General features: G+C 39.6%; 4 protein-coding genes and 2 long non-coding RNA genes across 8 annotated transcripts; 3 read left to right on the top strand and 3 right to left on the bottom strand.

Moving 5' to 3' along the window:
• Positions 1 to 1,215: 1,215 nt before the first annotated feature.
• On the bottom strand, positions 1,216 to 1,943 carry LOC141281570 (putative nuclease HARBI1). The gene is made up of 2 exons (XM_073813429.1): positions 1,685 to 1,943; positions 1,216 to 1,589 (listed from the first exon to the last, which is right to left on the bottom strand). Exons 1-2 carry the CDS (start codon positions 1,941 to 1,943, stop codon positions 1,216 to 1,218), a joined length of 633 nt encoding a protein of 210 aa, XP_073669530.1.
• A 30,572-nt stretch (positions 1,944 to 32,515) lies between these two features.
• On the bottom strand, positions 32,516 to 36,825 carry LOC135743984 (uncharacterized). Its single transcript, XR_010530635.2, has 5 exons — positions 36,577 to 36,825; positions 35,790 to 35,917; positions 35,441 to 35,583; positions 35,253 to 35,349; positions 32,516 to 33,146 (listed from the first exon to the last, which is right to left on the bottom strand). It is a non-coding gene; the product is annotated as an uncharacterized lncRNA (long non-coding RNA).
• A 5,385-nt stretch (positions 36,826 to 42,210) lies between these two features.
• Positions 42,211 to 51,538, top strand: LOC135744002 (uncharacterized). The gene is made up of 3 exons (XR_010530640.1): positions 42,211 to 42,329; positions 42,769 to 42,860; positions 51,435 to 51,538. It is a non-coding gene; the product is annotated as an uncharacterized lncRNA (long non-coding RNA).
• Positions 51,539 to 55,780: 4,242 nt separating this feature from the next.
• On the top strand, positions 55,781 to 58,671 carry LOC135743983 (cerebellin-1). The gene is made up of 3 exons (XM_065261901.2): positions 55,781 to 56,295; positions 56,486 to 56,605; positions 57,189 to 58,671. Exons 1-3 carry the CDS (start codon positions 56,017 to 56,019, stop codon positions 57,384 to 57,386), a joined length of 597 nt encoding a protein of 198 aa, XP_065117973.1. The 5' UTR covers positions 55,781 to 56,016; the 3' UTR covers positions 57,387 to 58,671.
• Positions 58,672 to 60,496: 1,825 nt separating this feature from the next.
• ripk3 (receptor-interacting serine-threonine kinase 3) lies at positions 60,497 to 70,500 on the bottom strand. The gene is made up of 12 exons (XM_065261900.1): positions 70,190 to 70,500; positions 67,861 to 68,185; positions 67,608 to 67,759; positions 67,335 to 67,384; positions 66,325 to 66,480; positions 64,375 to 64,457; positions 64,082 to 64,139; positions 63,896 to 63,945; positions 63,619 to 63,658; positions 63,480 to 63,535; positions 63,375 to 63,393; positions 60,497 to 63,080 (listed from the first exon to the last, which is right to left on the bottom strand). The coding sequence occupies exons 1-12, from the start codon at positions 70,351 to 70,353 to the stop codon at positions 62,932 to 62,934; spliced, it is 1,302 nt and encodes a 433-aa protein (XP_065117972.1). The 5' UTR covers positions 70,354 to 70,500; the 3' UTR covers positions 60,497 to 62,931.
• Positions 70,501 to 71,061: 561 nt separating this feature from the next.
• On the top strand, positions 71,062 to 84,428 carry khnyn (KH and NYN domain containing). 3 transcript variants are annotated; one of them, XM_065261899.1, is made up of 10 exons: positions 71,062 to 71,330; positions 72,017 to 72,049; positions 72,126 to 72,374; positions 72,939 to 73,073; positions 74,041 to 75,593; positions 78,220 to 78,350; positions 78,814 to 78,910; positions 81,485 to 81,592; positions 81,706 to 81,807; positions 81,887 to 84,428. In XM_065261899.1, the coding sequence occupies exons 3-10, from the start codon at positions 72,141 to 72,143 to the stop codon at positions 82,203 to 82,205; spliced, it is 2,679 nt and encodes an 892-aa protein (XP_065117971.1). In that variant the 5' UTR covers positions 71,062 to 71,330; positions 72,017 to 72,049; positions 72,126 to 72,140; the 3' UTR covers positions 82,206 to 84,428. The 3 variants fall into 3 exon arrangements, with proteins under 3 accessions (XP_065117971.1, XP_065117970.1, XP_065117969.1); XM_065261897.2 differs by having other exon boundaries at positions 71,063 to 71,330; positions 81,884 to 84,428; XM_065261898.1 differs by lacking the exon at positions 72,017 to 72,049 and having other exon boundaries at positions 81,884 to 84,428.
• The last annotated feature ends 59,751 nt before the right edge of the window (positions 84,429 to 144,179 follow it).

Below are 144,179 nucleotides of genomic sequence, written 5' to 3'. Positions count from 1 at the left end.
AATAGGCTATATGCCTCAATATAAAATTGATTAATGTCATCATAAGCTTATGCAAATTTGTCTAATAATGTAATATTTAAAACAGGAACAATATCTTCAGCTGTTAGTTTGGATGCCGACATTTCAACTGCTTCACGAGTCACAGTATATCCTCAATGTGATAACTCCTCAACGCAACTACCGCTTGCTGATATTGACTTAAAGTTACTTAACGAACAACATATGCAGACCACTGCGTTAAAAGAGACCTTGCCAAGCTTGGTAAATGGGCTTGAGGAATTGTCTGTGTCAATGCAGAAAATTACTGGATACACCGAAGCCCTTGTCAGCCACACTCGGCAGCTGGTCAAAGCTGTTTCAGGTCTGGATATGTCCGTCCGTGGTCTAGTCCAGGCCACCCAGACCATGAATGAATCCCTGCTTCGTATTCTAGATCGGCCAAACCATAATGGCAGAAACCCCACAAGCTCCGCAGGGCAAATACACCCTGGACGACCAGGACTCCGGTGTCACAAAAGAAAACTCGTCGAAAGCCAAGATGACCGCAAGACCAAGCGCAACAAATAGCCTTTATCGCATTACATATGCAGCCACACAATGGCTAGATTTATTTTAATTATTTTGAGTCGAAAGTATTTGATTACTTATTAGTGTATACTATGTCAATAAAATCTGCAACGTTACTAATCGTGTTTTTCTCTGACGGTTCTGTTCAACCAATTTTATTTTGTGTCAATGTAACGATCGCGGTGTATTCAACTTCAAATTTTGACAATACTGGCTTAAACGTCTCTGAAATGTCTGTTTCAGTAGTTACACAAAACTGTTCTAATGGTCAATGTTTACCATTACACTATAATTTGTATTTGTGAACTAAATTCACTGTAAATAAAGTAGTGTTGTGTAAAGTATTTAAATTGACTAAATATATATATAGTAACTTTTACGAGTTAGTAAGTCAGAAACCGAAACATTAAAAAGAAAAATGTTTTTGTAAGTGTACATTTATTTTTCAGTTGTTTAAAACCTAATAAAGGGAACATTGGGTGCTCACCATGGTCCTGAATCGTTTATATTAAAGTGCACATTACAAACAATATTTTAACGCTTAAAATGGCTAGATATTATTGCATGAGGTGGCAATTTTATTTTAAACCAAGACGGGACATTTCACATTTTGTAAGAAACAACGAAAAACATTTCAAATGATAACGTTCAGGAAAAATAGGTTCTTATTAAGAGATCCCGTGTCTGTCGTCCATCCCCAGTCTGCACGGGTTCGGGGTTTTGACCAGGGTCTTCATCTTCAGCCATCAGCTCCTCAATTGCCTCCACGGGCATACCAGCGCGCACTGCAATGTTGTGAAGCATGCAACATGCAACAACAATTTGGCACACCTTTTCTGGGCTGTAAAGAAGTGCTCCTCCGGTTCGGTCTAGCACACGAAAACGGCTTTTTAACAAACCAAATGTCCGCTCAATCACGTTTCTTGTACTGCAGTGGGCCTGATTGTAGCGCTCCTCTGCCAGTGACCTCGGGTTTTGTACTGGTGTCATGATCCAGGGATGTAACGGGTAAGCACGGTCACCTTAAGCATAAGACAGAGTGGGGCTCTTAATAAAATAATAACGTTAAATATACTGTACAGTAAGAAAAGGAAGAACAAAAGCATGTTGGACATACCTAAAAGCCAACCATCACCGTATTGACCATCCCTCATTCTCTGGAAAAGTGAGCAATTCCGAAAAATGAATGCATCATGAACAGAGCCTGGGTATTTAGCCACAACGTTGGTAATCAGGGTTGTGGAGTCGCAAACTACCTGGACGTTAATGGAGTGTGTGTGCTTCCTGTTGCGGAACACATGCTCTGTTTCAGATGGAGGGATGAGCTGAACATGTGTTCCATCGATTGATCCAAGCACATTTGGGAAACCCGACATGGTCTGAAAACCCTGTTTTACTGTACCAAAAGCTTCCGGCCGATTTGGGAATATTATATGCTGATGTACTATTTTCATCAGTGACTTCAGCACCACGGACAACGCAGGTGAAAATGCGGATTGTGAAATTCCAGCTAACGTAGCCACAGTAGACTGAAAAGAACCGGAGGACAAAAAATGAAGTGTTGCAAGAAGTTTTGAAACACCTGGGATTGCGTGACTCCTTCTAGTTGAGGGCTCCAGATCGTCTTGTATTTCTTCCAGCAAATTTAGAATAACATGGCTTGGCAAACGAAATTTTTGGATAATTTGTTGTTCTGGCATTCCAAATAAATTGATACGTGTGGAAAAAATCCTCTCCCTTCTACCATGCAGTCTCTGATTTCTGCGATGTCTCCTCCTAGCAACAACAATTGCAGCCATTTCGAGCGCAAAATGATTTAAGACATGCTTTTTTTCGGCGTTAAATAGTCGCGCAAATGCCATACATAACACATGCGCAAACATTAGTAAATCGCGTTGCGTGAATCATTTAAATAGTCTCCTCCCAAAATGTTTGCGTCTGAAAGGGAAACTCCTAGAAATGCATATGCAATCAGGTCAGTCGCAAAAAGAACTAGACCACACCTTTTCAGCGCTAATGATCCACTGCGCGTCTTTAGTAAATTCCGACATCGCTATTTACCGCCAAAATGATGGTTTACGCTGGCGCAAGCGCTTAGTAAATCTGGCCCATAGTCTGTGCCCCCTGCTGTGTCTCTGGCGGTCGTCATTCGATCGGCTCTGATGGAACTCCTTTGAACCTCCTTTTACGACGGCATTTGTTTTAATTGTCGCCCACTTTACAGCCTTGATAGGTGATAGAGGAGACAGGGTTATCTAATTATCACAATTTTAGGGCTGTTGAAATCCAGATGCCAAATGGCCCCAATCTGACTCCGAGCCATTTGCTACATATCCCCCCTTCATGGCCACCAGGGTCTTGAGAGACTTTGGTGGGCGATGGTTCAATAGGCGATGGTTGGACAGGTCATTTGGTCTGGATGGCAGGTGTATCTTAATTTTCTGCAGCGCTTCTGCGTGCCTGCAGAGGGGTGATTTCGATGAGGTTGGGATCTTGCTCGGCTTGTGTGTCTTGCTTCCCACGGTTCCGCTTGAAGGCTCGAGGGAGGGCAGCTGTGCACTTGTTCACTGTTTCCTGCATCCCGCTGACTCTTCGGTACAGGATGAAAGCGAGGCCAAGAGTAAGGGCATATCCTACTCCTGTGGAGAGGCACAGTACCGTGTCAGCGGCGGTCCAGGCTCGGACAACAGGGAGGCTGTGCATAGCTGGCATCCGAGCAAGTGCCTGGAGGGCAGTGTCGATGGGCGTGACATCAATTAGTTGGGTCCCCCCTTCTGCAATCCTCATCTCCAGTTCAGGGTCTAAAGTGAAGTTGTGGTCCCTGAAGAAAGTTGAAATTTCCAGTTCGGTGTGGTACTCCTCACTGGGAAGGTGATAGAGTGCGAGTTCATCGATGTGAAGAATCGCATCCTTTGGAACTTGAATCCACATCGTCTGGTTTGGTAGACTGATGCGGGTGGCTGTGTCGTGTTGGTCGTAGGTCAAAATGGCTGTGCTGGCTGGGGTGTTGACCAGCCATCGGTCACCTACGATTTCTGCTTGGGTGTTAGTGACCTCGGCTCGTGGTTTAGCTGAGGCAGGACAACGAGAGTCAATCTTCATGGGCCGCAGCCCACAGATGCCGTCAGTGTTGTCCCGAAGGAAAGGTTTGCTGGGGCAGAGATAATGAATGTCTTTAGTGAGGCTGCACATGCGCAGGTTTGGTGCAAGGTACAGCTGTTCATTGCTGTCATGGTAAGCCACAACGTCGGGGGTGCGTATTCTGATGTGGGTGTTTCCCTGCCAGAAGCCAACATTGACAATGTCTTTGAGTCTGTAGATGTTGTGTGACTCAATGATTGGCAGGTTTATCAGAAAAGCAAGTTTGCCTTGTTCAGGGGCTATGCTTAAGGGAATTGTGCTACCTAGGGAGTAGGCCAGATGCGCCTGCAGAGTGTTTGTTGGCCCTGCAGTGGCAGAGGATAAAATGGTCTGTACCAGGCTTAGGGGTACCAGGTAGGGTGGAATTCTACCCATGGCTAGACTGTCCACAGAGGAGCTCACCTCGCGCAGCATGTCTGACATCAGAGCTGTGACCAGTTGAGAATAGGCATGATCCACCTGCAGTACTGAGAAAATCTGTTTCAAAGAGTTCACTGTTTGTTTCAGTGCGACACTGTGTGTGTTGAGAATTACGACAGTATCTTTTAAGGATTTTCCCATGGTTTGCAGTGATTTGCTCTGAGCTGTCAGTTGTTCTCTCAGTTGAGGTATTTCCTCCTGGATCTCATTCACATGTCGTCTCACCGTGGCTATGCTGACTGCATTGACACTGGTGACTCCAATGTTGAACAAAGTTCCGACTGCTGCGGCGGCTCCGAGTAGGGCCCCCAGGAACCGCTTGGAGCGCATAGTTTGTCCGCTGAGATCTGCTTGTGTGACAGTCATCTTCTGAAGTTGGTACAGCATGTGTTTCACTGTAAAAAAAATCCGTAGAAATTACAATGTTATTGCAGCTGGGTTGCCGGTAATTTACCGTAGATTTAAATTTATGTTATTTACTGGCAAGAGTTTGTTCAAAGTTAAATAAATTTAAAATATTAACAAGTCTTTATCTTTACAGAATAAAACTATACAATAACAGTCTCATGCAAAGCATTCTGGGAACCAGAAATCATCATCAACCTTTTTCTGTTTTTTGCTTCAGATTTTATTTCCCAGAACGTTTTGCTTGATGCTGTTTTTTTAGTTTTACTCTGTAAAGACAAAGACTTGTTAATGTTAAATGTTCATTCAACTTTGAACAAAATTTTGCCAGTAAATAACATAAATTTATATCTACGGTAAATTACCGGCAACCCAGCTGCAATTTCTACGGATTTTTTTTACAGTGTTGATGTCGGCCTCTGCGTGAAACATAGCGTTCTGCGCCCATCGTTCTCCTGCCCAACTGGTTTCTGGTGCTGATGCTGTGTAGTGTGCTCTGTAGACATCACGGGGGTTGAGTCGGACATAGACTTTTTGGCTATGTGTTCTGCAGTTCGTGATCAGGAGTCCGGGTTGCTCTTTTAGGACGATGCCTGAGGCTGGACCCGGCGACATGATTTCAGGTTGCGACCACCCCCCTTGTAGGCTGATGTACAGGACAGTGATCCACAGCAGCATCCTGGTAACAGAGAGAGAGAGAGAGAGAGAAAGAACAATAGGTGAGCGCTACAGGTCCTTGTTTGGTCAGGACAGCTCTCTTTCTTTTCATTAGCGGCTGTTCCCTAGGTGGCAGAGTTTTAGTGATGAGGCATTGTGGAGGGAGTTTGGCCTGGTTAGTGCTAGTCCCCCCTTTATTGTCATGCCACAATGTTGAGTGTCTCTTGACTTGGTTCCGGTGGACCCCTCTGAAAATTGGTTCCTTCTGACTCCTGCCCATCTTGATCCGGTATGCAACGGGAGAGAGTTTGTCCACAATCTCATGAGGTCCTGTCCAGTGTGGCAGAAATTTCTTTGACAGCTGCTGGTGAGCTGTCTGAATTGGCGGGGCGAAACTGTAGTACCAGATCTTGGTCGTTTGAAAAGTGAAGGTCGTTCCCAGATGAAGTTCATCCAGATACTGGTGAGTGGTGTATGCTGTGGTCTGGGTGGTGTCATTGGGTGCTGGAAAGCATTCTACCAACTTTGTGAATTGGCAGATGACCGTGAGAAAGTGTTCGTTGCCCCTCGTTGACCTGGGTAATGGTCCAACCCAGTCTATCTGGAGGTCTGACAATGGGAAGTTGACACCTCTTTTTTGCAGTGGTGCCCATTGGTTTGGGTTAGCCCGATGGGACTGGCAGCAAACCAGACATCCCTTGATGTATTGTGCTACATCCTGCTGCATTTCAGGCCAGTATGCCACCTGTTTCAGTGTTTCATACGTGGCTTTTGTGCCATGGTGTCCAGCACATGCTGTGTCATGCGCATGCATCAGTAGGACCCCCCTATGGGCCTGAGGAACCACAAGCGCAGGTGTAGTGCGTTCATCAGGGACATACCCGAGGATGTTGTGTTTTATGCGCAGCAGGTGCCTGACATCGCCGAGGCGTTTGCGGGTTGGAGCAGCAGACAGGTCATAGTTTGTGATAGGGTAGGTGGAGGGGTCTAAGAGGTGGTTTAACATAGCTTGGGTAGCGATGTTAAAGGCTTGTAGTTTCTGATGATCTGCATCATCTTGCATGGCATCTGCATCTTTTAAATTCTGTTGAACTTGTGCGTCAAGTCCTGGGTATGGCTCTGAGTCTTTGGCTGGATGCAGAGTGCAGAGCAGTGAACTTTTGGAGTTTAGGTCTGAGACGAAGTTCCCGCGGCTGGCTGGGGGGTCGTCCATGACCTGTGTGACCTGGCAATTTACCTCAGATGATCTGGCTGATTGAAAGGGTAAAGGTTCTCGCACTTGAGCCCAAATTTTTAACTGTTTAAAGTCCATTAAGGGTTCAAAGCGGTCTAGCAGGTCTTTGCCAATGAGGAGTGGGTATGAGTCCATTGGTGAGATGTACACAGGGTGTATGATGCTCATAGGACCGATTGTCAGGTGGATGGGAATCACCTGTTGCAGTTGAACTTCAGTCTGGCTGTAAGACTGCACATTCAGCATACACCTTTGGGGTTTAAGGGTCAAATTTTGGGCCTTAGCTCTGTTCTGGAGTCTGGTGAAAAGCTGGGATGACATCAGCGTTAGGTCAGCTCCGGTGTCGACGAGGGCTTCTAGTTCGACCTCATTTTCCAAGGTGATGGATAGATATAGCTTTTTGGCTTCTCCTCTTTCGATCAGGTTTCCCAGGAGGCTTGGTACTGGGGCTGTTGTATTAATAGGCAGGCAGTTAAGGCTGGTTTCCTGTGACTCTGTAGGGAAGGAGACAGTTAACACAGCACTCTCTGGTACTTGCAGGCTTTGGTTGGTTGGTGTCTGAGATATTGTTTGTACGCCAAAGTCTTTGGTTTGTGAAATGAATAAGGAGTCGGGTTTGTCTTCGTGGTCCTGCTTGTGGGGCCTCTTTTGGATTAACTCCTTCAATATTCTCAGAATCTCTGCTGATTCAGACGTGTCTGTGTCACTCTGTTTCTGGGGTAGTTCAGGCTTAACCTTGCTCTGTGTGTATCGATGTTGACTGTTACCAGTTTTTGATCTGCCAGGTGCAGGACGGTTACCTCTAGGTCGTCGGCCAGGTTCCCACGAGCCGCCACCCTTCTGGTTGTCTGATGAGTTTGGCCGGCTCCATGACCTCTCGGCGCGTCCCATTTGGTGCTTGGGACGAGCCCCTTCATGGCCGTACCATTCCTGGCTGGCTGTAAAGTCTCTTGACCCTCTGTTGAAAGGTCTTTCACTGTGGCGCGGTCGTGCACCCTCCAGTGGTAGTTCAGGGTACAGTTCAGAGACAGGGAGAATGACAGGGTTTTTACCAGTCTTTTCAGAGGCCGCTCTTTGTTTACCATAAGCTTTATGGGCCAAGTCCCGCAACTGCCTGGTTGTCATCGTGCGAGGGCAGGCCATAACCCCTAAGTGTTGGCTTACTGTGAAATGAAGATTTCGCAGGAAAAGGGTCCTGATGTTAAAGTCCTCCACCATTCCTGGCTCATTCCGTGAGCCAAAGTAAGCTCGCCTGAGTCTGTTGTAGTAGGCCTGTGGAGTTTCGTTTCTGCTCTGTTTGAGGTCCATTGCTGTAACTAGTCCTTGTTCTAACTCTGGATCCAAAAACTCTTCTATTAAAGCCTTTTTCAGCTGCTCGTAATCCATCTTGACGTTTTCTGGCTGCCGGTCAAGGAAACTCCTCACCTCACGACTGGAAGTAACCCGTAGCAGATACAGTTTGTCTCTTGTGGTTACATTTGGCAGTGTTTGCACATAAAAGTCAATGTCCTGCAGGTAAGAATGGATATCATGGCCACCTGCAGGCTCTGGGGTAAATGTTGGGATATTTCTAGCCAGCTTGTCGAGGTCTTTGGGTGCCACGCCGGGCATGTCTGCAGGTGACCTCGGGAAATTTGTTTGTTCCCACCCCTCTGTGGTAGTGAGAGGTTCTGGGATGCTGGCTGATGTCTTTAACAGTGGGCTCCCGCCCCCCTTTTCAACAGAAAAGCTTTGGTGGGGGGGGTGCAGGCTCACTGGTTGAATGAAAGGGAAAGGTTGCTTTTTCCCTTACTTGTTCAGCTTGCAGTTTATATGCATAAATGAGTTCTCTTTGGGCGAAGTCCAGGTCGTCCCTAGCCTGGTCTCGTTGCTGAGCCAGAGCTCGACCTTCATCTCGAGACGCTCGCAGGTGATTCTCACAGGCCTTCAGCTTGGCATCACGTTCCTTCAGTTCTGCCTTTGCTCTCACCAGAAGATGTTCAGCCTGCTGAAGCTTTCCAGACAGCTCTTCTCTGGCTGTCTTTTCCTGTTGCTCCTTGTGCTCTGTGTCTGTGCGGAGTTTTGACAAGGCCTCTTGGAGTTGTCCAATCTCGTCCTTTAGCCTCCAGTGTTCCTCCTCCGTCGATGGGTGTTGATCCTCTAATCCCTGTGTCAGCTGATCTAGACGATTCTGCGTGTCCTCCTGATTCCTCCGTGCATCTGCCGCTTGGAGCTGTAGAGCTGCTGCATCCTGTTCCAGTTGGGCGACGTTCCTTTCGCCCAGTTTTAGCTGGATGATGAGGTTGTGAGCGATGGCACCTGTGATCTTGGCTATATCCTTGTGACTGTAGCTCCTCGTTGGGTCGAGGGCTATGAACTTGTTCAGGGTGCCGTCGAGTTGCTCTCTTTCCAAGTGTTGCAGTTCATTGGCGAGGTTGGGCAGGAGTTCAGATGTCACAGCGCTGAGCCAGGCCTCTAGCTGGTCCCAGTGGTTGACAGGGCTTGGTGATCTGGACATGTTGACACACTGATAGAAGAGAAAACACAAAGAGCCAATGCGAGTCCGCACAGTTCAACGAGCTACGGCAATAATATATATATATATATATATATGTGGGCTATGAGCTTATTATCAGGGCCTTTCTCCAGCGGCACAGATAATCAGTGTGGGGGAAGAAGGGAAAAATTCTAGTAATTTGTCGCTTTGTTAAAACCTATAGGTCGCCTTGGACATTTGGTTAATCGAGCGTATTACTAATGAATTCTCCTAATGGTTTGTGCAGTTTTGCTCTTTCAGCCCAAAATAAAGTGAATCAAAATAATTAAAATTAATTAATTGTAATGATTAAAATAAAATAAAACAAAATGAAATAAAGACTGAGGAGAATAGGTTGCTGGAAATTAAATGAAACAGGAACGGAAAAGAGAAGAAGATAAACAAATAAATAAATAAAAAACAAATAAAATAATAATAATACAATAAACTGAAAATCGGAATTGAGACAGCCAACAGACGAAGTCCTAAGGCTGGGAAATGATGAGGATAGGAGGTGGAAAAGGGGTTTCCTGTTTCAGCTTAGCAGGTTCTCTACCCTAGATTTGATGACAGGGCCTTACAGGGAGAGGGCACTATGGAGTCATGCGAGCTAGGGGAGTGGCTTAGCTAGAGTGGCTGGGCTAGACCCAACGTGAGAGGGATCTGGTGCCTCTAGTGGCTACAGAGGGGAGAAAAGTGCATCTCTTTTACACCAACACTCGTTGACTATTTAAGACAACCCAGGGTGGAACACAGAGACAAGGCGCTTCCCTGAGCACGCAGCCAAGAGTGCCATGCCTTCTGCCCTCCCCACTTCGACCGCTCAACAGTCACGCCCTTCACACCGCCGGGCCGCACTCAAAGGTGTCACCCACCAACTGGCACTGCCGCTAGGGCTTTTGTGTGTCAGCTGGCAAGGTTAGCGATTGGAGTGCCCGGTGGCAGAGGTTGCACTGTGTCTTGCTGCCTAAGGTGCTAAAAGGAGGGAGCTACCGCAGCACCCCGACTGTACACACTCGAGTCAGTTCAGCGGGACCGGTCTCTTGTAGAACTCACCGCTGGTGAAGTCCTGATTCATCTATCAAGTGTTAGCTTTAAAGAGATGCACAGGGGCTTATCCTATTGCACCAGTTAAAACATAAATGAATTCACTGAGAATGGGACTTAAGGGGCTGAATTCTATTCACAGTAAAGAATTGATTCAATTAAAATTTAAAATAAATCAAACTGCATTCAATTTAAATTTAAACTTAATTAAAATACAATCTCTACAATAGAAAAGAGAACAGGAAAGTAAGGAGCGAGAGAGAACAGCAAAAAAATGAAATAAAATAAAAATAAAATACATCAAAATAAAATAAAAATTAAATAAAGAAATAATAAATTAATAAAGCCACAGCAATATTAATTATTATTTATTATTTAAGACCATAACCTTCAATATGTAGGAAATAAAACTACAAAGTAGTAGAATAATCTAGTTATTGAAGTAAGGTCAAAATTCCAAGTTTGACTCCTGTCATACACTTCCCAAAAGAGTTTATGAGAGGGCCAAACGAACTTTCCCCACCAGATGGCGATATTTCGCCCAACAAACAAAGAAAGCGGAAGTCAGGCGTAAAGTAAAGGAGAAGTGTTAGACACTCAAGACTGACATCTAGTGTTAGAACTAGGTAGTACGCTTTAAACTGACAAAGATTCGCTTCTATTCAACAATTACATCGGCGGCCGCTCCGTTGCTAAGACGACAGATGTAATTTGCTCATGTTTGCGCTGCCTATTTTAATTTTGGCTTAGTTACCGGGACACGCAATAAACAAAGAGTCCAACGTGCTTTATCGTACGTTGTGACTATAAATACTTGATCAAGTTTTCATCTCCTTAAAAAAACTGAAGTCTTACCCTCGGTGCTTTCAATTTAAAAAATCCACGTACGTGAATAAAATGGAAAAATACAATAGACAGCTTCTCTAATTGTAAATCATTTCCTGGAGATTTAACAAAAAGGCCTTATCAGATGGGAGTACTCACTCGACCAACGCTTCGCTCTACATAAAGGAATTCTACTCTTTATTAGGCGGAATCAGACAGTAATGCAGCGTATCAAAGTGTTTTTAATACGGTTACCTTAAAGACTGCAGTTAGCTATACATAACAGGGGCGCGAGTCTGTTACGTCCTGAAAATGATACAGGAAAATAAATTTTCATTCATACAAATAAAGAACGAAATCAGTTATAGCTGATAGTTCTTTTTCATTCACACAATGCAAAAACACATTTGATTTGTAACTGGTTTGCTCAGAAAATAATGTTTAAATCTGCCCGCGCGTTCTCCACCATTAATATGTAGCGATTCAGCGGGAGGAGGGGAATAAAGTTATTTGAAACACTATAAACCTCCGACTGTAATACTACGGGGATTCCCAAGGGAATCTTAGATTTTAGCTCAAAAGGGAATATTATGTATAACTAACTGTAATTAATTATACAAGTTTATCAGGTTTTACCTGGCGTAGCAGAATTAATAATAACAATTAATTAATATGTTCGTCCACCGAAGACATATATCCATAATCGTATATTAACGTCTAAGAAATGTTAATTTCATGGCCTTTAAAATTAACCTTCTTACTGATATACAGTGCTACTCGCAGCGTGTAGCTGGATCAAAAGGCAGAAATAGTGACTTTAATTTCGTGAGCATTGAACACAGAAACAATTCAATTGTGAAAATGCAAAACCGGTTTATTAACTACAAAACGAAGTACACACAAAGACTAACTAAACATACACACATACAATAACATAAAACATAGATGAGAAAGAAAAGACTGAAAAGCTAGAGAGAGAGTAAAAGATTGGCAATAGCACTATTGCTTAACATCTGCACAAACCATCTGAAAATCTCTAAGGATCGCCTTAATTTTCATAAGGGGTAAAGCTTAAACATCAGCGAGTAGAACAAGGTTAATACTTGCATTTGGCTCTTTGTGACGTAGTACGAAGTTTCTGGTGCGCGCGGGTGCGAGCAGAGAGAGAGAGAGAGAGAATCCAGGTGTGCTCGTAAGTCCGTTTGGTTGTTCCGTATGGCGGAGTGTTCCGCGTAAATTGTCCGAACTCGAAGTGCAAAGTGCAAGCCAGGAAATTACTGTCCCGAAGAGTAAGACAGGGCTCAGAGAAAAGATGATGAATCCGAGGGACTCTGGGTGAGTCTCAGCAAGTTTCCAAACTGCGCTGGCGAATTGAGCGATTGAGCAATGAGCAACTGAGCAACGATGGCTTGGACGATAGGCCGTTTTGACCTTTCACGCGCCCAGCCCATTTTAGGTGAATGACCAATGTGCGAAGTGTTCGATCGCGCGGGAAACAAGCCTTTGTTCTTTCAGACATCACATTTGCGTAAATGCCAAATGATAAAAGTTTGTTTCCATAACTCTTCAAATCGATATTAAATGACATTGATGCGGCTTATGGTAATATGATACATAGAAATGATTAGGAAATAAAGAGTGGATTAATTTGATACTAGACAAGACATGGGTTTAAGATCACGTTGAATAATAATTTCATACCTAAGATATGAACCATGCTACAGTGAACAAAATCTAACTAAAGTGTTAACACACAGTTACATCACACAAACACGATCATGCAGTAAAGGGATATAAAATATATATACATTTAAACAGCTCATTGGGATCTTTAAATGTGGTTTCATCACAGACATATAGTCTGTGCCCCCTGCTGTGTCTCTGGCGGTCGTCATTCGATCGGCTCTGATGGAACTCCTTTGAACCTCCTTTTACGACGGCATTTGTTTTAATTGTCGCCCACTTTACAGCCTTGATAGGTGATAGAGGAGACAGGGTTATCTAATTATCACAATTTTAGGGCTGTTGAAATCCAGATGCCAAATGGCCCCAATCTGACTCCGAGCCATTTGCTACAGATTCTAATAACAAATAATATATTTACATTTATTACAGATGCCTGAAAAGTAAAACAAGATGAGTATAGTCTTATGATTAAAAGAAAAAACTAAACATTTGCTTGTCAGAAGCATTGTTGTAGTGACAGCCAAAATACATTGGCCTATATGTTATTTTAAATAAAACTTTCAATACATTTTTGTTAAATTGTATTTTAATGTTCTTAGATTTAAAAAAAAGTTTGTCTGCAGAAGAGCAAAGTCCTGCAGAGAACTTGGTACAATGTTTAAGAGGTTTTAAATAAACAGTAGCACAGCATCTTTCTTTGGTGCTATTAAAGCCACCACAACAAACCTGGATGTAGCTTTTTTATTATATACTAACGAATCGCACTTTAAATCGCAAATCGCAATTTTGAACAGAAAAATCGCAATTAGATTTTTTCTCCGAATCGTGCAGCCCTACATAAGTTTATGGGGAACTACAGAGCAACCCCCCACCAGACCACTGGAGTATCCCCGGACGAATTGTTATTTGGTAGACCTATACACATCAAATTACCAACAGTGCACAGCACAGTACACAACGACGCACTTAGGCAAGCTGATTGCCACAAAAAGGAGAAGATGAAACTGTAGTATATCGGGTGGAACAATAAAGAGGCTGTGCAGAACGACTTAAACACGTCTTTACTTCTTACTTAACAGACTCACACTACAGGTGCTGCAAAGGCTCAATAAAGTTTTCTCACCAAACTTAACATAACAACGGCCTTTACAATAATGACCCACAAGGTGGCAGTCTCAACCTGTCAATACACAAATCTATTACATTCCTCCCCTTTTAGTTTTAAACAAGAACAATCTTTTTTCCTAGCTTAGAATAATTAGCAACAACAAACTTTGCATTTAAATCTCACAACCAAAATAAATCCACTGCCCTAATTAAATCTAAACTATAGCAAAATATTAACTTCTTATTTTCAACAAAAGAAAATGTCTCTTGGCAGCTTATGCCCACTGCAGATTTACATTTACCTAAAAAAGTTCTGCCAGTTACAGATCCAGTCTTTTAGGTGGTACACGGACCCTCTCTGGGTACCGGCGTTTCTCAGGTGAACTTTTATTTACTGTGGGGAAGGACTCTTCGACAACCTGTTCAGTTGGTTTATTGAGAACAGTAGGTGGTATTTGCGTCACAGGTGCACTGGGCAAAACAGTAGGACGGGCACAGTCCATAGTTACTGGTAGGGATGGGAATCGAGAACCGGTTCTACTTAAGAACCGGTTCCCAGTGAATCGATTCCTTCGAATCGTAAGCATGCCTGCTTAACGATTCCGCTTATCGGTTCCGCTCGCGCTCGTTGCAAATGTGTCATGACGTCACATACACGCTGTGTTGTTTTGGTTTAGAACGCAGCAAACATTGCATCGAGGCAGAACGATCCAAAGTTTGGTTATATTTAGTGGTGGGCAGAGCGAGGCTTCGCGAAACACTGAAACAGTTGAATCAATAACTTATATTTCACGCGAACATACGACAATACGGTCGCGTTGCAGGAGGTTGCAGGACTGTCGCGTGTTTGACACAATATTACACAATAACAGCAGCGAGTCAAACACCAGCGGAGCTAACGGGACGTCATCTGTTATTAATGCAGAAGGTAATGTGTTAATGTTAATGTGAGCGCCATTTCATTATGTAAACTTTTACTATACGGATAATCTCCGTTGTCATTGTCCATCATATTGAGTCTGACTGGCTCTCACACTGGCTCAGAGGCTGCAGAAAGTATCTCTCGTGCACCTCCAGCTACTCAGTTTACAGAGGCAGGGAGGAACTAAATGACCGAGGCGAGGATAAACACATTTCACAGAGCAGTAGAGGCGGACACTACTTAAGTATTTCTACTTAAAAGTACATTTTCAAGTATTTGTATTTTATCAGTGTTTTTGTATTTTTTTTAAAACATACATTCCAAAGCATATTATCATAATTTTAACTCCACCACATTTCATAATTTCAAGTTTTTGGTTTATATTTAATATTAAAGTACATTAAAAATCTAGTAATGTTTTTTACTTTTACTTAAGTAAAAAGTACTTTTACTCAAGAAAAGTAAAAGTACACAATTTTTATGTAATTATGTATTCAATCAATTTTAATATGCAATATAAATACACAGTATGATTCTATGCTTTAGTGAACATTTTTAGTAAAGTAATTTTTTCCCCAAGACAACACTCTGATAAAGCACAGATGCTTGGAAAATGAAACTAAAATACTCAAGTAGTGTCCACCTCTGCCGAGCAGTGACTAAGTTTGTGGTAAAGGGTTTGCATCCGTTTGCCACAGTAGATGTCTCTGCATTTCGGTAGGTTAATTTGCTGTATTTTGTCCAGCATCATGTCTTTAAAAGAAAATAACAAATGCATGCATGACCAAAAGTGGCATGTTTTATGTCAGTCTAGTTCAGTTTAATTAATTCCTAGTCCGATCACACATTTACTGGTTGAGAAACACTGCCCTAGGCTATAGGTCCCTGGACTTTACTTTAAGAAGTAGCTCACCTACTTTTAAGTTGGTTCTGATGTTGCTACACATAATTTGTGTATACTCTGTTCTGTGTCTTCTGAACAGATATTAAAGCGAGTTAATACAAACATGCAAATTTGTGCTTATTCCCTCACCCAATGAGAATTGATAAGAGAATCGATAAGGAATCGGATCGATAAGCAACATCGATAATGGAATCGGAATCGTTAAATTCTTATCAATTCCCATCCCTAGTTACTGGCGGCTCATTTTCGACCACTGGTGAAGGCAAGCTTTGTGGAAGTGTCACCACATTCTCTCGCCACGGCAACATGTGGTCAACATGCACTGTGCGCTGCCTCTGACCATCTTGTACCACATATGTGACAGCTCCTAGTCTTTTAAGTACTTTTGCCTGATTCCATTTTTCCACTCCTCCCCTGAAATTTCGGACGCGGACCGCTTCCCCTTCCTGAAAGAAGCGAAGAGATGAGCCACCACAGTCATGATGATGTTTCTGAGCGGCTTGTTTCTCTTCAACCCGTCTGGCAAGCGTGGACCTTAGCAAACTGAAACGGGTTCGTATGTGGCGTTTCAGAAATAACTCAGCCGGTGTCCGTCCCGTCACTGAGTGCGGTGTACTGCGGTACATGAGCAGGAAATTTGCAAGTCTATGACTGAGTGACAAGGAACCCTTTTTCTCCACCTCCAACACATCCTTTGTCAGTGCACGTTTCAAAATCTGCACTGACCTCTCGGCAGCTCCATTCGATGCAGGATGATAGGCAGGAACCGCAGTGTGTTTGATACCGTTTCTCTCCAGAAACTGTGTAAACTCCCTCGACACCAGCTGTGGACCATTATCTGATACCAGCTCTTCTGGCAGTCCATATGCAGAGAACAGGCTTCGGAGCACTTCAATGGTGTTGTGAGAGGTGGTAGAAGACATAGGGAAAACTTCTAACCACTTTGAATGACTATCAATGACCACCAGAAAATCCTGCTTGTCCTTTTCAGCAAAATCAATATGAATTCTCTGCCACACTCTTTCTGGCCATCTCCAGTGGTGCAGCGGTGCAACTGCTGGCATTTTCTGAACCGCTTGACAGATAGAGCAACTTTTCACAAGCTCTTCAATTTCCCCATCGCAGCCAGGCCACCACATGTAACTGCGAGCAAGAGCTTTCATGCGGCAGATACCTGGGTGCACATGATGCAGGTCTTCCAGTAAGCGCTGTCGATAGCCTGGGGGTATGATGACTCGCTGGCCCCAAAGAACACAACCTTGTTCCACTGACAACTCCTGCCTGCGTATGAAATAAGGCCGCAGTGCTTCGGCCTGAACATGACTTGGCCATCCGTTCAATGTGTAGCTCCACACTTGGTTCAGTGTAGGATCTTTTAAAGTGGCTCTCTCTATGTCCCTTGCATCCACTGGTAGTTCCTCCACGTGTGAGAAATAGAAAATACCTCCCTCTTCTCCTGTGTTGTCGAATGAGGCACTGGGTAGGCGAGACAAAGCATCAGCATTTGCATGATCAGCTGATCTTCTGTACTCAATATCATAACTGTATGCCATAAGAATGAGAGCCCAGCGTTGCATTCTTAATGCTGCTAAAGTTGGAACTGCTGACTTTGGTCCCAGAATCGTTAACAGCGGTTTGTGATCTGTAATGAGTGTGAATTTCCTCCCATATAGGTATTTATGGAATTTCTTGACTCCAAAAATGATGGCAAGTGCCTCCTTTTCAATTTGGGCATATTTTCTTTCAGCCTCCGTTAATGTCCTTGATGCAAAAGCCACAGGCCGTTCCTCTCCATTTTTCATGACATGAGAAATCACCGCCCCTACTCCATAGGGTGACGCATCACATGCAATCCGGAGTGGCAAACGTGTGTCGTAATGCACCAACACATTATTTTGCTGTAATAGCTGCTTTGCATCTTCAAATGCCTTAGCACACTCAGAAGTCCATACCCACTTGGCCTCTTTTCTCAGCAGGTTGTGTAGAGGGTGGAGAATGGTGGAGGAGTTTGGCAGGAAACGGCTGTAATAGTTAAGAAGACCTAAGAAAGACTTCAGCTCAGTGACATTTTTTGGCTCCGGCGCTTTGTTTATGGCTGCTATCTTTTCATTTGTGGGGTGCAGACCATCCTGGTCGATGCGATGTCCAAGGTACTCCACACTGCTCTGAAAAAACTGACATTTAGACAGTTTCACTCGGACACCATGTTTTTCCAAACGTGTAAGCACTTCATCCAGTCTTTTTAAATGCATCTCTTCAGATGAAGCAGTGATGAGAATATCATCCAAAAAACATGTCACATGATCCAGTCCTAGTAAAATCTGGTCCATAACAGACTGAAAAATTGCAGGTGCACTGGAAACACCATAGCTGAGGCGATGAAACGTGTACAGGCCCTTATGAGTGTTTACTGTCAGGAATTTCTCTGACTCTTCGTCTAACATCAGCTGCTGGTAGGCATGAGAGAGGTCAAGCTTGCTGAACAATGTTCCTCCTGCTAAAGTAGCAAACAAATCTTCGGTGTTAGGTAGTGGGTATGTCTGTTCTTCAATACACCGATTAATACTGACCTTGTAGTCGCCACAAACCCTAATTGTTTTATCAGCCTTTGGTACAGTGACAATCGGAGAGGCCCACTCACTTTTCTCAGTCTTTGAAATCACTTTCATTTTTTCCAACCTGTCCAGCTCCTTTTCCACTGCTTCCTTTAATGCGTAAGGAACTGGGCGAGCTTTGCAAAAGATTGGTGTGGTGCCTGGTTTTATACAGATTTTGGCTTTAAAACCCTCTATGCAGCCCGGGTTCTCAGAGAACACTGCCTGGTGGCGTTGTAACACCTCGTTCACTCCTAGAGTCCCGTCTGTCTGTGTAAGCACCCTGTGTACAGTGAAAATCTGTTTCCAGTTCAGGTGTAGATCCTTTAACCAGTTTCTACCAATCAGAGCTGGTCTACTTCCCTTTACAATGACCAGAGGAAGGGTGACTTTCTGTGTTTCATGCTGCACTGGAATCATGATGTATCCTCGAACAGCGATACTTTGGCCTGAATAAGATTTTAGCTTTTCAATTCAATTCAATTCAATTCAATTTTATTTATATAGCGCTTTTCACAAAAGGCAATTGTTTCAAAGCAGCTTTACATAAATAGAAGCAGTGAAAAGCACAGAAAACGACAGATAGCACAACAGAATACATGATAGCATGAGCAGTTAAATTTGCTGCGGCTATGACTCAATATTATAATTGCACGTATTACTAAAGCAACGTATAGAAGAGGAAGCTAGGTAAAGCCCAAAAAGGCTGCCTCCCCGGGGTGAAAAACCCCCTAGGAGAAAAAAAAACCCCGGGCTTTTATCCGAGGAAAAATAAGTCCTAGGAGGGAAAAACCCTTGGGAGAACGGAAATGGAGATTTAGCGGAGATTAAGCGGTTCTGCCGGTGATCGTTGGTCAGGTATCAGCTGGGCATAACGTTGATGGACAGCCAGTAGATCAGAGGTGTGCCGACTTTCACATCTACCGGGACTGGGTCTGTTTGTCTCGTCCTCGGGTCGAGGACGAGACAGGGAGAGAAAAACAAAATCGTATTAGCGTAGCGGCCGTTCATATGTATTGAAGTGTCACACAGTGATGTGGTTTAACTCAGCTTAGTTCCAGACAGACTAAATATTGCGGCATAATTATGTTATCCACAGTTGAGGATTTAGCAAATTGGGGGCCCAATGCGAGGGTATATATGGTAAATAAGGGTCACCTTCCGATCTTTAAGAGAAAATGAAACCTGACGACCCGTTTGACTAAGGCCTAAAGCCCCACTGTCGTCGTTAATGCAGGTTCAGTGGCAAACGGGTCTATATTGTATACCATTTACAAGACCAGGAGAAAACGCCAAAACCATCGCAACCCGACCATACGTGTTAACCCGTTTGACTAAGGCCGGAAGCCCCACTGTCGTCGTTAATGCAGGTTCAGTGGCAAACGGGTCTGTATGGCATACTATTCATAAGACTTACGATAGCGCCAAAATCGCAACCCGACCATACATACCAACCCGTTTGACTAAGGCTTGAGGCCCCACTGTCGTCGTTAATGCAGGTTCAGTGGCAAACGGGTCTGTATGGCATACTATTCACAAGACATACGAAAGCGCGAAAAACGCAACCCGACCATACATACCAACCCGTTTGACTAAGGCTGGAGGCCCCACTGTCGTCGTTAATGCAGGTTCAGTGGCAAACGGGTCTGTATGGCATACTATTCATAAGACTTACGATAGCGCCAAAATCGCAACCCGACCATACGTGCCAACCCGTTTGACTAAGGCTGGAGGCCCCACTGTCGTCGTTAATGCAGGTTCAGTGGCAAACGGGTCTGTATGGCATACTATTCATAAGACTTACGATAGCGCCAAAATCGCAACCCGACCATACGTGCCAACCCGTTTGACTAAGGCTGGAGGCCCCACTGTCGTCGTTAATGCAGGTTCAGTGGCAAACGGGTATGTATGGCATACTATTGCCTTTAACTTGGGGGCTGGTTTTAAACTGAAATGGTTCAGATTTGTCTGGTAGAAATCCTCAGATACCACTGACACAGCTGACCCTGTATCCAATAGCATTGTTGTTCTCTTATCATTTAGTGTGACATCTACTGTGTACCCCTTTTCATAGTGTGAGGTGGAGTATATTGCATACAATCCAAAAAGTTCAGCCTCTTCATCCCCTCTGGATGTATTTACTTCAGCTTCCACATACTGAGTTTGAGAAATGGCCTTTCCCTTCCTACATGCACGGGCTATGTGTCCAATTTTGGAGCAGGTATGACACTTTTCATTTTTAAATCTGCAGTCACGTGCTAAGTGTTTCCCCCCACATCGGTAGCATGTCTGTTGTGGTCCAAAGTAATTTTTTACTCCTTTCTGTCCTTTGCTTTGCGTTTTATTATCATTTTGTCGTCTAAACTGTCCTTTCCTCCCCTTATCAGAAAAGTTTGCACTTGACAGGGCATTTACCTGCTGAGGCTCGCTGTGCCCAGAAAATTCCATCGATTTCTTTGACGCCAGTTCCATTGCTACTGCAATCTCACAAGCCTTCGGGAAGGTCAGATCCTTTTCAGACAGCAACCTGCGTTGCACGGTATCCGAGCGTAATCCACTCACAAAACGATCTCTCAGTGCATCATCCAGGTACTGTCCGAAAACACATGTAGCCGCTAACTGCCTCAAAGCCACCACATAATCAGAGACAGTTTCACTCTCCTTTTGGTTACGCTTCTGAAATCGAAACCGTTCCGCGATCACAATCGGTGCCGGCTTGTAATGCGCGCTCAGCGCTCTCACCAGATCAGCATACCCCATAGTACTCGGCACCGTCGGAGACACCAGATTTTTCAGCAGCTTATAAGCATCAGCTCCAATCACCGAGAGAAACACGCACACCTTCTTTTCATCTTTGATTTCATTTGCCAACATCCACTGTTCTAGACGCTCCAGATATGACTCAAAATCCTCCTTCGCGTCATTGTATTCATCCACACGACCGACTGGCACAGCCATGCTGATTTCCAATGTTAACTGCTAAAACAACACGTGCCTGGTTCCTTCGGAAAAAAAACTTTTTTATTCCTTTACTACGACCAGTGTACGTGACTCTTACAGTTCATTGACGCAGTGGTATTCGTTTAATATCCTCGTCGCCATTTGTAGTATATCGGGTGGAACAATAAAGAGGCTGTGCAGAACGACTTAAACACGTCTTTACTTCTTACTTAACAGACTCACACTACAGGTGCTGCAAAGGCTCAATAAAGTTTTCTCACCAAACTTAACATAACAACGGCCTTTACAATAATGACCCACAAGGTGGCAGTCTCAACCTGTCAATACACAAATCTATTACAGAAACAATACTCGAACAAGAGGAAAAGAGTTTCAACATCTGAACTCACAACAGGAGATTCTGCACTTATTCATGAAAGGACAAAAGGAAAACTCAAAACACCATATAATCCAAAACCATACAAAGTGATAAAAACAAAAGGCACAATGATAACAGCACAAAGAGGACAACACATCATTACAAGAAACACATCACACTTCAAACCCCTGAAACAAAAAGTACATGTACCACTCAGTGAACAAAGGGAGGGATGTAGTGTTTTACTGCCTCTTTAAGAAATGACGTTCTCGTCATGCATTGCTGCTGTGTTTACGTACGGAGAGCATGTAGTGTTAGTATGTGAAGTATGCAGTAAAAACTAGTGATGCACCGATGTATCGGCCGCCGATATTTATCGGCCGATTTTTTATTAATTTAAAACCATTGGCTACGGCAATAGCACGAGAAAGGCCGCAAACGATTGTTTATTAATTAACTGCATAAAGAAATCCATTATATGTAAAAAAAAAGTTAATGTTGTTAATAAAAGAAATGCTGAATAGCAAAAACCACCTTTGAAGGTTGTCATGCTTGTTACAATATAGGTCAGCCAATAGAGGGCACCAACGAGCTAACATAGGATGGGGATGACAGGGAGTGAGGAAATGCGGAAAGAGTTCACTTTACAGCATTGTAGCTTGATGAAAGGAGTTGAATAAAAACAGTCAGTGTTCGACCCATCACAAGTCTCTTTATTGAACATGAAACATGGTGTCAGAAGTCAGAACCAACAAAGACCGCTCAAGCCGAACTAGCAAGTAAATAGTAGACGCACTGACGGACAACGTATTTATTAAACAAATTATTAATTCAGGCAAGTCAGTTCAGCAGCGAACAGCCATGGCGTACTGCATCCCGGTTCCAGAACCCATGGACATGAAAGGTGATACATACAACAACTGGGCGTTTTTTCGAGCACAATGGGACAATTATGAGATTGCCACGGGCCTGGATAAAAAAGACAACAAAATTCGAGTTGCTACGCTACTGACCGTGATGGGAAAAGAATGCCATCAACTTCAACGCCATCTACACATGCCTTCGGCAGACAGAGAGGATCCGACTAAAATTCTAGATGCCTTACAATCACATTTTGAACCATCCAAGAACGTGATCTACGAAAGGTTTGTGTTTAATGACTGTAAACAAACTCAGTGTGAGACAGCGGAACAGTTCATTGCAAAGCTAAGAAAGTTAGCAGATACATGTGAATTTGGTGAATTAAGAGAAGAGCTTATCCGTGACCGGCTGGTCATAGGAACAAAAGATTCAAGTGCACAAGCACGGATGCTACGCGAACCAAAGCTCACACTAAACACGGCCATAGACATGTGTCGCGCGAGTGAACAGGCGCAAATGCAAATACAGAAAATATGCGGAGCGGAGCGAGAGGACGTCATCAATTTTACGTCGCGAGAAAACTACTCTGAACGCACCAGACAGGGGTACAAACAGACAAACGTATCTGAAGATCACAAAAAAAGGCAACATAACAACTCATGCCATTACTGTGGATCACTGCATGCAAAAGCTAAATGCCCCGCTTATGGTGTAACCTGTAAAACATGTGGCAAGCGAAATCATTTCGCACGCGTGTGCAAACAAAAACAACACAAACCACAGCTGAATTTAGTAGAGGATGACATCCAATCTGAAGAACAAGCAGATTCAATGTGGTACATCTCACATGTAAACTGCATGCAAGCCAACCAAAGTAAATGGTTTATAAATCTGAAGCTGACCCCACATAATGCCAAATCATTTAATGCAGATTCTCATCATACCCTGAAGTGCCAGCTAGACACAGGCTCCACAGTCAATGTAATTGGTTTTCGTGACCTCCAACGCTTACTACAAGACGGCAATCCAGCTTTAATGCCCAGCAAAGCCACACTCAAGCTGTATGATGGCACGCTTATTAAGCCTAAGGGTGAATGTGACCTCAAAACAGTCCATGAAGGGCACAAATACATCCTCCGATTTCAAGTAATGGAGACATCACACATACCCCTGCTTTCAGCTGAAACCTGCCAAAAACTAAATTTACTTAAAATAAACACCAACCATGTAATACACAATATTGACACGGAAGAGGTGTCAAGCGCACCCAAATCAACGGACGAAATCATTTCCATGTATGATGATGTGTTTGATGGATTAGGATGCCTCCCAGGGGAGTTACACCTTGAGATTGACCCCACAATCCAGCCTGTGCAGCAGTTGCCAAGACGGATTCCTATTCCCATCAAATCAAAAATTATCAAAGCCATACAGGAAATGGAACAAAAGGGGGTCATCGCCAAAGTTACGGAACCGACTCCGTGGATAAGCAACATGGTTGTTATAGAAAAGAACGATAAGCTACGCATATGCATCGATCCTGCCCCATTGAACAAAGCTTTGCTCAGATCACACTTCCAGATTCCTAAAATTGAAGAAATCCTTCCAGAAATAACCAATGCAAAAATATTCACAGTTCTTGATGCTAAGGATGGCTACTGGCAGATAAAGCTGGATGAGGCCAGCAGCTACCTCACCACATTTTGGACGCCTGAAGGAAGATACAGGTGGCTACGGATGCCATTCGGAATAAAACCGGCAGCTGAAGAGTACCAAAGGAGACAGCATGAAGCATTGCAAGGCCTCAGAGGAGTCAGTGTGATTGCAGATGACATTCTGGTCTATGGGTGTGGCAACACTACAAAAGACGCAATAGCAGATCATGACAAGAACATCTCAGCTTTACTACAGAGAGCAAGAGAAGTCAACTTGAAGCTTAACAGAAAGAAACTTCGTCTGAAGCTCCCTAGTGTGACGTACATGGGTCACCTCCTCACAAATGAAGGCTTACGCCCAGACCCGCAGAAAATAACTGCAATTCAGAACATGCAAACACAGACCGACGTTAAATCCCTCCAAAGGCTTTTGGGGTTTGTTAACTACTTGTCAAAATTCCTGCCCCGTCTGTCTGATATATGTGAACCTCTCAGACGACTGACAGACAAGGACGTTGAATGGACGTGGCTACACAAGCATGACGCTGCTCTGGAGAAAATCAAAGATTTAGTCACTCACTACCCTGTACTGAAATACTATGACATCAAAGAGGAGGTCACACTGCAATGTGATGCCAGCGAGAAAGGCTTAGGGGCAGCCCTCCTGCAGAATGGACAACCGGTAGCTTTTGCGTCCAGGACACTGACCCCAACAGAACAACAATATGCTCAGATTGAGAAAGAATGCCTGGCCATAGTCTTTGCCTGTGATAAATTTGACCAGTATCTGCATGGAAGAGAGCACATCACTGTACATAGTGATCACAGGCCACTTGAAGCGATCTTCAAAAAACCATTGCTGACAGCTCCCAAGCGTTTACAGAGGATGCTATTAAGGCTACAGAGATACCAGATACACCTGCAGTACAAACCAGGCAAGGATTTGCACGTCGCCGACTTCCTCTCTAGAGCGCCTCAGATGAGCATGACACACTCACAAATGCAGACCCCAGTCTCAGTATACGCATTGGGTCTTACCTCAAATGACTTTGAACAAGTTAACCATTCCAGCGACATCAATATCTCCACAAAGACACTGGAAACCATCAAAACACACACTGCCAAAGACATGCTGTGCCAAATGCTACACGCTTGCATTAAAACTGGGTGGCCCAACCACAAATGTGCTGTCAACAGTTTATTGCGACCATTCTGGACTTTCAAGGAGGAACTAGCCAGTGACAGAGGTTTAATATTCAAAGGACAGAGGATTCTCATTCCTGAAGCTCTGCGGCCTGCTTTTTTGGAAAAAATCCACACTGGACATTCTGGAATTGAGGCTAGCCTGAGAAAGGCTCGTGAGGCAGTTTTCTGGCCTGGCATCACGGATGAAATCAAAAACTTTGTCAGCAGTTGTGCCACTTGCAACACTATTCATGTGAAACAGCAAAAAGAAACATTGATTTCACACAAAATACCTCACCTTCCATGGTCTAAAATAGGAATGGATCTATTTAATGCAAACAACTCCATCTTCCTAATTATGGTGGATTACCATTCTGACTACTGGGAGATAGACAGAGTTCCAGATTACACATCGTCCACAGTCATTGAATGCTGTAAAAGACAGTTCAGCAGACATGGCATTCCCCTTGAGGTTTTCACAGACAACGGACCGCCATTTAGTGGCATGGACTTTCAAGAATTTGCAGAGGAATGGGACTTTAACCATGTCACATCATCACCATATCACAGTCAGAGCAATGGTAAAGCAGAGTCAGCTGTAAAAATAGCAAAAACACTGATAAAAAAGTCCGCTTTGGAAGGAGGAGACCTCTGGAAAGCTGTTCTTGCATGGAGAAACACCCCAACAGAAGGCCTCGATAGCTCTCCAATTCAAAGGCTCATGTCAAGGAGAACACGCACCACACTGCCTACTGGAGAGGCCCTTCTACAACCTAAAGTGGTGCAAGATGTTGTCACAAGAAAAATAGCCAAGCAAGCAGCAGTGAAGCAACGCTATGACAAAACAGCACGTGACATGCCAAGCATAATTCAAGGGCAGGCAGTACGGATCCTTCTTAACCCCAAGAACCCAACCAGTACATGGGCGCTTGGCATATGCATTGATCAGCTCAGCGACCGGTCATACATACTGCTAGTCAAAGGCAAGAAATACCGTCGCAACAGAAAAGACATTCGTCCCGTGCCTGAACAGCTCAAAGTCACCTTACAAGCTGCCCACCCCACCGTAAATGATGACTACTGGGGAACAGGAGAGTCTTCAGAGAGCACCGCACAGCAAATAACAAACAATGACGCTACTGAACCACCCACAATCCCAGTTCTAAAACACACAAGAACCAGGTCCAACATCAAAATGCCTGCTAGATACTCTAAAGACTATGTTATGTAAAAAAAAAAAAAAAAAAAAAAAAAAGTTATGCTTACTGAACTACTCATTAGCCATTCACAGAATAACAGATAGTTTTGTTCAACATGTTAATCTGTATAATGGGTTTTTGGATTACCTTTGGTTGTGTTATCTTCTTTAATTTCAAGAACCTTCCTTTGTTATGTGAAGGGAGATGTTACAATATAGGTCAGCCAATAGAGGGCACCAACGAGCTAACATAGGATGGGGATGACAGGGAGTGAGGAAATGCGGAAAGAGTTCACTTTACAGCATTGTAGCTTGATGAAAGGAGTTGAATAAAAACAGTCAGTGTTCGACCCATCACAAGTCTCTTTATTGAACATGAAACAATGCTGTCTTATTATATTTGTTTTAGCTTAATATGTGCCTCTCTTATTATGTTGGTCAGTTGAATGTTAATCAGATCCAATCCATGTTCAGTTAAAATAATTTGGTGCAGAAATAAACTAGCTAATAGACCAACTGAATAGTATTGTATACAAGTGTTTTATATCGGCATCGGTATCGGCCAGAAGTTGTCTGTTTAAATCGGTATCGGCCCAAAAAAAATCACGTGTATAAATGCATCCTATCGGTGCATCCCTAGTAAAAACCTCCTTGTAAAACAGGGCTCGACATTAAGGCTTGTCCGCTTGTCCGGGACAAGTGGATTTTTTGTAGGACAAGTGTAAGAGAAAATTAGTTGTCCGACTGGACAAGTTAAATTTCAAACAATGTTACTTAACGTTATGTGCCGTTAACGACAGAGCAGAATGCGCAGCGCAAACACCGAGCGGAATATTGAACAGAGAGCGCAGCGCGCCTACACACACACACGTTTACATGTTAACTGTTTATTGTTACTAAACAAGCTGCGCATGCATAAAACCTGATCGCCGAACACGGAGGGGCGGGAGTCGCGGGACGGAGTGGAGTGAAGAGTGATGTGTGTTTGCGCCGTGTGACAGCTGATTTGAAATCTGACAGAGTTCGTCACTGTACATTAAAAATCCCACACAAAACATTACAGCGTAAATGCTAGGATTAAGATTGATTTTATATATAACAGATAATCTAGATACATTTACCCTAATAAGTTATTTTAAAACATGGTAATGTTTTAATGTTTTGCTTTAGTGTTTTAATGTCAGACAATCATTGAAATGAGGGGAAAATGAAGAGAAAGGCAGCAGATATAGCATTCTTCTTCAGAAAGAGTAGCATGAAGCAGCCAAATGAATCTTAGTAAAATACATTAAAGTAGCCTTCAAAATTCACATGATTTTCTGGTCTCTAGTTTTTCAGCAATGGGAGATATACATTCTGGTTTCAAAGTAAATGTTTTATTTGATTAAATAGTTTAAAAAACATGGAGGTTGAATTATGACTATAAATTGTATGTTAATCTCAATTCATTTTAATAAAAATTAAAGTATTGTAGCAATTGTATGTTATACATTATTCTGATTAACACACCTATAATACATAAAAGTATTTTAAGGTTGGATGATAGAGATTTTATATGCCACCCCAGAGTAACTGCTGGCCCCTGCCTGGCCACCCCTATGAAAAATCCCTGGCTCCGCCACTGATTAGCAAAACACACAAAAAACATTATATTATAAATCTTTACTCGGACAAGTGACTTTTGTGACAGTCGAGCAATTTAAATCTAAACTTAAGACATTCTTCTTTAACAAAGCATTCACATAGAATGTCCAGTAAATGTACTTTTCCCGCAGTAGTTATTTTGTCTAGAACAAAGCACTCACATACCTCATATGGGTAATTTACTCTTGCCGCAATAGTTAGCCTGTCTGCAACCGAGCTGAATTAAACCACTATAATGTATGACACTTGCATTACATGCGAATGGCCCCTACGCTAATAGAATTCTCTTTTTGTCTCCCTGTCTCGTCCTCGACCCCGAGGACAATGAGACAAACAGACCCAGTTCCTGTTGCTGTGAAGGTCATAGCACCACTGATCTACTGGCTGTCCTTCAACGTGATGCCCAGCCGATGCGCGATCAACGACCACTGGCTGAACCAGTTTAATCCGCTTACGCGCTTCCTATCCCTAACGTGTCTATATATATATATATATATATATATATATATATATATATATATATATTAATTTCTCCCTAGGGTTTTTTGTCCTTCTAGGAGTTTTTCCCACTGGGTTTTCTCCTAGGGGTTTTTTTTGTCCCAGGGAGTCAGTCAACTTTGGCTTAACTTTGCACTTTACTGTATACGTTACATTATTAATACGCTCGCTTACACGGTTTATCCTTTGCAGCTTTATTCTACTTCTTATACTATCTATTGATTTTCAGTGTTCTCCTCTACATCTACTCATGTAAAGCTGCTTTGCAACAATTAATTGTGAAAAGCGCTATATAAATAAAATTGAATTGAAAATTGTGCATGGACAAGTCAAACACAAATTTATTTGTCCAAAGGACAAGTTCCTCAAAAAGTTAATGTCAAGCCCTGTAAAACACACGTTTCAGGTGTTGTCTTGGTCATTACACACGTGATGCACATGGTTTATATGATGCAACAAACACATATTTTGAAATAACAAGCAACACACATGACAATCCGAACACTTACTTTGAATCAGCGCCCCTCGAATGAGCAGTCACGAGCCGGCACTGAAAACAAGACTAAATGAATGTAAAGATTTAAAGAAACATAAACAATGAAACAACCCTAACACGAGCTGCTGGTGTGTAAACTTTATAAAGAACAACACGTTTACAAACCATTATTGAATCCAGTGTACAATATGAACTCTAGACATCTAAACTGAAGGTCAATTCGATTCTTGGAGAAAAACGATTCGGCTGTAAACGGTATGATTATCATATGTTGGTTCTTTAAAGTGACATCATTTGTGTGTTTTGCATTCAACTCATTTACGTCTGAAGTGACACACAAGGTCATTAGTTTGCATAAAGTAAATCTTAAGATTTGTTTTTCAGTGATTTTACATAAAACTGCAGGGCTCAACACTATATATTGTGTAATGGCACAGGACACATGTGTGTATTATAAACTCTTCAGAAAAAATTACTTCACTTCATACTTCACTCCAACGGATAATATAATACTATTAAACTCCACTACTTTTCATAAATACAAGTTGTTGTTTTACATTAAATACTTATTCAAAATCTAAACGTAGATTTGAATGTAATTAGGTAAATGAAATAATGAGTAAAAAGTACAATGCTTTAGAATGTAGTGAAGTAAAAGATTTCCAAAGTAAAACAATCTGATGAATTATAGATACTTAAATGTACTGCATACCCTTATATCATCACTTCATCCAGCCAAAAATATCAACACAACTTTACTTTAGACATCTACGGCAGAAAAACAAACTTTATAAAGGTTTCCATATGAAGTAACATTATTAAACATTATTAATATATTATTTGTTCAAATCATCTGTAGCATTTACAAAAGCTTTCTACAAAAAGCACACTCATCGCATTCATTTAAGATCAATTTAGTCTAGATTTATGTATCATAGGTTAAATCTGAATAATGCGAAAACTGTACAGCAGGGGTCTTCAACTACTTTTCTTCGGGGGCCAGATTTAAAAATTGTAAATATGACGCGGGCCAAACTTTTACCCCTATTTTTACTTTTGATATATTTTTTACTTTTACCATATATATGTGTGTGTTGTTGTCGTTTTTGTTACTTTTGTTGTAGTATATTTGAAAAAAACATATTAAAAACATGCATTTTCAAAAAAAAATTAAATTTAAAAGCCTTTTAATTACTGAAAACTCATATTTTCTTTATTAATATTTAAAACAATTGCAGGCCTAATTTTACGGTACTGAACTGTTTTATAAAATGACAGTTTCTTGCCGTAAATGGTTGCATGAGTGGTGGCCGTGGGGGGAGGAACTGCACTGAAATTACTGAGTGGTATGTGTGTGCCACTTATTAATATGCATTTTCTGTCTGGACTTGTATTATAAAGACTAAATACTTTTGAAACATCATCAGTAGATGGCCAAGTACTGTTTCAATTCAAAGTTAACATACGAAATCCTGACAAATTTGAATAATTTGATGCATGTTTACGTCTGAAGTGTCACGGGAGCGCAAACACCGAGCGGAATATTGAACAGAGAGCGCAGCGCGCCTACACACACACACGTTTACATGTTAACTGTTTATTGTTACTAAACAAGCTGCGCATGCATAAAACCTGATCGCCGAACACGGAGGGGCGGGAGTCGCGGGACGGAGTGGAGTGAAGAGTGATGTTTCTTCAAGCTCCGGCGTGAATATAAATGAAAGACACTTCAACCGCGTTTTCATCACTGCGTTTTCTCTTCTAAAGTTCGGTAAAAACACATAATGAGCTTAAAATCTTGTTTAAGAATCTGTTTTATAATGAGAATCTCTTTTTCAGCTCGCCTCTATGTGTGTTTGCGCCGTGTGACAGCTGATTTGAAATCTGACAGAGTTCGTCACTGTACATTAAAAATCCCACACAAAACATATTTGAAAAAAACATATTAAAAACATGCATTTTCAAAAAAAAATTAAATTTAAAAGCCTTTTAATTACTGAAAACTCATATTTTCTTTATTAATATTTAAAACAATTGCAGGCCTAATTTTACGGTACTGAACTGTTTTATAAAATGACAGTTTCTTGCCGTAAATGGTTGCATGAGTGGTGGCCGTGGGGGGAGGAACTGCACTGAAATTACTGAGTGGTATGTGTGTGCCACTTATTAATATGCATTTTCTGTCTGGACTTGTATTATAAAGACTAAATACTTTTGAAACATCATCAGTAGATGGCCAAGTACTGTTTCAATTCAAAGTTAACATACGAAATCCTGACAAATTTGAATAATTTGATGCATGTTTACGTCTGAAGTGTCACGGGACTCAATGTTCAGTCAAGCTCAATGTTAAACAAGGTCATTAGTTTGCATGAAGAAAATATTTTCTTTCCAGTGATTTTGCATCTCAGTGTTTCCCATAGATCTGAAATTTACTTGTGGTAGTAGCTGGTGAAAAGGGCAATCATTATCCACCGACAAAAAATGGTCTACTATACATGTGACAAAGAACTAATAATGTGTGACACAACACAATACTTTGATTTATTAAACATTAATATTAATTTCACATAGGTCATTAATCTAACCACCCCAAACTTTCTTTGCCATAAACAAAGCTTACACTGTTTGTCAAAGCACCAGAAAAACACTTAAGTGAAGTAATTTGATGACCCCTTTTATCAAACTCAATATATATACAATACTATGTATATAGCCTATAAATATTCAGTGCAGGTCTATAGACCAGTTCAAGTGATGTAAACAACACTGGTCCAGAAACACTTCCTGTTACAGTTTGTGACAGTTATTTTTTTTATTTCACATGTATTCTTATCTTTAAGATGTTTGTTTAACTTCAGATAATTCAGGTTTATACGTTCTGTTGGTTTATTTTATCCCAACATTTATCTAGTGTTAAAAAACGGAAACAGGAAGTGCTTCTGGACCAGTGTTGTTTACATCTTGTGAAATGGTCTATAGATTATAAATGTGACTGATGTTATAATGGTAATAATTTCTATTAGATAGGCACTTTTACTGCTTCTGCTTTCTATTTCTCTTTTGCCGATTAAAAAAAGCTTAATCCACTAATTATTTCTGATTTAAAAGTCTACTTGCTGTCCCGATGACAGAACTTACATTAGAGCTTTGCGTTTTTTATATCCTGAGTCACTGAAAAAAGTGTTTCATTGGATCAAAGTAAAAATTTTGCGTCAACTTGTTACAACTAATTACTTTACTTTTTATCAACCTAAAATTTTTACTTTGAACAAAATAAACTATCCATTACTTAGCCAAAGCAAAAAGTATCTTTGAATCAAATACATTTTTTAAGTTTAATGAAATGTCAAATATACTTTGTCTTAATGCATTAACCTAATTATTTTACTTTACATCAAACCAAATATCCAACCAAATACAAAGTAAAATAATTACGTTAATGCATTAAGACAAAGTATATTTGACATTTCATTAAACTTAAAAAATGTATTTGATTCAACAAGTTGACGCAAAATTTTTACTTTACATCTAACCAAATACAATTTAAAATATTAATTTTATATAAAGAAATTTATTTACTTTCAGAATGTGTAATTTTACCATCTGTCTAAGATGAATGACTTCAAGCATCAAACTTTTGACAATTTATTTTGTCATAATATACATTTTTTGTACAAATACACACTGTCTAACAGTGTCAACACATTATAATCTTGACAATTTGTCATAAAACATTTCAACAATATGTATAGTATTGTTATAAAAACACATACTGTATAACAGTTTTTAGTATTTGTAGACACACTGGATAAAATGTAAATTCTAAATAAGAATCAGTTATGGTTGATAGATAAACCATAAAACTTAATCAAGATAAAACTAATCAGGTTTAGTAAACAGTATTACAGTTAATGTTGTATAAAAGGCTCAAAAATGTACCTTCAGTAGCTGGGTCAAAGGAAACAAATTTACTCCTGCAGTTTTGAAGAGGGGTTCTGCACCCTTCGGCTCATCTGCTTACTGTCTACGTCCATGACATTTTTTTTTGAAAGGCTTTAAAGGTATATTTGAGTCCATTAGGATATTTTAAGTTCAGTTCAAATGAGTCCAAACATGCACATGCAACAGAGGGCAACTCATTTATTACTCCACATCATCAATGAAAATGTCCAGTGCAGGATTAGGAGCATCACTTTCACGGATCACAAAAAATTCCATGGTGGTCTTTTTGAATTCCCTCTCCGCTTCTTCCCTCTTGTCAGCCTAAAAACATACAAGAACAGAGACCAATTTAGGGACTGTGCATATATATGTACACTAGATGTCGCCTTGGCTACGGCAGTTCATTGGACCGAATGCGTCAAACAGAGCCGCCATCTTGAAACAGGGGAATCCCGCATCGGCGTCATTGTACGCAATGGTGTAACAGAAATAAAATCACCATAAATCACCATAAATCGCCATGAACGCGATTTTCTTGGTTTTCTTTTGGTTCGTTTCAACAGTCAGACATGTTTTTAGTACAGGAAAAAATAAGTTTTGATTTTATGAAAATTTACTTTTTCTAACTGTAATGCATAGTGCTAGTAGCCCTTTCACCCATGCGCAGCACAAAAGTCTGGTATCGTTCATGAATTCGAAGTACAGGCGGAGATAGCTGCTTTACCTACTTCCTATGACAAGGCCCCTGATCTAAGATGGCGGCGGTTTTGACGCATGCTCAGAACCCCAAGGCGACAAAAATTAGTTTCAGTGCAGCTTAAAGGGCTTTAAACTATACCAGACGAGGAATAAGTGTCTTATCAAAGAAATGATCGGCCCTTTAAAAAAAATACAACTGTATTTGGTTTATAGACACAAATGATCGCCTTGCTTCAGCTTTCTGTATTCTTCAAAGAGCTTACGCTGTATGTCCTACGCCAGGGCTATTCAAATCTTACCCTGGAGGGCCGGAGCACTACAGAGTTTAGGTCCAACCCTAATCAAACTTACCCACCTGTGATTGTCTAGTGATCATGAGGACCTTGATTAGCTTGCTCGGGTGTGTTTGATCAGGGTTGGAGCTAAACTCTGCAGTGCTCTGGCCCTCCAGGGTAAGATTTGAATAGCCCTGTCCTATGCCTTCCCTATTCTACTTACAGAAAAAACAGAACTGGTGCTGCGAGCGTTTGTTCCGTAAGTAGAATAGGGAAGGCGTAGGACATACAGCGTAAATTCTCTGAAGAATACTTCAGCCATTTGTGTGTAATTGAAGTCCACCATATGGAGAATAATCCTGGAATGTTTTCATCAAAAACCTTAATTTCTTTTATTTAGTTAAGAAAGAAAGTCATGAACATCTTAGATGACATGGACGTGAGTAAATTATGAGGAATGTTTAATTCAGAAGTGGGCTAATACTTTAATTGCGGTAGCGTGCATATGTTAAGCATTTAGCTTAGCACCATTCATTCCTTAGGATCCAAACAGCATGCAGTTACACCATCATACCTGACTAGTCCCCCTTTTTTTAGAATTTGAGGGAGAGTTCTGATGATGTTACTGCGACCGAGGTCAGAGTGCTGCAAACTAAGTGCTCTTCCGCCATACAATATAGTTCTCACTTTTTATCCGCTTAGAAAATCACGTTTTATTTTGTGCCACCATACTTACTCATGTTACTACTCATGTAACAGTCTTTAAATAGGGAAAACATGGAAGTGTTTGGTGGCTTCAAAATGTATCCCTGTTTGGAACCTAAGGTATGAATAGGGCTTGGCTAAATGCTAACACATTTACGACACACTGTACAAAGATTAAGTGTACTTATTGAAAAAAGATAGGGATGGATTAATTTGTCTAAGTTGAGGTAAGAACATAAAATATTGGAAAACTGTGGTGTTTCCCTTTAAAGGGATAGTTCACCTTAAACTGAAAATTCTGTCATCATTTACTCATCCTCATGTTGTTCTGAACCTGTATAAATGTATTTTTTCTGAAGAACACAAAAGAAGATATTTTGACAAATTATGGTAAACACACAGCATAGTGTTCATTGACTTCTATAGTAGGAAAAATATTTTGGAAGTATTGTGATAAATGAAGAAAATATTTTGATAAATGACTGTAAGCACACAGTTGACGGTACCCATTAAATTCCATCATATTTTTTTATTCCTACTATGGAAGTTAATGGTCACTATCTGCTGTGTGTTTACCATCATTTCTCAAAATATTTTTTTTGTGTTCATCAAAAAAAAGACATTCATACAGGTTTAGAACAACATGAGGATGAGTAAATGATGACAGATTTTTTATCTTAAGGTGAACTATCCCTTTAAGGCAAACATGGTTGGAGAAAATTTCAGTAGTTTGCATTGTCAACATTACCTGGTATTCTTTGATCAGACAGCTTGCATCTTCACATGAATCGTACATGAATCAGGCACTTCAGCAGGCTTTCTCTTCTGATTTCTACGTCCAGACTCTACAAAATGTTCAAGATGTATTGTTTATTTTAGACCAAAATACTACTAAATTAATTGCCACAAGCAATTTTGTTCGCATGCAACCAATACCTGATCCATAACTTTAATAGTGTCCTTAGTTTTTCATGGAGGACTCCACCGTTGCTCCTAATAACATGAGAGCTCTGTCTGTCTAAAGAGGCCATAAATCTTGATTTTCAAGGTAAGATCGTGATGCGCAATTCTGCATTAATCTGAAAGTAAGAGAAACAGAAAATACACTTCTGAAAAAATTATTTCTAGAACTAGTTGTAAAATAGATATACACACAAAACATTGAATGAATATATAATTAGAGCATCTAAGACATTTTCAAAAGCACTACATCCTATGGTAAAAACTATGGTTAATTCAGTACAAGTCACATTTTAACATTTTATAATAAAATAAATGCTTTTACCTCCTCTGGCAATCTTTCTTGCAGTTCTTGAACAGTAGGTTGGTTTTCCACAATCTCTTGTCTGCGTAAGGCAAACGTCTTTGTCATAATGTTTGCTGATGTCTCTCCAGGGATGGGATATGATTGGCCTGAACAAATAATAGATAATTGCTAGACATTTACATGTTCACTACATCTTGTGACATAAACAAAAGTTTTTATTTAAAAAAAAGAATACTTTGGAGATCATTTTGTTTGTATGGACCCTGTCAAGAACCGAAAGATTTTATGTTTGCTCGTCTCTCCACGTGTGCAGTTTTGAGTGCATAATATTACACAGAAACGGAGCGCGAATTTCAAACAGCGCTTCCGGAAGGAGATGCAGCATAAACAGTCGCATTGCTCTATTGACCAAATGCATTTTAATCGACTACAGTATGAGGCAAAGTAGAAAAACTGTCGCTAAAGTTTACACATCAAGAGTTCTGATCTTTGAAGGGCATATAGACACTTTCATCCGCATGCGTATATAAACTGCCCACTTTAGCGCCTTTTTGCTGTGAAATTGTTTAAAATCACTTTGGTATTAACATCTGCAAGCCTTTAAAACACGTGCAAATGATTAAACGTTTCCTATTTTAATTTGCGCATTAATCCGCGAATCGCATGTGAGCCGAACCGTCATGCTCAATCAACTGCGATCCGACCGGTACACCACTAAGTAATACTAACCGTATGTAAAACAACAGTACAATCACACATGTATAATGTTAATAATACGCCAAAACGTATGTTTAAAATTACTTACCAATTTTCTTGAATCCCATTGTACGACGCGGAGTTCATCCATCGGTGCAGTGTATAACAAGATGGCGGAAAGCTGAACTTCAGCTGAACGTCCTCACGCACGACCAGGATGACGTTACGTAAGTCACGTGACAATGGAAACTAATATTTTTACTTTAATTTACAGAAATTTATTTACTTTACACCAACAGGACTTACTTTTAATTTAAATCAAACACATTTTTTACATAAAACTGATGGCTGGACAGAAAATTTATTTTTTTGAGTTAGATCAAATATAAAAACTTCTTTAGAGTAATGACATGCGTTGTGCACTTTTTTCAGTGCAGCTTGAGCTTTGCTCGTTCAGTATTAGCACTGCTTTTTGCTACACTCTCTGTGCAAACTGTTTAGATTTTAGTAAAGATATGGTCTATTAATCATAAGATTATAAAAAAATGGGATAAAGAAAATGAAGCGGCGCGTGGTCTGAAACAGCACTCGAGCTTTAGCGCGGTAGCGCTCGCGGCCGTTCTCCGATGGACTCGCGTTTTACACACAATATTAATCAGACTTGGGACCCGAAGTAATGAACTAGGACCGACCCGGACCCGACTGACCATTTAAAATATAAACCCGGAACCGTTCGGGTCCCGCCGCGCGTCCTCAGTGAAGAAAGACCTCTAATGGTAAAACTCTGCTCAAGTTCAGAAACATGAAAGGATACAATGTGACACTGAGGTTGCTTCGCGTCGCACCCAAATTCATTGAGAAACAGAGAGCACGTGAACGGACACTCAACCGGAGAGACACAACGTGCTTGCACGCAAAATGAAGCCAACTTGGATGCTATAAACACATATGCACATAAGCATATGTGACCATTTTGGTCGCAGTGTAGTTCCCTGGCTGCTCCGTATGTGCTGCTGTTGATCCAGTTTGCCGTGCTGGATGATGAGTTTATGACGCGTACATCATCTTCACGGTCACCCGACCCCCACCCCTCTCTCTCTCTCTCTCTCTCTCTCTCTCTCTCTCCCTCAACAAAACACGGGTCATCCAGTCGAGTTCAGAAAAAACGGAAATTCGTAAAGTGATTTTTTTTCCTGGGCGGGTCGCAATTTACCTGGGCGCAGCGCCCAAGTAGAGCCTATGTATGGGAAACACTGCATCTGCTGAATATTATACAAATAACCTTTAGCTCAATAAGGGCTCAATATGAGAAGTCTGATTTCTGAAAGCCAATATAAGAAAATTAGATTTCTTGGAATCTCATTTAAGTAACAAATGGATTGAAAATTGCAAAACAAACAAATATTGTTTAATGCCATAAACTTTTTAACAAAAGTGATTTGTATAGCTGTCATTATAGCTGTGTATTATTTGGCTTGATAATGTTTCTCTATAACCGCATAATTTGTCTTTAAACTTTAATCTTCAGAGGTGATATTAGACGTAGTACTTATAAACTTTTCTTATAAACAGTCGTATACTACACTACTGAAGGTACACTGTAAAACCAAACAGTAAAACTAACTTAAAATAGAAAGTACCTGGTACTCAAAATGTGCCAAAAAGTTTAGCTAACTATTATTTTTGAGTTCATTCAACATCTATCATAGATTTAAGTTAACAGTACATTTTTTTTTTTAGTTTTTACAACTACACCAAAGGTAAAGAGTTTAGGGAACTTGAAAAGTAGATTCAACCATAATTAAATATTTTAAGTCAAAAGTCCTCGGTTTTTACCAAAAAGTGACATCATCATTGAAAGGGCACTCAGACTTGTTTTAAACGGATGAATTTGCTCTTGGATGCAAATAATTACAAACTTCTGGTGGTTGTGATGAGTTCAATTTGCCAGGTAAGCTAAGAAAGAGTCTGTCACTGCAAATTTACTTCATTTTAAAGTTAAATCAACACCATTGGTTGAGGAGGTTCAGTTTCCAGCATGCTTTGCATGACCCCGCAAAACGAGAGCATTTTTTGAAATTAAGTGATATTTTATGTGGTTTTTAGTAAACAAAAAGACTCAGTAGTGTTAAACTTTTATTTATCTTGGAGATTTTTTTAGTTTTGTGCTTACCATTGTTCAGAAGTGTAGTGCCTGTGGTTAGGCTTTAGTTCAATAATGTGTTGCTTTATCATATAAATAATACCATGTGAAAGTCAACACTGAGCTCAGTCTCAACACACTTTCACTGGTATCAAATTTTCATGAGTCACATGATATGTTTCTGTGATTTGTGAACAAAATTAAATGGTAGTTAGTTTACTTGAATATGTTGAGTACTCTGAACTTGTCAGGTTTTACAGTGTTCTGTTAAGTTGTAAAATGTAGATATTTGAGTAAAGAAAACTTAAGAAAAACAAGGCAATCAGTTGCCACAAAATATTTAAGTAAAACAACTAATACTATTTAAGTTACATAAATTAAAACTTATCCGGGTTTACAGTGTAAATGAACAAATAATTTGCCTTTAAAATGTTCGTTCAGAAGTTTTTATCACAACAGCTCCAAAGAATTGACTGAACTGAAAACCATTCAGGTGTCACAGAAAGAGCGTCAGACTGTGATCTGATACTGTAGCTCACAGCTCATTGGACCCAACAAACCAAACATACAACGATTTCAGACTAGTTTACTTTTATAAATGATATATATACACGTAATGAATTTTTGTATAATTTGTTTATTTTTCTGACACATATACAACATAAACGACCACAATTTAAATAAATAAATAAGAGGCAAATGATGGGAACATTTAAAAGAAACATAAGGGCGGGGCTTCAGCAAAAGGAAAATGTAAAGCACTTTGCATTAGGCCTGGCAAACTCGATTCCTTTTAAGGATCCGGGTTATTGTGAGTCACTCACTAAAGTGATCCGGGTTGTGTGATTCACTTGAGTCATTTGAGTCAGTATTGCTAAATTGCCAAGGAAACTCAGTACAGACCCACTTGTAACCAGCTGATCCACGCGACTCGAGATTCTCAGAGCCGGAAACATTGCAGACTCGCAGACCATGGACATGAGACTCGCTCTACAGATCTACTAACCGGCTGATTCGCGTGGATCAGCCGGAGCCGGTTAGTGGATCTATAGAGCGACTGAAGTCTCCTCAAAAGCAAATCCATAACAAAAGCCTTTCACTTCTGAAATAACATGCTTATAGGTTTTAGGTTTGGTGTGTATGGTCGACCATTTAAAAAAGAAGCCTAATAACAATAGCATAATAATATAGAGAAAATATAGAATAAAACGGTCCTGCTATTGTAGCCCTCAGAGCCGGAGAGACAGTTCGCGCAGATCAGCCGGTTACGGATCAGCTGGTTACGGATCAGTCGGTTACGGATCAGCCGGTTACGAGTTGAGAGACTCTCGAGTCAGAGCAGATTCGCATGTCTCTCGAGTCCGCATTGTTTCCGGCTCTGAGTGAGAATCTCGGGTCAATTCGCGGCTCGCGCAGATCCGCAGGTCTCTCGAGTTTGCAATGTTTCCGGCTCTGAGTGAGAATCTCGGGTCAGTTCTCGCGCAGATCAGCCGGTTACGAGTGGATTTGTAGTGCGAGCGAAGTCTCATCAATAATGTTGAAAGAGGTTTGTGTGTGTGGTGGCGCTGTTTATGGTTTTACATTGAATTATAGTAGGACTCAACTGATCCGGGTTAATGACACTAGAGACTCGCGACTCATGAGTTAATTTAAAGATCCGGGTTAAAGATCCGAGTGAGTCACGACTCGAACAGGTCTACTTTGCATTTATGACTGTGAAATTTCCATTTTAATGAAGCAAAGCCTTTTAAACCAAACTAACAACAAACAGATTAAAACAACAAGGCGACTCAGTTTAAAGGTACGGCGACATTTCATCAGTCCTCTGAGACTCCTGTCCATTGTCATGAGTTTCCAGAATATAGATTAAAAAAATCAATATTTGCTTAGAAATCTCACTTTTTTGTTTGAATTTATTTTATTGATTATTTTCTTTAGAGAAAATCCACTGGTAGCTGGAATAAGATGAAGCAACTGTTTCTCTATATCTTATCTTTCTCAGGTAAGCAGAAACAATTAAATTAATCTTATTAGATTAACAGATTTTTTGCTAATTACATGCAGTGATATTTAAGTGATATTCATACATTTAAAAAATATCAGATGCAAAAGTGCGTCTGACATGTTTTCTTGTAAATGAGTATTTTATTAGACTCTTATTTAAGAAAGATTTGCTGGGATTTAAAGCAAAAGTATTTGATGCACTTATAATACGTGTCAAGAGCATTTGAGTCATGTCATTAAACCCAGGGACGTCATGTATTACATTTTTAAGGGGTCACAGTGTAATAATAATGTAATTATAATTATTAACGTTTATTAATAGAAAACATTACAACCTTTTTTAGGCCATATTCTCATGCACTACACAGACAAAAAAGTGAGAAGAGTTTAGGAGTTTGAATAAGCACGATGCCACTGATTATACCATTTTTGACCTAGGTGGCATTAAGGTAGGATTAAATCATTCTTCAGACATAAGTAACCATCACACTGCTGTCTAATCGACAACAAACTAATAAATCTGTCAGTCTCTAAAACAATGGCCACTGTAGAAAAAATCTGCAAATGATTTCAGTCAATTTAACCTACTATTTAAAGTTTTGGCTTGTGACAAGTTGACATAACTTATAAAAACAAGTTGAAATGTAAGTTAAAGTAAAATAAAAATGTGTGTTGATTTGACAAAAATGCTGCATATTTTTACAATGTGAGATTAAAGTTATTTGAAAACTAAATAACCTGTTACATAAAATAAAATATGAACAGTTTACATACAAATTATTTTCACAGAAACCTGCAAAAGACAATTTTTTATAAAGTCATGTATAAACTTTATAAAACACTTAAACAAAATATAATATTTTAACACTACCTGTATTGTGATCTATTATCAGGACTCTTGTCTGTAGCTCTCTGTAAACATCGTGAGTTTATTCTGATCAAAGAGTTAAAGACATGGACAGACGCACAAACTTACTGCAAAATCAATCACGTGGACCTGGCCACCATTCAAACTGCTGAAGATCAGACAAATGTGCAAGAAGTAGCACTAAACAGTACGTTCACATCAGTCGCATGGATTGGACTGTATGATAACATCAACAGCTGGAGATGGTCGTATCAGGAGGAGAGCATTGATTTCTTAAAATGGTATCCCGGACAACCAGAAAACTATGGTGCAGGAGAGGCATGTGTTACATTACATAATAGTGGATATTGGTGTGATAGATACTGTACTAACACATATGCTTTTCTTTGTTTTGATGGTGAGTACAATTTGGTTCCCCAAAAATGTTCCACCATCGACTGTACCTGTATTATAATATTGAATTTGTCTTGTCCTGCCATTAATGTCTTGACTTTAATTTTGATCTTTACAGTACTAAACAGCACAGTGGAATATTACTTAATTAATAAGCCAAAGACATGGAGCGATGCTCAACAATACTGCAGAGATCGATATATAGACCTGGTCACCATTAGAAAAGAAACTGAAAATGCACTGTTCACAAATCTGATGTATTGGTATGGAGAGGTTTGGATCGGATTATTCAGGGATTCATGGACATGGTCAGATCAGTCCAATCTTTCTTCATCAAACCAACTGGCTGCTCAGTCTCTCAGTGGAGGAACTCAAAACTGTGCTACTAGAAATTATTATGGTTCCTTTCAAAATTGGGTTTGCTCTACAACTTTTAACTTCTATTGCAATACTGGTAAGTCTGATCTCAACACTTAGGGGCGATTCACACCGGCTGCGTGGCGTGTCCGTTTTTATTTAGGCTTCCATGTTAGCAGGTTTGACCGTGCACACCGCCTGCATGACACGCACGTCTCAGGCGAGGCTCGAGCCGAAAACGTGTGTGTGCTAGGAATAGGACCGACGCCTATTTTTCACACCACACGCAAGCGTCTTGGAAGCGTTTCCAGCCAAAATAAATGTCACCTATAGCAACAGCAGCGCGTCAGCGCCGAGTCAGGCATGCTTCTGGCATGTACAGACACAGAAAACGTGACGCAGCCGCAACGCAACTGACACGCAACAGATACGCCACGCAGCCGGTGTGAATCGGCCGTTACTGTAGGTTTATTTATTTTTCATGACTTTATTAGTTAAACATTAGTAATGATATTGTGTTTGTGTGTGAACCCCAGTGAAGCTAAGGAGGCAGATTGTGAGGGTGCAGCTGAACTCCACCGTGGACAATATGAGTGATGTTCAACTGAAGACACTTGTGTTACAGAAGGTAAAAATAATGCACTGCTGAAAATCCACATGTTTGATCAGCAAGATGCTCTAAAAAATGCTGCTTTATTTTCAACCCAGTATTGGGTCAAATATAAACATTTTCTGGGATAATGTAACCCAACAGCTGACCTTGAACCAGCATTTATACCTGCAGATAATCATGGGTGTCTATAGCAGCGTAATATCAATGCTGGTAAATATTTTTATTTATTTATTAATTTAGCTGACGCTTTTATAAAGCGACTTACAATTGCTATATATGTCAGAAGTCACACGCCTTTGGAGCAACTAGGGCAGAGCTATTTAATTGGCGGCCCACGGGCCACACCCGGCCCCTGAGGTAATTTGATCCGGCCCTTTATGTAGTCTGTGAAAAAGACATCGCTAGTATAAATGTAGTTGGACAATGGGCCCTACAGTTACAAGTTGATGCGCGTTCATCTGTTTCATACAGCATGAGATGCAGAGCGTGAGTCACGTGGCGAGCAGCTGTGTCATGTGTTTATATTCGTGCTTTGGTCGGCAACGCGAGCCTCCCCTGATTGTGCCCGCATCTCAAGATGCAATGACAGTGGTGAGTTAAGAGACCACAGACTTTATGGCTGTTTGAAAGAGCCAGAAAGATGCCCATTTTAAGCGTCATATTCCGGACAACAGGTTTAAATGCATGCAAGGTCAAAAAACACTGTAATTTTCTCAAAATATAAATTTAAAATTACCCCATTTCTCAGAGATCCCCAAATGATTTGTGTGAAGCCGTTCAACGACTCAGTCTGCCTAAACCGCACCTTTCAGTAGCCTACTCTGCTCTGATTGGTCAACTACCACAGATCAGTGGCGAACAGAACAACAATAGTGCAACATGTATTGACCTAGTGCTAACATGATTTACTGAGAAGACATTATCGACATCAATACATATCATTCATCATTAATCCAAGCAATAAAAGCGACGATAGAAACTAACATTTTACACTCATTTAAGCATTTGTGTGAACTAAACGGGTCATAGCAAAACCGTAATTCAGCATGCGTTAACCGCTTGCTAAAGTGACTCTCTGACAGTATATTAAGAGTTTAAACAATGACATCATTCATCATTAATCCAAGCAATAAAAACGACGATAGACATTTTACACTCATTTAAGCATTTATGTAAACTAACCGGGTCATAGCAAAACAGTAAGTGAGTATGCGTTAGCCACTTGCTAAACAGTAAATTGTATTTAAAATAGGGACGCCAAAAACAGCACCGTCGAAAACGTGAAGTCCTTAAGGCAGAGGTCCCCAACCACCGGGTCGCGACCCAGTACTGGGTCGTGGACAAGTAGCCACCGGGTCGCAAGAACGTCCCGAAAAAATGTGTATAATAGCCACGTAATAGCTTAATCAGGTATTTTGTACTGTAAGAGCCGACTTCAAATAACATCAATCATTTCCACTTTTGAACAGAGCAGCGCTCTCTCTCTTTTTCTCCGCCTCTCTCTCTCTACCAGCGCATCAGCGATCACATTGCTGTCATTAGTTTGAGCATACAGTACTTCTAAAACACAATCGATCAAAGAATTGCGGAGGTATGACTTTATGAATCATTTGCAAATGTATGTCGCAATGATGTACATATGCGGAGACGTTCAAATGTGTGACATCACAAATGACTGAAAAGTAATTATTTTATTCTTCTTTAAAACAACTTCAGAATTATCCATCGATCGTAGCACCATGATCAAAATAAACTATTATGCTAATAATATTTTAACGGCTACACTTTTAACGTAGGTTTGAAAGGAACCTAAACTTGTCAATCATCATTAATCATGGTAAACATGAGTCTATGTGCCTCTGCGCCCACAGCCGCAATTCTTCTGGCATCTCTCCTCCTTCACTGCATTTTTCTTCTCTTCTGTTACTTGGAATTGGGTCTCGAACCCGACCAAGATTCGACCTGCCTTCGAGAACAGAAAGCCAAGTTCATTTAGGTTCCATTAATTATTAAGACTAAATGGGCAGGCAAACTAGTAAAAACAATGAAAGTAAAAAACAATCCGCCAAAATATGGTTTTACACGTCTATAGAAAATATACTATAGCCTAAATAAAGCAATTATTAATTTTCCTAATGCATGGTTGTTATCTTTACTTCCGTTTAAAACGTAAATTTCGAAAAGGAGGATTTTCAGCACGTTTGAACAGCAACTCAGCGACCCCCCCCCCAATCTCACCCCCCCGGTCCGCAAATTTTTTTTAAAGCTGAAACCGGTCCGTGGTGGAAAAAAGGTTGGGGACCCCTGCCTTAAGGGATGTTACCGATCGCTCGCTCGTTGCTCCATCAGCCAATGACTTCATGGAAAATATTGATAGACAAAACATGTAGCCAATTATATAAAGTATTCTACGATCTCTGTGTAACTTATGAGTTTGACTTCATGCTGGGCTTCAAGACGTCAAAGTACCGCGAGAGCGAGTCGAAATTAAACTACTCCGTAAGATTTCTGAAGAGCTCTCGCGGTACTTTGACGTCATCCGACTGCGGCGCCCCATAAAGTCAGTGACGCGGCTGACGTACGATGCGGCTGACTGTTATTTGTTCCGCCCCAGCTTCTTTTATTCTTCTTTTGTTTTGTGCGCCCGAGCTTCATTTACAGTCTGGGGAGACGCACGCTATAAGTAAAAAAAAAAAACTAAGCAAACATGTCTGAGGAACAGGTCATCCGCGTCACTACAGTCACGTGACTTCACGCTCGAGCCGGAAGAGAAGACAATGCTGAATAAAGTCGTAATTCTTGCTATTTCGGACCAAACTGTATTTTCGATGCTTCAACACAATCTTATTGACCCACTGATGTCACATGGACTACTTTGATGATGTTTTTATTACCTTTCTGGACATGGAAACCATACATAGATTTTCAATGGAGTAGACAGAAAGCACTCGGACTAAATCTAACGATAAAACATCTTAAACTGTGTTCCGAAGATGAACGGAGGTCTTCCGAGTTTAGAACGACATACGGGTAAGTCATTCATGACATTATTTTCAGTTTTGGGGGACTATCCTTATTCAGTAGTCACGCTGTTCCCTTTGGGGGCGGAGGCGAAAACACAAGCTTATACAGTATGTAAATATACACACAGACAATGACGCCCCCGCTGCACGCTAGAATCTCTGGAAAAACAAGCCGATTTCAACCGCAAAATGTACGCTTTTAAATATACATAAACTGCTATCTCAAACATGGAGAGGCTTCTTCGTGATCTCAACTAACAGATTCTGCTAACAACTAACAGGGCTGCACAAGGAAGCAAGTGGAGCAACGCACAGAGCCAGTGCTAAACACTGACCCTGGTGAGACGGAGGAGGAGCAGGAACCGGAGTCACCCCACAGTGTCCAGAACCTCCAGGCTCAACATGCTACACCTAGCAAACCATCAGAACACCGTCGGGTTTTATGGGCTGCTGCAAACGAGGAGGCCGAGTGGAAGCAGTTTGATGAGGATGTTGAGGCAACTCTAGATGTATCATGCAGAGGAGAAGTTGATCAGCGACTGCAGTTGATGAGTACATTAATCATCACCATAGGCGCAGAGAGATTTGGCATCAAAGTACCGAAGGCTCAGAACATCACTAGATCAAACCGGAGAGAGACCAAGATCTCCCAGCTCAGGAAAGAGCTGAAGGCCCTAAACCGTCAGTATAAGAGAGCGAGCGAGGAGGAAAAGCCAGCTCTGACAGAGCTCAGAGACATCCTGAGGCAGAAACTCATCTCTCTCCGGCGGGATGAGGGGCACAGGATGAGAGGCAGAGAGAGAGCTCGCAAACGAATGGCCTTCATTGCAAATCCCTTTAGCTTTGTTAAGCAGCTGCTGGGGCAGAAACTGAGTGGGACCCTGCAATGCCCAGAGGAGGAGGTCAATCAGTACCTCAGTAATAAATACAGTGACAGCAGGAGAGAGGAGAATCTGCCCACCTGCAGAGAGTTACCCACACCACCAGAACCCTCTTTCCAGTTTAACATCAAGGAGCCCACTTTGGCAGAGGTCAGGGACATCGTGCGAACTGCACGTACCAGCGCAGCTCCGGGACCAAGTGGAGTGCCATATAAAGTCTATAAGTATTGCTCGAGACTCTTGGAGAGGCTGTGGAGACTCATCAGGGTAGTATGGCGGAGGGGGAAGGTGGCCCAGCAATGGCGTCATGCAGAGGGTATTTGGATTCCAAAGGAGGAGAATGCAAATGACATCACGCAGTTCCGCACCATCTCTCTACTCAGTGTGGAAGGCAAAATCTTTTTCAAGATTCTTGCCAACAGGTTATCTGAGTATCTCATGAGGAATTCCTACATCGACACCTCAGTGCAGAAGGGCGGAGTCCCAGGTATGCCGGGGCTGTTTGGAACATACAGGAGTGATCACCCAGTTGATCCGGGAGGCGAGGGAAAATCGAGGAGACCTAGCAGTCCTCTGGCTTGACTTGGCCGACGCCTATGGATCAATTCCACACAAGCTGGTGACAACAGCTCTGTCGATACACCATATTCCTGAGAAGATTACAGAACTCATAAGGGACTACTACAGTAGTTTCAGCCTGAGATTCACCTCTAAAACAGTAACATCTGCGGGGCACCGCTTAGAGAAGGGCATTATCACCGGCTGCACAATATCAGTGGTATTGTTTTCCCTAGCGATGAGCATGTTGGTCAAGGCTGCTGAGGTGGAATGCAGGGGCCCCTTGTCCAGATCCGGCATTCGCCAACCACCAATCCAAGCCTACATGGATGATCTGACGGTCACATCAACATCAGTGACAGAGTGCAGGTGGCTCCTCCGCGGTCTGGAAAGATTACGGCATGGGCAAGAATGATGTTCAAGCCAGCCAAGTCCAGATCCTTGGTCCTGAGGAAGGGGAGAGTGGAGGACAAACACCGCTTTTACGTGGATGGAGTCATTATTCCAACAGTGTCAGAGAAGCCCGTGAAGAGCTTAGGGAAGATCTTCGACAGCACCCTGAAGGACAAGGTAGCGGTAGAGGCAGCCCACAGGGAGCGGAAGTCTTGGCTATCAGCGGTGGACAAGTCCGGCCTTCCAGGGAAGTTCAAGGCATGGATATACCAGCATGGTATCCTGCCACGTCTTCTGTGGCCATTACTGATTTATGAAGTCCCACCAGTATCACTTGTGGAGGGCTTTGAACGTAACATCAGCCAATACCTGCGTAGATGGCTGGGTCTGCCGAAGAGCCTGAGCAGCATTGCTCTGTATGGGCACAACAACAGGTTGCAGCTGCCTTTCACTGGCCTGACCGAGGAGTTTAAAGTCACAAGAGCCAGGGAGGTGTTGCTGTACAGAGACTCTGCTGACAACAGAGTCGCTTCCGCTGGCATCACGGTCAGAACCGGGAGGAAATGGCGAGCGCAAGAAACAGTCGACCAGGCAGAGGCGAGACTGAGACATAGCGTCTTAGTTGGCTCTGTGGCAGTGGGAAGAGCTGGTCTAGGTAGTCACACAAGACCACGGTACGACAAAGCCCAAGGATGAGAGAGACGCCAGATGGTGCAGAGAGAGATTCGTGCTGAGGTGGAGGAGGAGCGCCTAAGTAAGACTGTGGCAATGCGCCAACAAGGGGCCTGGGTCAATTGGGATCATGCGGCTGCCAGGAGGATCACCTGGACAGAACTATGGAAGTCTGAACCCGCAAGACTTAAGTTCCTGATTCAGTCGGTGTATGATGTCCTCCCAAGTCCATCTAACCTACATACCTGGGGCCTAGCAGAAACACCAGCATGCCCTCTGTGCCCGGCTCATGGTTCCTTGGAGCACATCCTGAGTTGCTGCCCTAAAGCACTAGGAGAGGGGAGGTACACGTGGCGCCATAACCAGGTGCTGAAGGTAGTAGCGGACACCATTTGCACCGCAATCCAGGAGTCTAAACATCTAGTCCCAGCGAAGGCAAGGCAAGGCAAGGCAAGTTTATTTGTATAGCACATTTCATACACAGAGGTCATTCAAAGTGCTTTACACAGAAATGAGAAAACAATATATAAAAAAGAAAAAGAAAATGTAAAAATAAGATTTACACGATAAGATCACAATAAAGACAAAGATACATGAGAATTTAAAATAACAATTAAAGAAAATAAATGTGATTTTAATAAAACAGTTTAAAATGTTAAAAAGAATAAAACAGGAGTAAAAGTGACTTGAGTTAAAGGTGCAGTCAGTGTGAAGCAGCACAGTGCTCATTCAGTAAATGCAGAGTTAAACAGATGTGTTTTTAATCTAGATTTAAAAGTGTTTACTGTTGAAGCACATCTGATCTCTTCTGGAAGTTGATTCCAGCTAGAGGTGGCATAAAAGCTAAATGCTGACGCACCTTGTTTTGAGTGAACCCTTGGTATTTCTAACTGACCTGATCCTAATGATCTGAGTAATCTGTTAGGTTTATATTCAGTTAGCATATCTGTCATGTATTTGGGTCCTTAGCCATGAAGTGATTTATAAACGAGTAACAATACTTTAAAGTCTATTCTAAATGTAACAGGAAGCCAGTGTAAGGACCTGAGGACTGGAGTGATGTGCTCAGATTTTTTGGTTCTGGTCAGAATTCTGGCAGCAGCGTTCTGTATGAGCTGCAGCTGTCTAATGGTCTTTTTGGGGATCCCAGTAAGGAGTCCATTGCAGTAATCCACCCTGCTGGTGATGAAAGCATGAACAAGTTTCTCTAAGTCCTGTCTTGAGACAAAACATCTAATTCTGGCAATATTTCTGAGATGGTAGTAAGCTGATTTGCTTATCGCTTTCACGTGACTACTGAAATTAAGGTCAGACTCTAAAATTACACCAAGATTTCTGACTTTATTTTGTGTCTTTAGACCCCTAGAGTCAAGGTATGTGTTAACTTTGAGAGTTTCATCTTTATTTCCAAATACAATGACTTCGGTTTTGTCTTTGTTTAACTGGAGGAAGTTTTGACGCATCCAACAGTTAATTTCATCAATGCATTTACATAGAGAGTCAATGGGGCTGTAGTCATTGGGTGACAGGGCTAAGTATATCTGGGTGTCATCTGCATAGCTGTGGTAAGCAATTTGGTTCTTTTTCATTATTTGACCAAGTGGGAGCATATACAAATTAAACAGAAGCGGTGCAAGAATTGAACCCTGTGGGACTCCACATGTCATGGATGTCCACTCAGATTTATGGTTACCTATGTTCACATAGTAACCTCTTCCTTGTAGGTATGTTTTAAACCATTTGAGAACCATCCCAGAGAGCCCTACCCAGTTTTCCAGTCTATGTAAGAGTATGGTGTGATCTACTGTGTCAAAGGCAGCACTAAGATCTAGTAGCGCCAGCACTGATATTTTACCTGAATCAGAGCGAAGCACAACATCTCCTTTGTTAGGGCAGGGGAGAAACCTCAGGGAGTACGTAAGGCCTCAACTGGACTGCTAGCCACGGCCCGAGATTGGAAGCTGCATGCTGACCTTGGGAGGCAGTTAAAGTTTCCAGAGCACATAGCAAGGACGTCACTGAGGCCAGACCTGGTCTTAACATCTGACTCAACAAAGCAAGTTGTGCTAATGGAGCTTACTGTCCCCTGGGAGGATAGGATGGAGGAGGCTTTCGAAAGGAAGAAGGCCAAATATCTGGAGTTGGTTCAAGCATGCAGAACGAGTGGATGGAGGGCCCGCTGTGAGCCAATAGAAGTGGGCTGCAGGGGCTTTCTAAGTCAATCTGTGCATCGGGCATTCAGGCTCCTTGGCATTAGAGGGTAGTATGAAAGAAGCGCCACCAAAAACATCAGTGAGGCTGCCGAAAAAGCCTCAAGGTGGTTGTGGATCAAAAGGGGAGAAGTATGGAGTAGCACGCTGTTTGGACACAAACCGGGGCCTGATCAACCCTGGTTGGGTCGCCCAGGTGAGGGTGTATGAAGATCAAAGACCCGAAACACCCTATGACCCTGGGTCCTTCACTGAAGATGTGTCCAAGCTGCACCCTTTAAGGTGTTTTCAAATCTACAATAAAACGAAAATCACAAATAAAAAAAAAAAACTTTGATTCTCCTTTTCTCGAAACTTGTGCTGCCGACTTGTGCCCCTGGTTTCCGTGACGGGTCACAAATACATGTTTGTAGAAAAAAGCCCATTGTACAATGCACTGATTTTGTTGTTATGCAGTTTCAAAATACAACATGAGTATATTTAAATGTAGTCATCATCACTGATATATCTCCGTCCCCTCATTTGAGATGCTTTTCATGAACTGGCCCCCTTGACAAACTAATTGAATAGCCCTGAACAAGGGGTTAAGTGTCTTGCTCAGGGACACAGTGGTGTGTCACAGTGGATTCGAACCCGGGTCTCTCACACCAAAGTTGTGTGTCTTATCCACTGCCCCATCACCATCACCAGAAATAAAGTAACACTGTTAATTCAGTATGACACACACAGTATCATGTTAAAAAATATTTAGTCAACGTTAATCCTGTCATTTTAATTGTGGCTTGAAATCTGAAAATAGCACAAAATGAAGGTGATGTTTATATTTAATCAAAATCTGTTTGTGTTGTTCAGTTACAGCAGACTCTATCTGATCTGATGGTAGATGGTGAGGTTACACTGACGTGGAGGAAGCAGCTGAATGGAAAAGTCTTTCAGAAGAAAATTGTTCCTTCACCTGCTTATGTCAGCACTGTTTGCGATAACCAATTTTACTGAAGTAACATTTTTTTCCCGGGACAAATCTTTTAAATATTTTTTATTTAGTTGGGAAATGAACATGTAGATGTAATCTTTACTAGCAAACATGTGGGACACATTATGTTCTCGCGTGGAGTTGTGCTCGGCAGTTACAAAAACACACTTCTTCTTTCATGCCATTGTTGAGTCTTGATATAAAACAAAGCTGTAGTATGAAGTGATGTCTGTGACTTTTACTCAAAGGAACAATGATAATGAGTGTCCTCATCGTTTTTCACTCTCAGTCTGATTGACATGTGGGCGTGCTTTTCCGGGGAAAGTGCCCATAAAAGGAATATGGGGCTACTGATACAGGAACCCATGTTCCAAAAAAACAACTTTCAGAAACTTTTAGGAAAGAGGAGGTGTGGGTTTACCACATGATCAACTGCTTTGCATGAGAATTACAACTCTTTAACTTTGTTAATAAGTTATAATGTAAGAAATTGTATTGTTAATCCTCCCCCTATAGACTATCGCTTCCCTTTGTAATCACTTAAAGTGTATGAACTTTTAAAAATAACTTTTAATAAAAGGAAGACACATAATAATATCACTGGTGCAATGTTAATAAATGAACATTGTCTACAAATTTACTGAGGTTATGCTTTACAGTTGAACAGTTAAAATGTTAACTTCAGTCAGTATACTCCTGACATTACAGACAATTCTTATCTCATATATTAATCTGAAAGTGTTTACAGACATCAACAGTAGCCACCAACACCTCATCATTCAGATAAAAACATAACCATGATTTAAAAGAAAATTGTATAACTAATAAATATTCCCAAAACAACACAAAGACGGTTGAAAGTCTTAACTTACCTGAGGAGTTGAGGAGGAGGAGGATGATAACGATGGCACCGTGAGCTCATCTCGATTAAAAAGTCATATGATTACATCCCAAACCACAAATTTTAATTATATTAACTAATATAAAGTTACTAAATAAATATGTAAGTAATTTACAATTCAAAGTAGAACCGCAATCAGAAAGCCGCTTTGAGGTCTTGACTTCCACGTCGTGAATCTGTCGATCAAAATCTCACAAACCAATGAGAGTAAAGCACGGTTAACCCCGCCCACACGACGCCTCTAGCATTTCATTCATTGGTTATTGTGATTTGTAAAAGTTTAATTTAGAAAGAGAATACGGTTAAATTATTTATTGTCAATGTCAATACATTTTTATTTATTTATTTACCTAGCGTAGCTATTTGTTTAAATATAATGTTAAGAAAAAAACAAAAGTGAAAAAGAGACTAATATAAAGATGTGTTAAAATAAAAAATATATTTGAATATATTATTAAAACATATAGGATTGCTTAGAAAAGCTATAAATGCTTGTCTGATTTAATTTGATTAAAGGTGCCAAATATTTGGGGCATTGGCTAAAAATAGATTCTCCATTTAGACATCTTTTATGGTTTACAGGATGTCAGTCAGATCATACATGAATGTGCAAAGTCAATATAACTCTCAGCTTCACATGATATGCACAAAATGTATATATCTCATGATTTTAAAGCAGTCAACAATCACCTGAACCACCTGTTATCCAGGAGTGAACTTAGACATCAGGCCCTTCAGGCAGTTACAGTGTGTGAGAGTTTACTGTCATCATCAGTCAGATTTGTCCTGTGTTTGTGAGCAGCTTACATAGACTATATACAGCTCATTTAAAACACAAAGGGACAGTTTCCAGGACAAGGCTTATGCTAGTGTCAGACTAAATTTGAATGATTAAGATGCCTTAATTTAAATCAGTATCATTGTTTTGTCTCAAGATGCACACCACTGACACCAGTATTGTTTTTTCTAAGTTATGTTTGCAAAAATGACTTGAAATGTTGTAATATAACTAAGGTCTAGTCCTGGTTTAACCTAAAGCCTGTCATGGAAGCTGACCCAAAGAGATGGAATGAGAGACTCTTGGAACAGTGGCAGTAAATCTGTAGCACAATTTGATACTGATAGTTTTATAAGAGGTTTTATGATTTTTTGAGTGTAAGGGATTCATACTGTAGGGTACAGTATATAAAACTATAAAAATCTGATTAGCACACATTTGTTTTTACCACTGATTCAATAAACTTTATAGGAAAGTTACTGTACTCTCGTGATGCATACACATCTAGATTACACATATTTAATAAAATCAGTAAAGATAACAAATTTTCTAATGTTTTGTTGCAACATACAGTAATTTCATTGACAACTTACCTATTATGAGATGCAGCTCCCATGAGTTGTGATATATAACAGATTATCTCATTCACATGCATGTCACAACCACAGAGTATGAAAGATGTCTTTAAACTTCAAATAAGAATAAAACTTTAACTGGCGCATAGCCTATCTGTCAACATTGTGAACACATTTACCCAATATCTGATTATTACAGTATAAGAAATCTTTGATTTGATTTAGATTTTCCACATGTAAAAGGTCTGCACTAAATAGTGTGCCATCATCTCAATACTGTACAATACTGTAGCTTCTTATGGTCAAGACTTAAAGGGGTCATATCATAAAAATCTGACTTTTTCTATGTTTGAGTTCTATAATTGGGTCCCCAGTTCTTCTATCAACCTAGAAAATGTGAAAAAGGTCAAGCCAGTGTAAGGGGTCCAAATATGACCCCATCCATCCTGACTTATCATCTGATAGTCCACATATAGTAAAGTAATGGCTGAACCTCTTAGTTCATCGGTATAGACAATTAGCATGAATTTATACCCCGGTCGTAGATTTATGGTGACAAAGATATCGTAATACTTATAGTAACTTAGAAGAGTCAATGATACGTAGCAAATTAGAATGAATACAAATGTAACAATTTATTGACCAGGTAGGTAAAACATAATTCAGAAACCAATTTACAATCCAATTAAAATACGAAAGAATAAAAGAAAAACCATTGCATACCTGGTCAGAATGAAGATCTATTTACAGATTCTTCAAAACAAAATAAAAATACAGGATGCTGTGCCAGGACAGCATCATGGGGGTGCATTTCTTGATATTGAAAGTCCCGCCTGAATCTTTTGACATTTAACTTAAATATCCAGAGAACAAAGCATTGTGATATGATATACTGATTGGTTCTTGTAAGCCCAGGGGTGTTACCTAATATACATACAGTGGGTCAACATGTCTAAGGTAGGAGGTGTCTCCCAACATCAGGTTAAGTTTACTTATTTATTGTCACAGATTAACATTGAATCCTGTTGTCATATTAATAAACCCAAATGTACCACTTGCATTAAAACACTTCATATAACACCAAACAAAACCAGTTTCAGATTCTTTGTGCATGTAGAATGTAGCATTCCATATACAGTTTCCTTTTGGAACATGAGGAGAGGGGGACGAGAAAGTGTGGTAGGGTGTGTGACTCTTCTGTCTCACCCCATGGGGTAACCGTCTTGGGGGTAGATGTGAATTCTTTGAGAGAGGTTTCAGATGATAATTCAACAGGAATTAGGAAGCAGTTCCCTGTGGATTCAGCCATTTGCTGCTGGCTTTTGAAATACCTTTTGTCAGGGTTTGGCACCACCTTACACCAGTAACTTAGTTGGTAAACCATTTTTTGGTAAACCATTCTCTGCAAGGATGTGAGAAAATAGCTCATTGAAATTTTGCCCCCTTGTGATGTCAGAAGGAGATCTTATTATAATAATACCGCCCCTTAATCCGCACTATCCAACCACAGCACTGACATTTAGTGCAGAGAAGTGTCAATTTTATTTGACATCTTAAAAAAGTCTGGTAAAATGTTCCCTGTAAAGGTTTGAACTTGATTTATGAAAAAAACAAAATTATGTTAAAATTGTGACAACTACCCCCAGTTTTTCTAAACTTTTTCTTAAAACAAATGTTGTGTCTAGTTGTCTACTTGACACATCTCTGTGTTGTGTTGTCCATTTTATTTATTTGAACACAAAATCAACACGAAATAACACATAATGTGTTAAATAGGATAACACAAAACAATGTGTTAAAAATAAACACATCCTTTCTTCTTAGATTGCACATGTGCGTGTAGGAATGTTTGGAAGCAAGATGCGGAGGCAGATGGTCTCTTCGTGAGCGACATCTAGTCCAGATGGCCTTCTGCAGGTTTCTCAAAACACACACAGTCCAAAATAACACACTGACTAATGTAACCACGCCTTTGTCTTTTGGCTTTAAACATGAGCGACCTGCTTTGATGCCTGCATGTTAAAAGTTCACTGTTAGATGTCTGAATCCCCTTGAGAAGCTAATAGATCTGAAGACAAAGAGAAGGATAGTGGACTTGGGTGAAACTGGATTAAGTTGATGTTTTTATCTTTTAATGAACAGGCAGATTTTCTGTTGGGCTTTTACTGAATTACCAGTCAGGGTCAGAGAATCATCGGAGCAGGATCATGAAAGGCAGGTGGTTAGCCCACTTCTCTCCTCTCGCACGCTTTCTCTTTTTGATGAGTCCCCTGCTGGTGTGGAGCCAAAATGACACAGAGCCCATCCTGCTGGAGGGAAAGTGTTTAGTTGTGTGCGATTCCACTCCCACAACAGAACCGGCTGGGAACGCCTTGGGAATGTCGGTGCGGTCTGGGACCGGCCGCATCGCCTTCTCGGCTCTCCGGAACAACAACCTGGAACCCTCTGAGATGAGCAACCGAACCATGATCATATACTTTGACCAGGTTTGACCATTTACTTTGACCTCATAGTCATTACCTATTTGTTGATTGACCAGAGCTGTCAGGCACTAAAGAAAACAAAAATGATTGGTGAAGTATATGTGTTTTCATTTGTGGGTATTCTCTGTTATGTTGTTTTTTACATAAAGTAGCCTAACTTACCTGACCAGGTATTCCCACATGTCTCTTAAAGGTTCTGGTAAATGTGGGGGGTCATTTTGATCCAGCACGAAGTATTTTCCAGGCTCCTAGAAAAGGAATATATAGCTTCAGTTTCCATGTCGTCAAAGTTTACAATCGACAGACAATACAAGTGAGTCACACATCATTCTTCATGAATTGTTTTTAAGATATCATCATGTCAGCTGTGCTTCAGATCTTAGTTATTAATGTCGCCTCTACTGTTACCTCGTTCTTCGCCGAGTTATCTCAAAGAAATAAAACGCTTCCCTGCCAATGATGAGATGTTACACCAATTTATATTTCTGCTATTATCCACTAGGTGGCGCTCTTACCCAACTTATTAAAACTGAAGCATCCACTGATCCAAAAACAGTAAAAACTCTGAATCTGATCTTAAACAAAAGTCCTTCACAAAAATGCAATTATTAAAAATTTGGTATTTTTGAAGAAACCAGCAGAAAGCAGAAGGTCTGTTCTTTTATTTGATATATTTGTATGTTTATATATTTATAGAAGAACATTTTCTGGAAGGCGTTAAACTTTTGTGAAAATCATAAAAAATGCTGGTGCTGGCTGGCAACTTTTTTTTAAATCGGGGGAAGAATTTTTCATGATGTATGTGGTCAGTTAATTTCCACTTCTTCTGTGTGTATGGAAAATAATCAAATGCTTTAAATAATGTCATAAAACTGAGGTTTTTTTTTTTTGTTCAGGTGAGTCTAATTGTGAACGGTTGGCCGGTCATCTCAGCCTTTGCTGGTGATCAGGATGTAACTCATGAGGCAGCGACTAATGCAGTTCTGGTTACCATGGAGAGAGGAGACAAGGCTTACCTTAAACTAGAGAGAGGCAACCTGATGGGAGGCTGGAAGTACTCCACATTCTCCGGGTTCCTTGTTTTTCCCTTATAGAACGGATTGTAAGAGATGTGTACGATGTTCTAGTGTGACTGATGTTTCTATAAAAAACTGTGTGCATTATGCTTTCATTCTTAAAGGGTTAGTTCACCCCAAAATTACAATTTGATCTTAAACCACACAGAGGTAAGAGATTTATGATCAAATTGTAATTTTGGGGTAAACTAACCCTTTAAGAATACCAATATATATATACAGTACACTATACCTAAACAATATATAAATCTTTACCACAAATTCAAAATATGCCCTGAATCTCTTAGAAACAGTGATGTTACTGTAAGTTAAATCAACTAAAACTCACTATTGCAATCTAATATTGGTCTGTAGTTATTAACTTGCTAGGAATAAAAGAAAAATCTTTATTTTATTCACTATTTTATCATCTTTCTTACTATACCTGGAGGATACAGATATGCACTTTGTTTAAAAAAAATTTTTTCCAACAATAAAAGTATTTTACAGTTACTGTACACTGTAAAAACTGCTGTTAAAAAGCGGCCAGATTCTACAAAACAGTAAAGTATTGTAGAAATGTACATGCATGCATCCTAAACTCAAGGCAACTGGTTTCCAATTTACTGTTAATTTACGTTAGCGTTTTTTTTACAGAGTACGTTACCTTACCATGTTGTGATGCATGAGACAATCAGTGAATATTTTCTCTATGTAAAAACATATAATAATTCTTATGTCTTTCCATATGTTATTTACTGCATGTAGTGATGCACAATGTGCAGTTTATAGAAGTTGTAAATCATTGCGTTTTATTCGTCCATGTTCTGAAGGTCAAAGTGTAAACGGTCACAATGGTGGATCGAGTTTCTATTTATCATCATTAGCAGCCATCTGTCCTTCTGGCTTCAAAACTTTTACCTTGCTGCCCGGGAACAGAAGCTCTGCGTGGACACATTGGTCATAGATCCAACTACAACTATGCCAAAACGTCACAGGGATTCAAAAGACTCTACTGAATAATCTTAGCTCAAATTCAATTCAATTCATATTTATTTGTAAAAGCTCTTTTAACAGTGCATATTGTTTCAAAGCTGCTATTATACAAAACACAGACAGCGGAAATTCATAGCACTGTAAAAACATTAAGACTGAGACATTCCCATAAGATTCAACAACAGCCATGGAAAACACTTTTAACTTGGCAGAATATCAATAATAAAATCCATTTATCAAACATTGGGGTATTATTCTAGTGTTTGTTTATTGTCGAAATTATTATTGTAATATTATTGCCATTAAATTGCTTTTTTGTGTACCTCCATACAGAGTAATTCACTTACAGAATTTAAAGGGATAGTTCACCTCAAAATGAAAATTCTTTCATAATTTTCTCCTCCTCATGTTGTTGCAGGGTCGGACTGGGAACAAAATTCGGCCCTGGCAATTTCCTGGTGGAACGGCCCACCACTGGACCGACGACACCCCCCCCCCACTCCACAAACAAGCCCACTGATACCAAAATCGCCCCTCTAACCCAATGCTTTGATTTATTGAACATTTATATTAATTTCACAGTATAGTTAAAATTCAACCACCTCAAACTCTCTTTGCCATGAACAAAGCTGACACTGTTTGTCGAAGCACCACAAAAACACTTTACTGTTTTTGCACTGTTATACTTGTGTAGATGACCCCTTTTATCAAACTCTATTGAATACAATAATATGTAAAGTATATTAATGATAGACAGTGCAGGTCTATAGATTATAAATAGGTCTATAGATTATAAATCTGACCGGTGTTATATGGTTTATGTAGCTTTCTTCACTTTATATTAGATAGAGCAGAAGCAGTAAAAGTGCCTCTCTTTCTATTTCTCTCTTGCAGATTAAAAGATTACCATCTCTTATATCTAAAATGTTTGCTCAGAAAGCAAAGATAGTTAATTAATAATATTTATAAAAATATAAGAAAGAAAGTGCATTGTGACTTTCAAAACAAGAGCCAGTTGTTATAGCCATAGAAACCAGAGCTTTAACGCATTAGCGCCGACTGGTCGATCAGACCCAGGACCCGAAGTAGCATAATTAAACTGGGACCGACCGATACCCAACTGCCCCTTTAAAACATAGACCCGGAACTGTACGGGTCCTCTGTGAAGACCTCTAATGCATACAACTCTGCTCAAGTTCAGAAACATGGACACAACGTGACACTGAGCTTGTACAACGTGAAATTTGCCCGGTTGTACAGATTACCAGTCCGAGCCTGTGTTGTTGTAAACCTGTATGAATTTCTCTTTTCTGATGATTGCAAAAGAAGATATTTTGATAAATGATGGTAAGCACCAGGTTTGAACCGGTTCACGGAACGAAAACCAGAAACTTTTCATGTTTTGCAAGGAACAGAAACGAAACCAGAAACTTTCCAAAAATATATGTTCCGGAACAGAAACGTTTATTGAAAATAATAGTAACCGGTTAATTAGGGGTGTGCCGGTTTCAGAATTGGTGATGACGGTTATGACGGGAGTCAAATTTGACGGTTCGTCACATAACCGTCGGTGGGGGGCGTTTTGCTCGTTTAAATGCTCGTGGATTGACGGGAAAGTGTCATTTTACCATAAAATCATGAATGTGATGCCAAGTGTATTTTAAACAGTAATAACTTTGAACAATTTAACAGAAAGCAATTAAATATTTCAAAAAAACACACGGTTGCCAGAAGACTGCGCTGTCACTCTCTGCCCAGCATAAATTAATCCTCTATCTATCATCTATTTTAATAATCTTCGGAGAAACATATTTGTGCATTGTGCTTTTTATGTCTGTAATTGTGTCTATATCTGTCATTACACGGACCAGAACAGCACGAAAACAATGTGGATTAAAAGCGTATTGAAGAGGTTTTGTTAAAAAAAAGCGCAGGTAAAAGAAAGTAATATGAACTTGAGATTGTTATTAAACGCAGCCGGTGTAAAAGCACAATGGCCATGCGCAGCAAACGCTCTCCGCAGACGCGCTGCACAGTGCTCACCCGGCGTTTGAATAAACTAGACACTGATTAGCTACTTGCTCTACGTTTCTTTAAAATTAACAGCAAGACAACTAGCAGTGAATGTGCGTTCAAGAGAGTTAGTAGATTAGCATGGGAGGATTTGGACTTGAAAAGCGGAGTGTACTGACGCCTTTCCGCGGTTAAAACAACATTCCTTCTCATGGTCATTCATGTTTATTTGATGCTATAAATTAACTAGAAGGAAGAGATGATTTCAAAGGTGAGACTTTGTTTAATATGTTTAATCTCAAAAGTAACCGAAAAGCAACCTGGTTTGTCCTGTATGTCAGCGCGTTGTCAGTGTCTGCTCTGCTCTGTATTTTTCACTGCGTGAGAATGTGAGGGGGCGTATAACACAGACTGTTAACAATTGTTTTTAATTAGTATTTAAAAATTCTTTATGATAAAAAATGTTTTAATAATTTAATTTTATTTTAATAACACGGTTTTGGCGGTTATAGAGTTCTAATGACGGTGTTCAACTATAACCGTCGGTCTCACGGTTATATAATGACCGTCACACCCCTACGGTTAATACCGTTATTTTGTCTGTTCTTTGACAAGATTTCTGTGCAATAGGACTCTGTGAAGTTCATGGCCGTCGTTGACTTATCGGAGAAATGATAAGCTTACCACCAGCAAGTATCCTACTCAAGCCCAAGTCTGTAATGCTCAATCACACGGGGCGAAAGCGTTAACGCTTAACGGAAGGCCTTTCTGAAGCGTTGCCAACAGCCAATCACAGTGACCGCAATACATGCTTCGGTCTTCCATAAGTGTAATTGGCTGGCTCAGTCTAGGTTATTTGCATAAGGCGATCTGATTGGCTGACACACGCTTTGCTGCTTGAAAAGTAGAGAAATGTTCAACTTCTGCCGCGAGCAACAGCAGTGACACGACGCCGACGGATCCACAATTCAGTTCGGCAACGCATGATATCACCCATTGAAAGTGAATGGGAAGCGTTAACGCTGACGCCCCGTGTGAATGTACCGTGAGAGGTAAATATTGTAGGCTACCAAGTATCTCAAGATGTTTGTTTTTTTAATACAAATAAGTGGTGTAACGGATCGCAGTTGATCCTTGATCCGTACAGTTGACGACCCACGGTTCTGCTCGCATGCGTTTCGCAGAATAATAGGCAAAGGCTTGCAAATGTTGATACTTAAGTGATTTTAAACAATTTAACCACAAAAAGGCACTAAAGTGAGCAAATTTCTGTACGCACAGATGCACATGCGGTTAAATGTGTCCGGTCCAACTCCAATCAAATGTAGTTCTCCCTATACCCTTCAAAGATCAGAACTCTTGATGTATAAACTTTAGAGAAAGTTGCGCTACTGTGTCTGATACTGTAGTCCATTAAAATACATTTGGCGAATAAAGCACTGACAAACACAAAATTTTCACTTTATGTGAAGCGACTGTTTATGCGTCATCTTCTTCCTGAAGCACAGTTTGGAATTCGTCCTCCGTCTGTGTGTGTGCAATTGTTTAAGTGCACTCAAAAGTGCATACACGGAGAGACGCGTTTCAAAAAGCAAGTGAACAATCTTTTTGTTTTTGACAGGACACATCTTTTTCTAATAAAAACATTGACATGGAACGTTATTAACTGGTTGGGGAACTTTCTTTTTTTGTTCTAACCGGTTCAGGAATGTCAATTTTAGAGTTAAACCGAAAATGTAAAAATACTGTTTCTGTTTGGAACGAACCCATTGGAAAAAAAATCTGGTTCAAAGCCCTGGTAGGCACACAGCTGAGTGTAACCACTGACTTCCACAGTAGAAAAAACAAATACGATGGAATTCAATGGGTACCATCAACTGTGTGCTTATCATCCTGTATTAAATGATCTTCTTTTGTGTTCATCACAAAAGGTTTAGAACAACTTGAGGTTGAGAAAATGATGACATTTTTTGGTGAACTATACATTAAAGATCTGATGATGGCTTCAGATAATGCTACCGTTTACAGAGCTGTGTATATGTGGTTACCATCAGTGTCTATTATTAAAATGGATGCGCGTGGACACAGTGCTGATGATGCGGATCTTTGTTCATTAGGTTCCGGGATAACAGATGGAACGTTTGGATTTGGAATGCCAGATCCCTGCTGACCACACACGCACACAAACACCATGCAGTACCATCACAATGCCAATAATTTTCTTTTAAAATAAACAAAGATGAGTAAAAAAATAAATCTTCAGGAATCATACCGGGACATACAGCATACTGCAAAAGTCTGAGAATGAAACTTTGTTTCACATTTCATGAAAATTCATTATAATTCAAATGAACTGTTACAATACAAAAAATCTCAATGATATCAAAATGTACAAAAAGCCTTTTTATAGGAGTAAAATATGATCGGGACATTTCTTGACTGTCTTTGTCCCTTTACAGTCATACTTTATGAAAAGCTCAATCTGATGTCACAGTTTTTTTACTTTAAAATTAAAAACATCTAAGCACAAGCACAGATGAAGAGTTTCTGAGGAGAACATACTGTATGAATACTGTTATGAAGTTTTCTCTGAGTTGCTTAAAGTCCTGTCGACACTTGGTGGAGCCGTCTTATGTCTCTGTCTCTGTCTCTGAACTATATTCATGTAGTTGCCGTTGCCGATCTGAACTCCAGAAACATTAGACATGTGGATGCGAACGCCCCCTACAGGAAAGCCAGACACAATGGAGAAAAGTGATGTTTGTGCTTTTGTAATCCATGCACAAACAAGTTTCTTCGAATGGCAGCAAAAGTTTTAGACGTGCACATAAACACACAAAATAAATCCTTTAATGTACTTCTAATCATCAAAATAAATGTTTATGATTCATATTAATATTACATACAAATTAATTTATATACTTTATAATTAATGACTAGTAGTCAATGTTTTGACTTTAATATTTGTATTTTGATTTATGTCTATAGAGAAAATGCACAAACAATTATTGTACTGACCTGGTGTTGATGTTTGACGCTGTAAACAAAAAACAAACACAATCAAGTTTACAGACTGGATTATATTTACTATTTATTTCATTTTCAGTGATTTTTGTTTCAGACCTGAGTGGTTCTCTGAGGTATTTTCTTATTGGCAGGGATAGGATGAGAACTTAATTCTGTTAAAAATAAAAAGCATATAAAACATCAAATCATATGAATACATTAATAATGAATAAATCATTGTGTGTTTTGTGTTGACCTGTTTCTCTGGAGTCTCTGTTGCGATCACCAGCAGTTTCCTAAAGACCACAGATGTTTATTAACAAATGATCTTTAATATATCTTGACATACATTTCTGTAGATTTCAATTTTACATTTAATATTTGTCAAATGTTATTTAATCTTAATACATATGTTTATACTGTATATTTAATTAGTATTGTTATTTAAGTAAAATTTATATATAATGTTTATTTAATTAAATAAATTTGGTCACTTTCTTCCAGACTGTACACAGAGGAGATTTTTTATTCACCTGTTTAGGAGGAGGACCTGTGACACAGTGAGACACCGGAGGACGAATCACTACAGGGACATAAAAGCAAGAGAACTAGGATTAGATTTTCTATGAAAGTGAACAATTTTGCCTTTAAAGTCTATGTTATAGCCGTATAATTCATGAAAGGAATACTGTGTGTGTGAATGAGGATTTGCAACACACCATTCTGTGGTTTCGGGGTGATTTGGATGGATTTCAAACTGGAACAAATGTCATTATCCTACAAAAGTACATAAATGATCAAATTATAAAATTAAAATGATAAAAAACACACAGAAAGGTTAATATACAGTACAATGTCATAAAATATATTACAATGAATTTCCACTAAATGTTCTGCACTACTTATTTCGTGTAGACTGCCATTTGAAAACTCAATTTAGCTTATGGCAGAAATAATATTTAGCACTCTGAACTGATAAATACCACAGACGAACAAAATACAAGTATTGTACCAGTTGCTTCAAGACTTCATTGACCGCCTCAATCACTCCACGCTTGTGTTTCTCATAGATCTTTTCAGTCACATCAACGCAATCTAAACACAGAAAAGAGCACTCAACACAAAAAGAGACCAATAACCAGTAGAATTACAGAAATACAACAAAAACTAAGTCAGAAATGTTCAAGTCTGATATTAAATGTGTTCTCAGTTCGTGACACAACAGAAAAATTTGATATTAACCACCCAGCCACATTTAAATGATAAAAAACACCAAGTTAATAAAATAAGTTAATCTTGGAAAAACTGGCAGGATTTTTTGCTCTCAAATGCTGGGGGCGTGTCTGCTATCTAAGATAAAACCACGCCCACAAAAGCTGCTGTCTCTTTTAACGTGGATGCTTGCGATTGTGTTAGGGGCGGGGCCGTGCTCGGTGGCGTCATCAAACCACCGTTTTAGCCACGCCTAAATAATCCTGAACTCACAAATGTGAATAAACTGTTTAACGGTGTAACACCACAATTCAATACCACATAGTTTACACAGTCTTCGTGTTTTAGCAATACATTTCTGACATTTATCATGTGTTTAGAAACAATTCTCTAAAATGACTTTACACAGACTTTAACAAGCAATAACCATGAAAATGACATGAAAATGACAATAAAAACAATCTCTCTCTTCCTTAGGTTTTGCGGCAGTAAAGGTAGAACGTGACTGTTCCTTTGAAAAAAAAGACAAAGTCGGAACTTTTTCAGTACGGGCAGTAAAAACATTTTTATGCGTGAGCACAAATTCATCAGCAAGCACAGACGCCACTGACAATGAGCTTACCTTTTGTTCATTCAAGTACACCACAATACGTTCAGGAATGCAGCTTTTAAACTCTTCCAATAAAATTAGCTCACGGAGTTCCTGAAAATCTGTAACTTTATTTGATGTACACCATTTATCAAACAACATTGACTTCTCTCGAGCGAATTCAACGAATGTCTGATTTGATCCTTTTTTACGGTTCCTAAAGCGCTGCCTATAAGCTTCGGGAACAAGCTCATAAGCTCTCAAAATAGTCGTTTTAACGACATCATAGTCTAAACTGTCCTCCAAAGTCAGAGCAGCACATACTTCCTGAGCCCTTCCTGTTAACTTACATAGTAAGAGCAAAGGCCACACATCCTTAGACCAGTTTAAAGCTAAAGCAATCCGCTCAAATGCAGAAAAATACGAATCAGCTTCAGCCTCCCGAAACTGTGGTACAAGAGCAATATGCTTACTTACATCGAAGTACGACCTGACATTCCTAACCCAGTCGCAACATCAGCGTCTGCAGGCTGCACATGTGCATCTGAAGGTGCAGAAGAACTCATAGGCACATTAAAAAGTGGTGCCACAGAGGGAACTGGCGTATCTCTGACCATTTTTAATTCAAGCTCACGCAACTTGATCTGCTTTTCCGCCTCAATTTCCATACGGCAATTCTAACTCAGACTGATGCTCCGATATCCTCAAGCGCTCCTCCATTTGAAACTTAGCTAAACGAACTTTGAGACGCGCATCACCTCCAGACCCAAAAGTCGGAGAAAAAGGCTCGAAGGGCGGCAGAACAGCTTTGGCTTCGGACCCCTCCGCCTCAGCAGTTCCACTCGCCTCCTCTTCACCTAACGAAATTAAATGAGCATCAGCACCAGGCGAACGCTGTCCAGTTCCATCTGCCAAAGCCAGTACACCAATCTCCTCTAAACCCTTCACCACAACGCGCTTTATGTCCTTCTTCAGACGCTGTTTAGCCACATTAATTTTAAAATGCTCCGCAACACGCACCAAGTCATCCTTTCTATACTTGTTCAATTGCTCGATCGTCGGCCTTACTTACAAAGCTACTTAAATTAAAGTCAGCCATCTCGAGTTAATAGGGAGGTTTGTAAAGCCGCTGTTGTCAAAGTGAAAATGCTCTAGTTTCACCTCTGAAGGTTAACCTTTGGCTGGGGTCATCCTCCCAACATCTTTCCATGAGTTTAACAATATCACCCAGCCCATCTGCCTGACTGCAGTTGATTAAGTTCAGATCGGGTCGGTCTCCTTCGGGGATGCGATACCGCACCAGACTGGAGGGGACATCTAAAAGACAGAGGTAAAAGAGATCAGATCATAAACTCCAGTGTAGATGAGATTAGATCACGAAGACCGGTGTACATGAGATCAGATCATAAACACCTGTGTACATGAGATCAGATCACAAACACTTGTGTGAATGAGATCAGATCACAAACACCGGTGGAGATTATATAAAATTAAAAACACATGTGTAGATGAGATTAGATCATAAACATCATTGTAGATGAGATCAGATCAAGAACACCGGTGTACATGAGATCAGATCACAAACACTTGTGTGAATGAGATCAGATCACGAACACCAGTGTAGATTAGATAAAATTAAAAACACATGTGTAGATGAGATCAGATCATAAACACCATTGTAGATGAGATCAGATCACGAACACTGGTGTGGATGAGATCAGAACACAAACACCGGTGTAGATGAGATCAGATCCCAAACACTGGTGTGGATGAGATCAGAACACAAACACCGGTGTAGATGAGATCAGATCACGAAAACCGTTGTAAATGAGATCAGATCACGAACACTGGTGTAGATAAGATCAGAATATAAACACTAATGTAGATGAGCTCAGATGATGAACACCAGTGTAGATGAGATCAGATCCCAAACACTGGTGTAGATGAGCTCAGATGAAGAACACCGGTGTGGATGAGATCATATCAATAATTTGTAAAAATAGCAATAAAATCATTCATAAATGCTTCTCTGTCTGTGTAGTCTATAAATGTGTCATATAAAAGGTTTTGATGTTTAAATGACATTAATATTATGATTACATTATGAAAAATGGCTGTGTACACTGTGCCCCCTTAAAAATATTTGGTGCATGACGCTCCTGGATGCTTACTATGGTAAGGTTCCTGCCCGGTGATGATGGACCACAGCAGCACACCGTAACTGCAAATAACAAGAAACAAATACAACAACTTAGAGATGAACTTAAAGAAGGAAGTTTCACAATGTAGAGGTTATAAGGGTGCAAAGCTTTGAGACGAGTTACATGCTGAAGTTAAATGTTTAGGGACCTGCCCGAACTTAGGCTAAAGTACATCGACTGAGTGTTTGTGTGTGATCAGGACAACAACAGTTATCCATGTGAAGTACTGCTTTGTCTTGATACCTGTAAACATCAGAGGCTTTGGATGGTTTATAATTCACAGACTTCAATGCTTCAGGAGGCATGTAGCTCAGGGTCCCGCCCTCCATCTCATCTTGCTGACAGGCACTTTTAGAAAGACTACGAGCTGCACGGGACAAGCCAAAATCTGTAAGCTAAAATCAGAGAAAATCAATGCCAAGTGAGCAAGAGGAAACCTGTCACCTTACAATAATATACAAACTTTGTTCTTGTATGAAAACGAGCTGGAACTCGCCTTGGCATTGAGGCTGTCATCCAACAGAACGTTACTGGGCTTCAGGTCAAGGTGTAAGAGAGAAGGCGACAGATGATGCAGAAAGTTCATTCCCAAACCAATCTGATGAGAGAGGCGGAAAGCGAGCGGCCAGGCTGGAGGTCCACCCAAATTCTGCAGGAGATCAGCTATAGACCCTCTCTCCATGAACTCCATTACCAGACCAAACTGAGTTGGGTTTTCTTTGATGCCCAGGTTGCCCTTGTACAAGCCAAAGATTCTGAGGACGTTGGGGTTCCCACCCTGAAACATAAGACTGGCTTCTCTCTGAATAGTAGATACAGATCTGAATGAAATAAAAATTAACAACAAACTTTAGAGAGATGCCAACATGCAAAAACTGATGCATAACTAGTATTAATAGGGTTCCTGGTAGAGCATTGTGTTGGCAGTTCATAGGGCCGCTGTCCTGAACCTTAAACCCTAAACCAACTCACCCAAAGAAGAGTCTACAGGATTATTTGAAAACGACAGGCTGGTGTGTTAAATTAAACTCTGCAGGACACTGGACCTACAGGACCAGAATGAAATAGCCCTTAAGGACACAATGGGTTCAATCTCCAGGGAACTCTAATGTAAGAAGTCACTTTGTGTAAAGACATAAATCTAAATGTAAAATGTTTTTAACCAGTGGTGTCCAGTGACTTCTCTTTCAAGAATTCAAAATATTTGTTCAAAGTGTCATGTGCGTTGCTCGTCATGTCATGTGTTCGGTGCGTCTCATAAACCATGTGCGTTATGTTAAAATACGTGCCTGCTGTAGATGCATCGAGCTGCACGATTAATCGTTAAAAGATCGTGATTTCGATTCGACCTCCAAAACGATCTTAATCCATTATTTCAGCGATTCAGGTAATTATATTTTCAAGGAGGAAAGACGCAGTCTCGTCAGTTCTCTCGACAACACGCAATCACAGCGGATGCTTTGGCCAAGAAGTTAGACATAAAGAAACATAAACTAAAGAGAATGAATAAGTGAGGCAGAGCAATGCGCAGGTACGTCTGACAAGAACCTTGACGTTGTTTTAGTACCAAAAAGGGGATCTTATTCCAGATCTTTTCCCTTTCGAAAGGGTTTTTAGCACAGGGGGAAACATTGGCTGCGTCCAAATAACCACACTTGCTGTCATGGCACTTGACCGCTTAAATTAAGTTTTCCTGTATTTGGCCCAAGTGTTCTAGTGGGCGTGAAGATTAAGCGAGGATGTAGATTTATTCACCCGATGGACGTTCACGCCGCCAGCGAGAGTGTCAAAAAACGCTCTGACGCTCAAATGCATTCTCTGGAATCCTCTCAAGCGGAGGTTTTCGCCTTGTGCTTGGTTGCCGCCCGAACCGCGTCATAGCTCATTACAATAAAGTAATGTCAATCCATGTGGCAGCAATTTGCACCAAAACTTATTTTTTATTTTATTTAGGCTTCTTAAAATTTATCTTTTAGATTTTTTTCTTTAAATAAAATGAATACATAATCACACTACAATTCACATTAACTGAATTTAAAGATAATCTACACTTATCTGAAACTTTCAGAAGCATATTTCTTTACACCTAAAAACTAATGTTAAACTAATGTTCAGGGGTTGTAGGTATTTAAAATTAACAAAGTTCATAGGAATCGTGATCTTTATTTTAAGCAAAAGAATCATGATTATCATTTTATACAGAATCGTGCACCTCTACAGATGCGTTGAAAGGGTTTATGATAAAAGAGACACTTATGTTCACAAAATACTGGCAAGACACTAACTCTAAACTCTGATTACACATTAGATTAAGTGAGTATCTGGCAAACGTGAGTGTCTCTTTAATCAGAAACCCATTTGAAGCATCACAAAGGTTAACATGATGCGCCATACACATATTTTGACATGAAGAGACACACATGATGGGATAAATACATGTTGTGACGAGCTTCACATTGTGCGCTCTCGAAAAAGAAGTCACCGGCCATAACTGATACACTGCTTGTAATAAAAAAAAATTGTAATGTTGTAAAAAAAGACAAATTGTAGCCCCAGGTTACGTTTCTGTGTCCATGCAGAATGTCAATTTCTATATAGACGCATGCATACCTTACAGTCTTGACTACAACAAAGTTTTTCGTTAAAATTTATTTCATATGAAAGTATTGAAGCCAGTTTTAAAGTGTATCTGTGTTAAAAATGTACTTTTATAAGACAAAACTACTCTTTAAACAGCAAACGTTTGATATCTATAGTCATTACAGTGGTGGTAACTCATTTCTGTACCCTTTCAGTTGTGATTTGTAAGCTTAATACACAGTTACCCTTCACATAATAATGCCTTGACAGCAACATCTATTCCCCAATCGGTGTGTCTTGCTCGGTAGATCTGTCCGAATCCACCCGATCCGATCTTACTCCAACGCTCGAGACTGTCATCCCGGATCGGATCGGAGCGCATGCAGTACGCGTCCATATCCGAGTTCATTAAAAATACTAAAACATATAACGTATAAGGCTAAAACATATCACGTTTTGCTAAGATCCCTATTAATGGCGACGATCCACATATGTGTAGTTCGTTTCACTTCCCCAAATAAACACTGGAGCCGGTAGTATGCGCGCATAAAACAGGCACACACATGCAAAAAGTAATGACGTCATCGCATCTGACTGCACGAGCTTTGGGGACTGCGTTACACCTCTGATGACAAAATACACATATATTGCTATTTATAATATGATATGATCTAGTATAGTTATAGTTAAGTATAAAAAAAATAATTAGCACTTTTCTAATTTCCAGTCGTGTGGGGATGCATTTAGAAGTCTGGTAAAGTTTGGGTTTATAATAAATAGGAGTTAAATCATTTTGAGTTGTTAATAAATAATGTTTATATATGTTTGAGTTGTTTATAAATACGGATTGGTGCTAAGTTTGAGTCGGGGAGTTTTCGAGGTTTCAAGCGGAACAGGTTTTGCGTCACTGGAAATTCCCACGACATGTAACATATTTATAAAACCATAAGAATGGTTATAGAAAAAATGTACACATGTGTGTTTTAATGATTGATGTAATATTTAACATGGTTAGTTTTAACAAACACGCTTTCATCTGAACTTTGTAAAATATCTGTCAATCATATGTCTGATATCACATAAATCTGATCGAGTAAATACGCATGCGCGTCCTTTAGGTTTATTACGGTAGAATCTTAGCACTGTAAAGTTTCCCTTCAGTTTCATTTTATCAACAATCATAAGCACATGCTAATCCCGTCGAACAAGAAAATCGCTGTGAAGATGTTGTTATAGAAAGGGATGTGAATGATAATCTTATACACAACTGTGATGAAGTGAAAGTGAATGTTATACAGTATTAAGTTGTGGGTTGTTTCAGACTACGGAAGACAGATCACAGTAAACAACTAACGTTACAGCGCTTTCAAAGTTCAGGTGATCATGGTAAATACGCCTATTTATTACTTTAATTTATTCTTGTATTTATTTTAAAGTGTAAATGTGTTTCTTTTAAAGCAGTCGGTCGATATATGAATAGATAATTGCTGTCGGAAAATATTGTATTTACAGTTGTTGTTAATGTAAAACCACTGTACTATCTGATATGTTCAGTGGTCGATGAGGTGAGATTATTACAAAATAAAAGTCCGTCAGTGCTGAAATAGAATTTAAAGAAATAAAAATAATTCATAAAAAATGTTTTGAGAACAAATGTTTATATTTGTGACAGAGCTGTCGTCCTGACGGCCATAAGGGGGCGCAAACTCTTCATTTGTATGTAGTCACTGTTATTGATTATGGCATTTGGCCAATACTGATCATATCAGCATTGCAAAATATTTGCAGAAATATAATGGGCATCACTATTTAAAGGAAATATTATTGATTATACCACGGGGCTGTTAAATGCTTTATTCTGATTGGTTGAGAAATGTTCCACAGGTATAGATTATTTTTCTATAACCACACACCTGATCTGTCAGATGTCGTCACATAAAAACCACCGGAGTCATCTCTATGGCAACCGTGGTATGAGAAGAATAATTGACTCCGTTCCGGTGTGCTTGGGTGTGCATTATTTTCGAATAATTCAACGGCCTGTCGTTAATTATTTCTTACTTTTATTACAGTGTTTTTCTTCCGAAAAGCACAGCTACATTCAGGTATGTTGATTTTTAAAGGTTTGTTAGTCTCAACTTTCCAGCATTAAAGACTAGTTAATGTGTTTGTATATTTCAGTGAGTTTGTTGGGTCATGGCCCTCTCATCAGTTCTTCCGGTTTGGACACGTGAATGGGATGAAGAGCAGGTGCAGGACGAGTTTACCTCTGCAGCTGTTTTGAGGGGAGCGTTGGTGGCCCTGAGGCCCAATGTTGAGCGAGTTTTTGGGGTGACACTAAATATCGATGGAGGTGAAGACACGTTCTCTCAGGATGGACAGATTTGGCTGCGTTTACGCGGGGTCGGCAGAGATGTGCGGGCAGCAAAGGTGCACTTTCAGTTTCAAATAAGTAGAAAGAGTTGACACTTTGGTCTTTATTATTTATTCCATACCATTCCAGCATCTATGGCTATATTCATGGCAAGAACTGGTTAATTCATACACAAGTTGATCCACACAAGTTATCCATACACATGTGGTGGGAAATTTGTTATGCAACTTGCATGTTTTTGGTCTGTGGGAGGAAACCAGAGTAAACTCACGGTGACACAGAAAGACCACCTGACACAGCCAAACCATGTTTACACAAAAAGATCCCTGATGTTCTAACACAACATTATTTCTCAGCTGTTTTTTTTTATAGTAAAACAGATGCTGATTATAAATCTATAGAAATGCAATAGAACATAAGTTACATAACTATATAACCAGTGAGATGTAAAGACCTTATAGGAATATGGCACTTTCATAAAAAATCCCAATAATTTACTCACCCCCATGTCACTTAAGGTGTTTATGTTTTTCTTTGTTCAGTGGAGAAGAAATTTAGTTTTTTTGACGAAAACATTTCAGGATTTTTGGGTAACTCAGTGATGTCTTTTGTGCTCATAGCTTTTTGTGAAAGGTGTCGTGAATCAGGAGGCACAACAGGAGTTTCCGTTTCCTGAAGCCCTTCACTGTGTGTTCTGTGGCGCTAAAGGACTGTTCATGGATTGCCTGATCAAAAATACCTCAGCACATTTAGTGGTAAGGTAAAAGTTTTTAAAAATAGGCCATATTGTCATGATATGTGCTCACAGAATACTTGTCTTTAAGTAACGTTTGCTTATTGCTACTGCGCTATGTGGCTGCATAACCATTAATCGTGACTAATCGTTTACAGAATAAAAGTTTTTGCCATATATGTGTGTGTACTGTGTATAATAATTATATAAATACAAATTTATGTATGTATTTAAGAAACATTTACATGTGTATGTATTTATATTTTTAAATATTCCGTATAAATAAATAAAAAATAATAATTAAGAAATATATATTTTTCTGAAATGTATATATGAATGTGTGTGTGTGTGTGTGTGTGTGTTTAAATATACAAATTATACACAGTACGCACATACGTATATTTTATTCAAAAATGCACTTTTATTTTGTTAAGTTGTGATTTATCTTTTCCAAGATTTACTTAATTATGTTTTATATAAATATAAATACTTCTCTGAAAATGATACATGTATGTGTGTGTATTGATATATACATAATTATTATACACAATACACACATATATGATAAAAAAAAACTTTTATTCTGCAAACGATTAGTCGCGATTAATCATTATGCAGCCCTACTGCATTGTAAGTCAGTTGATCTTAAAAGACCTGGGGCCTCATTTATAAAGATTTGTAACAGATTTTATATACAGATTTTTTAAAAATGATTGTAAGATCAAATGTAGCATGGTTTTTACGCAGCATTTTATAAATGAGGCCCCAGATTCAGTTCGTTGTTTATATGCTTAATGCTTTAATTATGTTAAGTTTAGTTTGACCCTAATTTGGTTGTGATGTAAACCTCTGGCCTGTGTCTGACTTCATGACTTTACAGAAGAGCATTTGTCAAACTGTTTCTTTATTGAACGTGGCTAATGCTGTACGTGACAAAACAATAAAGCTGCACCGTTGTTAGACTTTTACACTATGTACGTGTCCTTCAGGTGGGATCTCATGGCTGTCTCCTCATCACTGGACTGGCCGAACCGGTGGTGAAAGCGTACTCGTTCATTACAGATCTGGTAGAGAAGTACAAGAGCAGCCAGGGCCGACGTTCCGAGACCGCAAGCGAATCCTTGGATTCGCGCCGGCACTTTAAGTGCATGGTGGAAAGCCTGGAGGATCGTCACACCCTTGATCTGCTGGTGTTACCCATGATAGTGAAAGAGGCTTTGTTAGATTTGGTGAAGGAGGCTGGACTGTCTGGACAGAGAGGCCATGAAGCTCTTAGGCCAGAAAGTCATCAGATGACTGCCAATGAAGTTGAGTCTGAGGAACATAAACCTGCGGAAAGGCCCGTCTACGGAAACACGATGTGCACAACCCCACATTCCCAAAGTTCGAGTCTTATTTCACAATCTGGCCATCACAGAGCTAATGGCATGGATGATTCGTCTACAAGAATGACAGATTTTGGAGGCAAATTTTCCAACGGTGTCGTCCCGGTCTCGGTGCACAGAAATCTTCTGGAGAACCCAGAGGAACCGGAACGAAGTTCACCGCAAGAAGATGAATCTGAAATGCCTCCACGAGAGACTGTCCTATCATCTGAAGGGAGCAGAGATGAGCACCTGATCAAGTTTTTCACGGCTATGGGCTTTACGAAGGAAGTGGTACAGCAGGTTCTGGACCGCAGTGGCCCCAAAGAAGCATCGCAGCTTTTAGATTTAATAGAGCAAGAACAGGACAAAACTGTCGGGCAAAGAGGAAACTCTAACACGGAGACCCAGACTAAAGACCACGAGGCTGTGAGCAGCGGAGAAACGACCAGCGCAGGAGAACTGAGCGCTAAAGACAACGATGACTTTGTCCTGGGTGTGTTAAAGAAGGCGGCAGCCACCTGTGGATATACAGAAGAGAGAGTTGAGCAGGTGTACAGCAGCCTGCATGAACCAAACCCACACGAGCTACTGACCAAACTTCAGAGACTGGAGATCAAAGTCACTGACGAGATCCGAGGTGGTGATACGAAAGCAGACAGATGGATCGGGGCAAATTCAGCGACAACTGTGGAAAAACACGACACTGGAGAAAGAAAGAAGACCACTCTGACTGTGACGCAACCGGAAACATCAAAGTGGGCCGACGTTACGCCGCAGGCACTCGCGGACTCCCGAAACCAGCGACCGCTTCATGACAACCTTCTGTCAGTGAGAGGTCCACCACAGCCGACCTATGCATCAAGAACGGATCTCGAAACCTTCAACGTACTTGACGTCGGCTCCAACAGACAGCCAATGAATTCACACTTCCGACCTTCTGATTCACATCCACATCTCAGTTCCCATAAAGGACCGAAGATGTCCAGCTTTCAGCACCAGGACATGCAGACCAAACAGAAACCAACGAGAGCACCGGCAGAATCTTCAGCTGTGGTTACTGGACGTCAGAGATTTCTCGAGAGCCTCAAGACGCCCTTTAAACTCGAGCTGTCAGACGACCCCGGTGATGACAAGCTGCGTCAGATCATCATTGATGGAAGCAACGTTGCTATGAGGTAAAACACTGCAGTAAAAGGTTATGAATTGAACACAGGGAGTGACAATGAGGAAAACTTTGAGTATTAAACGGTATTTATTATGTATGTGTAAGCATAAATGTACTCGAGGCTGTGCTGCATTGTGAATAAAGGTACGTTTACATTATAAGAGGCGTTTCTATATCTAGTTTTCATAAAGATATGAGTAACGTCCACTCCAGTAACTGACGAGAGCAGTGTGAGACTGATGATGTGAACTCCCCTGCTTCGTTCTCACTGGTAGTCGCTCCCGAATGTCGCTCCTTATTTCCATAAAGTTAAATTTTTTTTTACTTTGTTGCCCTACTGGACACACCCATCCAGCCGTCAATGGTCACTGTCGCTCGTGTCCCCGGATGCCGGCAAGCTTCCATTGAAATTAATGAGATTGCGTCGTTCTGCTACTGCTAATCGCTTATAATGTGAATGTACCTTAAAAAACTGCTGAAGGGTGTCGATGAGAAGCGCAGTCAATGTGACACCTTCAGTCGTACTTAATTGCTTTTATAAAACGATTACCACTCAATACAAATACTAAAGCAAGGAAATATGTATAAACAGAGCTTTCATGAACTAAAATGGGGTGTACACACCAAACGCAAATTCAACGATTTGTGAGTAGATTACATGCAAAGTCAATGCAAAGACGCAAATAGAAGCAAACTCTCGCAGTGGAAATAATGCGCGATTGCCGCAAAAACCCGTGCTATTCGCCTCAAACGTGTCTTTGTGCAAGCTGAAAATATTAAACAAGTGAAAAATTTACATGAAATGAAGTAAAATCCTGTGAGTAATCTAGAGCGAGAAACGCAATGCTTCGCTTTGTTATGTACGCATCATCATGGGGTGTAAACACCAAACGCAAATTAAAGTAGATTAAAGGCAGGGTAACACATTTTGAAAAATGCTAACGGTAGCCGCCTAGCAATGAAATCCCGATCCCACCCTCAAGTCAAATCGCCATCTAAATTCACGCCTCTTTCCAAACACATGAACACGCACAGATCAGACGGTCACATCTCATGTCTCATTCAGCAGTGAGAAAACTTTGCAGTACAAAGTGAATAACACTTCCAAAATAACCAAACAACTGGTTCAGAATTAGTTTAAGCACACGTTCGGTTGTGTAGACGTAGTAACTATATCGTTGTGTAATCCGTAAACGAACACAAATTTCATAAGCAACACAATGTTTCATCAAAGTAGAACATCTGAATCCATCTCAATACAAACATATTGCATACCTACCTTACCAAAATAAACAGTGCAACGACCCTTTTAGACCCTTTGCCTCCTGTAGCTGTTTGCATCTCGCGGTAAAGCAGTAAAGTTATTGATGTTAATTTGGGTTTTTGCTCTTGCTGATCCAGGCAGTTTTTGCTGTTGTTGTTATAAAAGATACATTTAGTTTTGTTGCTCCTGTGTAGGTTGTCAATTCAGCAGAAAAGTTTGCTGTTCTCGCTGTTTACAGCCAGAGCGCACATGAACGCGCCGATGACGTATGGTCTCTGTGTGGACTCGCTGCGCGGTGGGAATTCAAATTACGCTTGCGTATGAGGGACATAAAAGGAAACGTCCGTTCGGACCGAAATCTATGATTTGTTAAAGCGTAACTAAACCCCTGGTCAGAGCCTGACTCCACCCACTGCAATATTTGAAAAATGCAAGAAAAGTGGGCAGATCCCAACGGAGATAGAGGGGACGAACTAAGTGTGTGGTGAGATCGTAACAAGGGCGTGGTGAGCTTGAACCTGCTTACGTCACAAGTTATTTCTTGGACCCAACATCCAATAGGAAAATTCAACTGCAGTAGCCACCGTTCAACCTGAAGAGGGCAGCACTCAGACGTTTTTACACCATATATTGTAGTATTGAAACACTTTATATCCAAATGTCAAAAAACTTACTAAAATCAATGAACAGCACTAATAAAGCATCATTCTTACAGATCATTAACTAAAAAAAGTTGGTTTAGGGTTTAGTTACTCTTTAAAAATTTTTTGGTCCTACGTCTTTCACAGATGACATAAATTTCTACAAATACATTTAAACAACTTAACACAGTTATTGCTATTAGGATGTGAGGAGACTTTTAACCAGCATAACAAAAAATGTTTCAGGATCAAATCTGTTACCCTGCCTTTAAATGAAAAGACGCAGAAATATACACTGACTTGCGTGAATTACTCGAATTAGGCAGCACGATTGCTATGAAAACTTGCGCTATTCGCCTCAAATTTGTCTTTGTGCAAGTTGAAAAAATTAAATTCAAGCGCAAATCGTTGACTTTATGTGTGGTGCGTACATCCCATAATGCAGTATATACAGCAAATGTAAATTCAACATTTTGCGCAAGTAGATTACATACAAAGTAACCTAGAGTGAGGAACGCGATCCAATGCGATCGCGTTTGGTGTGTACGCAGCATTAGCCTTAAAAATTTGTCCCTGACCGACTGTGAACAGTCCATTATCAGAATCAAAGACTGGAACTAACAGTGTTATAAAGCCTTAAATACAGGAACAAAATAATAAAGGAAGAGAAAAAAGAGAAAGGAAAAACTTAGAAGATATGAGATGATAAAATGATGCTGGTTTGTGTGCAGTCATGGGTTGGGATTTTTCTTCTCCTGTCGAGGCATCGCTCTGGCCGTGCAGCACTTTTGGGAAAGAGGTCATCGAAAAATCACAGTTTTTGTCCCTCAGTGGAGACAAAAGAAAGATTCTAAGCATAAAGGTAATACTCACACCTCACTCTTTAAATAATTCAGCAGTTCAAATCTGCCAATTACTCTAGAGAAACATTCCTCACATGTATAGATATATTGTTATCAGATGTTTTTCATTGCTTTATGTCAGCGGTTCACAAAGGTTTAGTGTGTAATAGTGTGCATCAAATAAACTTAATGACATAAAAAAACTCATCTCAACCTTAGAAATGAAACAAAACATATGAAAGTATATTGTGTTTTTCTGTTGTTTTGTAACTTTATTTTTCTGAGGTTTTATTACACAGAATTTATGGTACTATAAATGAATGTATTTTATGAAATGTTGGCTCCTTTGGCACCGTCTCACAGTCGTCCTCAGTTTAAGACCCACAGGTTTATTTTGTCACATGAGCATCATTTTATGATGTGTTTTTGAGCTGAATTGATAAAGACTTTAGTGCAATGATATTCATTTTGTCTTATATATAGAGCAGCATTACATGATTAAACTACAGGATTTGGGTTTGCTGTCGTTCACTCCGTCCAGAGAGGTGGAGGGCAAAAGAATAAACTCATATGATGACAGGTAACATCATCACATTTGTCTGGACTTCTAATGGGGCGTACACACCAAATGTGAATTCAATTTGTTGCATGAGTAGATTACAAACAAGGTTAATGCAAAGACGCACTTGGCGATGCAAATGACGCGAATTGGGCCGCACAATTACCGCAATAATATGCCCTATTCGCATTTTCCTTAATAAGATATTCAACTTGAGCGAAACATTTATGAAGTTACATCCGGCGAGTAATCTAGAGCGAGAAACGCGACTTTTGGTGTGTACGCAACAGTAGACATAACTATAGTACAATCACTTCAACGTCATATTGTTTTAAGCACAACAGATCAATAGTTTAATTTCTAATGGAATTGTGCAAGTATTTACAGTTACACATATTTCTTTATTTTGTGTCGTTATTAAGGGCTTATTAAAGTTGTTTGTCTGTATATTTTTTATAAAAATATTACTTTATACTATTATTTAACCACGCTAAACGACCTGTGCTAGAGTCGCTTTTACCCAACTTGATTTCATGCTTTATTCCTTTAGTTTACAACTGCTTGAAGAGCAACTCATCCAATCAGATTATTTAAAGGATTACTCCACTTTCATAAAAAAAATATTCTGATAATTTACTCAACCCCATGTGGAAAAGAAATTAAGGTTTTTTTTTAGGAAAACAGTGCAGGATTTTTTTTTTTAGACCTCAACAGTTTACTGTTTTAATGCCGCTTCAAAAGAGCTTTAAACAATCACAGAGACATAAGGAAGGGTCTTATCTAGCAAACTATCATCATTTTCAGCAAAAAAAAATAAAATATGCACTTTTATACCACAATTTCGCATCTTGCATCAGCCGTGTGAGGCGCCAGCACGACCATACTTATTAAATAATCACATGGAAAGGTCACGTGTTACATATTCGAAATGCACACTTGCATACTATTTTAAACAATAAACTGACACAAAGACATATACTAGTATCGCTCCTCTTTCACCACACTTGTAAACACTTCAGCGGTAGTTTCACATACATCATGCGTAATACATAAGGTCATGCTGGTGCGTCACACGGCTAGTGCAAGACAAGAAGTTGTGGTTTCAAAGTCCACACTGTTTTTTTGTGAAAATGAGGATGTTTCACTAGATAAGACCCTTATGCCTCGTTTGGGACCAATTACAGTTAATTTCTTCTTAACTGAACAAAGAAAGACATCAACATCTTGGATGACATGGGTGTGAGTAAATTATCAAGATTTGTTATGAAAGTAGACTTGTGGACTTTTTTGTGTGTAGTTTAACTGTGACATTATAAATCAATCCTGTCAATCAATGCCAATTATTAAAAAACTCTTAGGGCCCTATTTTACCGATCTAAGCGCATTGTCTAAAGCGCACAGCGCAACGTCATGCCCGAATCCACTTTTGCTAATTTAACGACGGGAAAAATGGTTTGTGTGCCGAGCGCACGGTCATTGTGCTGGCGCTATGTCTAATCTCTGTTTAGATGACGGACTTTTTAAACTGAAAAACTAAGCGGATGAAGAAGATCCCCAGTTAAGATTAATGTTAAATAATTGTGTTGTTTTTCACTTGTATTGAAATTGTTATTTTTTTTATTAAAACCTTTAAATCCCGTTTTCTTTTAGTCACAGAAGTAAAAAAGCAGGCTTTTAATTGCTTTAAATGTATGGCTATCCAATATCATCAAAAAATAATTTACAAGTATGTAAGATAAGGTTTGTCCTCTAAAAATACTTTATTTGTAACAAACAGGAGATAAAGAATTTACAAACGGCTCTCTGCATGTTTCAGCGCTCGGACAGCGTCAGTTTTTTTAAGCATTACTTAAAAATGTTTCTCATCTCACCATATCCACAGGTACAGAGTCATCATATACAATAAATCCGTGAGGTAGCATTAAAAAAAAACATTTAAAAACAGATGCATTTGTTTAAAGCAAGCATTTATTTACTTACCAGGCCACATGTGAAGCTGCTCTTCTAACGTCTCATAATTAGTCCTCATTTATGTCCAAGAGACTCAATAATAATCTTTTACATTTCAATCCTTTAATCTTTCATATTTAAAAGCGTTTTTGTGCTGCTGCGCATTCATGTATGTGATAAGCAAACCCGCGTTGTTGTCCCGTACAGGCGCATATTACTAATGCGCTCTTTAAATAACAAAAACCATATTGTGCTCAATGGTCAATGGCGTAGTCTATTTTAGTTGCCTCAAAATAACAACGCGCCAACAATGCGCCCGAACACACCTCAAGGGGGCGCAAATGCATTTGCTATTTAAACAATGTGGCGCTAAACGTGAAAATGATAATTGCGCAAGGTGGAAACTAGCAAAAGACACTTGTGTCGCGCATTGCGCTGCATTGCGCCGGGTGTAAGATAGAGCCCAAAAACTCAAGATGCAAAATCATGAAATGATCAATATGTTATATAGAGATGATATATTCATATCATGTGTAGTATTTTTTTACAGTTAACTCTGTATGTCATAATAAAAATACCTGCAGTGAAAGTCAGGAGATCTTTCTAGATGATGTGAATGAAAGTGAAAGATCTTCTTGTTCACAGGTTTTTGCTCAACTTGGCTCAGCAGACTAATGGAGTTATTGTGACCAATGACAACTTGAGAGATCTGGTGGATGAATCTCCTGCATGGAGGGATATCATAAAGAGAAGGTAAAGTAATGATGGCATTTTATTCATGGGTGAACAAATCAAACTTCACATCTAATTAAAAAGCACTTCATCTCAGATTCATCTCACAGTCATGTTATTGTTGTATTTATCAGTTTACTACAGTATTTGTTTGCTGGGGATCTGTTCATGTTACCCGATGACCCATTGGGCCGTGGTGGACCACACCTGAATGACTTCTTGCATACAAAAAACAGGTAAACAAACACACACAAACTTTGTATAAAATCTGTCAAATGTTTAAATGTTACTGATGTTAATCTCTGTTGACAGTAGTTTACCGGCTGCAGGTAGTCACACGTTTGCAGGTGTGACTCTTTCTCCTCCCTCTCCTGCTGCCCCGCGTCCTCACACTGAAGTACTGCAGTATCGAGATGTGACACCCGGGGGTCACCACAGCAGAGGTCAGAGGTCGATCAGATCAGGTGAGGGGCGAGGTCACGGTGAGGATGTGAGAACGCCAGAGGAAACGCTACAGCTGAGACAGAGATTGGCACAGATCTTTCCAGATCAGGAAAGTGTTATTATCATGACATTACAGTCTCACCCGTCAATCAGAGACATCAACCAACTCTCTGACTTCATACTGACGTAAACTGAAGGCGAAAATATACATTTATATACATTAATATACATATATTTTTATGTTATTTAAACTTATGTTAAAAAAAATCTCTTAAACAATTTCTACTTGTTTTTATAAGTTATGTCAACTTCTTACAGGTAAAAAACATCAAACAGTACGTTGTAAAACCAAGTTGTTTTAACTTCATGCCGCATTTTTTTTTATTACATCCATCTGTGATACAGTATTGCAGTGTAAGATGAGACTACTGACGAAACTAGCTGCATTTCCATTAAAGATTTGTGCAAAACTTTCCCAAAAACTACTGCGAAATGACAGCGTTTTCATGAACTGATTTTATGTCACTAAAACGAAATTTTGCTGTCTGCCAATAAGTTTTTCCAAAAACAATGGTTTCCAAAAATATGTTTAAGCACGCATGAGGTGCTGTTTGATTGTGAATGTGAATAATGGGAGATGGAAACGCATTTGCTGAATAAATTCTGCCGTAGTGAACATTAAACCCACGTGACTGATAGTCTAGCTGTCGCTGTCTTTATCATAAATGGGGCTTGATGTCGTCGTAATGCCCTTGCTGTTAGTGCCTGCATCAAAAACTCTGAATTCCTTCTTCTGTGCACAGCATTCAGTTTAACAATTACAAGCTGCACTGATAGTAAATTTATAACTTACCCAATCATAACTAAATGCAGTCATGTCTCCATTTTTTTAAGCGTGCCTTGTTTTATTTACTGTTGATTACTAGGTTAACAATACAACCGTCATTCACTCAAACAACTTGATGGAAACAAACTGAATTCACATTTGTTTGTTTTTCTTTTTTTTGCGTATTTTGAAAAGATTCGGTTTATGTTTGGATGGTCATGATGCCATCCACACGCCGGTTCTTGTGACACCACATGAAGTCGAACACACCTCTTCTGTCTTGTAATTAAACATACCGCGCCATACTTAAAAAAAAATCATGTGACTTTTATGCACATCAAGACATTTTACATTGCATTTGCATTGCATTTTTTCTTCAAAAAACAACCTTACCCAAGATGAAAACTCTTTTGCCTTATATGGAAGTAAAGTCGGACTTGCCGCATTTTTCATTCCTTATTACATTATTTGCACAATTTAAAGGGAAATGGAAACGCAGCTACTGTAAACACTAATGCTAACAAATACAGTACTGATCAAAAGTGATGTCCAACTTTAGGAAATGAACAGTGATATAAAATTATTATTATTAAAGATGTGTTTGTGAATTGGGTAGTTGTGTGTGGAGTGTAAAATAAAACTCACCTTGGCAAGGAGGCAAAAAATTATACAACACACGAGCAAAGCTTATTAAGTCAAAGCCCTTGAGAATAACCACTGTACTTAAAAACAAGAGAAGACCAACAACATATAATATAAATAATATAAATAACTTGAGCTTTCTGTGCATTTATGACATCTAAAAAGTCTATCTGTATAGTTGAACTTTTTGCTCAATAACTTTATCAAATAAATACATTCACCAAGTTTCTCTATTATGTTTCATATATTAATGTTTTAATTGAAATCGAGGACTCATTAAAAGCAAATATTGTTTTATAATCTAATCTCTGGATATCACTTTTGTTCACTTCTGTATATAGCAAATGAAATGCGGTTCATGTAAAAACTGAATAATGATTATCAATGAATTAAACATATAACCATTACATCTGTTTATCATCACACACATAATGATGATGGATTATTAACCAGACAAGAGTTTAAATACTCATCATGTTTCTCTGTTATCTTAAAGCCATTGGGTTATAATATTGTGTTTGTACTTCAGTTTCTCTGGACTTTTTTTTATTTCCCAGATGAAGATGATGTCATAGGGATATAGGGATGAAGAAACTACAACAAATAATATCAGCAAAAGAATATATGAACGGGATTGTTTTAATGTAAAATATTAATTGACCACAAAATTACTTTACTTACTCAATGAATGTTTATGTAAGACACAAATTCAATAAAAGTATTTAAATAACTTAAAAGATCTTATCTGACAGAAAGATAGAAAGATGGTGTCTGATAGTCATTCACGTGTATTTATTTAAAATAATTTGTATAAGAATTGTAATCTGTACACAATTCATTGAATTTGAGAGTTTACAGAAGTTTTAGAAAGTGCAAATTACCATTCATTTTTTTAAATCATGTGTTTACTGTTTATCTATATTTTATTAAAATTATTAAACCAAATAGTGTGATATTTGAATGTCTTATCTTAAAACCGAAAATAAAAGTGTTTTTCCTGAAGGAAGGTCTGTATGTGATAGTAATGAGCTAATGAAATAGCGAAATCATTATTTATACGTTCCTTACCTTACTTATGATTAAAATAGATGTGTATTAAGCAGGATAATGTACAGGCAGCAGGTTGCTATTGCAAAAAAAAGACCCTTCAGTCTGATACAAGACCCTCCAGTTCGCCTTGGGTCCTGATCTGTCAGGGTTTATTTCTGCGATAACATATACATTATACAAAGTACAATCTAAAAAAACACTCAAGATGAGAGACTTAATTTAAATAAAAGAACTAAATAATAAAATCATGAGACCAAAGACTGTTGTGGATTAGATATACCCAAAACAAATGAAATCTCATCAGACACAGATACATTAGAGTCAGCCGTGAACTATAGGATTGTCGGAGATGAGTCTGTCTTCAGCAGAGTAAATGAGTGCTGATACTCAACGGTTAAACTTTACTGACATCTACCTTTACTACTCGACTGCAGATTTAAAGATAATCCATCAATATTCTCACCTAAACTAATCTTAAAACTACATTTTGTCACCCAGAAACAATAATATTGAGAAATAGCTTGGAACTGGAGGAAGGAAGAGGCTTTTAAATTAAAGTTTTTTTTGTATTTTTAGACATCAAACAGTTGTATAAATGCAATATCGCTCTTGTAGTTGTGTGATGTAGCTCTATATGAGCATGTCTGTGCCTCTGTCCTAATCACAGCTGTGCTGATATAGAGTCACATCACACTTCTACTCCAGCAATATTGTGTTATTAAATCGTATTAATTCTCCTCTGAAGGTCAGTAGTGTCCTAAACGACCGTCGTTTTCTGTGTATAATCTTTCTTGTGAAACAGCAGATTGTCTGACTGAACCTTCCACGTTATTTTGACTCCCGCTGCCATCCCATGATGCAACAGCTTCTCCTGGAACTGAGAAACAAAACCAATCTTACGTTACTGAAGTTCACTGTTTATGTCTATTAAAGAGCACCTATAACAAAAACAATATTATCTTATGTATTTGGTGTAATGTGTTCACAATGTGTTCACGTGGGTTATGGTTTTCCACATACAGTACATTATTGCTGCTCCTTAATGCATTGCCTTCCTGAAACGCGAAGATTTTGTACAAAACTTTTGTTTTCTTGTGATTGGTCTCAGTACCTCTGACGTCAGCTGAAAATGTGAAACTCCTCACCGTATTTTGAATGTTAGCTTACAATGCATTACTGACATGTGTTAATATTGTCTTTACTACCTTATCAATATGAGCTGAATCTGATCCAGAAAATACAAAACATTTAAACCGTGTTTGAATCATGGTTTAGTCAGTAAAGTCCTTATGAAAATGTGAAAATATTGACAACTTGCATGCTGTGAGTGGGAAGCGGGCGGAGTTATGATAATGACCGTTGTGTCCAGTCAACAGACAGAGAAGGTAAACTGTTGCCTACAATCCGTGTGTTTATTGTGGTCTTAGAAAAGAGATTTGGAAACAACAACTTACGCCATCGTTTATTTTGGGATTTAACATGAACTAATACACACTTACACACCAAAGGAAATGTAAAATTGTGAATCAGATAATAGGTGCTCTTTAACTCTTTCACCGCCAGCGTTTTAAAAAAAAGTTGCCAGCCAGAGCCAGCGTTTTTCATGATTTTCACCAAAGTTTAATGCCTTCCAGAAAATGTTTTTCTTTAAATATATAAACATACAATATACCAAATGAAAGAACAGACCCTCTGCTTTCAAACAAAAAAAACCGTTTCATCCTACCTTTAGTGGTTATTTTGCAATCAGCTTTTGAATATGGGTAGGTTTTTGCAAAAACACCATATTTTGAGCAAAAAGCATTGATAATTCCATTTTTATGACGGACTTTTTATAGAGATCCCATTCAGAGCAATCTTTAAAACAGACACGGACATGCAGCAGCTTGCCATAGGGCAATACTTCCGGGTTTAAAAAGTTGCGGAAGGGCGGTATTGCGGAAAGACGGAAAATCTCGTCATTGGCGGGGAAGCGTTTTCTCTTAATTGACGAGATATCTCGTCAATGGCGGGGAAAGAGTTAATACTTTATAAAGATTCTGTCATCATTCACATTCCCTCACTCTTTAATGTAGATGACAAAACTCAAAGATATCTGAAGAACCTTCTGACTTCTCTTTTGCAATAATGGTCTGGTTTCACAGACAATGTTTAGCTAAATCCAGGACCAGGTCTTAGTTAAATTAATACTGTACTGTTCTAGACCCCATTGACTTCCATAGTAGGAATTCTACTGTAATTCTATAAATAAAAGCCGTTATTCAAATAAACGGCCAGCCAGGGGGCGAAGTCCTTGCCACCCCTGTTGCCATCCCGCTGAAAACCTTACACTGTTTGATTTTTACAAACATTTCTCAAATCTCCCAGCGGACGTGACTGCAGCACGCACAAGTATGCAGTGTGCTGTTGCTGCTACACTTTTCATTAGGCTTGTTCGACTTCATGCGGTGCCGCAACCGACAGCGGGATGACGTCAAAGTTCCGCGAGAGCGATTTAAAAGCAAACTCCTCCGTATGATTTCGCGAATCGCTCTCGCGGTACTTTGACGTAATCCGGTGCCGCATGAAGTCAAATAAGCCTATTGGTTAAGCTGACACGCAGCTCCTTTGTGCTCCAAAACATAACGCGGCAGCACACACAGGATCGATGGAGAGCGTTTTGCTGGTATGTACGGCTTTTATTGGTATAAAATTAAACTAAGTACTGTTTTAACGGAGAGTAAGGAGACGTTGCACTGTAGTGCTTTCCATGAGCATTACTAGTCTTGTGAAACTGACTAATACTGTCACGCCTGTGTGAAGATGCTTAAAACAATAAAAAACATGTCGTTAGCAAATGTTCAGCAACAATCAAAGACATTAGGAAGGTTTATTCATATTGGCACGTGTAATGCAGCATATTAAACTTAATAAAACCACCGTGGATATAGTACAGGGATGTAAACAGCGCGCTTTTCGGCGCCTCACGCTTTTTCACGTCAGTTTGAGTGACTTAAAGGTATAGCGGAAGATTTTTGTTTTCCGGGTGGATCACCACTGTTATTGGTCATCCCAGATGTCAATCATTCTGATTATATGTTGACGTATAACCGTCATACGTGGTCGCCTCTACGTTCGCTTTCTGCACATGCGCACTTTCACGTGTATGTGTGTTGTGCTACGGTTTCAACCATTCATTGAAGGTCGCATTCTCACTGTTTTTTTCAAAATGTCTGTGGGTCGCAAGAGAAAAAGTGTCTACGAATTGTATGACAAGAAGAGAAAGGACTATAAATAAAGAAACAAGACCAGAATGTTTATGGGAGACTATTTCACACGCTGGCGTGAGCTAAAAGGACAGGTTGGGCTTCCCATGCGAAGTTTCTACTGGAAAGGTACATTTTGTCATGCTATTTGGAGAAATCCATTTTAAATCACTGCTAGTAAAAGTTGATGTAAGCTATTTGCGATGCTAGCCCTGGCACAAGTCACGAACCGCACAGACAAGGTAAACATGCCGACAGAAACTTGTAAACAGAGCGAAGAGAAGAACTGAGCTCCTGCACGCTCTCTCTCTGTCTCGTGCACGTGTTTAACAGGCGTTCCCTCTTGGGAGCATTTTTTTTTAAAATATCGAGGGGCGGTTCTTTTAAATAATTCGGGAAAATCTTCCGCTACACCTTTAAGTCTGAGAGGGTTGGATTATAATTTCACAAAGTAATCTGAAGCCATTCCATAGCTTAATGTGAGGGACAGAAGTCTATTTACATCATTACATTAAAGTTTACGAAAACTTGTTCCCTCCTCTCTAAACATAACATGTCTAGACGTCTTTAAACAATTTTCCTTGTGTTGGCAAATAGGCTAGACCTCAATATACTCGGATTTTGTCGTAATGTATTACTTTAGTATTTGTATTATTAGTAACGGTGTACTTATGGTAAATAATAACAAGCAAATTGTTCCAAAATTTGGTTTCTTCATGAGTTGTGTAACCAAGTTTTCCTTTTGTATAGGGACAGCAGAATGAAGAGAAAAAGCGATATTACCAACTTCTTTCTAAAGAAGCAAAAGTCAGGTGCAGATCAGGGCCAAACAGATCCCAGTTGTTCTATTTTTGCTGTATACTTAATACATATAGGCTATAATTGTGTACATTTAGAAAAATAAACAACTTTAATTTAATCTATATACATTTTGTGGAAAATACTTTATTTTTAGTGTAATTGAACACTTTGTATCTTGACCCCCCAAAATAATACCTTGCCACCCCTGTTTTAAAAGTCTAGCTCCGCCACTGCATCTCGGACAAATAAAGGCCGGGGAAAAATGAGTGCCCGGGGGAAAATTAGTGAGAGCTTAGCGCGTCAACTATAAACGCCTTGTCAGTTTGGTGAGACGCCCGCGCGATCCGCGGAGGCTTGCTTTGCGGACCAAAGCGCGAGTATAAACAAAGCTTAGTTTATGCGCAGTGTGAGCGTATTTGCGCCAGAGCGCGTTTCAAAAGGAGAGACATCAACTGCGCAAGCACTCACCTTCATCTGCCTTCGTTAAACCTTTTAATGCGCGCAGCAGGGCTAGTGAATAGGTGTGTTCGACTTCATGCGGCGCTGCGCAGACCGATCGGCGGCTGACTTGAAGCGGTGCATTCCGGTTAGTAATTTTGTCTGACTTCAGCTGGCGCTGCAGGCACGTGAATGTGTCATGTGGTTTTTAAGTACCGCGAGAGCTGTGCAGCTTCTCCAGAGCGGCTGCCGGGAGTTGTGATGACGTAACAGCTTGACGTGATTGGTCACCTCACTGATGACAACGATCAAGTGCGTTTCAAGTTTAATCCAACCTTTAGTTCCACTAATAAACATTATACATTCATGTTTTAAAACAGGAAAAAAACACTTTAATATGCTTAAATATGTTATATTGTGTCGTGTAATAAAATAAAAATGAAAATAACAAACTCTATTGGTATTTTAATAATATAGACTTGTTTCCAGTTATTTTCGGTTATACAGTATAAGCAGCAATTAAAATGTTCGATATAAAATGCTTCTGGTTGCAACTTTTTTTTAAAGGTTTGTTTTTATCAAATTCAGCATCTAATTCACTTCATTTGCGATCAAAAACAAGGAAACACAGCGCACAGGTCACTAAGGCAAGCAGCAGGTGTCCGGATTGACGGATCCGTCTTCAGTTCCTCCCTCGACTGCAAGCGGCAAACCTCGCCGATCGGTCTGCGCAGCGCCGGATGATCTCGAACGCACCTAATATCTACGGTGCACAACAGATCAACTAAGCGATATCATAGGCATGTGAGAGTACGGTGACCGGGAAGGGACACGCGCGTTTCACTTAGTTTTGTCGTGGCCACGAAAGATTAACTTGTGGGAACGTGATGTTGTGGCCACGAGATATTAATTCGAGGGAATGTGATATTATGTTGTGGGAACGAGATCAGATTGTTGAGGAAACGACATCCGTATCTCGTGGCCACGACTTCTTATGTTGAGGGAACGACATTCGTATCTTGTTGCCACGATTTCGTATGTTGAGGGAACGAAGTTCTTGAATGTGTATGACCCTCACCACCTCGTATACAGTACAGTCGTAATATGGATTTGACAGGTGAAATAACTTTTTTCTTTAATTTAGGAATGTCATATAAGGACATAAACACTCTTTTAGTTGAGAGTGTAATGAATACCGGGGGATGTCCACGAGTTGAGATGTGACCTAGGAACAGAGAATGTTATCATGCGTAACATACAGATGTTCTTCAGACAAAACAATAATGATGACCGCGCATAACTGGAGTAAGTTCAGCAAATCAAAGATTTGAAAGATGGTGTGGACTGATGCAAAGAAGGAATTGAATTCTGGATACAGTTTTTTGGAGAGTTAAAAGACGAGGGACTGTTTTCTGGAGATTTTCTGAATAAGGCATTGTTGCCGCTGTGTTTTCGAAATATTATTCAGGTAAGCCGAATGTTATTTTAACAGGCTGTATTCTGAAGAGCACAATATGCTACCCTTTTTGATGCTCTGTATTAAGTTAATCACAATTGCTATTATTTAAAATGAATGTGCTATGAGAATCAAGAAACTTTCCCGTGCACACGCTGCCTTTTGCAGTCTTCACAGTGATACTTTAAAGTGTAGGATACAATTACTCCATAGAATACAATTACTTCACAGAATACAATTACTTCGTTACAGTAGTGCTTTTTAGTAGAGATCTTTTGATTTTTTTTTATTGTTATTTTGTAGTACTTATTATTTTGTGTTACTTCCAGTGTTTTATGTTTTAAATTAAATGAATATTAATAAAAAGCTGTACTTACAGTATATTTTTAAAGGCAAATAATAATAAATAAATTGTGGGTGGAAAGTTTATGATCACTTGACAAAAATATTTCTCATGATTTTAAGAATATGTTAATCTAAAAGAGCCGTTTCTTTCGATTCCTTTTATAGACACAAATATTGTGTCAAGATCTTAATTTATTTCATTAGAAAAGATACTTTTTTCTTCAAATAAAATATATTTTTTAAAATATTACTTTTATAGACAAAAATATTGTGTCAATGTCTTAATTTATTTCATTAGAAAATATACTTTTTCTTAAAATAAAATATGTTTAAATAAATAGCTTTAAAGGGGCGGTGAATTTGTCGATTTTATTGTTTTATACTATTGTCTGAGGTCTACTTATGATGTTCGCGTGGTTTTTGCATTCAAAAACATCAAAAGCAATAAGTAATAAGCTATTTTGTAACATGGATTAGTGGCTCTCTGGAGAAAAGCTTCATTTGAAGGGGCGGGCCACATTGAAGACCTGGACGTAAACACCCACTGCTATGATTGGACGGCTTCATTACCCGTCATTACATGTGGGGAAATGTTATAAAAACATTAATGTGTGAAAATAGCAGCCGAACACAAATATGTTTGAGCCACAAAAGATTCTGGGTGCTAAAGATGATACACATAAATGACAATACGTATATTAAAGTAGAAACAAAAATTTAATCTCAACGTGACTAAAGTACCGTATACAACACAGTAAGCGCGCATCAGATTCTAAACTGCGGCTGATAAGCTCTTATCAATAACTTTGTATATTTCTATCGTGCTTGTGAGGTTTCTCTTAGATACACATTACGTTACATACCACAGTTATATGATAAAAAAATAAGCTTTGTTGAGTGTTTGACCTTTCAAACGCAACTCACCTAAATTACCGTATACAACACAGTAAGCGGGCATCAGAATCTTAATTGCGGAGGATAAGTCCTTCCTTTGCATATTTCTACCGTTAAATTACAATCGTATTGTTAAGTGTTGCACCTTTATTAATCGTTTCATGTTTTTAGTAAATTAAAACAGTCAAACATACGTGTTTAGACACGGATATTACAACAGGACATATCAAGCGATCTCTTCTAACAAAGCAATAGTGAAACGCAGTAACTTAAATAAAGTAAAATGTCTTAGTGGCTGTGTCATTTTCGTCAGATCCAATATTAGTGGTGCTTTTAATCACAGTCTCTCTGCAAATCCAGCATCGACTTGCTTCTTTACAAGTGAATCCGCACAGTACACAAGGTAATCAAACACTCCCCATGTGAGCTGGAACTCTTCAAAAACAACCTTTATCCACGCATTACATGTTATTTTCCGAGCCTCCGAATTAAAGTATTCAGCTTCTGTGTTGTTCCCACGCGGTTCTTCCACAACCCAAGACTTCGTTACCATGGTTACTGGTTACATGGTAAAATTTTATTTAAAAGTAATTTTGGTTACATTTGGCAATCTTTAAAGACATGTTTACTGACTGAGACACACGTGTGTCACGCGAAGCTGTGGGCGGGGCTACAAAATTGTTCCTTGTATTTGACTATGGGGAGGTGCTTCAATTCTACTTTGACGTCATAGATTTCCGAATTCCACACTGGAGTGTTTAGCTGGCTTGGTGCCAAAAACTGTTATATTTCAGTAGCACGGACGTTTTCAGTTCTGAAACTTGCAGGATGTTCATTTAAGTATGATGACCTCTTATATAACAAATTATCAAGTTAAAATTGAGTTTTTGATTCACCGCTCCTTTAATTAAAAAAATAAAAAATAATAATAAAAAACAGCTAAAAGATGGAAATCCTTCAATAATTATTTAAAAAGGCTTCCCAGAAAAACCCCAAGAAGGTGGAAAATAAAACTATTATTTATTTTTTTATGCTTTTGTCACAATTATTCCCATAGTTAGACTTGTGTTATTTCATGGTTTTGATGGCTAATGTTCTAAAACGTGGGAAAAAAATAAAGTGCAATCAAGTGATCCTAAAGGTTTGACACGTGTGTGAAGTTGACCCCCCCCCACCAAACGCAAAACGTCGGCAAAATATGCTTAATCATTTGTGCTGGTTTGTGCCGTAAAAATGCAATTCTAAATATTATTAAATATTATTAAAAATGTTACTTAGATGTAGCTGAAAATGTTGTGAATATTATTTAACAAAAAGAAATGCATTTACTCAATGTAAAGTGAATTTATTTCATTCTGAACCATCAATCATCAATGATAAACAAAGCAACATGACATTTATTCTACATTCAACAAGACACTCAGAAAATGACATGTTACAAATACAATAAGCTGAACAAACACCCTTTAATTTAAAATGTCAAATAAGTCCAGATAAAGTGAAGCTGAGGTCCCGACTTCGGACCGCCTGTCACCCAACTACAGATTTACACGTAGCCTATTTGTCTACGCATACAGCCACATTGTGCAGTATATAAACGATCAGAAATTGATTATTTTACTCACATTTCAAGTAACACCTTGATGACCTTAATAAATAGGCTACGTAAAATAACAATAGTGACGATTATTCCAGCAGTATGTGCCCAGAAAGCTCGAGGAGTTTCTGAGTTTTTTGTCTTCCTACAAGAAGCGCAGTTTCTGCTGCTGATTAAAACCGTCTGTGATTTTTAAATTAACATGTGATCTACTTCATTTTTTTTGCCTACATTTACTCAAATAATACAATGTAAAAATGTTTCACCAAAAATATTAATAAATCTTAATGTTATAATAAGTAAATGTTAAATACCTAAAATATTAATTTGAAACAAGCAATTATTACAGTTTTAAAAACTTAAATGTATAAGTGTGACATTCTCAAATATATTAAAGGTGACATAGAATGATTGAACGGAGTATTTATCCTTGTTCTGTGATGTAACCTGTAGACAATTTGTTTTTGTTTGGGTCTTTAAAGGCGGAGTCCACGATGTTTGAAAAACGGTTTGGAAAAGGAGACGGGCCGACTACCAAAACACACTTATAGCCAATCAAATCAAATCAAATGCCGGGTTGCGTATGTGTGGGGCGGGTCTATCAACAGAAGGTCCAGATTCTATTGGGGTAGGGGCGTGTTTGTTTAGGCGATTTCAAATATCAACACTGGCTTTCAAACATCATGGACTCCGCCTTTAATGTAGGGCTGCAACAACGAATCGATAATTATTATTATTTTTTTTATTAAACGTTAGTTAAGCGGGGAGCGAAGTGAACACACTAGGTCTCTCTCGCGCACTGTTGCTTGCAGCGTTCGGTGCTTCATAGACTGGCCAGGGCGGAGCAAAGATTTTTAAAAAAAAACAGCGGAGGTAGAGGAAAACCACATGTCAGTGTTTTACTCCTCCCAAATGTAAGCGTGTCACGTCACCTGGAAGTTAGCCGGCAAGGAGGTAAACAATCAAAGACGACACGCTCTAATGCTTTGTGGAGCGACGACAGGGTAAAAAACTTTCTAGAACCAATAAAAAAGTCCTATGACGAACTCGAAATGATATTAAACAAAGAAATCAAACTTTGAAAGAGAGTTTTGTGAACGCTTTTCCCCGTGTATGTTAAATCATCATGCCGTTATTCTCCTGCTGCTCTGTACCTCGCTCTCCAGCTCATGCCGAGCAAGGAGACGCGCGTGCCCGGCCCAACAAACAGTAAGTGCCCCCTTTTGATGAATAAACATCGCCTTATATTTTTTAAGGTGAAGTAATGAATAGTGTATTTGCATTTTGATTGGTAGTAGAAGATCGGATTCATATCCGTTTTGCCAAGACGCATTTATGTGGCCAAATGTAAATGGAACAGTTTCAACAAATGAGATAGCTATCCGATCAGAGAAAACACATGAAGTGACCAGGTGTAAAAAGATCCTTTGATGAAGAGGAAGGGAGTTCAACAGCAGGTCACTACAGAATCCCTCCAGTAGCCCTTCTGGTGCAGGTGTTTACTCGTTATCCAGCTTTGACAAGCATGGCAAGTTAACTTCAGCTGTTTAAGATTTATTAGATATTTGGAGTGAAAACAGGACAAAACTACTAAGTTAAAAAAGCATTTTTTTGCAGTGTATATTCTGTGCTTTGTCCCATATATGTTATTATTGACAAATATATTTGTGTGTTATACTTTTTCATTTAATTTTAAAGTTATTTTATAGCATTTGTTCATCTTAAGCTGTTTTTAAATGTGGTGTATAAATGAACCTTGCACTTACTACAATGATGGTAATAATTTAATGAATAAGCTTCAAGTGAACTTGAGAGAGAGGAGAGAGTGTGTGTGTGTGTGTGTGTGTGTGTGTGTGTGTGTGTGTGTGTGTGTGTGTGTGTGTGTGTGTGTGTGTGTGTGTGTGTGTGTGTGTGTGTGTGTGTGTGTGTGTGTGTGTGTGTGTGTGTGTGTGTGTTGTCTTGTCTGTAAATGCTCGTTGGGTTACTTACCTTTACGCAACTAGTAACTAAAACAAGTATGTATGTATATATGTATGTATTTAATATACTCATACTCATATACTATCATTTTGATCCCATCAAGAGAGGCTTCTTGATGGGAAATGCATCATAAAAAAGTCTATATAGTTGGCAGATGTAAAGCATACATGTGTATTTTTTGTTAGTTCATTTTTATTTTATTTTTATTTTATTATTATTGTAACAGCTCAGGGATGTTCAAGGAGCAACATGTTTGTGCAATTTCTTAAGATTTTAGTTCTGTTTTGAATAAGGGGTTGGAAATTAATGTTTTTCTTGTTTTTTGTTTTTTATCCGATTCATCGATTAATCAAAAAAATAATCGACAGATTAATCGATTATTAAAATAATCGTTAGTTGCAGCCCTACTGTAATGCCTTAGAAGCTTCCTAAAAACCTTTCTCAGATAGCTCTATTAGGGTGGGGGATTTTAAACAAGTGGTTTAGCACCTATTTGGCTCCCCCTACTGGCTTAACTTCCAATCTCATTACTGATTGGCTGACTTTGCTGCCACTCAAAAATGTAGCCAATTATTTTAAAGTGAGATGCCTGTGATGTCATAAGCATCAGTTTTTCAGATTGGGCCGTTTTCTGGCTGACATTTCTAAAAGAGGAATTTCTATGAGACTGAGATGTTTAGCATGTCTAGCACTTTTTGTATGTTTGTGAATGTGGGTAGACTACCATTATTCAACCAAGACAAGGTAAAAATGGTTTTTCATTCTCTGTCCCCTTTAATTAAAATTTACAAGAAATAGTAAGGATATCCATTAGAAATAATCTATTCATTAAATACTTATTTTATGTGATGTAGGCTACGTCCCTATATCTGTTTATTTTTTAGTCGTTTATTTTGGTTTGGCCAACTAAAAAAAATTAAATTAATCATTTATTTGAGTGATATGTTCTTGTAATATCTATAAAACCAAAGCAGCACAAACAAGATTTTTACGGCACAAACGGAGCACAAACAATTGACCATATTGCCAACGTTTTGCGTTGGGTGGGGGCCATTCGATTGTTTAAATTGATTATAAATTAAGTTTATGGAATATCTATGTTTTTTTTTCTCGAGTCCACAGGTCACAATTAAAAGCCACATTCACAGTTTAATTTGTGTGTGTATTGCCAGGCAATAATATAATATATTAAATAAATTCACTTCTCACAGTGATTCTAGTCTGGGCCGGTGCTGCACGGTAGATAAACATATCGATGCAGTTAACAGACGGATACAATATTTGGTTTAGGATCTAAATATGTAGGGTCTGTCTTGGGATGGCTAGACCCATTTTTATCCTTGCAATATACATTTACAAAATATTTATATTTTTGCAAACATGATGTAGCGACATCGGTTATTGGTTTAACCTGCTTAAATGTTATTTTACTTTAAATTACAGGAGGAACTGGATGAGAGTTTGGAATTCACACCGGATTTGACCTTCAGCGAACTGCAATGCTCCATGTTCATGGCACCTCAACTATAGGGTACTGAAGACTTCATTGTGCAACAGGACAATCATCCACAGATCGCGCAAGACGCTTGCATGTTCCTGTCAACAATACCTTGTAATGAGGTGGTGTTTGACCTAGGTACAATTCTCATGGAGGAGCGGATATTGAGATTCCCCAGTGACAGACAACAGGCATTTGAGCTATATGTAGAATTGAGAGATGTAATCCGTTCCCAGATTGCAGAATAATATAATCTGACAATTATTCGATTAAGACTTCCAAGAGCATAATTTATGTTTAACAATGTTATGACATGGCTTCGCTTCTAATAAAACTTTATTTCGGAAACCTATTGGGATTTCAGCACAATGCAAATTTCCTTATTTGCGAGCTATAATTACTTTTTAATGTATGTTCTATAACCTCTTACTACAAAAGATACCTTGTGTAAAGAATCTTATTCTTCATAAATCTTGTTAGGATTTGATTATGTGCATATTGTCAATTACTGTCATAGCATTTTCTATTAAATTGATTGAAAGCATAGCTGCATTTTTTATAAACATACTGTATTTTCAAACTTGTTATGGGAAATGAAAGTGCAATGAGCTTTCTGAATAAATGTAACAGAATTAACAAAGGTTTAAGAGAAAATTCCAATATTAAAAAAAATGTCTCTAGAATAACACACATTCTTTTGAGGGAAGAAGTCAGTTGTCAGTTACTTTTGTTGACAAACGTCAACAATGCGTCATCCTGTTTTAAAACATTTCTTGAATACATGTCTTAGACCTACTTAATATATACTAACTAAAATCAATATCTCATCATTTAATATAGATAAGAATTATACGAACAAGTATCCTTCTAGACACGTTTGTGTTTGTATGTGCCTTTTTGTACCTTAATGGGTTTACATTACAACACATTTAAATGTGTTGGTGCGGGTGAACGAGACGATCTGGCAATGCACTTGAAGTTGGCCAATCAAGGTGACAAAACACAAAAGAAAGACAAATGTGGCACTGCTACTTCGAATCTGGACGACAACTCTATAACTGGCTGGCTATGTATCGCGCACGGACATGCGGTGACCGGACATCCCGACATATATGACACGAGTGACGACCTCTTTATCAGCTTCTTTCCCTGAAAACCTGTCATAAGTGTTTTTGTGATGTCCGGTCACATCTGTGAATGTGTGTGGAAACAAAGTGTAGCCTAGTTGTTTTATGCTGTTCTACCAATAAACAGCATAAGGTCTACCAATGCACAAAACAAGGACTACTTTTTGATATCAAAACTTTTTTGTTTAACTTGTTGATTTTTTACTTGTTATTATGTTTTATCATTATTTAAAATGTAAACATACATTACATAATTTACAACTAAAATATGTAATAAACAAATATACAAATTCTTAGACTCTGTGCGGAGACCACTGTCGCTGTACAGTATTACAGTTTCATAAAACGATGTCATTTCCTCAACATACAAAGTCGTGGCCAAGAGATACGGATGTCGTTCCCTCAACATACAAAGTCGTGGCCACGAGTTACGGATGGTGTTACCTCAACATAGATCTTGAGGGAACGACTTCACATCGCGTGGCCACAACATAATGATGTCGTTACCTCAACAATCTGATCTCGTGCCCACAACAAAATATATTGTGGCCACAACATAATATCACGTTCCCACAAGTTAATATTTCGTGGCCACGACAAAAGTAAGTGAAACGCGTGTGTCCCCTTTCGGTCACTGTATGAGAGGGCTTCATACAACTAAATAAAAAACACAGATTTAACATTACGATGGGTTCAGTGTTAAGAGAGTGCTTTACCTCCTGCTTTGGTTAAAACAAATGCATTCTAATGATGAAAGCGGGAGGGGGGACGATCGTGCTGGGGCATGATTTGGATAATGTGGGCGCGGTGTTATCTCATAATCATAATGCACAGCTGCCAATAGATGGCAGTAGCTACATTGGATGTGTCTCATTTAATGCTAGTGACGGACTTTTCAACAACCTTGAAAAAATATACTGTTAAAGAATGAATGATCTCTATCCACTAGAACGCTATCGCTTTTAATTTAACGGCTAATTTAAAACAATTATTTATCAAACAGATGGACTTTGAAATAAAGGACTGTCTCTAATAAAAGCGTGCTTCAAATAAAAGCCTGTTACCTTCAGCAGTTTAGGTAAATAAAGGCCCCGGTCTTTATTTGAGGAATTACGGTTATGTGAGTTAATGGGGTCCACGAATGGTATGGTTACAAACATTTCTCAAAATATCACCCTTTGTGTTCATCAGAACAAAGACATGTATACAGGTTTATAATATATAGAGAGTAAGTAAATTATGACATAATTTTCTTTTTTAAGTGAACTTTCCCTATATGTGTTGTCTGTGAAACCCGGGGATAATTAAAGTTTTTAAAGACTGTTAAGGGTTAAAGGGTTATATGATGTTGCTAAAAGAATGTTGTTTTGTGTATTTGCTGTAATGCAGTGTGTTTACATGGTTTAAGGTTCAAAAACATGACTTTGCCAAATTTGCCTATTTAATCCATTACAATATTGTTGTTGGTTTTAATGAAAAATATAAAATGGTTTCTAGGTGTATCACATCAACTCATTAAAGTTGGGACTACATGAATAATTTTTGTTGTATTAAAGAATATTGCTAAAACTGGGTGGGGATTTCCAGTTTCCAGCATGCTTTGCATGAGACTGAATAATGAGTGTAAATCTCAAAATAGCAGGTTATTTTAATTAAGATAAGAATAGGGAGACTTGTTAATGTTTAGAATGTTGTTATATTAGTATTGGTAGTTAGGTTTTGAAATGCTTACCATTGTGCAGATGAGTACAGCATTTGGTTAGGATAAGAACCGTCTCATTGACATCTATCAGACTCATTGTTACAGTATCTATCAATTATTTTGTTTTATTTGGATCAGATTTAATAAATGCCTTGATTTGAACACATTTACATTGGAGTCAGCTTCTGTCTTAGTTGAGTGTTAGTTATGGTTCGCTTACTAATGTGTGCTGACACTGGTAGTATAATAACTTTGTGTTTTGAGTAGACGGTGATAGTCACCTGCTGTAAGATGATGGCCTGAATCCGAGTGTCATTCAAAATGTTTCTGACTGAGTTTACCTCCAATCTCACAATCTGTACTCTTCCCACTATATAACACAAACACACACCAGGATAGAAGTTGTTATAACTGTAATTCTGCCATTTCATAGTGTATAACATGTTCTGTTAAACATCTGCTAAGACATCAGGACACAACACACTTTTTCAATCTTTTGCTGTGCTGATATTTTAAAATAAATGTATTAGGTGTTTACCTTGAATGCAGACGAATGGAAGCTGAAGTGAACAGTTGCTGTCTTGAATTTGACCTTCAGGATCAGAGTAAGCACAAACTTCATCACCTGCATTGTTATCTGGCTGTTGATTAGCCCATGTGATTGGTGCAAAAGAGGTGACATTCCCATCCAGCCACTTCCAGGAATCTCGAAACAATCCGATCCAGGCGTGAAACTCATTGGCATGAGAAATCAAGTTGTTTATCTGATTTTGATCATCAATGTTACGTATCATGGAAAGATCTGTATAATGTTGTCTGCAGTACAGCTGAGCTTCTAACCATGTTCTTGTCTGATCGTTAACAAGAACAAAACTGTTTGTCGTTCCTGTCAAAAGAGAAAATATATAGACCCACTATTATTGTATAGATCAGGGGTTCCCAAACTTTTTTTCCTGCGTACCCCCTTCTATGTCCCAACCGGGTTGGCGCACCCCCAATCCCCATTTTAAAAAAAAAAATCCAAAAAGCTTTATTTTCTCACCATAAATACTCATGTTTAATCATGCGCAAAATAACCAAGAGCCGGTTGCACTAGCCGGACGTTAAGAAGTTGGGTGTAATAGCCCTACGTCGGGCTTAGCTAAGTCCAACATTGTGAAAAATATTTACGCCTATTGCACCATCTGAAACTACGCTCAGCGTAGATGATGCGCGCGCCCCCGTGTATGCGTTTAACCACTGTGATATTTAGATGCCATTCGAGTTTACTATGGTAAAAAACGTACACTTACTGCCGTCAGCTAATAGATGACATATGAGATGTTTCCTCATCTTTACCAGTGCGTCACGTGCAGACCCATCAAACACATTAACGAAAGCCTTTACTGTTCGCACAAAAGGTGTATAATAGTTTGCAGATTCATTATAACAGCTCAAGTTTCAAACAAAATTAAATGAAAGCTTTTAATAAGTTCTCTACAGTAAGTATTTATGTATTTTATTATATAATTCATTGGCGGTCTCTTTACCATGCATGAAAACACATTGCTCGCGTATCCTGTGCCCATGTCTCGTCACATTTCATTAGTTCTATTTTTGCCAGAAAAAAGTCTCTCTCTCTTGGTCCCTCTCCTCCTTCGTGACTAACAACTTTATCATAAGACGTCCCACATGACAGTTTCCCTGATTTCAGTCAGTTAAGCATATTTATAATATATATGGAATGAATGAAACGAGTTGGCACGCATATAGCGGCTGCAGTGCATAACAGAAGAGCAGTGCGTAGAAAAAGACAGCAGCTGTCTTCTACGTTTCTATCAAAAACTAATAAATTATAGTTTTTTATTTAAAATAAAAGCGATTACAAAGGAAATGTTTACTGTTCATTTTTTATTTATTTATTGTATGGAAAAATCCCACTTAAAGAAACAGACCGCCATTACATTTTTCCTCTCGCGCACCCCCTGGTGGCAGCTCGCGTACCCCTGGGGGTGCGCGTACCACACTTTGGGAATCCCTGGTATAGATAATCACATCCATCATGGTTTCTGCAGGTTTCAAGTCAAATTTAAGAATGAAATTTAAGACCTATATCACAACAATGAATACCCACAAGATAAAATGAGACACAAGATTGGGTTGACGAGAATAAGACGAGACACATTTTTATTGCTTGTATTACGAGACAGTTCCCTTACGATGGAACTCGAGCTGCGTCACAGGAGCTACAAGCGAGTACTCATATTGTTTTTTTGTTATGTGCCTTGGAGGCACAACACGCACAGTCAGCCCTTGAGAGGATTGAGAGCCCTTGTGTGCATCGTGATCAGATGCCACTCGTGGCTGGCACTCTTTGAGGAGGGTGCAGAGTCTCGTGTTCCTCACGTTTCCAGCACGATCATGAGGATCACAAGTAGATATACGGGTCGTCACTGGTTTCAGAACCCACACTGCGGCTTTTTCCACCCAGAGCGGGATCCCGGTCCTGCATTTGTCTTCTTTAAAGGAGGTCAGTATTATGTCTGTGGGCATGGTGGACACTGAGGAGTCCAGAGCTTGATGACTTATTGGAGGTTGTTACTAATGCTGTGGCTCGTTCAAAATTAGATTGGCCAGTGGAGACAGAGCACACGTCCCCAGAGTATGCTAGACGAGCATTTCTTAAAACAAAAACCTCTACCTCCGCCGCACAGCATGCCTTTCTATCCAGATCTCCACAGTGAGCTGTCGAGGTCATGGAAAGGTCCATATTCAGCCCGGGATTACATCCCTCACACCACCATATACTCTTGTGGGGATGGGTGAACACGGATATTTAGCGAAGCTATCTCTACCCCGTCAGGGCATCATTTTTGAAATCACCTATGCTGCCATCCAAAGCCAAAGCGCAGTAACTACACGCTTGGTCAAAAATGAGTTAAGGCTTGAAATGAGCTTTATGACATCTGTTCTGTCTTGTGACAAAGTCTCCCGGTTAAATATTGTCCCGTTTCAGAGAAACGAGGGTGTCAAAATTGCAGTAACTACAAAATCCATGCTAATACCAAGGAAAACCGCAGTAAGTGACGTTACTGCGTTCTGGCTTTGTTTCCCCGGCTTTGATACCGCAGATACTGCGGTTTCCCCCGATCGTAACACACAGAAACAACAAACCATGGCACAATACCGCGGCCAAATGATGGTTGAACTCGCGTTAAAACGCAAAAAAACAAATACTGGTAAGGAAGATAGCTAAATAATAACTCATGCTAAGGCAAATTACAGCTTTATAAGTAGTTAACATTGACTAGCCAGCTGTGGGCAAGTTTTGACCTACCTGTGCTCGTCCATTGAAGGCAATATCCTCCGACAATAATGATATAATTCGATTCAGTCGCATTGGTGTTTGTTGATTCGAACATCTCTCCACTTTTTAGGCAGCTAATCCAATTGTATTGACAGGGGTTACTCCTTTTTTTGATAAGTTTGATAAGAGTCTGGTAAAGTTATATTGTTGGGCAAAGTTAACGGCGCCCATTCAACCTGACCGGCAGAAAGCACGCTAGGTGAAAAAGTGCACTTCCATAATAAGTGCTCTTTTTCCACGCATTAATTTTGTAGGCTACTTAATATTAAAACATTTTGTTTAGTACTTCTTAAGCTAATCTTAAAAATATCTAAGTTTACACAACTGTGCTACTTTGAGACAACATGAAAATTAACTCAAATGTGCATACTGTTATAGTTACAATAATGTCTTTGGGACAAGCATGTGCTTTTATTTTTAACTTGTGTTAATTTTTAACTACTGTTTTTAAAGCAAACCTCGTCTAATGTAAATAAATAAATAAAAATTAATAAAATGAGTAAAATACTCTTTGTGGTAAAAGGAGCATTTTTAGCATTCACAGCATGCAAACATCAATAAAACTATTACAGTTATTAAAAACAATCAAAATGTATTAAGAACCATGAGAAAAATTTGAATAAACACATTTAGTTCGTAGATACTGCACTTTGCTTTTGCAATAGTGTTTTAGTTGTGTAAGGTCTTTCAAAGGCAGAGTGCAGTATCTGCATTTTGGGAGTCAAAGGTCACATCGGTGGTCATGGTTTTTTTCTATAAAAATTTCTTCCTAACAAGGCATTACATGAATGCATTACCACTAATCTACCCACAACATGTTTGGCTGGCTAGTGTAAAAACTTTAAAGCCATTTTTCTCAGTTTCAGTGTTTGCGTAGATACTGCACTCTGCCTTTGGAGGGCAGTATGCTTCCCCCTAAACTGGTCAGTGTAACATCTTCACTAGTGGGCAAAGCTTATAAATCTGCAGGGCAGACTGGGGGTTCTCTGCACACTTTAGCTGTTCTGCAAGTGTAACAAGCAGAGATGCTGAAACATTTAGATGAGTAGTTTAAAGAATAGTTTAAAAAGCTTTGTCGAGTCACGGATATGTCGCTCAGGGCTATTAAAGAAATCGCTAAAGCCTTGGGTTTATCTATGGGAGCTCTAGTAGCCACAGAGAGACATTTATGGCTTAATCTGTCTGAGCTTACATCCTCAGACAGAGCTTTTTTCAGACATGCCTGTTTTGCACTCTGGTCTCTTCGGGGGTGCAGTGAATACTGAAGTCGAGAGATTCAGGGAGGCTCATAAACAGTCAACGTTGTTCAAACGGCATTTCTCCCGGCATGCTTCAGATTCCAGAGCTGCTGGGTGACAGCAGCCGTCTACGTGTATAGAGCATCTCAAAAGCGGAGTGTTGCCTCCCATGCGTGTTATAGTGGGCATAGGGCAGGCTCTAATAATAGAACAAGAAGTAGAAACTCTCTTGTGCAAGGAAGCCATAAAACATATTCCTCTTCATGACAGGGAGTCAGGGTTTTACAGCCGCTACTGCCCTATCTGTACAGTTTTGGAGTTTCTTGCAGGAAAAGTTCACTGCAGGGTTATTTCCTTCTATGCAGAATCTGTTTGCGCCGGCCAAATTGGCCTACCATGTCCCTTGGTCCCTTGGGTTGGTCACTCAGGAGAGACCTTTTGGTAGTTTACTTTCTTTGTGGCACTTGGAGTCTGAGGCCTGTGGTCTGTCCCAACCTTGGACCTGGCTGTTGTGCTGGAAGGTCTGTCCATGTCTCCGTTTCAGCTCATTGAGAGTTCCAGTTAAGTTTGTGGCACTTAAGACAATACTTCTGTTGGCAGTCTTCAGGCCCTGTCGGTTTCCCCTACATGCCTCGAATTTGCACCGTGGATGGTTAAGGCTTTTTTGTACCCAAGGTACTGACTTATGTGCCATGGCCCATTGTGCTACAGGCTCTCTGTCATCACCTATTTAGGTATAGGAATCAGGAAAACCTTAACCTGGTCTGTCCAGTGTGAGCACACGCACAGATTTTCTCTGTGGAGGAGATCTGAGAAACATTTTGTGTGCTTTGGCTCACTCAAAGTTTTCTGGCAACCCGGCAGACACTTGGTAAGTGGATAGTGGCTCTGATGGCTAGAGTCTTCAGTTCAGGATGTCTGTGATGCAGGGGGCTGGTCCTCTCTACTCATGTTCATTCGGTTCTATGAGTTAGATATCTGTGCAACACCTGAAGTCCAGGTGCTAATGTCAGGCACTTGGTAGTATGGTGTTTTGGTACATCGTTCCCATGGCGAAGCTCCGGCAATGCAGCTCAAGTTCCCTTGTAAGGGAACGTCTCAGGTTGCAAATGTAACCATTAGGGAACAAGACCTGCCATACTCCCTGCATCCCTGTCACGCATTGCTTTGGCACAATTTAGCTAAAACTGGCGTTGCCGAATGCTCTTTTTATAATTTCCTGGTTCCCACGTCACCCGTCTGTGATGTGTCACTTGACCATTGGATTGATTGGACATACGTGCTTCAGATGCAGTCACACAGAGGGCTTTCCCATAACATAGCTCTGCCGACGCAGCGTCTCATTCCCTTCTTAGGGAACAATGTTACATTCGTAACCTGAAATGTTTTTCACCTTGATACTATAGGATAAAGTCTTAAGAAATCCTAGATGAAATATATAAACAGAAAATAGCCAGCTACCAGCTTTTTTTGGTCTTAGCTGGATTTTTTAGGAGGGTTTGAAACCAAAACTTGTTAGCTTGGAAGGAGTTTCTTAGAAACATACCTTACAAAATACATTACTTTGAATTGAGGAGACACTGGCGCGTCTAACAGGATACAGCAAGCAGTGGGCTTTCATGCATGCAAGTGAGAAGCACTAACAAATTCTTATATATCATATAATACTTAGACATTTACAGAGTAGAGAACTTATTAAAAGCTTTGTTTAATTCAGTTTTAATTTGGAACTGTTGATTAATTAATAAGCAAATTATTACATTTTGTGCAAGCTGGAAATGCTCATTTAGTTCATGTGCAGTTTTGTATTTCATGGGTCTGCATCTTGAGGGAGACACTCTGGCAAACATGCCAACTCTCATTTTTCATCTATTAGCTGGCAGCAGTAAACGTAAGTTTATAATGAATAGTGTCTCAACTGTCACTGCCGTTAAACACATAAACAGGGACGAGCGAAATAAATTCTGGAGCATTTCAATTAGTATTAGATGTACCTTTACGTGGACGTAAGATAATTAAAACCTTTTTTAAATTATTTAAGAGCTTGAATAGCGAATTTAAAGAGCCAGTAAGATGACAATTTTAAGCATCCTATCACTATTTATAAGTCCCGGACAACAGGTTTAAATGCATGCAAGGTCAAAAAACACTGTAATTTTCTCAAAATATAAATGTAAAATTACCCCATTTCTCAGAGATCCTCAAACGATTCGTGTGAAGCCGTTCAACGACTCAGTCTGCCTAAACCCCACCTTTCAGTAGCCTACTCTGCTCTGATTGGTCAACTGACACAGTGTCTTTGCACAGATCACAGATCAGACTCACAGACCACAGATCGGTGGCACAGACCAACAACAGTGCAACATGTATTGACCTCGTGCTAACATGATTTACTGAGAAGACATTATCAACATCAATACACATCATTCATCATTAATCCAAGCAATAACAACGACGATTGAAACTAACATTTTACACTCATTTAAGCATTTATGTAAACTAACCGGGTCATAACAAAACCGTAAATGAGCATGCGTTAGCCGTTTGCTAACGTGACTCTCTGACAGTAAATTAACAGTTTAAACACACAACATCATTCATCATTAATCCAAACAATACAAACAACGATTGAAACTAACAATTTTACACTCAATTAAGCATTTATGTAAACTAACCTGGTCATAGCAAAACCGCTTGCTATCGTGACTCTGACAGTACATAAGTTAGAGTTTAAACAACGATATCATTCATCATTAATCCAAGCAATAACAACGACGATTGGAACTAACATTTTACACTCATTTAAGCATTTATGTAAACTAACCGGGTCATTACAAAACCGTTAATGAGCATGCGTTAGCCGTTTGCTAACGTGACTCTCTGATAGTAAATAAACAGTTTAAACACACAACATCATTCATCATTAATCCAAACAATACAAACGACGATTGAAACTAACAATTTTACACTCATTTAAGCATTTATGTAAACTAACCGGGTCATAGCAAAACCGCTTGCTATCGTGACTCTGACAGTATATAAGTTAGAGTTTAAACAACAATATAAATCATCATTAGTCCAAGCAATAAAAACGAATATAGACATTTTACACTCGTTTAAGCAAGTATGTAGCTATAATCATACTTACAGGTTGTGGTTAGGAGACGCATGTTGTTCCAAATAAAGTGGGTACTGAACCACTTTCATTGCCAAACGTCTAAATCCCTTCGATAAAAATTTATTTTAACCCCTGATTCTTCACAGCCAGACACGTTTAGTATATCCCTCCTTGAAAAAGTCTCCTTTGGTAGTGAAAACAACACAAGCTGAAAACACAGCGTGAGCTGATGTTTACACTCACACACAAACTAGCTGTGGGCGGGTCATAGTTTTCGTTTCTCCCGGGCAAGGCTGTAGGCGGAGATTAGTATCTCGTGTGACGTGGATAAGTTCGTGTGACGTGGATAATATCAGGAAGAAGACTTACTCCCTATAACGACTCGTTTCAGCGATTCAGAGTCGACTCCCTACTTTAGAAGCCAATATCTTTATTAATCGTGCACTTTTTGGTTCAACTACTTTACACATTGTTTACATTGATGGACAGCTACATGACACACTGCAATACAGGTCAGTTTCGATTTTGGATCTGTGTGGCTCTTTAAGATTTTTAAGACTTTTTAATACCCCGCGGAAGAATGAAAGTTATCAGTTTCCATCTGTCAAAAACCCAACCTATTTTGGTGTTTGTAGATCTCATTTCAGTTTTTAGCACCAGACTATGATGTGTTATCACATGGTCACAAAAAAGTTCCTCAAAGTTTAATCGTACAGAACGTCTTTCTGAAGACCATGTGTTCTTAAATTGAATGTATTAAAAATAAAAATGTATTTCATCATGTGTTCAAATGTATAATAAAATGAAGTGTATTAATGCCATTTCTCACCGTCGAAGCAAACACAAGGCATAGATATAAAACAAGGAGCATCGTTCCAAGATCCTCCGTCATTGGTTGTCTGATATAGACCACACTCCTCATGGCCCCAAAAATTGTTGGGTTCTCCGGGGGTCCACTTGGTAAATGTTATGTTCTCGTTTTGAAAAGACCATCGCCAGCTATTGACTTCAACATACAAACCCATCCAGACATTAGAATTGAAGTTACTAGTGGACATCTCTGCTCTGAAGTCCTTCCAATCTGTTTCATTGTGAACCGTAGCCAAAAGATACTGGTTCTCTCTACAAAACACATCAGCTTCATGCCAGCTTTTAACCTCCTGGATCAGAATATACTGATCACATTGTGAATATAACACGACTCCTATAGACAGACAAACGTTACGATAAAGTTAGGATTTCTGAGAAGCACCAGCAGAAGTCCTGGCTCGTTTTTTAAGACACAAGTTCTGTAAAACTTGTTTACTCACCAATCAGAAGTAATATCTGAAGCAGACCTTTCATCTCCATTCCCGATTGGATCAGATCAATGTGGTTAATTTCTCAAAATGAGAGTGCACATGAACCTAAGATGTTGATATTTATTTTAGTCAGATGTAATGATCTACATGAAGCACAGAGACACACTTAAATAAACTAACTTCATCATGCGATATTTTTATTAGATTTCCTCAAGACACAAGCCTAATTACACAACTTTACATAACAAATACACTATTCTGTTAAAAGTATATATAATCTGTAACTGTCAAATCAAATAACCTGAAATATTGGAGAAAAGTGAAGAGCAGTCCTCTTGATCTTCTCGCTGTACAAATATCTGCTGTATTGTTTTTAATTTGTTGTATGGTTTGCACAACCTTGAATGCAAACCACTGTCCTAATCAGATAACCTGAAGTCATGGATGGAGTCATGCCGATGCTGTCCTCCTTAGATCTCTTATTCAAAATCTTTTTTAAGCAAAGACATGCAAAACCAGGAAAATGAGCTGATGAGCTGTGATCAGAAGAGAGGACAACCAACAGATCAGAGCATTAAAGCTCACATAACACATGCTGTTTCTGCTCATCTCATGTTAATCTTGAGTAAATATTACATCCTTCATATCTCAGAAGAGTCGTTAGTTTAATCAGATTTATAAAAGACAGATCAGATCTAGTGATTTTTTCCAGAAAAGCATGAGATCCCGAAGGCATGTTATTGTTTAATGCTGCAGTGACACCATAAATTTCATAGCTGCCAACTCTCACTCATTCACCGTGAGACCCACGCAATTGACCCCATTCTCACGCCACACATCCATTTTCACGATGTAAGTAGCTAAACCAGTGCTCGCAGTACTGACACTTTTATATTTAAGCGTACCTTCACTGTCTTTTGCGTGCCACCACTTCTCATGTTGCTGGTACTTTGCTGCAAAGAGTCAAAGAGCATTTCACTTTATGTGGCGCTGCGCAGGAAGTTCGGCAGCGAGGACATCAGAGTACCGCGAGAGCAAGTCGAAATGTTACAAAAGGGTCCTCCTTTACCTTTGCTCTCGCGTTACTCTGATGTCATACGCCGATCAGTCAGCTCCGCACCAGTCGAACACACAAAGCGTCAAGGTCTGGATGAAAAGCAGAGACCTGTCCGGATTCCACGCACGCAGATACCCTCAGAAAACAGCAATTTTAATCAACCCTCACCCGCGTGTGCATGTCTGTAATCAGTACAAGCCTGTGTGATGTTTGCGGTGACAGTTTTTAATAAAAGAGAAAAAAGTCAATTGATATTTGACATCTATAAACAATAATATATACGAAGTATAATTATATGGTCTTGACATACACATTATCTGTTGCTTTAGTTTAATATAAACTACTCATTTGGTTTATTTGATTGTGACAGTCCCTCTATCACCAATCACAAATCATCACTTTACGCTTCTCTTTCTCAGTGGATAAACTGAATCAAAGCTGCTGTTATCTGCAGTTATACATTTTACAGAGACCAGTAGCCTATTCATTAGATTTTAAGAACTTTTTTGGCACTTTTATCAGAAGGAAAGCATAATAGAAGTGTATAAAATAATAGTAAAGACTCTAATCTCAGGCATTTAAACTCAGTAAAAGCTTTTATTTCAATTTAATTTCTAAAATATGATTCGATTTGTATTGTGAACCATCTTAATGCAGTCTTTTCCAACTATTTAACACAGAAATAGCTAAAATCCACACTATTATCAATTGGCAAATGGTTAGGACTTATATAAAAAATTATTACCACAAACCCCCACCCCCCAAATAAATCTCACTCCAAGCTGAACTCAGAAGTTGGCAGCTCTGCAGACTTTTAAAAGCCTTAAGATCAGCACCAGTGTATGGGGATATCCCGTATACCACATAGTGGTACAATTCATGCGGTCTGAAGTCGGGCAGACTCTGCGTTTAATGAGGTCCGTGAAAATTGAAGGAGGAAGAAGGTAAGGGTCGGTATCCAGTCCCGCTATCTCTAACTTCTCTAAATAGCGCTTTTTGTGAGGACCTACCAAATGCCCTACCTCGACCGATAACGGCACAACAACTTCCTTAATATAAGAAGCCATGCATTTTAGTGTAATGTATATTTAAACTGTTTAAAACTAATCAAAAATCCCGCTCGTCTATTACTAATCAACCTAGTGCGTCAGTGATTTTGCCGTCCAGCATGGCGTCGTCACGTGGTCTAGGTCACGTGTTTGCAAAGGGTCTATACATATATTGCGGAGCAGAGAGAACACTGACAACGCGCTGAGAGACAGGACAGTCCAGGTTACTTTTTGGTTACTTTTGATATTAAACATATTAAACAAAGTCTCACCTTTCAAATCATCTCTTCCTTCTAGTTAATTTATAGCATAAAAAAACATGAATGACCATAAGAAGGAATGTTGTTTTAACCGCGGAGAGGCGCCGTAAACTCTGCTTTTCAAGTTCAAATCCTCCCATGTAAATCTACTAATTCTCCTGACTGCTTTGGATGGCGAAGAAGTATGATTGATCAGATCACCTGTCAATCAAGCCCCCCCTCCGGACAGTTATGTTACAAACCGTCACATTTGATTGCGTCATAACCATCATCACCAATTCTGAAACCGGCACACCCCTAGTACATGGTGGTCATAAAGGGATGGACATGGTTAGAAACAAAGCTCAGGTAGACCGTGGCAGTTAAACGTTGCCCAAAGAATCAATTGTAGTGAACAGTGAACAACAAAACATTCCAGACCCCTCCCCAATTCCTACATTTGGACTGGATTTTGGTGGGTTAACATAAAGTGTCCAGTCAATCAGATAAGGCCGCTCGGACAACTCTTTTATGGCTGACCTCCTTGCCAAAGTGGAAAAGAAGAGGACATTTTGATTGGCATACACCATTTCTCCTTATCATCCTTTCAAACCCCCCTACACCATCAACCGAAGGCAGGATGATCGTAAACATTCCTTAAGGAAAAACATTTTACAAAAGTATTGGCTAAACCAAAGGACAAATTTTTACAATCTTCCACCACCAAAATGGACTTAAAACCATCACCTATTGACTTCATACTCGTTTAAAGACACTAGCTAGAGTTGGGTCCGAGTCCACCTTTGTCGAGTATGAGTCAAGACCAAGTCCTTATACATAAAGTCCAAGTCCGAGTCCAAAAGGGTCCGAGTTGGACTCAAGTCCGAGTTCTTAAAGGCCGAGTCCAAGTCGAGTCCGCCCGAGTCCAGAAAGTAATTAAATTAAAAGAAGATACAACATTTGTATTGTAAATGGTTACTTTCTATTAATACTTTAACCTTTCAACCCATTTAACAAATGGCAATATAAAAATGTAATAAAAATACCTCTATTGCATCTTGTCATTGCCATTGAACATTTTTATTCTATGTCAACTAGTTTCCTATCAAAACTGATTTCAAAGAAAAGAAAGGGATATAAAGGTATCTTCTTTTTACCAGATGTCTTGCAAATAAATTCTCGTAAGCAAAACAAATTATTGCTGACTTTGAGGACATCGTGCTAGCCACGCATTGATGTGTGTGATGTGTTTGTCTGCAAGTATGATGTGACTGGCTGCTGCCTGCCAGTGTGTTGCAGTAAAATAACAGGAGGGGAGACGGTCCCGTACACACTGCATATTTATTCGGTTGTCACTTCACCTTTTAATGCTTAATCTTGTTCTGTACACACACACTTCAGTAATTTACGCTATTTACGTACAAAAAAGCCGAGGACCTGGCAACACTGCAAGACCGCGCCCTTTGAAGCAGCCTCACAATAGATGCGTACAATACACAACGCCCGGACTGAGGTTCCTCGCAAAACACAATGCTGTTAGATTATTTTGGTCAAAGCTGAGAGTGATAAGCACGCGAGACGGCAGAACGTTGCTATGGTTATCTCTGTGTCAATCATCAACAAGAGTGAGTCTTGTTCCATACAGACATGAAACGAACATTTAGGGGATTCACTCCCGCATTTAAATGCGGTTGTCAATCTCGAAATGTTTGCAGTGTGTACGAGACGAGACATTAATTAATTTCTCATTTCAAGTTCATGCTGTTTTTAATGTTGCACATGACGTGGACTCGACTGTACTCTGGATATTTTCCGAGTCCAAAATGTCCAAGTCCGTGTCAAGTCCGAGACAAATTCACCCGAGTGCGTGACAAGTCCGAGTTCATTCAAAATTGGACTCGAGTCCAAGTTCGAGTACTCCAACTCTAACACTAGCATTCTGAATGACATCTTTATGTATTGCTATGCAAATGAGTTCCTCACAGTGAAGAGCGGTGGATCACATTCTGTGGACTCCTTCTAACATCAACAGCCAATCACGGTTCTGCATCAGAAAAGTGCCAAAATGCAAACTCCTCCTTATCTAAAGTTATAAGAGTACATTTTTCCAGACATTCCTCGCTCTGAGTCTCACCCTGAAAAAAGAGACGTTAACAGTGTGCACACAGGTTCTGAGTTTCCAGCTGCTTGCTACAGGTTGAACAGAACAATTCAACACCTCAAAGCTCTGAGTCTCATCCTGAAAAGAGAGACATTAGTAGAGTACCCCAAATTTCTGAGTCTTGGGCCTTGTGCTTAGAGACTGGAAAAGGACAACTCCCATTGTTCAACAGAGCACCCAACCTCTGAGTCACCCTCTGAGAGAGACAATAAGGCTACGTTCATACTGCAGTCTGAAACAACCCAATTCTGATTTTTTTGCCCCTATGCGACCTGTATCTGATCTTTTCATGACAGTCTGAACGACACAGATTGGATCTTTTCAAATGTGAGCCCAGGCCACTTGGGTATGTGGTCCTGAATCCGATACGTATCCGATCTTTTGAAATCTAATTTAAGTCTGTAAATTTTGGATTGCTTTTCGTTGTATCCAGTGGCGTGTTTACCCACCACGCAAACCACGCAATTGCGTGGGGCCTCGCGGGCTTGGGGGGCCCCCTACTGGCCACAAGGTGTGCGAAAGTATGTTACGTTAATTCAGACCCAAATCTAAGGTACGGATAAAGCACGCGCGAGCGAGAGATGTGCGAGTATGCACGTAGAATAATATTTGCGCTCATCCTCGCGAGGGCACATATAGGCTACTTCATGAGTGAAACTCTACGGGAAAGCGCACCTCTGCACAGCGTGCACAAATGCAGCCACACAAGTGCTGTAATGAGCGCTTGCTTGACTCTCTCTCTGTGCTCTCGTAACTGCACAACATTCAATCGATGGTCAAGTTTAATTTAAAGAGTTTGGGCTTCAAACCTGTGATTGGTGGTTTGGTTTGATGACACGCATCTTTTGTTCCACACTCGTACAGGTATAAACATGATAAAGACACCACGCAGGGGTTTAAATCACGTCGAAAATAGACAAATCATATTCTGTATCTCATCATTGTCATTAAAATCTCATCTTTAATGTATTTCTAGTCTATATGCTTGTTGTATCTCACAGTAAGTTTGTTTTTGCAATATGAACATGAGAGTTATGTGATTCCCATCCATAAATTCAAGCAATAACCAACTTACAATGTTGTTTGCTGGTGTTTGTTAGTTCAGTTTGTTAAATCAGTATGAATCTTAATCTAATGCTTCCTCTTTTTCCTTTTTTAGTTTTTTTTAGTAAGATGTCAGACACTGAAGTTGCAGTATTAATTACATTGTTTTAAATACATCCTATAATACATTTGCAAGCCAAAATATATATCTGAGAGGGGCGTTAAACATTTTTTTAAACCAAGAATTTTTGTCATACCAAACTAACAATTTAGTGTTATTTTAAGCAGTGTAAAACAAAATAAACCAGGTTTATATATATCTCACTTAATTCTATACACTCATGGGCGTCGGAACCATTATACGTGGGTGGGACAGGACCCACCCACTTTTTAAGACCAATGATAATGGACCCACCCACTTTTTCTCTAATTTAGCGCATTTGTCTGTTCACTTATCAAAGCGCTGTTAGTCCAAATCCATTCCACTAGAGCAGGGATCCCTAACCTTTGATTTTTTTACACCGCGGACCCGTTTCAGCTTTTAAACATAATTCGCGGGGGTGAGTGGACGCTGAGTTGCTGTTCGAACATAGTGCTGAAAACCTCATTTTCCAAATGTATAACGTTTTAAACAGAAGTAAATGTCAAACAACCATGCATTAGGAAAATTAATAACTGCTTTAATTATAGTATATTTTCTATAGACGTGTAAAACCATATTAAAGCGGATTATTTTACTTTCATTGTTTCACGAGTTTGCCTGCCCATTTAGTCTTAATAATTAACGGTAAACGAATTTAGCTTGGTGTTCTTAAAGGCAGCTCGAACCTTAGGTCGGACTCGAGCCCCAAGTTCAAGACACAGAAGAAAAAAAGAGGAGATGATGAGGAGAGATGCCAGAAGAATTGCGTCTGTCGCGGAGGCACAGAGACTCCCCTTTTGCTTTTAATGATAATTAACACAGCACTAAATGTGGTTCCTTTCAAACGTTAAAAATAGGCTACTTGTTAAAATATTATTACTGCTGTAAAATAGTTTATTTTGATTATGGCACGATCGCTGGATAATTTTCAAGTTTTTTTACAGAAGCCAATTACTTTTCATTTGCGATATCACAGAGTTGAACATCTTCACGTAGTGTTATTATTTGCGAGGTACATTTGCAGATAATTCATAAAGTTACCTCTGTTTAATCGATTGTGTTTTAGAAGTACACATGCTCAAACTCTTATGACAGCATTGTTTCCCGACGGATACCATAAAATAAAGTGATCTCATTTCCAGAATCTCACATTTATATTTCTCTAAGAGAGAGAAAGAGAGATTGGGTATAACAAATAAAAAAGGTATACAAAAGTTGTATCAGTTTACCTTCATTTGTTTTTCTTACCTTTTATTTCCTCAAAATAAAAAATAAACATTGTAGCCTACTGTCAGCAGAGTAGAGAAAAAAAATGACACAGAGAAAGATAAATGAAACATGACATCTGTCATTATTTGCAAAATATTTAAAGGGCTATTACCAGAATTTCGACCGCAATAGGCTACTGTCTTTAATTTAATAAACGCAAATTTTCAGGCAAATTAAAATGAAACATGAAAATGTCAAATAATGCAGTAAATGTATTTTTCGGGGGGGGGGGGGTATGTGGGGACCCACCCACTTTTCATTTGCTTCCGACGCCCATGTATACACTGAATATTATTGTTGTGCAATTCAAATGAAAAACCTCGGGCAATGCTGGGGCATGGGGGGCCCCGGTTCTTGGACTTTGCTAAGGGCCACCAAAATGGTAAACACGCCACTGGTTGTATCGATGTTGCGCTATTGCGTGCTGGCCATGCTTGCGCATGCAATTTGGCCGGACGGGCTAGGTGCTCTGCGTCTCATATTTAGGAGTTCATCAAACTAAACATTAAAAAACGGATGTTTTTCGACGGGTATAAGTTTTTCAAATGTATTTAAAACAGACTGGTTATCTTGTCAAAAGTTAAACTACAAAACAGGTAAGGCGTTTCTTTAAATTTCGGTGCTGAAACGGAAAATATCTGCACCAAACCTTTATGCCTGACACGACTGTCTTTCTTGTGATTTAATGTTAAGTTCGGTGTTCACTTTCAAATGATAGCAAAGAGATTCCTGAAATAAATAATATCATCAGGTCTTTCTGTATCTAAAGTGAATACAGAGATGATCAAAGTCAAAGCAAGGAAGCAGGTATTTCTGTGCTAAATAATAACGCGTAGTGTCTATAAAATCATTAATTTCAGTGTTTTTCTTGTTTTAAATTAATGTTTAATGAATTGTATATAAAGCTTAGTTTTTATCATTTACAGTAACAAACACAAATTATTTGTCATTTCTCATTTGTCGGTTTTTTTTGTCATGACTGCTTTGACGCGCTAAATCTCCAAATTAAATAAAAACACTTAATTGTAGCCGGAGTTTCCAAGGCAGGATCACCTTAGTTTTTTTTTTAGGTGTAGTTATCAAAATGTTTTTTGTGTGATGTTCTGTAGATCGTGGCTTTAAAATGTTATGAGGAATAATTAAACAAATGTTACCTTACATGTTACATAAAAACACACACACACACACACACACACACACATATATAAATGCATCGTCAGTTTGGAATTAGTTCATCACTTGAAAGAGTTTTGGTCACTTTATCAGAAAGTTGTTTCTGTGCTGCTTGTGAAAGAAATTAAAGTTGCCAATTTGTACCTGGTCTGGCCCCCTCCCAACCCACGCACACAACCATATGATTTTACTATCGGTCGACTATGGAAAGATTCAACAATTCTGATTCGAATATGTAAATCCTTAGTCGAGGACACCCCTAGAAGATTGTAATTGTGCTGGCTCCGTTGGGAAAATAACTTTAATATTGCAAAAAGAGCTCCACTGTTGACTACACTGTTGTTGACATCCATGTTTAACGTTAGCTTACAAGTGACATCCTTGACCGTTGAGTACTCTTATGCGCATGCGGGTCACTTCTGGGTCATTTCGCGTTCACACAGGAGATCACAAAAGGTCGCATTTTATTGGAAATGTGAACGGCCTTGCAAAAAAATTTAATTTTTTCAAAACATCGGAACTGAGCATTAAGCCCTGCAGTATGAACGTAGCCTAATAGATCATCGGGAAACCAAGTAAGTTTCTGAATCTCTCTTTAAGATTTTAGGCAAGGCAATGCAAAGTTTATTTGTATAGCACATTTCATACACAGAGGTCATTCATTGTGCTTTACATAAGCCCTTTTCACACAGACATTCCGGAAAATACAAGAAAAAATGCATCCTGGATTTTTCCAGGATTGTTTGATTTTTTGTTCATTCACACTGCCAATGATTTGCCAGCATCTGCAAGGTCCCGGAAAGACACGTGACCTGTTGAAAGTCCTGCCCTGTCTTCTATGCAGCGTCTGAAGTTTGCATATTATTTATTATTTCTCTTTCTAGAAACCACTTGCGTGCATTTTTGTTTATGATAAGACTATAAAGGAGCGCGTGAACGCACAGTTCTATGCTGGTGAATGATCTCAGCTTCTGAGTGGATATTTGACGAGCTCCCTGATCTCTGCTTTAATACAGTTTTCAGACATTTCTCATCGTGATTGTTAATATGCATTTAAAACCCCGTTTTGAGGAGCTGAACGATATATCTTGTTGAGTTGCGTGACACGATATAATTTTATGCTGCTCTCCGCTTCAGTGCAGTAAGTGACGAGCTACCTTACCTGATAACTGCTTAAGTCTAGTTTGCTGACATTTCTCGTCATGAATGTTATATTGCATGTAAATCCATCATTTTACAGAGTTGAACCAACTTCATGTTGTCATGACACGCACGTCCTCACGCTCGTCATTGTTGCATCTCATTCATAATTTCCTGATAACTGCTTCAATCTAGTTTGCGACTTTTCTCATCATGAATGTTGATATGCATGTAAATTTCTTGTTTTAAAGAGCTGAACCCAGGGGCGTCAGATCAGATGAAAAAACATTACAGCAGGAAAGGAAAAATATTAAATAATGGTGCATCAAAAATGGGCATAGCGTAGGCCAGTCAACAACATGAAAATACTCAGCATAAAACCCTCAACAATGTCGACTGCACATTTAACCTGCACCAGCTCAACCGAACAGTGCCAAAGCACCATATAGAAAACAGCAGCACGTTAAGTCAATGTTTACAATGAAATTCATTACATATGTAAAAGAAAACACACTATAAGCACACAAAGCAACATATGTGACCCTGGACCACAAAACTGCAAAAAAATATTTTCAAGAAAAAAATTCTTAGTATTTTTGTCTTTTTTTCAGTAAAAATATATAAAAATATCTTAATTTAAGATGCTTTTTCTTGATGAGCAAAATGACCCAAGAAAATAAGTCTAGTTTTTAGATCAAAAATATCAAATTTAAGTGATTTTGTGCATTAAACAAGCAAAAAACTGCCAATGGGGTAAGCAAAAAATTTAACACTAAAATATTCAGATTTTTTTGCTTGTTTTATGCTCAAAATCTCTTAAATTTTATATTGTTGGTCTAGACTTAATTATCTTAATTAAAGAATTTTTAGATATTTTTACTGAAAACAAAACTAAAATACTAAGATTTTTTTTCTTGAAAATCATTATTTTGCAGTGAACACTGAAAAAAATGACTTTCTTACTTATTATTTTTGTTTTGTTTTCAGTAGAAAAATCTAAAAATTCTTAAATCAAGATGTATTTTCTTGATGAGCAAATTGACGTAAGAAAATAAGTCTAGTTTTTACACCCAAAATAGTCTGCCAATGGGGTGATAGATTTTTGCTTAAATGAAGTGTTTAAGAAAAAAGAAATCTTATTTTAAGATTTTTTTCTTACCCCATTGGCAGATATTTTTGCTGGTTTTAATCACAAATTCACTTAAATTGTATTTTATTTTTCTAAAAACTAGACTTATTTTCTTAGGTCATTTTGCTCATCAAGAAAAAGCATCGACATTTAAGAATTTTTAGATATTTCTACTATAAACAAGAAAAATATACATTTTTGCAGTGTAAAGTGCACAGGTATTGCTTGATTTTTCAGAACACTTTAACCAAATGCTTTCAAAAAGTGGTGGGGACATGTCCCCAGCGTCCCCAGTGTAAATGACACCTATGGCTGAACCATAACTTTTGTTGTGATGACGTGCGCAATTTTACTGGTATTTTCTGGGAACAAAGGTCTGTGTGAATGAGGTTATAGAAATGAGAAAACAATGTATAAGAGAAAAAAGAATGTAGAAATAAGTGACACACACACACACACACCAAAAAAAAGACAAAAAACATTTTCACAACCTTTTACAGCTCCTCGTTCTAAGTTGGACAACAGACACTGAACCAGATCGACCACAAGTTCTGAGTCTCTGGCCTCTTTTTCTATTATTTAGTGTTTTAGTATTATTTAACACTGAAAAAAAAAGATTAATTCAATTTACTTGATTTTTTAAAGGTAAGTGGTTGCAATCAATTTATTTAAGCTACATTAAAGCTAAATATTTTTATTTCATTTTTCTATTTTGTTTGTTTGTTTAAATGTAGCTTAAATAAATTGATTGCAATCACTTACTTAAAAAAATCAAGTAAATTGAATTGAATGTTTTTTTTCAGTGTAGTGTCTTTAGTTATTCTTATTTATCTTTTGATAATACATTTTATTTTATTACCACTTCCTTGTGTTGATAATACAGTTAAAGAGTTTTACAAGTATCTCATCAATGGCAGGGCTGCTTGGTGACATTTCTCTTCTGGTACATCTGGAAAACATTCCCATCCGATTGGATTTTCCATGACAGTGCGGCATTTTCTGCCAAACCCTTCATCTTCAGGATCTTCTCCATCTAAAGATCAGATTGTGTTACTGCATACATTCAAGGCATATATTTTGTGTTGTTGTGTGTTTCAGTATATAAACTATTATATAAATATGAACATGTAGTTTAAAAGAAAGCAAAAGTGTGAGATTCACCTTCTGTAAAACCTCTGTCATCACTTCAGGATCGTTCACATTCTGATCTGATTTCACTTCCAATCTCAAGATCTGTCTCTTCTTTTCTATAAAAGAAGTTTAAAGTTGTGTTTAATTTACCAAGTAATGAAATTTCTTACATTAATTATGGTTACACTTTATTTTGATAGTCCACTTTAGACATTCTACTAACTATAAACAACTTTGCAACTACATGTCAACTAACTTTCAATAATTTGCAACTATACGTCAACTAACTGTCATTAGAGTATTAGTAGACTCTAATGGTTGGGGTTAGGGAAGAGGTTTGGGTTAGTGGAATAAGTTGACATGCACCTACAAAGATACTTACAGTCAGTTGGAAGTCTGTTGAGATATCATCACAATAAAGTGTTAGTAGATATTAAGCAGACAATCTACTAATTCTCTAAAGATTGGTAGTTGATAAGTAGTTGCAAAGTTACTTATAATTAGTAAAATGTCTAAAGTGGACTATCGAAATAAAGTGTTACCTTAATTATTTAACCACGCGTCATTCAACACCTGTAAGACCTTCAGATGAAGATATTATTGATGAAATCTGAGAACTTTCTGACTCCATAGACAGCAATGAAACTGAAAGTGTCACAGTTCAGAAAAACATTCATGTGTAAAATAGTTCATGTGACTTCTGGGGTTCAATCTTCAGTTTTTATAGCAACAAGAAAACTTAAAACACAAAAAGAACGACTTCAAACTTTTCCTCTCTTCAGTGTCTGTTTGTTGTGTTGATCTTGTGAAGATGAGTGAAGGTCTTACAGGTGTGAAACCACATAAGGGTGAGGAATGAATGACAAAATCATCATGTTAGCATGAACTAACACTTTTATTAGATAATTTTTTTTTTAAATAAAATTTGAATAACATTTTATGACATTACACTCAGAAGATGTAAGATAACTATAAAATACATTACAAATTGTATGTATATCATCTATTTCAGTGCCTCACAAACTGTGGGCCGCGGGGCCGTAGCGTTACTGCAGTGGCAGGCTTAATCAAATAAATGAATTCAACTATTCAATTTGTTCTGGAATTGGATTTTTTCCCTCCTGCTTATTACATAAAAATAAAGCAGATAATACATTGTTTTCCATTATAGTGAGGCGAGATACATTGCTTATTTTCAAACTGATATTGTCATAAAGTCCGTTCACGGAAGGGAACTTTATTGCCTTTATAGTTTGTTTCCGGCGGACCATTAAACAGTTGCCACTGACCTGAGAGCTGTGACAGACAGCTGAGCTCTCTGATATCGTTCATGTTGTGCGTTCATGTCAAATATGTGAGTAATCATGCATATTGTTACATCTTTAGCACCTTGTGCCTGCTATTGTGAATGTTCGATGTTATGCCAGTGTTTATATATGCAAATGACGATCGCGACGCGATCGCAGTAATCTGATATGTATATTAGCCATGTTAGCATTGTACACGCTGATGCTCACGTGCAACCACGTGCTTCGCACTATCGCACTATATTTAATAACTGTTTGAGTTCATGTTATATACTGTTCATTTACTTAACTATGACTGTTTTAATCACATAACTTAAACTTAACTACTGAAGTGAATGTATACAGATTTATTCATTTATATGTTTATTTTACAGACCACAACGTAATACATCATTACTCTCCATACTCCTACCAATGTATATGGCTATCATTGCTTGGCTGCTTAATTATAATAAATAGAAGTTTGAGGAATTACTTCTCCATTGACTGATTCTCTAACAGGAATCTTTATCCTTATTTATCCACTATGAGAACAGCGAATTAAACTAGATGTGGGAAGGCTTCCACACATAAGATGGTCCTTCGAGCCGGATGTAGCAAAAGTAAATAATTTGGATACTGCAGCTAGCAATGTAATAGATACAATGGATCGGCCTAAAAGACAGAATCAATTGCCTGCTTACCTGGGTGACTATGAAGTTGGTTACTCACCTATTGTGGACCCTCCTCTAATCGCTACCTCCCATGCTCACAGCCAGCATAAAAGCTCATCGAGGAAACCGTCCCATAGTAGAGCCAGCTCTCATTCTAAATCCAGTAGCCAATCCAGTATTGTTGATACTCATGCTACATCTGCACTTACAAGCAGCCAAGCAGCCATACTAGGTGAGAGAATAAAGCAGCGCCAGTACAATGACCTTGTTCAACAAATGGAGGAGGACAGGTTGGCAGAGGTGGAGTTTCAGCGACTACAAACTCAAACAAAAGATGCCCAACGTGCTCAGGAAGATGCTCTCATGGCAAAGGAGGCTTTAACTAACCAGCTGGAAAGACGGCGGAAATTAAAGAAGGCGGAAACCGAACTGGAGGTGGCCAAGATGGTGAGTTCTCTGCTTAGCATTGATACGAGTCAAGTTGATCCAGAAACTCAACCATCACCAGACTCAACCCAGCCGCAACCTCAGTTTCTACACACCAGGTCAGTCCAACCAGCTAAGTTACAACAGTCACCCTTTCCAGTATCCTCAACAACATCAGTAAAGCAGACTGTTCCAGAGGCACAGAGTGCATTCAGGGCCACGCCTATAATTCAGTCAACGCCCAAAGCTCCTCAGTCATTACATGATTCCATGCCCTCATCCACGTCATTGCCCTTGTATGTCGTCAGTCAAGATTTAAAGGGGTCTCATGTTGCTTATTCTAGTCAGAGCATACCAACGGTTAATCAGCCCCCTTTAGTCCCTAAGCCATTACAACACTTCACACCCCTGAAATCAGCAGTAACCCAGTTTATCACACCACATACAGACAGTGTTCTGACCTCACAAGCTATACATCCTGTAGCAACCGTTACATCTGCCTTAAATGCAAATAGCTTAACACAATATGGAGCAGCTCAACCTGTCAGTCAGGCCCAGCCTTCTACAGCTACTAGGAAAATAGGGACCAACCTATTCAGCCCTACATTCAACCCTCTGCCTTATCCACCTCTGTCTGTTCCCAGCACAGGATACATGCCTCAACCCGGAACAGATCTTTTAATGGCAGCAGCCTATGGCATCCCTCGTCCTACGTTACACATCTTCGAAAGTGGCACTGAAAGTGACTTTGCTCTGTTGAAATTGGCCTTGGACAATCTCTTAAGCTACCATACTCACATTAGTGAGCAGTACAAATATCAAGTGTTGTTGAGCCATCTAAAATTCCCTAGTGCCCAGCAGCTGGCTAAGGCATATATGCACCATCCACAACCATATACTGCTGCTTTACAAGCCTTACAGGAAAAATACGGCCAGCCTAGGCAGCTCGTACAATCTGAGTTAGGAGCTATAATGAGCACTCCCCCCCTCAAAATGGGCGATTCCAATGCCTTTGACTCATTTGCCTTATCCGTCCAATCTCTAGTGGGCATGTTAAGAACTTTGGAAGGACAAAATGGGTATGAGCTTATGTGTGGTTCGCACGTAGATCGTCTTTTGGGAAAAATGCCACCAGCTTATCGAGACAGCTTTGTGGAATACTGCCTAAGCCATGGCATTCTCCAAACTGGTACTGATCGAACCTATACTCTTCCTGACCTGGCAGTTTGGTTACAGACAAAGTCACAAGCAAAACGTATCTCAAGCCGAGCAGCTGCTATGTTCCAGCCTGATAATACAAAATCATATGGGAAGAGTAAGGGAACCACACCTTATAGAGAGCGATCGACACCTATACTTTTGACCTCTGAAAAGGCTCCCAAACCCATTGACCATACACAGGCTAAAGTTGCCTCCAAACCAAAGCCCTACTGTCCTCATTGCGACAACAGAGAACATTATCTCAACTCCTGTGATAAATTCAAAAGGTTGAACACTACCCAGATTGTCACATGGATCACAGAAGGTAAACGTTGTTGGAAATGTGGTAGAAATCATTCAGTGGACTCCTGTAACCTCAAACGGCCATGTAAAGTCTGCAAAGAACTGCATCTTACTGTATTACATGACTCTGTAAAGGACACTTCAAAAGCTGTGCTGCTGGTGAGTTCACCATCTACGCCAATCTACCTGGACAGGCCTAACCGCTCACAGAAAGTTATGCTTAAAGTTGCCAAAGTACTTCTGCACAATGGTGGCCAGATGATTGAAGCCCATGCTGTTCTCGATGATGGCTCTGAAAGAACCATTGTTCTTCCTCCTGTCGTTCAGCAGCTGAAATTACATGGAGTTCCAGAGGTTCTTCCTTTACAGACAATTCAACAAAGTCATACTGCAGTCAAAGGAGCATCAATAACCTTTGAAATATCTCCAATTGACAGACCCACAGAGAGGTATGTCATCCAAAATGCCTTTACTGCTCCCGGATTAAGTCTAGCTGAGCATGATTATCCAGTGACAGCACTGCAGAAGGCATATCGCCATCTAAAAGGTCTACCACTACTACCTGTAGATAGGGTACAACCCTTACTCCTCATAGGGTCTTATATGCCAGATCTCTTGATTCCCACTCAGCCCGTATGTAAAGGACCACCAGGTGGCCCCATTGCTATATGTACCAGGCTTGGTTGGGTGTTCCAAGGCCCAATGAATCCAATTCAGCCCCCTAGAGGTCAACAACAATGTTTGCACATTCTCACAACTCCACCCCATGATGAGCTGTATCAGCATGTAGAGCGCTTATGGCAAATCGATGTTTTGCCATACAATGAAAAGGTGATCGTTAGGTCTAAACAGGACCAACAGTCTTATGACCTTTTACAGTCAGCTACTGTCAGAGTAAATGTGAATGGTGTATTTCGCTATGCTACACCATTGTTAAGACGTACACCTATCACCTTGCTTCATGCAGACAAAAATGCTGTGATTCCCAGTCTACGAAATATTGAGAGGAGGTTGGCAAAGGATCCTAAGCGAGCTGAATCCTACTGCTCCGAAATTCAGAAGCTGGAATCGGCAGGATACATTGCCAAGATATCAGCAGAGGAAGCAAACAAGACAAAGGAGTCCTGGTTTATTCCGCATCATATGGTGTGTCATAATGAGAAGGACCGAGTAGTATTTAACTGTTCATTTCAGCACCAAGGACAAAGTTTAAATGAGCAACTGCTTCCTGGACCGGCACTGGGTCCATCTCTGCTTGGAGTCATAATGAGGTTCCGACAGCATGCCATTGCAGTCAGTGGTGACATCAAGGGCATGTTTCACCAGGTGCGTCTGTTACCGGAGGACAAGTCAGTGCTACGATTCATATGGAGGGACATGAATAGGGAAGCTAACCCAGACATCTATGAGTGGCAGGTCCTTCCTTTTGGCACAACATGCAGTCCCTGTTGTGCCATTTACGCCCTCCAGCATCATGCCCAAGAGCACAAAGACACCATGACTGGCTTAGCTTACATAGTGGAGCACTCATTTTATGTAGACAACTGCCTGCACAGCACTCCAGACCAGGGTGATGCCAAAGGTATAATAGATGGACTGCGTCAGTCTCTGATGAAAGGAGGCTTCGAAATAAGGCAGTGGGCATGTAATGTACCTGCAGTTCTCAAGCATCTGCCACCAGAGGCCAGATCTGATAGCAGCGAGCGCTGGTTGTCCCAAACTAGTCATGACATGCAAGAACTTGCCCTCGGCCTTCAATGGAACTGCCTTGATGACACTCTTGGGTATAAGAACCGATCGGCAGAGACTGTCCAACCCACAATGAGAAACTTGTACAAGACTTTGGCAAGCCAGTTTGATCCCCTGGGGTTTATCATACCATTTACCACACGGGCTAAGACACTCATTCAAGACCTTTGGAAACATAACCTAGGCTGGGATGATCCAATTGGACCTCTTCATTTGCGGGAAATATGGCATACATGGGTTGCAGAGATTTCTGACATCACTACACTACAACTGCCACGTTCTTATGTTCCGGCCTATGCAGACACTCCTTCCACTGTCAGGGAATTACATGTCTTTTGTGATGCCTCAGAAAGAGCATACGGTGCAGTAGCCTATCTTCGGGCCACAGATGAACTAGGTGAAGTTCATGTTGCTTACATCTTAGCTCGATCCAGAGTGGCTCCCCGCAAATGCTTATCCATGCCACGTTTAGAACTGTGCGCCGCACTTTCTGGAGCCCAAATGGCCAACGTAATACAGGCTGAACTGACTCTTCCGATACAGCAAATCACATACTGGTCTGATTCCACTACCGTGCTGCATTGGTTGAAGTCCGAGTCATGCAGATACAAGGTGTTTGTGGGGGCTCGAGTATCTGAGATTCAGACATTGACAGACGTAACTAGGTGGAGATATGTTGACTCAAATCAAAACCCAGCTGACCATATCACCCGAGGTCTTACCTTAAAGGAATTAGCAGGTCCTCACCAATGGAGATCTGGACCAAGTTTCTTGACTCAAACCTTAGATATGTGGCCATCGGCACCCACACCAGAGATTGAACCTGAACCTACTGAACTGAAAAAAGCATCCTTTCTTGGAGTAGTCACAATAGCTTCTGGCTCAATCCCACCAGACCTTGGTCAGTTCAAAACCTGGAAAGAACTAGTTCAAGCCACTGTTAGGGCCTGTGATGGGGCGGCTGCCCACACTGACACTCCTAAAGCCTCAGACTACATTCAGGCAGAAAAGCTTCTTTTGGCACGTGCACAGTTCGACTCTTTTCCTGAGGAATTCAAAGCTTTGACAGCTGTACACCCCATTCCTACAGATAGTCGCTTAAGTTCCCTCGCCCCAGAGTATGATAAAGATACAGGTCTTATAAGAGTAGGTGGACGACTCCGTCGGGCAGAAGCTTTGTCTCCAGACATTATCCATCCTATAGTTCTAGACCCTAAACATCATGTTACAAAGCTACTTATTCAGGATGCAGACCAACGGCTTCATCATCCTGGTGCAGAACGAGTTCTCGCAGAGCTACGACGCAAATACTGGGTGATTAGAGGTCGCGAAGCAGTACGTAAGCACCAACGTTCCTGTTACAATTGTCAGTTTTGGCGTGCCAAACCACAAACCCCACAGATGGCAGATCTTCCTCCCGCTAGGCTACGTCTGTTCAAACCACCATTTTACTCTACCGGCATAGACTGCTTCGGCCCCTTTCATGTAAAGATAGGACGCCGTCAAGAGAAAAGATGGGGTATTTTGTACAAGTGCCTAACAACAAGATGTTTGCATCTAGATCTCCTTGAACACTTGGACACAGATGCCTTTCTTCTTTCCTTGCGACGCTTCATAGCTCGAAGAGGGAAAGCCTTTGAAATATTGTGTGACAACGGTACCAACTTTGTAGGAGGGGACCGAGAGCTTAGAGACACATTTAACCAAATGTCCCAGGAGCTTCAAGAACATTTGGCTGAACAGCAGATTCAATTTCGCTATAACCCACCAAGTGCTCCACACTTTGGCGGAACATGGGAGCGAGAGGTTAAATCCGTCAAGTCAGCCTTGCGAGTGGTTCTGAGAGAGCAGTCTGTACCCGAGTCTGTCTTGCAAACATTATTAGTGGAGGTCGAAGGAATGCTCAATTCAAAGCCACTCGGCTATGTCTCATCAGATATTGCAGATCCAGATCCTGTGACCCCCAATATGCTGCTCATGGGGCGCCATGATGCTTCTCTACCGCAAGTCCTCTTTGACTCCAACCAACTCTTGGGGAAACGTAGGTGGAGACATAGTCAGGTATTGGCCGACCATTTCTGGACTGCTTTCATCCGCTACTACTTACCAGAACTACAGGGTAGACAGAAATGGAGATCAGATGGCAAAGAGCTGGCAGTGGGGCAAGTTGTACTTTTAATTGATCATCAACTTCCACGAGCTCTGTGGCCTGTGGGTACTGTGGTGGAGACATATGCAGGGGCTGATGGAAGGATTAGAACAGCTAAAATCCAAGTCAGAAATAAGATGTACATTCGCCCAGTTGTAAAACTCATTCAGATTCCCCAAGTAATAGATGATTAGTCAAACGGACTTTCTTAAGGGAATCAATTATCCTGACAGATAATTGGGGGCGGCTATGTCATAAAGTCCGTTCACGGAAGGGAACTTTATTGCCTTTATAGTTTGTTTCCGGCGGACCATTAAACAGTTGCCACTGACCTGAGAGCTGTGACAGACAGCTGAGCTCTCTGATATCGTTCATGTTGTGCGTTCATGTCAAATATGTGAGTAATCATGCATATTGTTACATCTTTAGCACCTTGTGCCTGCTATTGTGAATGTTCGATGTTATGCCAGTGTTTATATATGCAAATGACGATCGCGACGCGATCGCAGTAATCTGATATGTATATTAGCCATGTTAGCATTGTACACGCTGATGCTCACGTGCAACCATGTGCTTCGCACTATCGCACTATATTTAATAACTGTTTGAGTTCATGTTATATACTGTTCATTTACTTAACTATGACTGTTTTAATCACATAACTTAAACTTAACTACTGAAGTGAATGTATACAGATTTATTCATTTATATGTTTATTTTACAGACCACAACGTAATACATCATTACTCTCCATACTCCTACCAATGTATATGGCTATCATTGCTTGGCTGCTTAATTATAATAAATAGAAGTTTGAGGAATTACTTCTCCATTGACTGATTCTCTAACAGGAATCTTTATCCTTATTTATCCACTATGAGAACAGCGAATTACCCTAGATGTGGGAAGGCTTCCACACAGATATCAGTTCCTTAGCAGAAATTCAGGTGGTTATTAAAGGGAAACCAGGCTGCGTATTATTTCTCTACGAGCTCCCCCTAGTGTCTGGAAGTAAATGCTTTCAAACACACTGTGGTAAAAACGAGCTGTTGTCCCTCCCCCCTCGCAACGCAGTTTATCAGCTTATTTCCAATCCAGTTATGTCTGTCTAAGTTAGGTAAGTAATGTTTCCTTTCCAACCTAAATTATTTAAGAGAGCTGGAGAGGTCTCCTAACCTAGTTAAGAGTAACAAGAGGGCAGCAGAGAGGCGGACATCATGCACTTTACAACAAAGAATGTGTTAGAATTACTTTAATTCAAATGCATTACTATAGCACTTTTGAAAAAAAATATTGTTGCATTGTTGCAAAGCAGCAAATTTACAGTAAATACAAGTTAGTAGTATATAGAAAGTAGATAGGAATTAATATAAAATTATGAAAAATAAAGAGTATAGGGTTTTTTATACAATCTATATTATATTACACAATATAATATACAGTATAAAATGGATAAGATGTAGTAAAACTTTTTCAAGTGCTTGCACACAGTAGCGTAACGAGCCAACACCGGGCCCCTAAGCAGGATTATCAAGGCGGGCCCTTTACTACAGCACGTGATGACGCAATGTCCAATGCAGGCTACAATGAATAGGACAGGACAGGATCATAGAGACATTAGATGACTGACAAAATCAGAAATAGCCTACGCGCACCACAACAAAAACATAACACTGGTGACAGCGCACCATAACATATGAAAAAACACTGCTGGTGACAGCACACTATAACATATTGTTACTCACTGCTATGACTACACACACACACCTAGGTCTAAATACATAAAAAAGATGCTCATTTACATTATAGGCTATAGCGTTACATTATAAACACATTATAATTTGTAGAGGCATTTTCCGGGCTTCAGTTCTGGACGGCATGATGCACACAGCAGCTCTAAACCTCAGACAAAACCCAGCTCAATCATTACATTCGCCGGATCATCCATACACCGTTTAAAATCATTTGTTTACTTACTGCTGCACTTTTTGCTTTGCTTTAGGTGTCTGGTGTAGTGTTTTGGTATTTAAAGCGTTATCGTTTCTTGTTTGTGCTAAGAAACCAAAAGATACAAACCAGCCGATTTCAAACGTGCACAGGAACTCTGGGCTGTGATTGGTTGGGCTCTATCGCTAGCGGTGATTTCATTGGTCGATGGCTTGTTCGACTTCATGCGTCATAGGAATTGACAGCCGCGTGATGTCAAACTACCGCGAGAGTGATTCGCGAAACCATACGGAGGAGTATGCTTTTAAATCGCTCTCGCGGAACTTTGACGTCATCCGGCTGCCGGTTCTTGTGGCGCCACATGAAGTCGAACAAGCCTATTGAAAACCCATGAGAAAGCCTGAGAACAGCGGATAGTTACGAATATGTGATAGGGCCCGCCAACTGTCAATCGAATTCTTCCAGTCAGGCGGGCCCCTGATTGGTCCGGGCCCGTAAGCAACGCTTACCCTGCTTACCGATAGTTACGCCCCTGCTTGCACAGTACCAAGATTTTTATGGGATTATCAAGACACCATACTTAAATGGTATAAACATTTTCATAAAATACACTGTAAAAAGTTAAAGTTGGATCAAATTATTGATAAGGCCTAAAAAATAATTTTTCTCATTTTAAGTGAAATAATTAAAGTTAAAAATGTTTAAATATTAGGTGTTAAATATTGAAGTTTTTCAAGTAGAGCCGCTTTTACGTTTTGCAGTTTATGACAGGTAAATAAAATACCATAAAATTTAAATAAACTCAAAAAAAGTTAAGTATATACAAGCTTGCAGTAACAACATTACATGTACAGTGAGTAAAGAAACCTGACCCAAAACATAATGTTAGCAATGTTAGCAGCGAGCAAGCCAAAGGTGAAAGTGACAAAGATTGCAAAAATTACAATTGTGTTTAAGTGAAGAAATCCAAATTAACTTAATCATCTTGTTCAGGCTTGATCATCAAAGTATTTTTTATCTAAGTGTTTGCAAACTTTAGTCTTTTCTTATACAGTAAACAGCTTGTGAGTGAAATCAAATGATGTGATTCATCATCTTAACTTTTTAAATAGTGTAAGACGCCAAACCCATTTGGCCCAACGAAGGTATCCAATGCGTGGTGAAGGGGTCTCGTGTTCTCGTTTTCCTTTAGCGCTTCTAGAAGAATAATTCCATTTATTTAATTTGTTTCTTTGACCTCTGTGTTTAAATTATAATCTGACTCCAATTTAATATAGTAATAATTTAGTGCATTATTCCAATTATCTGTTGATCATAATTTATATGTTTGATTATTTATAAATTCCCATAGTCTTAGTTATTCGTTCATTAGGGACCCGGTATCGCACAGAGTATACGCCGGCCGTTGCGTATATCTCACGGACACAAAATTGTCAGTCTGATCTTAGTCAGAGGTTGCCGGGAAAACTAATATTTTTATGTCTGGCCGCTCCATGCTTGCTCCGATCTTAAAAATAGTTACTTTAGTTTAGCGCTCATGCAACTTGCTAAGGCAGGTGATAGACATAAATCTGAGAGTTTTAATGAATGTGCCCCATGCTCCATTCGAACATCAAAACACTAGTGTGATCATATCCTGACAGAATAATCTTGCGGTAATACCAGACTCCTTCTAATCTACTAGTCATAATAATTTCTGAAAGAATTAAAATAAATCAATACAATTTCTGAAGAATTAAAATGAATAACAATTTATTATACCAGGCAGGTTCCAGCTTAAAGAATATCACATAATACAGAATATGATTCAATTTCAATTAAAATGATCAACAGTTGCAAAAGTTACAAAGTCATACCTGGTAATAGACACTCTGGCTACAGAGTACTTCTATCATGAATATAATACACCTAAAATGGTGTAGGAAGATTCTTGTTAAAGATTTCTTCCATGATGTTTTAGTACACACACAAAGTGTGGGAGCTCCTGGTTACAGTGTGCCTCCATAAGGTTTGTATAGGCTACACACAAAGTGTGGGAGCTCCTGGTTACAGGATGCCTCCCAGAATGTTTTGCCAGGCCACCTTTTATACACAGCTTGAGAAAACTACCAAAATCTGGTTTGACCTGTACCAAGTGATACTAAAGAACACCTGGTCAAAATCCAGTTTGACCTGTGCCAAGTGATACTAAAGAGCACCTGGTCAAACTAGCCAGGAGTATCTTGGCAACTGGTCAAACTAGCCAGAAATATCAAGGCAAAACCCCACCTCTACAAGAAATGCATCTTCTATCCAAAGTTCTTAAACCTTAATCCATCATATCTTAGATTTATAGAAATGAGACCTTTTTACTCATCGCACCATGACCTTTAAGATAATACTAAACATTAATATTAAATACCAACTTAGAACCACATAATATGTATACATTACATCATATATTTCAGCAGATACTCAGTGATGTGAGCCTTAAGGCTAACAGTGCCAAAGCCTTTGTGATGAAGAGATTAGGAGAACAGAGAGTTGCATGTCTGTAAACAGTTTCACCTAAGAGTCAAATTTGGGTTAGCAACACCACCTGAGGTTTAATTGTTTTATAGTGTCTCTTCATAAATAAACTTAAAGTTGATTATTTACCAGCCGTACTACAATAGCATTACGTTTGTCTTCATTATTATGTTTGTCTTTCATCAACATGTTGAAACTTAAATAAAATAGTGCAAAATCATGTCAAATAAATGCATGTACTTATTTGTAATATTGTTAAACATTTCTTGAAGCAAATTTAAATTAAAATATTTAAATACTAATATAATTTGAATGTCTTCATGATTCATGAATGTATGGTGTCACATGCTGCTGTGAATGTACCGTTGCCGGCTTTCTATTGGTTGATTCAGAGGATAAGGGCGGCCATTTTAGGTGGAAATCATTGTAGTCCTCAGTTTGCGGCACTTAAGTCAGCACTTAAGATTGAGTCTTACACTTTACTGAAAGTTGCTTTCAGCTTCTTTATAAACGTCTCCTACTCTCAGACTGATATTTTTTTCACCAGTGGCCCTAATCCTCTTACGTACCTTACTAATATAACTTTAGACAAATATTATTTTTTAAATTGTTATCTATCTATCTATCTATCTATCTATCTATCTATCTATCTATCTATCTATCTATCTATCTATCTATCTATCTATATACATATATACATATATACATACTAGGGCTGGGCGATGTGGCCCAAAATAAAAATCCCAGAATTTTTGACCAAAAATCCGATTTACGATTTAAATAGATTTTTCCCCCCTACTGAAAAATCATTCTGCAGATTACAAAGAAATTGTTCAAAACAAGTTTTTAACTTTACATTCACAGTATATATGGGGACCATAACTTTAGCAATGTACATTGCGACTGCATCTGTGATCATTTTCCAACTGCCCCCTTCTTATCATACTGGATAGGTACTGGTGATGCGTGGGTCAGGATTTTTTTCAACCCGCAGGTCCCGCTTTTATGAAAAATGTGGCCCGCCACGCACCAGTCTATTTTTCCAACCCGCCTGTGACCATTAAAATAGACATACTAAGCATGGGTAATGTAAACGAAAACGGGCTTTTTCAGCCTAAAAGTGCTTGGAAACAGCCATTAGATTACATCGCCCTGTAAACTGGCAACAATACGCTTAAGTTATGAACCATAGAAACCAGAATTGTCATATTATAATTATAAACATTTTTAACCTTTACAAAGCAAAGTTTGTATTATCTAATATCTCTTGCACCTCGTCTTTCATCTTGACTTTTATTTTTCTGTTTATTTTATTTTTGTGGCTGAAAGCGGAAGCTACTTGGCGCTTTCGTGACGGCCAACAGTGATATTAAGTTACGTTGCTACGTAATTTAACCTTATCAAACCTAATAAAATATGAAAATAAACACCGGAACTTCTGGTTGTCTTCTGAGAGACAAATCTGGCCAAATTAGACGCAGGTTTGCACAATCAACACAGCGGTTGGAGATTGGCTAATGAGAGGAAGAGAGGGAGTATAAGAGGAGCCCTCAAAATACAAACAGGGTGCTGTGCTTTGTGCTGGATCGCTGTGTTGTGTGTGACCACGGAAACTGGTCTGGTGGAGGCCCGGGTGGAATCTTCATAGAAGGAGCAGAGTTTGCTAGCGACTGAGTGAAGGACGTATCAAAGATACGATCGACTGGGTTGCGTACGTAACGAATACTTACCATTATGATGTGGATGTGCTGTCATGTGTTGACTTTGTTGGAGCAGTAATGTCGAAGAGTCTTCAATAACGACCTTGTTGAGGACGAATTACAGTGGTGGGTACGCTAAACGGGAAATCAGAACAGCAGAGTGTCATCCATAGTGTGAGTACCCAGTTCGTACCCAGGAGTAAGCACAGGAGGTCGGGCGTTCTTCCTTTGAGCACTTTTTCACCCCCTCCGCTAAGAACAACGCCCAGCCAGCCACACGACGAGCCGAGTTGAGTTTTGGCTCTGTCCTTAGTCACGAAAAGTGTGAGGATTGCTGTGGGTGAGTCATTGCCTTCATTGTGTGTGAGAGTACACTTAAGCTTGCAGAGGCGTGCTGTGTTTGTGTCGACAGGAGCCACTACGAACCAGAGGAGTCGTGAGGAGATTACAGTCCGTTGAGGCTAGAATAGCGTGGGTTTAAGGCAGTTACACATTGGACCTCCTGAGTGTAAAGTGACGGATCCTTTCTGACGTTGAATAAGGACAGTGGTGAAGTATACCTACGAAATAGTGTGAGTAGACCATCTGGTGGTTGTCACCTTTGGACGAAGGGTGCCTGTTATATCGCTGTGTGCTTTAACCACTCTGGTGTGTGTGGAGCCTCTTCAAAAGTTCGCACCTGCTCAGCATCTCTGGAAACATAAGTGGAAGAGGAGCAAGGGAAGCGTTCGGCTCCACGCGAGCATATTGGCCGTCCCTTCGACCGACAGTGAACCTTAGGTGGGCCGTGTGTTACCCCGGCCCTGCTGGAGGCCCGAAAGTCGAGCGCCCACTGTGTAAGAACCTCACCCCGTAAGTCCACTGTCCCATTGAGAAAGTTGTGCAAACCAACCGTTGTGTGTCTGAGGAAGAAAGTTAAAGTCTCAGTCACCTGTGTAAACTCTTACCTCTGCTTATAGCTCCAAACCTGAGGAAGAAAGTTAAAGCCTCAGTCCCCCGTGAAATACTTACCTCCGTGCATAGCGATGAACCGGCTCCGTCGGACCACCCCCTTCAGCTGTGAAGCGTACAGCCTGAACCGCAGAACCTTAAGGAAGAGAGAGAGAGAGAAGAGCGTCAGTCACGTAACAGACAACAGTGGGACAGATACACCCTTGTGGACCCTCGAAGTGTGCAGGACCAGGTAGTCGATCCCCACTGCACAGGGTATTGACTGTGTCTCTCTTTTTAATTCTGCCTCCAGGATAAGCGGAGGGCGCCACAGGAACAAGAAACGACATTGAAGGAGCCCCGTCCCCTCTCTCCACGAGAAAGCCCTACCTGGAGGCCAGAAGGAACACTGTTTTAAATTTCCCCTTCCCCCTCCCTGAGAATCATTTTAAATAATTTAATAAAGCTTGTTTTAACTTTACTTGTACTCTGTGTGTTTGGTCATTGGGGTGGCTTTGGGACCTCCTCGAGGTGGAAACTGGGAAGGGGCGTGACTCCTTAGCATCTGAGTCCGCTCCGGCCTGTGACACTAGCAACAGACTTCTAACACACATTGCAGCGGTGTGTGGTTTATTTTGTGTCTGATGCCGCAAAACCGAACTGACACTTTGCCTTTCTTGGGAACGCGTTGTTCCATACTCACTTCCATGTTGTTTGTGTATATCTATGGCAAATGCGCGGGGGGGGCTGAGCCCACTCGCAACTACGGGAGCCCAGAGGGGAGTTTTGGCGGATGTTAAAAAGGAAACCGATTTAATTCAAACAAATCGATGTTAAACTACACATCCAAGTTAATCGATAAAATCAATTCATCGCCCAGCCTTAATACATACACGTGTCATTCTTCCCAGACGGTCCTGTCCAGGATTTCGGTGCGTCTTCCGGAAGTCGTATTTGTTGACCGCATAAGTCATTCAGTTAAAAACATAAGATATACAATCATAGTTTCATTCTTGCCTTAAAATGTAACGGTTGCTTTTCTGTAATAATTTGTTTTCCCATTTGTGTGAAGAGAGAGGTAGCAAATACCGCCAGATTTTACTACATACCGAGGTTCGCTGGCTCCCACGCGGCAGAGTGCTCACCCGGCTCTTCCAGTTACAGTGTGCAACGAGGTCAAAACATTTTTCATTGTTCCTAATTTGAACTTGCAGACCGCCTCTGTAAATTCGATTGGCTTTGTAATTTGGCCTACTTGGCAAACATATTTAGTCACTTGTATATACTCAATCTAGCCCTGCATGGGACAGCAGTAACAAGGTTTCATGTGCAAAACAAAATAGAGGCAACCATGAGGAAATTTGATCTGTGGGGGAAAAGAATTGGCTGAGCCAAGTGCTTCGAAAACTTGTCAGACTTTTTGGAGGAGAGGCCACTTCCTGTCACTATGACACTGTTACTATGAGCACATGGAAGCTTTAAAGTTTCAGACGCAGATCTACTTCCCTGGCATCAACAAACAGCAGAGATGAATGCAGGATCCTTCATCGTTCCTTAGTTTAAATGTAAATAGTTTTAGATTTTATTATTTTGTTTTAAACATAGTTCACACATCTATTGCAATGAATGACATAACTATGTAACTTCTGTTACACACTTTGATACATTATCATTGTAAATAGTCTGCAGAAAGTATGTAGTGTTATGGGTTTGAAATATTTGTAAAGAATGTTTACATCATCTTTCAACAGAAAATAAAATATTACATTTTATGGTTGTTCTCACAAATCACATGAGATTCTTAAAAACTGGTTAATAAATATTGATAATTTTATGCAAAGAGACAATCTGTTTTATTAAATATTTGTAATATACAAATGGGGGGGGGTGTTGTGAGGATTTTGCTATATTTTGGGGGGGCCTTTCCACTGTGAAGGTTGGGAAGCTCTGATCTACTCATAAAAATGCCGTAAGAAATAAACAATGACATATCATGGATGATGATGTTGATTTTAATTTGAATGCATTCATGACCATTAACTATAATCTAGTTAAAGTTTAAGAATAAAGTTTATAAAAAACAAAAACAGATTAAAATGATTTTGTTCCAGTGAAATTCATGATAAATACTCACCACTGTAGCAAACAAAAGGGTAATTTTCTGTACAATCCCGGTCGTACCATGTCACATCTGTAGTTACCGCACACACTGGAAAGACAACCCCATTCGGCTGTCCACTAGCCCACCTGATGAATGTGAGCTGGCTTTGATCAGACCAGATCCAAAGATCCTGAGTCATCAACCGATAAAGTCCAATCCAAACCGTTTGAGTTCCTCCAAATGCTACCACTTTATCATGATCTGTCTGATCTTTAATAGTTGCTAAATCTGTGTAATGTTGTCTGCAGTACATCTGAGCATCAGACCACGTCATTGATAAAGGTACAAAGATAAACTCATAACTCTGTGAAGATGAACCATAAAACAGAGCTGAAGAAAGAAGAAACACAACAAATATTCATTTACACACCTGGAGATTTGACTTTAAACACAAATGCTTCAATCAAACATCATTCACATTTTTTAAAAGTAAAATTAACTGTAAAAAACATATATTGGTGAATATATTATAATAACATTAATTACGTTAACAAATGAGGAAAAATGACAATAAAAGAAATGAAAATCCCTCACCTGATAAGAAGACAAACAGTAAAACAATCTTCATGATGAAAATAAATGATCACACAAATCCTTCAACTGCTGTAACTTCAGATACAAGAACGCTCGTGTGAAGTCTGTTCACTTTAAAATCTCTATTAGCATGTTGACGTCAGGTTTTACATTGAAAATATTATTCAAAGGCCCGGTTTCACAGACAAGGATTAGTTAAAGCCAGGTCTAGACCCTAGTTAAATTAAGAGCTTTTTCTAAGCTTGCCTTTGAAAGACTTTACTGGTTTGTATCTTGAGACAAATTAACAGCACTGGATTATTTTAAGATGTGCATGTGCAACTTATTTTTAGTTGAGACAGATTAAAAAGTGTTTTAGTCTAGGACTAACCTTAAGCCTGAAACTGGGGGAAAGAGTGATATACACAAGTAATATTAGATATCACATATAAAAGATTTAAATCAGTGCCTTGGAAAGATATAAAAAAATCTTAACTGAAATTTTATTCAATTTAATATCTTTTTTGCAAATTATTTTATTTTTGTTTATAGTTCAATGTCTTCAGAGGTGAAGAGCAAAGGAAAAAATGATATTAAACTCATACTGAACAAATGAATTTTAACAGCATAATATTTCATGACCTCTGTTATTGTTTAACAAAATTAAATGGAATAAAACATTGCTTGTTACAGAAATTACTTACAGTAAATATATCTGTGATTTATGCTCCTTCATTTTTCATCTTAAAAATTCAGGACATCAGATCATCCAGAATGAATCTGAATATCAATATCTTAATATTTACTCTTCATTTTATTAATATGAAAACATTACCCGACATTTATTTTCCTTTCATGTACAAATATATGACGCTCTCTTTCAAGAAACAAGGTAAACATTATTTGACTGATGGTCAAACAAATGATCTGTGTTTAAGATTTAATGATGCGTGAGGTGTTTGTGAGCTGACATGAACATCAGACATCACAGTCTTTCATTCTTAACCCTCATAAGGGTTTGATGTTTACTTCCCATCTATACAATAATGCTGTGTTTGGGAGATATGAAGTACTTTTGTACCTGTTTACTAGAGTTGGGTCCGAGTCCACCTTTGTCGAGTACGAGTCAAGACCAAATCCTTAAACATCAAGTCCGAGTCCGAGTCCAAAAGGGTCCGAGTTGGACTCAAGTCCGAGTTCTTAAAGGCCGAGTCCAAGTCGAGTCCGCCCGAGTCCAGAAAGTAATTAAATTGAAAAAAGATACAAAATTTGTATTGTAAATGGTTACTTTCTATTAATACTTTAACCTTTCAACCCATTTAACCAATGGCAATATTAAAATGTAATAAAAATACCTCTATTGCATCTTGTCATTCTCTGCTGAAAAAACAGCATACCAGCAAGACCAGCATATGTTGTGTTTTGGTGCAAGTTTGCTAGTGAACACCAGCTAAACCAGCATCAGCACCAGCATTAGCACCAGCTAAACCAGCATTAGCACCAGCATCCCATGCTGGTCATACCAGCATATGTTGTGTTTTGGTGCTGGTATGATGTGACCACCAGCTAAACCAGCATAGACCAGCATAATTCCCATGCTGGTCCATGCTGGTTTGATGCTGGTTTTTCAGCAGGGTTGCCATTGAACATTTTTATTTTATGTCAACTATTTCCCTATCAAAACTGATTTCAAAGAAAAGAAAGGGATATAGAGGTATCTTCTTTTTACCAGATGTCTTGCAAATAAATTCTCTATGATTTTCGTAAGCAAAACAAATTATTGCTGACTTTGAGGACATCGTGCTAGCCACGCATTGATGTGTGTGATGTGTTTGTCTGCACGTATGATGGGACTGGCTGCTGCCTGCCAGTGTGTTGCAGTAAAATAACAGGAGGGGAGATGGTCCCGTACACACTGCATATTAATTCCGTTGTCACTTCACCTTTTAATGTTTAATCCTGTTCTGTACACACACACTTCAGTAATTTACGCTATTTACGTACAAAAAAGCCAAGGACCTGGCAACACTGCAAGACCGCGCGCTGTGAAGCAGCCTCACAAAAGAAGCGTACAATACACAACGCCCGGACGGAGGTTCATTGCAAAACACAATGCTGTTAGATTATTTTGGTCAAAGCTGTGAGTGATGAGCACGCGAGACAGCAGAACGTTGCTATGGTTATTTCTGTGTCAATCATCACATTTTCGGGAGTGAGTCGTGTTCCGTACAGACATGAAACGAACATTTAGGGGATTCCCTCTCATTTAAATGCGGTTGTCACTCTCGAAAGTTTGCAGTGTGTACGAGACGAGACATTAATTAATTTCTCATCTCAAGTTTATGCTGTTTTTAATGTTGCACATGACGTGGACTCGACTGTACTCTGGATATTTTCCGAGTCCAAAATGTCCAAGTCCGTGTCAAGTCCGAGTACAAATTCACCCGAGTGCGTGACAAGTCCAAGTTCATTCAAAATTGGACTCGAGTCCGGACTCGAGTCCGAGTCCAAGTTCAAGTACCCCAACTCTACTGTTTACCACTCAATTCCTCAACTACACCATTAGCTTGCTTGTAAAATATCAAGTTTTTACAGTTTTTTTTATTCACTTTGGTACTATTTTCACAAGTAAGTGTCACAGGGTGACTATTATAGGGCGGAACCAAAAGCGGCGGAGATCGGTTCCGCCCGAAGATGGTTTCCGCCCAGGACGAATATTTCAAGCACCCGTACTTCCTGGTTTCCAAGGGCAACACAATTGGGGCCTTACGAGCCACAGGTGAGAAGGATTAAGGTGGTGATTTATGATTGGAGGACGTGTGAAGATGAGTTGGATAAATAGAGTGGCAGAAAACACAAGGAGCGCGGTTGACTTTGGGCAGATGCAGTTCCGCCTAGGGCAGTTGATTTTGTGGGCGAGCTCCGTTCCGCCAAGGGCGGGCCAGAACTTACTCTTCCTTTAAAGAGTCTGAAGGCGCCGTTGATCCGGGGATCGCTTTAAAGCGAGCGGAAAGAGTGCGGGCCAAAGAGAGGCGAAAGGAAGGAGTTGTGGCTGTATATTACAGGAGCACCACAGAAAAGTGCTTTTCTCTGCCTTTGTTGTACTGTGCGTGGTTGGACGAACCGATCCGGTGTGGAATAAGCGGTGGCCTCGCTGCAGTCCTTATAGGAAGAAACAGAGGTTGTAATCGACTGGGTGAAGGAAGTATCAAGGATACGAGTCACTGGGCTGAGTATACGAGAAGTGTTTACTATTGAAATATGGATGTGTTTTCATGTGAGGGAGCCCTTGGACCAGTAACATTGAGGATTACTCACCAGAGCTAGCGTCCAAGACGATCGGCAGCGGCGGACGAGCTGCAAAAGGGAACAAAGACCAGCAGAGTGTTATCAGCGATGTGTGAGTAATAGTTTCCGTTGTACTATGAAATATTGAGAAGAGAGTATTACCTGACGTGTGTTGTGAGTTCATTAAATAGAGTACGGCCCCACGGTGGAGAAAAGCGTGGGTGAGCTGGGGAGTAATACTGAAAGCCCATATAGGAAGCCAGCGCTATGAAGCATTATTGTATTGAAGAGAGTATATTACCTAACGTGTGTTGTGAGTCTAGCACTCGGAGTTGCAGCCCCACTGTGGAGAGAAGCGTGGGTGAGCCGGAGAGTAATATTGGAAAACAACGCATGAAGCCAGCATTGTGAAGTACTGTCCTTTCACGTGAGTAAACACCATCCACTGCAGTACGTGGTGTTTAAGAGGATATATTACCTAACGTGTGTAGTAAGTTGAACAAACAGATCAACGGCCCCACTGTGAAGGGAAACGTGGGTGAGCCGAGGAATTCAACTAGGAGTAAACACAGGAGGTCTGACGTCCATATTTGGGTGCTTTTTCCCTCTACTGAGAACAACGCCCAACCAGCCGCACAACGAACCCGGGCCGAGTTTGGCTAAGTCCTTAGTTCACTTAAAGTGTGTGGAGTGTCGTGGGTGAGCCTTTGTCTTCATTGTGTGTGTGTACACCTAAAACTTGCAGTGTAAAGCTGTGGTTGTGTTTGACAAAAGCCACTTCGAGTTCAGAGGAATTGTGAGGAGATTACAGCACCGTTGAGGCCAGAGGAGCATGATGTAAAGACAGCTGCAAATAGGACTTCCTGTATACAAGCGACAAACCCTTTCTGACTCTGAAAGAGGGCAGTGGTGAGACATACCTGCAAATCAGTGTGAGTAAACCATTTGTAATTATTGTTCTGGACTGAGGGTCATTGCTATAAACGTCTGCACGAAATAACCATCTTTGTGTGGAGCCTCTTCAAGAGTTCGCCCCTGCTCAGTACCCCTGGAACCGTAAGCGGAGGGGGAGCAAGGGAAGCGTTCGGCTCTCCACGACCTTACCCGACGTCCTTTTCAACACACAAGGAGTCTCAGGTAGGCTGTGTGCTACCCCTGCCCTTCTGGAGGCCTGTAAATTGAATGTAGACTGCGTATGAGTATCGCCCTGTAAGTCCACTGCCACAGAGTGAAAGTTGTGTGTAGTTCTTACCTCTGCTTACAGCTACGAACCTGAGGAGGAAAAGTTAAAGTCTCAGTTACCTGTGTAATTCTTACCTCTGTTAACAGCCACGAACCTGAGGAGGAAAAGTTAAAGTCTCAGTTACCTGTGTAATTCTTACCTCTGTTTACAGCCACAAACCTGAGGAGGAAAAGTTAAAGTCTCAGTTACCTGTGTAATTCTTTAAATACATTTCATTTTATTACCACTGTGTCTTTGTTGTGTTGATAATACAGTTAAAGAGTTTTACAAGCTGGTCTGAATCTCACAAAATCCTTCAGATAAATTAGATGACAACTCCCTCTAATTTACATATTGTCTTATTTGTTGAATGATATATTTAGATCATTCTTATTGTTAAGAAAGAAATACCTTTGACCAGCAGAGGGCCATAGAAAGCCATTCATTTTACTGGATATGGCCAACTGCTTGTAAATCACACCTGAAGAACAAGACTCAGAGTCAGATTGTAGTTGCGTATTATTGATTTTAATGAATCATGGGTCAAAACATAAAAATGAACTTCAGAATATAGAAAAATATACATGGAATAATTTGTTTTATGTGGATGCCAGCACATGTGGGAATTTTAAGGAAATGAGGAGGCTGACAAAATAGCCAAAGAATCAACTGAGATAAATGAACCAAATATAAATATTTCAGTTGTTAGGGTCAGAAGGAAAGCACTTTATTTTAAACATTGTAATATGAAATGGCAGAAAGATTGGACGCCTGTCATACAGATTTGGCATTATTACTGAAGATATGTAAGGCATATAAAACAGAAAGGTGGAGTGTTAAGGAAGTATTACAAGCAGCGGGTAACCAGGAAATGTTAATAACAGCATAATAAATGATGATCCAAATTTAGGAATAAAAATGAATGCAGTATTAGAAACACTGGTTTATATGATAGGATTTAGACGACATGATCTCACAAAGTTCCGTGGGATAGTCACAGAATTTTTTGCTTATTTTTCCGTGGCATTCTCACGGATCTCCGCATATTTCCGTGGCCCTGCCAGGGACTTTCTTTTCCGTGGCATTCTCACGGATTGGTTACTCAACTGCTTTTTCCTATTTTCAAACCATTGTCGCTTCGGTTTAGGGTTAGATTTGGTGTTTGCATTAGTATGTCACTTTAAGAATTTGTTTATACTATTTTTTCGGATGTATTCTTTTATATTTTCTAAACTTTAATCAATTGTTGCCTGGTGTTGGGGTTAGAGTTGGGTTTGGGTAGGGATGTCATTTTATGTAAATCTAACCCTAAACCGAAGCGACAATGGTTAGAAAATAGGACAAAACAGTTGAGTAACCAATCCGTGAGAATGCAACGGAAAAGAATGTCCGTGGCAGGGCCACGGAAATATGCGGAGATCCGTGAGAATGCCACGGAAAAATGAGCAAAAAATTCCGTGACTATGCCACGGAAATTCGTGAGATCAGGTTGGATTTAGAAGTGCGGAGTTCATTCTCTTCACACTCCATCACAGTAGGTGGCGGTATGCATCTATGAAGTTGGTTAGCAACCCGCCATAAAACCCAACGAAGAAGAAGAAGAGGCACAAACCCCCCATCCCCGTTGCAACTGGTATAGAGGGAAATTCTATCTGCCAATCATCTCTAGGATTGCGATCGTGGAACAAACGATCGGACGCAGCTGATCTAATATTCAGTAAGGTCAAGCACCAGAGGAGAACAGAGCGCTTAATAAAACAGATCAGAAACAAAACAAATAAAACGGGTAACAAGGACAAACTGAGCCGGCAAGCCGGCAAACATCCTGGCGCCATCATCATGATGGAAATAAAACCTTTGACTGAAAGGATCATCTTTGACTGATGTCATTCATGGTAAACCGAAATGGCACATCATTTATTCCTACTGATATTATTGAATAAAATATTTATGATTTCTATGTAACTAAC

Source organism: Paramisgurnus dabryanus, chromosome 2 (genome assembly GCF_030506205.2).
Source record: "Paramisgurnus dabryanus chromosome 2, PD_genome_1.1, whole genome shotgun sequence".
Classification (NCBI taxonomy): domain Eukaryota; kingdom Metazoa; phylum Chordata; class Actinopteri; order Cypriniformes; family Cobitidae; genus Paramisgurnus; species Paramisgurnus dabryanus.
Note: the sequence above shows the minus strand (reverse complement) of the source record. Positions and strands in the feature narration are given on the sequence as shown.

Coding starts and splice junctions, on each gene's coding strand:
- LOC135743983 (XM_065261901.2), top strand. CDS start 56,017: ATGAAAGGCAGGTGGTTAGCCCACTTCTCTCCTCTCGCACGCTTTCTC. Junction 56,296..56,485: donor TGATCATATACTTTGACCAG/GTTTGACCATTT, acceptor TGTCTCTTAAAG/GTTCTGGTAAATGTGGGGGG. Junction 56,606..57,188: donor ACAATCGACAGACAATACAA/GTGAGTCACACA, acceptor TTTTTTGTTCAG/GTGAGTCTAATTGTGAACGG.
- ripk3 (XM_065261900.1), bottom strand. CDS start 70,353: ATGAACTCGGATATGGACGCGTACTGCATGCGCTCCGATCCGATCCGG. Junction 68,186..70,189: donor AAGGCATTATTATGTGAAGG/GTAACTGTGTAT, acceptor TATTTCATTCAG/ATCTGTATCTACTATTCAGA. Junction 63,536..63,618: donor CAGAGACTCCAGAGAAACAG/GTCAACACAAAA, acceptor TATTTTTAACAG/AATTAAGTTCTCATCCTATC.
- LOC141281570 (XM_073813429.1), bottom strand. CDS start 1,943: ATGTCGGGTTTCCCAAATGTGCTTGGATCAATCGATGGAACACATGTT. Junction 1,590..1,684: donor CGGTGATGGTTGGCTTTTAG/GTATGTCCAACA, acceptor CTTATGCTTAAG/GTGACCGTGCTTACCCGTTA.
- khnyn (XM_065261898.1), top strand. CDS start 72,141: ATGGCCCTCTCATCAGTTCTTCCGGTTTGGACACGTGAATGGGATGAA. Junction 72,375..72,938: donor GAGATGTGCGGGCAGCAAAG/GTGCACTTTCAG, acceptor TTGTGCTCATAG/CTTTTTGTGAAAGGTGTCGT. Junction 78,911..81,484: donor ATAAACTCATATGATGACAG/GTAACATCATCA, acceptor TCTTGTTCACAG/GTTTTTGCTCAACTTGGCTC.